The following is a 144,179-nucleotide window of genomic DNA, read 5'->3' as shown; positions in this document are numbered from 1 at the left end:
ACAACTTAATAGCCCTGCCCACTAGTAAACTATGCTCTTAATACTTGAGTATATTTTCTTCCCTCCAAACCTTATCCAATTGAATAACTGAAATTATATTCTGGAAGTACTTATAGTTCTTCCTAAAATAAGCAATATAATAATATTGTTTTGTATATTGGCCATTGAATACTTTTGTAAAGTCTCTGAGATCATGCAACATAACCTTATTTTTTCTTAGCCATAGTTTTCTGATCTATAAATTGCTTAAGAAAAGTGGATTCAGCCGGGCACCCATGGTGCACACCTGTAATCCTAGCTACTCAGGAGGATAAGATCTGAGGATCATGGTTAAAAGCTAGCCCAGGAAGAAAGTTTATAAAACTCTTATCTCCAATTAACTACTCAGAAGTGGTGCTTGGGATCAAAGTGGTAGAGTAGGCTTGGGAACAGTGCCAGGCCCTGAGTTCAAGCCCCAGAACTGGCAAAAAAGGGGGGAGGAGCTAAAAAAGGAAAAGTAGACTGAATGAGACCCTATTTATGAGAATAGTGCAAACTCTACAGGTTTATACAACTATAGATTGTCATTATTACCATAAAGCCACATGTACCTGGCAAGTTTCTGGAGTGATAACTGGTGCTCTGAAATCCTATCTTTTCTATACAACCACTTATTCTTGGCAAATGTCAAAGCTTTGTATAATTTGCAGGGTCTTTATTATGAGAAATCTGAGTTGCCCTTTGTGTGTAGCCCGAGTGATACAGAGACAAATTCCTGTCTTGGTACGCCTGTCCTCTCAGGAAAGCTGGCTTGTGGTAAAGTTTCCGTAAATGTGTGCTTAATCTAACTGGCTTGTGTGGAGGAGAGAAGGACATGGGGTAAAAAGGCCCTATGCAAATGTAAATAAATGACCAGAGAGAACATCCCTCTCCATTCACATGAGGAATGGAGTAAGGACTCAGGTCTCCTCAGAGGGAAAGTGTGTTCAGAGCAGTTGTGATGGTAGAGGTGGCTTTCTGGTCCCTTTATTCCCTGGCCTAGAGGAGCAACTTGAGCACAACTGACTCCTATATGACTCTCCTGATGCCTTTTCTCATCTTCTGTCTTTTACCACTTGAGGGTAGAAGTGCTGAGCTCTTCTCTGCTGCTTGTAGGCTTTATTTCCTTCAAGAGGAAGAGAAAGCTTGGGTTCCCCAAGGAATAATATGGACTCTCCAACTCTGTTCCCAGGGAACTTGCCTAGCTATAAAAGACAATCTGCAAAGTTTATCACCTGAGGCATGAAGGAAGAGGAGAAGGAATGATGTTGTAGAGAAAGATCTGAAATACGTCAGCACACACTTTTGGAGGAAAGATTTGCTTGTCAAATTTGTCCTTAAACCAAAGCATCTCTTTCTGCTATTAAACATCTTTGATGATAAAAATAATTGATCTATTACTTTGTTTCTTTCTTGACATAGTATATTCTTCTACATTGCATTTTGAGAGCCATGAAAAATGTACCCTCTGATAATTTCATTGGTTCTACCAATATGTTCCCAAATATTATGACTTGATTCTTCCCAAATTCATTTGATTTCCTTCTTCCTGCTCCCACTATTTTTGGAATAGACCCTTGTATTATAAGCTAACGCATTTCAAAGATGAATACTCTCTTCCATTGTAAGAACAAAGGGTTTTGCTAAAGGTGTGGCTAACTTGCCATTCTCTGAGTCATGTAGGATGTAGTTATACTGGTTTTATTCAGCATTCTTCCTCTCTTCCTGCCTACTTATCTTTCCTTCATCTTTATCTGTAACCTATATCTCATAAGCTGAGTGTGCAAGACTCTCGGTCCCTGAGGCCTTGTCTACCTGGGCAGACTGGCAGATCTGGGGCTGGGGCTGCTGTCTGAGACATCTTTCTCTAGACTTAAGGAACTCTATTATGCAAGAGATGCCTAAAAGGAAAAAAAGAAGACATTTTAGCTGCTCTATAATTATTTTCTTTTAATTCTTTAGTAACTTTCTCAAAAATACACAGAAAGCTTTTTAGGTTCTAAAGGAAAAGGAGTTGAAGGAGAGTGGACCCGCAGGTCTAGTGTTCTGTGTCACTAAGGTAGAGCATTTTCTCCCAGTTGATTCATGTGGGAATATTAAAAACTAATGGAAGTGGCTTAATAAAATGGTGATTAGCATTCAAATGCTTTCATACTTTCACTCCTCTCTTTTAGTGGGAAATATTAGATGAGAAAAGAGAGCACGTCTAAAATGAAACTCTAGTAAATAAACATTCACATCTTTTTCTTTATTGTCAAAGTGATGTACACAGGGGTTACAGTTGCATAAGTAAGGTAATAAGTACATTTCTTGTCAAATTTGTTACCCCTTCCCTCATTTTTTCTCCTACTTTCCCTCCCTCCAACCCCCTCCCTAGTTGTGCAAATAATTTCCAACATATTGTCTTGTATATATAGCTGCTGTACTGGCTCTTTCCTCATCCTTTGTCTTACCATTCTGTTGTTACCCTTCCCTTCCCCAATTCAAATAAATATATATACAGTACCAGGGTACCAAAATCAAATACACTGACAACATCTTTAGAGAATGGAGTACGATTAAATAGAAGTATTTGTAAAATATGGATCTGGATGTAGCACATTCAACTGATAATTCATCAAAGCCTTAAAGTATCTTTATACTGACAAAGTTTTTAACTAAAATAATTTACTTCCATTTGCATACATGTATATATATATATATATATATATATATATTTACTAGATTCAATCAAAATAGCAGACTACAGCCAACTGAAAAGCCATCAGGTTCATTGCTAGTTTGTTAAAAATGTATTAATTCTTTAGAGACACAACCTGAAGAACCAAGGCAAGGTACAGGTGTACATATTTTTGCTTGGGGATTAATCACTGTAACTCAAGTATTTTGAAACTGCTATGTATTCCCAATGAGCAGCTGTAGTTTGATAAAATCATCAGTCTTAGAAGTTGGGAAGAGTATTAGAGATTGTATGATGGCAGGTAATTCCTGGTCCTTTACCCATCCCAATTGAATATGAATCTCTAGGGTAGGTCTGAGAATCTGTATTTGTTTAAACAATGTGCTATTTTAAACATCAGGACAGCTTTAAACAGACCTGGTCTACTGATTCTCAGCCCTATGTACCCCATGTATCTGTAAAGATTGTGAAAGATAGTGGTTATCATGCCTTTAGATTCTAATTCCATTTTATTTATCTATATTTTAAACAAACTACAACAGGCAATGCCAGAGCTGGCCTAGAAATCAGTGACCCAGTCTGTTTTCCTACATGTCAGAAACTTTTTCCAGAGCATTCTGCTTAAACATTCTTACTCTAAAGCCAGCCTAAAGGGCTCCTAATTTGAGATATGACTTCAATTTATTGGGCCAAATATTGTGACTTCTTGTAACCTCTACCCTCCTGTCCCAGTTTGTCCACCCAAACAACCAAATAATTCCTTCACATGTGCAGCTTGCCAATGATCCTTAGCAAATGTCAGGGCTGTTCCTGACAGACAGAGCCCACCCTGCAGAGCTGTCCAACGATGACAAACTACACATTTAGCCTATTCATTTCCATATAAGGTATTTGCATTTTAAGAAGGATTTCTTTTGTGTTTTCCATAGTCTTAGCATTCTCATTACCAGATACCAGACATGCTGTAACATCTTTCCTAAAATTAGACAAAATGAATATGATCCACAAATATTACCGAGTGCCTATTATGAAACTACTATAAAGTAGTATGAAACTACTTTAAACGTGAGCTTTACTACATTGAGCAGAATTGAGCCACGGATAGTTAGATGGGTTCTAACTGAATGTAACAAGGTCACAGTTCCAACCTTAGAGTTCTGATAATGCATCCACTGATCATATTGGCTACTTTGAAAGCCGTTGCACATTGTTATTCTTCTTTAGAATTCAACTAAGGTCACAGGACTTCATATACATTGCTGCGATAGCTATGATTACCATTTTAAAAGATAACTTTTGGAAAGTTTACAAAGTTCTTTCATATCTATGATTTGAATAGCATCTCTGTGAACTTACTTATTATTTTAACTTACAGGTGGTGTCTTAGTTTGTGTGGTTCCAATGAAGTGCTTTAGAGATATCTTCTGAACAGTAAAAATTTGCTTGTTAGAGTTCTGTTGGCTAGAATTCAGGATTATAATGATGGCAGAAAGAACCAACGAGTTTTCTGGCTCTGCTCATAAAGATATGCCGTTTATGTGGCTGTAGTCTAGTGGCTTATCTGTTGCCCAAAAGGCTCCACCTGATTTGATCATATTTGGGATTAGATTTCAATGTACACATTTGGGGAGAATGAAAATATTCAGTTATAAAAATAGGAAAAAATAGAAAAAAATGTTTAGAGAAATGCCTGACATTTCTTTTTGTAATATATATTTTTTATTGTAAAGATACTGTACAGAGGGGTTACAGTTACATGAACAAGGTAATGAGTACATTTCCTATCTAGCATTGTTACCCCCTTCTTTGTTTTTTCCCTACCATCCCTTTCCACCTCACCTTCCCAACCCCCCCCCCAGTTGTAAAGTTATTTTCAACATAGTGTCTTGTACATCTCATTGTTACAATGGGTCATCCTGTATGCTTATTTCAGCATTTTGTTATTTCCCTTCCCCTCCCCAAATTAAAAAATGTATATACAAGATGCAGGACACTGGAATCAAATACAGTGACAACAGGGATTATACCATGGAAGAACATACAAAGAAACAAAAAAAAAAAATCACATAGTACGTTATAAGTACATGAAAAAGAACAGCAAGAAAGATAAAATCTCTTGTGTCCCTATCTTGGTATTCATTTTTGCTTAGCATCAGCTCATATGGTCATATGTATATAGCTTTTTTTTTTTTTGATCCCGTCGTGGGGCCTGAACTCTGGGCCTGGGTGCTGTCCCTCAGCTCTTCAGCTCAAGGCTAGCGCTCTACCACTTGAGCCACAGCGCCACTTTCAGCTTTTTTCTTTTTGCTTATGTGGTGCTGAGGAATCGAATGCAGGGCCTCTTATATGCAAGGCAAGCGCTCTACCACTGAGCCACCTTCCCAGCCCATGTATATAGCTTTAGACCTCTTCTGCTTCTCCTAGACATATACTAGTTATTGCAGATAAGGGAAACCATGGGACCTGTGTTTTTTTGGGTTTGGCTTACTTCATTTAGTATAATTTTTCAGGTCTTTCCTTTTCCTAACAAAGGGGACAATGTGGGGCTGGGAAGGTGGCTCAGTGGAAGAGCGCTTGCCTTGCATGCCTGAGGCCCTGGGTTCGATTCCTCAGCACCACATAAGCAAAAAGAAAAAAGCCGGAAGTGGCGCTGTGGCTCAAGTGGTAGAGCACTAGCCTTGAGCTGAAGAGCTGAGGGACAGTGCCCAGGCCCAGAGTTCAGGCCCCACGACTGGACCAAAAAAAAAAAAAAAAACTAACAAAGGGGACAATGTTATTCTTTCTAATGGAGGCATAGAATTCCATTGTGTATGTACCCCACATTTTCTCGATCCATTCATCTACTGAGGGGCCTCTGGGTTGGTTCCATATCTTAGCTATGGTGAATAATGCTGCAATACACATAGTTGTACTGGTAGCTTTAGTATGGTCTTGTTTGTGATCATTTGGGTAAATGCCCAAAAGTGGGATTGCTGGGTCATAGGGGAGCTCTATGTGGAGTCTTTTGAGGAACCTCCACACTGCTTTCCAAAGTGGTTGAACAAGTTTACACTCCCACCAACAGTGCAGTAGGGTTTCCTTTTGGCCACATCCCCTCTGCCATTTCTTATCTAACACTCAGTTCAGTCAAACTAGCACTTAAACTTGGGCCTTTGACTTCAAATCTAAAGCATTTTCTATTGGCCCACAAAGCTCTAATAATACAAGATTTCCATGCTTGTACTTTAGCAAATGAGACACGATTTAGTAGGATATGTTAATATATGTGTATACATGTATATATATATCTATAATATAGTATATTGTATATTTTATAGATAACATAATATATAATATATATAGCATTATAAAAGATAACTTTTGGAAAGTTTACAAATTTGCTTTTATATTTATAATTCTCATAGCATTTCTATGAATTTACATTATTTCAATATAAATGTTGTCATATGTATGTGTGTGTGTGTGTGTGTGCACAGAGACACACATATATTTGACACATATATTTGGAGCATCTTAAATTGGTTATAAATCCTTGATTGTTCTATCAGTAATCTAGTTTTGTTTGTCTTCTATTTGTGCCAACCGTAAATTAATTAAATCTCTTTGTTCTTATTCAAGGTAATAAAAGCTTGAAACAGGACATTGCCAACAAAAGAACCCATTGGCATATTGCTGAAAGACCTTTCTCCAGGTTAGTACTGACATGGTAATTAACACTTTGAAGACCAATTTTAGCCAGCTACAACTTTATGTACCTGGGCTATCCATTCTGTTTCAAATGTCCCAATCTTGACATTCAAAAAGATCATGAAAATCTTAGTTAGATGTCTTGCTAAAGTCTTAATGTCTAAGTAATTATGTCTTCAGAATTTTTCTGATCCACCAAAGAGAAAACTCATCTTTTACCTGCATGGAACATTTTAATTCTCCCACAAACTTGCCTCATTATTCAAAGGGAACGATATTAAAGGTATGTAAATCATGGTAAGATTCCTTCAATATCCCGCTCAGATGTCAATTTCTCTGGGAAGAAGATACCTTTTCAGAGGATGAGAAATCTTTCCCCCTATGTAGATTTAGCATCATGCATCATTCTATCCCAGTCACTTTTTTGTTCTAGCATACACCACATTTTATTTTTTGTTTACTTGTTTGGTTATTTGTTTTCTATTCAACCATAATACTTAAACATCCTGATGGCAGGGTATACATTTCATTTGACTTTGAAATATCCCACAAGATTCCACATGGTGATTGGTATATTTAAGGGATTCACAATAAATATCTGCTAAATGACTGAGTATATAATCAAATATGTATATGATTGGGATATAAAGTTCTCTTGTAAATGTTGTTAAAGAATATTAGAAAGGATCTTTTAACTTCTTTTGGACATTGGCAATTCTTATTAAGGGAATCTAGGAGCAATAGACAAAGCTTATCAAGAAAGCCCAATATTCTCCCACCTCTGGATAAATTTGAATTAATCCTTTGGCCCTCAAGAATAGTAGTAGTTTTAAGATTAATCTTAACTCTATTTGTAGTCTATAAAACAAAACTAATGGCAGACTTCAAAGTTTCAAAGCATTGTTAGGTAGCATGATGGGAAAGAAGTGAAATAAATACAAACATTTAGATAAAACAACCATTTTAATAGTATTAACTCTGCCAATTAATGATAATGGAAGAGCCGTCCAATTAGCTAAATCGCTAATAGTTTTATCAAGCAGAGGTTGGTAATTTAAAGCAAACAAATTTGTTCTAATTTTATCCACTTGCACACCAAGATATTTAAAGGATAACAGGGGATCCAATAAAGAGTATTGCTCAAGAAGAGCTATATTTAAATCTCCTAATGGCTGTAATAGAGTTACCCCAATTAGTCAGAAAACCCCAGCAGTGAGTAAATTCTTTTGAATCTCCATAATTTGGGGTAAAAATAAATGAGATACAACAAAGGTGCTGTTTTTAATCATCAGCATTCTTATTGAAGTGTCTTCAGAAGATGGAGTGCCCTGAGATAGTTGGGGGTTTAAACTTAACTCCTATAAGTGTAGTAATTCTGAACATTTATAATCTATGCTCATGCTCTGCTTCACATTGGAACATTTTGGGGTGGTTTCCACAGAGAGCATTGCTTCATAGCTCATGAGGTCAAGGGGAAGTTAACATGTTCAATTCCATACCCAGGACTGGGATTTCCCCTGTCAAACCTCCATGGAGAATTCAGGCACATAATTGGATAATTCAGGAAAATCCTCTTAGGACAAGAATGATGTTAACATTTCTTACAATCCTTATTTTCTTTGTCTCAAGAGAATAGGCTTTCAAAAACATCTGTGTTATTTGGATAGGTGAACTTCATCAGTAGAGACACAGTCAAGCACAATTAGCAAATGATAGGCTGAAAAGGGCTGAGCACAAAATCACCTGAAAAGTTTTAGAGTAATGATTCTAATTTTAGAATTAATAATTCTAATTGTCTAATTAATGACTTTCTTCCACAATAGGGTAATGCTGACCAATGTGCTTACATGGCCAAGCTTTAAAGAAAATGAACAAAAGTACTGTCCAGTCCTTATAAAGCATTGCGTAAACAATGGTAGCAGTAAGCAGTATCTTTGTTACAGTAATAGTTAACACATATTGTACCACTTACTAAAAACCAGGCACTATGTTAATGTCTTTATAGTCATGATTTCATACGCCTTGCTATCAACAAAGTGGGTTTTATCTATTGGGTAAAGCTGAGTTTATTTAGGCTTCTAGACTGAGTAGTAGCATGCCCACTGTTATTAGTCTGGAAGGTAGGATTCAGATTTAGGGTTCTCTAACTACCTGTTCATTGTTCTGCCATCCTGGGTCCATAATCTGCATGCTGTCAGTGCTTGGTGTACTTTGAAGGATGTGATGGTCTCCAGGTGTACCATTGTTACAGAGAACAAATACCCCCTGGACAGCCCTGTGGGGTAAATAAAAAGGAACAGGGCTCAGCTGGGCATTTGCATCAAAGTGCCTAACCAGAATTCCTAGCTGCTCTGGCCCAGTGCCCAAGCCCTGCCCTGGAACCCAAATGGAATGCCCTTTGAGATGCCTCTGGTTTTCATTTTCCAAACAAGTGGGTCTGGAGCCTGTCTCAGAGTCCTTGCCTTGCCTCAATTCTTGTGCAGGAGAGTAGGGGTAGGTTGTGGAGAAAAAGAAATTGATGATACCAATATCTTGGAAGCAAGAACTCTTTAACTTGTTCTTTAACTTGTTTATGGACTTGTCAAAGCTATCTATAGGATCAAATCACAACCAAGATTCTTTTTGGGTTTTGATAAAAGGTTGTCACGTGGAATTTGAAGTTTCCATGAAACATGTGCAAAAGTGAATTGAAAGCCTTCAGTGTTGCTCAGTTTCAGGGCTGAGAGCAGGATGGTCTGAAAGTATACCTGGTAATTTACTCCTTTAGAGGCTGGCCAGGCAATCAAGGCCTGATGGATACTAGGACACAAGCTCAGTTTTTCTCCCTTTGCATTCTTCACTGTGAAGTTTAGGCTACTTAAAATGTTTTCCTGAGGAAGGCAACTGTGGAGATGGAGCAATAGCTGACCCTAAGTTCAAATGTGGGAACATGTGGGGACATAGACTGGTCCTATAATCAACTTCAAGCACAGATCTCATGAAAAAACTATCTAGCAGTCCAGAAATACTCAAGGAGCAGGTTTTTCTCCCCGCCCCACTTCTATTTCTTTACTGCTTGCAGAACAGCATATCTGAAATAGTTTCGTCCTCAGGAGAATTCATAATTTGATTTGAGAAAGAGTGAAAAAAATAAGCAAATGAGCCAAAACATTTGAAAATACTAGCAGTTGTCTGGCCTCTTGGCCCTAGGAATTTTCACAGTAAGTCCTACCTACCATCAGCTAGGTATATGTAGAAAACACAATGTCAGGAGTCAGGATCTTTGAGGAATTGTTTCCATCTTGGCCTCTGGTAGGTCAGGTTTCCTAAGAAATAAACAGGGACATTTCCATGCAGGATGTGTTCTTGGGAAATGCTTTCAGTGTCACTAGATCTAGGCAAGCAGGATTGGACAGAAGAAGAACAGGAACAGGGCTGCTGCTGGAACAGGGCCTCCGCAGATCCCACTAGGAACTCTGGAGCAGGTTTGCCAAAGTTCTTCTAGACAAACTGCTGCACTGGAGAGAGACCATAATCCCAGGCAAGGGTGGTTCCTTCTGAGGGCATTTCTTGCAGAGGGTTGCAGTGTAAATCTTGGTAGGCATCTTGCTTCCTTGGTCATCACCATTCTTAAAACAATATTTTCAACTAATACTAGTACTTTATACACATTGTCCTTCCATCACTAAGAACTACTTGATAAGCTAATACATCAAAATTCTGAAAAATTCCAACTCCTGTAAAAAACCACTTTTAATTATCAAGCACAATTAATACAGTATTTTCTCTTGCAAGGCCTTTTATAGTACTTATCCTAGGATTTATCTCACTGTATTAAAATTACTATAGATAAGGAGTCTTATCTTCTTTCATACGTGTGTGTGTGTTTTTTTTCTTCACCAACTGGAAACTTTAGTGACTAAGTTGTTACTTAAAGTCTACCCTGACTCATACTAACGTAGAGATACCTTCTTTCTTTTGGTGTTTATATGATTTATTTAATTATTCTTTCAAGCTTAATCTTCAGTATTTTAGCAGTGTCAGCTCTAAACGGCGTTTAGTTGAACATAAAAAATTAAGTATCTATCATAACAATCTTTGTGTTGTAACTGTAGCACGTAAGCAATATAGCTAATGTAATTAGTAATTAGTAATGTAATTACTATTATATTTGTATTCAAAATCAACTGTCTTAAGTTTAAGTCTTTGTGTGTGTGTGTGTGTGTGTGTGTGTGTGTGTGTGTGTGTGTGTGTGTGTGTGTGTGTGTGCCAGTCCTGGGGATTGAACTCAAGGTCTGGTGCTGTCCCTTTTTTTTTTTTTTTTGGCCACTTATGGGGCTTGAACTCTGGGTCTGCTAGAGCTCTACCACTTGAGCCACAGTGCCACTTCCGGTTTTCTGGTGGTTAATTGGAGATAAGAGTCTCATGGACTTTCCTGCCCAGCCTGGCTGGAATTGCGATCTTCAGATCTCAGCCTCCTTGAGGGGCTATGATTACAGGCATAAGCCCCTGGTGCTGGTTGGTGCTGTCCCTTTTGCTCAAGCTTAGTGCTTTACCATTTGAGCCACAACTCCACTTCTGGCCTTTAAGTGTCTCACAAACTTTCCTGGCTTTAGATGCCTGAGAACTGGGTCCTCTGATCTCAGCCTCCTGAGTAATTAGGATTACAGGCATAAGCCACAGATACTCAGCTTATGTCTTTTTAATTCACCCTGCTTCATTTTCCTCTCATTTTTGACATTTTTTGGACTACTTTTCACTATCTTCTGTTTTTTTCCTCTTCTTTAGAAATTATATGTTCTTTTCTGTTCTCTTAGTCATTACCCTAAAATAAAAAACCTTAGCATTCTAATGTTTATTTAGCTAAGTCTAAATCAGTAAATTTTACTCTTTTTATTTTTTACTTGTTTTGTTTATCCTGGGCTTGAACTCAGAGCCTGAGTGATATTTCTGAACTTTTTTGTTTTTTCCTCAAAGCTCTACTAATTGAGCCACTTCTGTTTTTTGCTGTTTAATTTTTTATTGCCTGGCTGGTTTCCAAATGTGATCCTCCGATCTCAGCCTCCTGAGTAGCTAAGATTACAGGTGTGAACCATCAGTGCTTGTCTGTTGTTGTTTTAATTAGTTTTATTCATTTATTTATTTTAGTTGGCTTTGGATTTTGTGAGCTTGTTTTGGAAAATTCTTAGTCATTTTAGACATAATTATGAATATTTCTTTTGCCCCAATCTCTCTTTCTCTCTTGTTTCTAAATCCTCTATCTCCTGTACTTTCTGCCATTTTTTTAATTCTTTGTACTGAATTATGAAGCCTTTTCCTTTTCACTTTTTGTCTCTTCAGATATGTCAAATCTACCATTAGACTTATTTAATCAATTCTTAATTTATTAGTTTTCTTTGTTTAAAGCCATATTACTTTCCTCTCCTAGTTTCTTTCTCAAATTTTAGGCCTTTTGTCCTTTGGCTTTGTAAAGTATAATTATTCAAAGTCTTATTTAGTCTTATAATTTATATTCAATAAGCCCGATTTGTGAGGTCTGTTGGTCTTTCTACTACTCTATTGCTGTTTTTACTTCCTTGCTTATGGTATCCTGCTTCCAGTGTGCTTCATTTCTTGGGGGATATTGTACAGTATATTTGATAAATTATTTGAAATGTAAAATAATATCTCTAACCTGTCAGTATTTTAATTCATTTATTGGAGATATTGGGACATGATACGTGTGTAGGAATGGCTTAATCCAGGTTCAAGGCTATGGGTTCTAAACAGAGTCAGGTTATGAGAAACTGGCACATGTTCTCTTATTCTTGAAGAATGTAAAACTTCTGTTTTCTCTAAGATTTTGACTGAGCCATTTCTCTTTATTTAATTAACTCATTGGTACTTTTGGGAAGTTTGGCCTTTATATGTGTGTGTGTGTGTGTGTGTGTAAGTATGAGGGAGAGAGAGAGAAAGAGGAGAGAGACAGAGGCAGGTAGGGGAGGGAGGGAAGGAAGGGGAGAGACAGAGAGAGACAGAGACAGAGAGAGAGAGAGTGTCCTGGGGCTTGAACTCAGGGCCTGGATGTTGTTGCTGAGTTTTTTTGCTTAAGGCTAGCACTCTATCTTTGAGACACAGCTCCACTTCCAGCTTTTGGGTGGTAACTGGAGTTAAGAGTGATAAACTTTTCTGCTCAGCTGGCTTTGAACCTCAATCCTCAGATCTCAGCCACCTGAGTAGCTAAGATTATAGGTGTGAGCCATGGGTGCCTGGAAAATTATTATTATTATTTTGTTCAATACTATTTACTTTTCTCAGCAGTTGTAGAAATCTATTTTTGTATTTTTTTGTCTTTAGAGACATTATAGTCAATCAATATTTGTTGAATGAATGGCTATATAAATGACTTTGGGCATTGGAATCAAGTTGTATATATTGGTTTCTATCTCCAAGGAATTGATCATTTACTATGTGGGTAAATAACACACAAATAAACTTTAAATAATGACTACACTACAGATAATCTAAAGCAAATGATAAGCTTCCACACTTTCATGGTAGAAGTGTGAATTAATATATTTCTTTGGAGAAAAAATTTGATAAAATTAGATATGCACACTCTTAGGCTAAAAGAACTTATCTGATGTATCCTCTGTACATACATGCCCAAGTTTTCAAAGATATGCCCATGAAAATACTCATTGATAGCAGAATATTTTAATTTTAGTTCAAAAGACTAAAATGGTCTAAATATCTGTAGCAGTAGAGCTTTGGCTCAAGTGGCATAGCATCAGCATTAAGTAAAAAAGCTCAAGGAAAGTACCTAGTCTCTGAGTTCAAGCCCCAGTACTGGCATGAACAAAATAAAAATTCATAAAGTATCTCTGATACTTTATGAGAGGAGCTGTTAACAGGTATCATAACTGAGAAGAGCAGGATTTGGGACAGAAGGGAAATGTTTTGCTGAGAACATGTGTTTTATGTTGTGTTATATTTTATACATTAAAATATAGCATACTTTTATCTTTACCAGGTACATGTGTTTTTTCCTAGCAATTTAAAATTATTATCAAGTAGTTGTACAAAAGGGGTCAGGATTCCTTCAGTCAGCTTATGAGTACTTCTAGGCAATGCCACTTCTTCCCTTATTCCCCTTATTTTCTCCCTCCCATCCCTACCTTCCAGTTATGTAGTTCATTAGTAACATGTACATGCTTTTAACCATTATGCTGAAACAAAAAAAAAGTCCTAAGAAAGTTTAAAGAAATACTATATTTTTTGCTTTTACAAGGCCCCATGATCTTTCCAGAACTCAAGTGTTCTTGTCTGTGAAATGAGAACAATGACCTAGATGATCTCCAAAAACTCTTTCAACCCTCCTTTACCCCCTCCCTCCTTCCCTCTTTCCTTCCTCTGTCTTTCCTTCCTTTCTTTAATGCTGGGTCCAAACCTAGATGTTCACATAGGCTAGGCAAGCCCTCTACCAATGTGCTTAATCCTCAGTTCCTCCTTCAACTTTTAACATCCCCCAATCCTATGGACTGACACAGAGATACTTTTGTTGTAGACATTTTTCAATTCTGAAGAGAATTTGGAAAATCAAAGCCTTGGTATTAGATACAAATACTCGTTGCTGATAAAGCTTTGGTATTACATACAAATACTCGTTGCTGATAAAGCTAATTCTCCTTTTGTTTCTCTTTCAAGTATGATACCATACTTTCCTTAAGACAACAAACTCAAGTAACAGATTTGTTTGGCTTCACAGTGTGAAGCTGTGGTTTTTAATATAACCTCCCATTTGAAATATTTCAGATCTGTTTTTCTTGAGGATCAGGCAGACCTAGATCTTTTATAGACTGACTGAGTCTTATTACCCCTATTTATTATACCCTATTTATTATACAATGCAAGCTGATTTCCTAAGTGTTTCCACATTTTGTGCAAACATAGATATCAGTGGCAAAATATTTACTTAAATAATCTATTCAAATAATCTTATTTCTTGGCTGGTCATCTATGTAAAGACGACAGTAGCTTCAACCCCATTGATATGATTCTAAATTTTTTTTTGTTGTTGTTGGTCGTGGGGCTTGAACTCTGGGCCTGGGCGCTGTTCCTCAGCTCTTCAGCTCAAGGCGAGCACTCTACCACTTGAGCTACAATGCCACTTCCGATTTTCTAGTGGTTTTTATTGGAGATAAGAGTCTCACAGACTTTCCTGCCCGAGCTGGCTTTGAACCATGATCCTCAGATCTCAGCCTCCTGAGTAGCTAGGATTACAGGTGTGAGCCACTGGCGCCTGGCTTATGATTCTAAATCTTAAGGGAAAAAAAAAAGAAATAATTACTTAAATCCAAACTATTGTATAACTAATGTTTAAGTATCTATTTATTCATTTATTTTTATTATCTTTAAGTAGTGGTTCAAGAGGGTTTAAATTTCAACATGTTGCTTAAGGAGAACACAGTATGTTGATCAAAGTCACCCCTTCCATTATTCTCCCCCTCATGAAAAAAATTTAATTGCTCAAGTAATTGAATTTTATTTACATACAAAGAATTCTTACAAAGTAACAATTGAAAATCTCTCCTCTCTAGTTCTAATTTTACTTCTCAGAGGTGATTACTAAGTATGATATATATCTTCTCTGACTCACACATGTACATACACTTGTGTGCACATGTATGCATGCACACATGTATTATTTGCTTTTATAATAAGGGGATTGTTTCAAACATATTGCTGAATACTTTTTTGTACTGCAGAAAACATTATTCTTGGGGAACAAGATTTTTACCTCAGTCTATAAAGGCCTGTAAGCTATTCAATCATTATTTAAATACATACTTTCTCAGTTGTGGATGGCTAGAGTTAGTTTCCATTCATGTGTGTGAGAAGCTGTCTTGCATGGAAATCAGACATTTGTCTAGAAACTTTGTCAAATTTTTCCCTAGAACTATGGTTTTAGATTACCGAATACATCCTATATGCCAGGCTCCACTGCAAACATATTACAAATATAATTCCTATAACAACTTCTTGAAGTACTATCCTCTTAGTATCTCCATTTCATCAAGTGATACACTGAGGTTCAGAAAGTTCATTGACTTTCTTTCTCCCCCCTCCTTTTTTTCCTCTTTTATGGCAAGGGTAATGTACAGAGGGGTTACAGTTACATAAATAAGGTAATGAGTACATTTCTTGTTGAATATTGCTGCTCCCTCCCTTGTTTTTTTTCCCATTTTCCCTCCCCCACAAGTTGTAAAGTTCATTTCCAATATAGTGTTTTGTGAGTATCATTGTTGTGTTGGTTCACCCTTTGTCCTTTGTCTCACCATTTTTTTTATTCCCTTTCCTTCTCCAAATCAGATAAACATATATATCTATATATATCTATATATAGATATATATGATATAGGGTACCAAAATAAAAAGCAAGGACAATAGGGGATAAACCAAAGGGGAGGAAAGAGATAAATTCAAACAGTACAATGCCACAGTGATACACACAAGATAATATGTTGGAAAAGATCTTTACAACTTGTGGGGGAAGACTGGGAAGGGGGGGTGAGAGGGAGAAAAATGAGGGAGGGGGTAATAAGTTTGACAAGAAATATACTCATGACCTTACTTATGTAACTGTAACCCCTCTGTACATCACCATGACGATACAATTAATTTTTTTTTTTTTTTGTCGGTCGTGGGGCTTGAACTCTGGGCCTGGGCGCTGTCCCTGCACTCTTCAGCTCAAGGCAAGCACTCTACCTCTTGAGCCACAGCACCACTTCCACAATTAAATTTTTAAAAAAGGAAAATAATACATTCAGCTAGGAATGTGGCTTAGTGGTAGAGTGCTTGTCTACTGTGCATGAGGTCCTGGGTTTAATTCTTCAGTACCACATAAATAAAATAAAATAAGGAAAATCATATTAAGTAAAGTAAGCCAGACCCAAAGAAACATAGGCTCTATGGTTTCCCTCATTTGTAACAATTAGTCTATGTCCAGAATAGTCAAAGCAGAGGTTCACAATAGCCCAATAGCTATGTACATATGACCATATAAAGTGATGCTAATCGAAAGGAACTCAGTGACTTTCTTGAGGTCCATGACTCTTAGTGGAACATCCAGTATTGGAACCTAAGTTCTCTCAATTTTGAGTTGGCTTAACTCATATCTATTCTGCTGCTTCATAGGACAGGTACACTTGGACTTTTAATAGACACTGTCAGGTAATCCTCCAAAAAGATCCTATCTGTTTATATCTTCACAAATTGTACTTGAGAGCTCAACCAGGCTTTTGTTTCCTTGCCAAATCTTATGTTTTTACTTTTTAATTTTTTTTTGCTAATTCATGTTTGGAAGAAATAGGATCATATTATTGTTTTAATTTATAGTTAATATACTACTAACACTTGTAATACTTAACTTTTATGAGCTCTTTACTACAATAAAATACATTAAAAGAATTTTCATCATTTCCAGATTTTTATGAGTAATGAAGCCCACACACAGCTTCTTCACAAAATGCTGACATGCTGTGAGATTAGTTTTCATGTTTGTGGTGGTTCAAAGTTTCATTTTCTTCTCTCTGTTTCTCTTTCTTTTCTTTCCTTCCTTTTTCTTCCTTCTTCCCATTGCTCCTTTCCTCCCTCCCTCCTTCCTTTCTTTCTCTTTCCTTCCCTTCTTTACTTTCTCCCTCCCTTCATCTCTCCCTCCTCCCTTCTTCCTCCCTCCCTCCCTCCCTCCTTCCCTCCCTCCCTCCCTCTGTCCCTCCCTCCCTTCCTCCCTCCTTTCCTTCCTTCCTTCCTTCCATCCTTCCTTCCTTCCTTCCTTCCCTCCCTCCCTCCCTCCCTCTCTCCCTCCTTCCTTCCTTCCTTCCTTCCTTCCTTCCTTCCTTCCTTCCTTCTTTTCTTCCTTCCTTCCTTCCTTCCTTCCTTTTGTTCCTCCCTTCCTTCCTTTCTCCTCTTTTCTTTCTTCTTTCTCCCTCCTTTTGTTTTTCTCCCTCTCTCCATTCTTCACTTCCTTTCTTCCTTTCTCCTCTCCCCTTTTCTTCCTGCCTCCCTTCTCTCTATTTCCTTCCTTCTGTCTTTCCTCTTTTTTCTCTCCCACTTTCTTCTCTCAGAAACTGACTTATAATTCAATTCTCAGATTCATACAACAGAGTTTATGAGGTGGCATGCTCAGAGCGGTTATGTAAAACAAAGAATAGGGCTGGGAAGGTAGCTCAGTGGTAGAGTGCTTGCCCTGCATGCATGAGGCCCTGGGTTCGATTCCTCAGCATCATGTAAGCAGAAAAAGCCGGAGGTGGCACTGTGACTCAAGTGGTAGAGCGCTAGCCTTGAGCTGAAGAGCGGAGGGACAGTGCCCAGGCCCAAAGTACAGGCCGCATGACCGGCAAAAAAAAAGAAAAAAGAAAAACAAAGAACATTTTGATACTGAGAATTTAGCAAGAAAATCTGATCCAACAAGTAAAAACATTTTAAAGGCTCAATCAGGTTTATTTCCCATCACATTCCACTGGAATGCCCAACAGGCACATACTTTGTTGATAAAAATTCATTTAAATCTCATTGATAACTTTTTTGACTTGAATCAATTTTGAATGATTTGTTATCAATCACCTATGATTTATTTTTATTTCTGACAGTGTTATCACCAGTGTTTAGTAACTTTAAAGGTATAAAAAAGCCAAAATTTCAGTATGTTTTCAGTTTTGGTTTTCTTTCTGCCAGTACTAGGGCTTGAACTCAGAGTGTTGAGTTTGCTCAGCCTTTTTTGTATATGACTAGTGCTGGGCCACTTGAGCCATACCTCTACTCTAGCTTTTTCCTCGTTATATTGAAGATTGAATTTTGGACAGTTTTTTGGGGGGGAGGGCAGTCTGTCTTTTTACCATGTTGCAGCCTCCCAAGTATCTGGGATTATGAATGTGAGCTACCAGTGTCCAACTATATTCAATTTTAACCTGTCTTTTGAGAATGTAATTTGGGAAAACATTTCAATCCATTTGTAATCAAATTTCAGATCTTGAACATTGAATATGTACATAAAAAATTCCTTTATCAATCTTATTTCAGGAGACCATATTGCTGTATACCCATCTTAATGCTTGTATCACATAAGCTTTCTCTCAGTCTTTGTGGCTTGTCCTTTTCTGTTTCGGTGGGCATGGTTGTCCCTGTGGCAATCTAGATACTGATAACAGCTTAATGGAGTCCTGCCTTCCAAACAAATAATCTATAATGGCTTTAAGATTGTGGCGTCCAGTAAATGCCAGGCCTTTTGCATAGGCTTAGTAAAGCTACAGTCAGGGTAGACGAAGGTACTTGGCATGTATTTTGTCCATGCTGGGGGCTATGTCGGGCAGTGCTGACTTCCTGCTGTGAGCAGCTTGTGGTTCCCCAGGGAACATTTCACTAGGCTTCAGTTTAAACACTATTTATACAGAGCCATTGATTTCCTATACCAAGAGCTGCCAAACCCATGGAATTAGCCACACCTGCTAAGCATCTCCACCCTTTCTCAACCAGGTGGCAAGCCCAACAGCTGGACTTGTGGGAGAAATAGCCATACTAGCAATCTAGGGTAACAGTGTTACATGGGAACTTGCTGCATCTGCAGATCTTCAGATTCAGGCCCAAAAGTTTTGAAACAACAGCTCAATAAATTCGAATAGATTCTAACATACTGTGGCTTAGTATACTATAATCTCTCCCTTTATTGTTTTGCCCCCTATATTTTCATATCTATCTTTATCCTTCTAATATTTCTGTCACAGATTGACTTTCTATATGTCTTTGAGCTGCCTAGGTAATAAGAGCTCACCTTGATTGGTGATATACAGGTAAATTTTAACAGTAAGCTTCGGTGAAGGGGGCTTCAGGTGAAATGGCCAGCATCTCTGATGTGTGTAATACTCCATTCGTGGCAAAATGCAGGTGGCTTGAGTGATAATGCTAACTAGGAGCTGGGAAGACATGTGTATAGTTGAAGTGGATGAGAGCCAACTCTAGCAGCCTATGGAGAGGTGCCCACAATTCTGTAGGTATTGGCTCCAATTTAACTCAATGGGAGTTTAGATTGGGTTTGGATTGAGTCATTATTTGCAGCCCATTTGTTGAATCATTGAATACTTTATGTCTACTAGGAAACTGAAATGCTCAGTTGATACCCTGTAAGCTCCCTGAAAAGATTTTAAATCAACTTAAAATAGCATTTTGCAAATGCCAAATACATACTGGATTAGAATCCATGTCTACATTTGGTGCCTTTCCTGTATATGTTCCATTAAAATTATTGTTTGGGAGTTGTAAACCCTAAACAAATCTTGTCTTGCTCATCTTTCTATTCTCATTACTTATATTTAGTGTTGTACAAATTAAACTTCAGGGCTTCTGCATGTCAAAGGACATAGCAAGATAATCAGAAAACCCACAGTTTGGGAGAAGATCTTCATTAGTTATACAACAGACAAGGGCTTCACATCTAAAATATACTATGGCTCAAAAATTTAGCCCCTCCCCCAAAACAAATCCTCAAAGAAACAACCACTCTATCAAGAGTTGGGCTAAAAACTTAAAGAGAGACTTCTCTGAAGAGGAAACAAGAATGGCCAATAGACACATGAAGAAATGTTCAACATCTCTGCCTATAAAAGAAATGAAAATCAAAACAATATTGATATTCTACCTCACCTCAGTTAGAATGGCCATTATCAAGAAAACTAATGATAACTGATGCTGGCTAGGATGTGGTCAAAAGGGAACGCTACTACACTGTTGATGTGAATGTAAACTTGTTCAACCACCTGTAAAGCAGTATGGAGGTAAGACTAAACATAAAGTTCCCCTATGACCCAGAAATCCCACTCCTGGGCATTTGCCCAAATGACCACAAACAAGGCCACCCTAAAGCTACCAGCACAACTGTGTTCATTGTAGCATTGTTTACCATAGCCAAGACATGGAATCAACCCAGAGGCCCACTCAGTGGATGAAGAGATCAAAAAAATCTGGCATATACACATATATACACACAATAGAATTCTATGCCTCCATCAGAAAGAATGACATTGCCCCATTCCTAAGGAAATGGAAAGACTTGGAAAAAATCATATTAAGTGAAGTAAGCCAGGCCCAAAGAAACATAGGCTCCATGTTTTCTCTCATTTGTACTAATTAGTATATGCCTTGAATGGTCCTAGCAGAAGATCATAATAGCTCAATAGCTATGTACATCTGACCTTACAAAGTGATGCCAATCAGAATGAACTACAAGACATGCAAACAAGAGTTTTTTTCCTTAGTGTACTGCATGCAGTTATTTCTTTTTTTTTCTTTTTCTTTTTCCTTTGGTTTACCCCCTATTGTCACTGTTTTTGATTTCAGTACCCTTTGTATTGTATATAAGTTTATCTGATTTGGGGATGGGAAGGGGAAATCACAGAAATGGTGAGACAAAGGACAAAGGGTGAATCAGTGTAAAAGTGATACACACAATATACTATGATGGGAATGAACTTTACAACAGGGTGGTATGGGATAAAACAAGAGTGGCAGTAACAATGTTAAGCAAGAATTGTACTCATTACCTTACTTATGTAACTGTAATTCTATCCATCACCTTTCCAATAAAAAAATAATTTTTTGTGGAATAGTAAGTTAGTAACTATTAGTTTGCTGTGCTCCTACAAGAGAATAGCATTGCTGGGGATGGGGCATTAAAAACAAACATCTGTTTTCCCATGGTTCTGCATGTCCAAGGTCAAGGTGTCTGTGTGTTTGGTTTCATCTGAGATCTATCTCATCGGCTTGCTGATGGAGCCTTCTTTCTTTAACCATACTTGTCATTCTTGCCTGGCATTTCTGTGTCCAAACATTCTCTTTACAAAGGTGAATATTTACTAACTCCCTCCCCCAACCCCTACCCCAATTACTAGAATCTACCCTTACAACCTTATTTTAAGGAATTATCTCTTTCAAGACTTTACCCCAGAGGCTAGGAATGTAGCTTAGTGGTAGAGTGCTTGCCTAGCATGCATGAAGCCCCGGGTTTGATTCCTTAGTACCATATAAAGAGAAAAAGTCAGAAATGGTGTTGTGGCTCAAGTGATAGAGTGCTAGCCTTGAACAAAAGAAGGTCAGGGACAGTGCCCAGGCCCTGAGTTCAAGCCCCAGGACTGGCAAAATAAAAAAAAGACTTTACACTGATTCTGTTACATTCTGAGATGTTAGGATGTCAACACATGAATGGAGCAGGAAGGGAACACAGTTCAGCTCATTATTACAACAATTAAAGAATCTGTCTTTATACTCTAACAAAACTACATCAATTGTAGATCTAAAGTGTTCTGTGTATGTGCATGAAGGTTTGCCTTGATGTAACTTATACTGAAGATAAGGTGGATACAACTTTAAGAAATTACAAATGTGCCAGGCATGAGTTGCTCATGCCTGTAATCCTAACTACTCAGGAGGCTAAGATCTGAGGATTGCAGTTTGAAGCCAGCCCCATCATGAAAGTCTGTGAGACTCTTAGCTGCAATAAACTACCAAAAAGCCAAAGTATAACTGTGGCTCAAGTAGACACTAGCCTTGAGGAAAAGAAGCTAGGGATAGCTCCCAGGCTCTGAGTTCAAGTCCCCGGACTGGCACAAAAAAAGAAAGAAACATTACAAACTTGCTTGGTGCTGTGATTCAAGTCTATAATCTTAGCTACTCAAGAATTGGGGATCAGGAAATTTTGGTTCAAGGCCAGGCCAAACAAAAAGTTGATAAAACTCCGTCTCAACCAATAACTAGGTACTGTGTTATGTCCCTGTCACTCAGTTATGAGGGGATTGAGATGGGAGGATTATGACTCTAGGCAGCCTTGGAAAAAGCTGGGCATGATGGAATACGCTGGTTATCCCATCTACAATGGGATAAATAGGAGGATTACAGTCTAGAGAAGCTAGAGGGGAAAAAAGCAAGACTATTTCAAAAAAACCCAGAGAAGCCGGGCGCTGGTGGCTCACGCCTGTAATCCTAGTTACTCAGGAGGCTGAGATCTGAGGATCACAGTTCAAAGCCAGCCAGGCAGGAAAGTCCGTGAGACTCTTATCTCCAATAAAAACCACTAGAAAACCGGAAGTAGTGCTGTGGTTCAAGCGGTACAGCTTTCGCCTTGAGCTGAAGAGCGCATGGGTCAGGGCCCAAGCCCAGAGTTCAAGCCCAATGACCGACCAAAAAAACCCCCCAAAAACCAGAGCATAAAGGGCTGGTGGTATGGCTCAAGAAGAAGAAGCAAGTGTGAAGCCATAAATTAAAACCAGAGCATTTCCAAAAGAAGATAAAGAAAAGGAAGGAAGGAAGGAAGAAAGAAAGAAAGAAAGAAAGAGAGAGAGAGAAATAAATAAATAATGTGTGAGAGAGGGAGGGAAAGAGGAAGGAAAGCAGGAAAGAAAGGAAAGAAGATAGGAAGGAAGGAAGGAAGATAGGAAGGAAGGAAGGAAGGAAATGGAGGAAGGTAGGAAGGAAGGGAGAAGGAAGGAAAGAATTAAAGAAAAAGAGGGAGAAGAGAAGAAAGAAAGAAGGAAAGAAAGGTAAAAATATTTTGGAAGTTGTAAAAACATGCTTCTTGTTTCTTCCCTCATCTTCCCTCATACTTTCCTAAAACATGAGGTTTTATTCCTAAAAAATTAGTAAGAAGAAAGAGATATGGAGTGTAATTAATTCATATGCATAGAAACACTATGTATTGGGGTGAGTATATATGTGTATATGTATATGTATGTGCTGCTGCTCTGTAAAAAATAACTATGTTATGGGGATTTTATCCTTTGCCTCATGGTTGGAGAGTAAAAGGTGAGCACCTAGAAGCAGTTGTCAAGACACATAAAGCAAAACCAAGTTAATTAGAGTGTTCTGCTCAGAGCAAAGGGAAAAACTGTGAATGAGATTCAAGTGAAACAAGGTCTCATTCTCTTACCTTTTTTAATCTTTTTGTTGTTACTGTAGTTGTTGGTCATGAGGCCTGAACTCTGGGCCTGGGCGCTGTCCCTCTACTCTTCAGCTCCAGGCTAGCGCTTTATCACTTGAGCCACAGCACCACTTCTGGCTTTTTCTGCTTATGTGGTGCTGAGGAATCAAACCCAGGGCCTCATACATGCAAGGCAAGCACTCTACCACTGAGCCACCTTCCCAGCCCTCTCTTACCTTTTTGAGATGATGATATTCATGATGATGCTGACTTTTTATTTTAGATAATATCTTGCTAAAATACCTAGACTGGCCTTGAACTCATGATTCACCTGCCTTAGTGTCCCCTAACACGGGGAGTAGCTACAGGTACTGATTTCTCCACCCAGCTTGAGATGATTATTTTATTCAACGACTATCAGAGGAGCAAGAAGGAAGTTCCAGCTGTGTAAAATTTAAAAAAAAAAAGTGTTTAAGATGCCTCTGTTGGGGAAGTGTAGGCCCTTTTGGTTGAGAAACACATACACACTTGATCTAAAATTTCAGTCAGCTTTGAAGAGGGTACCATGTGACCTAAAGTCAAGCTTCTATTTTTCTCTTGTTGATATTCTGTCATCTGAACTCTTGTGGTGACATGTGTGAATCCTAGCATACTTTGTTTTGTGGCAGCACTGGGGTTTGAGCTCCGGGTCCTGAACTTATTAGGCTAGCACAACAATCACGGAACCACTCTTCCAGCCTGATTACACTTGCGTTCTATGCTATGGGCTATGTTATGTCAGGTGTAGATTTTTCTGTTACTTTTGGGATCATAATCAGACTTTAAAAAAATGTCTTCCCTCCTGTTTTCTAAGTTGAGGTTCTCTTTTGATCAACGTTCCTTTAGAAATGCTCAGAATAATTTCAACACACCTTGAGGGCATGTGTTCTTGCCATATAATAGCATGACTAGGTGGTTATTGGCAGCCCGCCTAGCACAGTGATGTATGCTGTTGTTACACAATGACACACATCCTGGTGTGTGCCTCATTACGTAATTGTTCTTCCCATTCAGTGATGGTGCTGAAAGCAATTATGTAAGTCCTGTTTGGTTCCTAGGGAATCTAAAGGGCGGAAGGAAAACAAGGCTAAGCTCCTAAGCATGGAGGGTGACAGCTTCTTTAGATGTTAGGGTGCCCCTCTTGAAGGCTATTAGTCAATAAACACATGTAGCGACTGAACGGTCCCACCTTGGCCTTCTTTTTCTCCAACAGCATTTTTTGTTGTTGTTGTTTGTTTTTCTTGCCAGCAAGCAATCATAGCAACACCTGTAATTCGAGTATTTCCTTTTCATGTTTTAAATGAGATAAAATGGAGTAATTCAGTGGTGATATTCTCTGCCTCTGTGGGAGAACATGGAAAGTTTATTTGGGTGTCCAGGAGTAAAATGAAGGTCACCTACTCTAAGAAGTTGTTAGGAGGGTCAGGGGAATTTGATTCTGGTCTTAATGATTGCTGTTCACAAAGTCAGAGGTAGGAGGGATGGCTAGTTGTACAGAAGGTGGTTCCTGAGATTCTTTTGATGGAGTTTACTACTCTTCTCTATAATGGAAATGCTGAAAACTCTGCTGACTTGAGTGGTATTTCTCAGCCTGCCCAGGGAGGTTATTTACTTGAGAATGTGTTTGTGTGGCTCTGCCTGAACTGTATCAGGGAACCATATAATAGAAGCCAACACTTATATATTTTTTTCCTGTGGGAATAATTTTTTATTTTGAATGTATGACCTGAAAAATGCTAGGTCTATGATTTAGGTCTGCTGAGTCAATGGAGTTTGGTTACAATTTGTTGAACATATTCATGATTCCTTTGACATGTCCGGGGCTATTCTGAGCTTGTGGGCATGGTTTCTATGTTGGGTTGATAGGCATCAGATACTCTAGTAAGTTACCTTGAGAAGCAAGTTCAAGAGCTTTGAAAATTTTCCAGGAAGACCTGCTGTGATATGTTGGGCAGACTGGAAGGGCCTCTGAAAGTTTCTTTAACAACTGAGAGGTGAACAAGTTATTGTTGGGCAAGGGAGAGTGACAGAGGAAGGGTAAGCTTCTTGTCAGAACAACTAAGAGAGGATCTGGAGGAAGAGGAAACAAATACAGGGACCTCTGCAGACACTTAGAAGGCCAGGTAGCCTCATGGTTAGAGGGTAAAAGGTGTAGTTGTCAAGACAGGTAAAGATAGCAAAACCAAGTCAATCAGAGCTTTGTGCTCAGAGCAGAGGGAAGAACTGTGAATGAATGACTTAGGAATGAGAAGGCAACTCCTACCTCTTGCCTTGTTTTTCAATTTCTTTTCAAGTCCTAGGGAAACTTTGTATCAGCTTAGTGTCAAAATTAGGAGAATTTGGTTTAGATTGAGGGATGAGGCATTCTAAAAATGCAGGAAACCACATTTCCCAGTGTGTCTCATTGTAGCTTTTGTCCAAGGTCATTGTGAAGAGAAAGCAAACAATGAAACCAGCCATGGACTCTGTGCTATTTTGTCGGGAGATCTTAGTACCAGCAAGATGGTAGTCCACACTCTTCCTGAGGACAATAGCTATGTTAATAATTTTGTATTATTAGAGTTAAACTCAGAGCTCAATAAATCAGAGATGTTTAAAATATGATATTTTTCATGTCTGTGATGGTTAATTATATGTATTACAATACTTAGCTATTTGGTCAAGCATGTCTGGACATTATTGCGATGATATTATTTTTTTAATGAGATTAATGTTTAAATTGGTAGACTTTGAGTAGAACAGATTACTGCCTGCAATGGATAATGTTTGATGCCATAATATGGGTGGGTGACATCCAAACACTTTAAGATATTAGGGGGAAAAACCCTTAGAAAGAGGGAATTTTGCAGCAGACAGCATTTGGACTAGAATTGTAACATCCCATTTTTCCTGCATTCCCAGCCTGCTTGTCTACTCTGCAGATGTCAGCCAAGTCCTCATGAATGAAGAAATGCATAGAATGAATGAATGAATGAATGGAATAAACCAACAGAATGAATGAATGAACAGAATGAGTGAATAAATAAATAGACTAAACAGAATAAGCGAGCTAACAGAATGAATGAAGAGAATGAACAGAATGAATGAATGACACGGGATGAAGAATAGAATTAATGAACAAACAGAATGAGCAAATCAACTAAAAGAAATTAGTTGAATGAATGAATGAATGAAGAGAATGAACTGAATCAATTGAAGAAATCCTTCAGCTTCTCTACTTTATTTTGACCCACCCCCTCCCCATTCCAATGGGGTAAGGGAGACCACTTTGCCAGTCTTCCCTTTAAATAGAGAACAAAAATCTTCCTACTGACAAGGATGATAAGACAGAGGAAAAACAATATGGGGGCTGTGGGGAGAATCTAACCAACCTTCTCAAAACCTTTGATTTTGTATTTACTGTTAATGTCCAGTGGAGAAATCACTGGCTTGATTTAAATGCCTTTGTTGGCTTCCAAAGCCCCGTCCCCCAACTACTAGCAGCAGCAGCTTGGCCTGCCCTGGGCCCGAGAGGCTGAAGACCACTTTTCAGCCTGATGTGATTTCTAACAGCTGAGATATTAAAACACTGAAAAACGGGGTTTATAATGGAAATGCTGACAGACTATTAACTATAGCAGCTCTGCTCTAATAAATGGAATGGCCTGTCATAATCTCTAGTTCATAAATATGCAAATACAAGGCTGGGGATCTGCTCCAAAGGATGTCTCTATAATTTTAACTGACCTTTACTGATACCAAATGAGCCTGTTGCTTCTGTTTTTGTACATTGGATATAAAGTACAGGAAATCCAGCCGCCTGTCGGCCTAAAGTATATAAAGTTTAAACTGCCAGCTACTAAACTCTGGGCTCAGATTCCATTTCTCTTCACATTCACACTCTTTTATTGACATTTTCATTTTTTTTTCCCAGGGGGTGGAAGCTGAGTGGGGGTGAAATCAAACATTGTTCATCCCTCCTCAAACCCCAACCCCCCCACATTATTTCCACATGTCACAGTGCCTGCCCAGCCAAAATTCATGGATTGCCTCAAGGACAAACAGGCCATCTACGCTGAATTATAAATTTGAGTTTTATCCAGTTTTCTGCTTTTGGACCAAATGGGCAGCAAATCCAGTGACTTCATATTTAATAACCTAGATGTCATTTGTCCTGTGTCTTTCAGCACTGAGTAAAGAGTTGGATGGCTAGCAGTGTTGCAGATTTTTTCCCCCCTCTAATTATTTTAAGCTATTCAGCCTGGTATCCGAACTATTGATGCAGAGCCAAATCGCCAGCAGGGGAGAGATCTGTCCAATCCAGGAGCTAAATGAGTCACTGAGAGTCAATCTGTTTTTCCCTTGCTGCTGGGGTTTCCGTGGGCCAGGCCTCCCTCTCTCTCTCTCTCCTCTCTCTCTCTCTCTCTCTCTCTCTCTCTCTCTCTCTCTCTCTGCTGTAGACACACACACACACACACACACACACACACACACACACACACACACACACACACACACACACACACACACACTGCTTCAGGCTTAGCCCTCCTTGGCCTTGGCTTCTCTTGCCTGCCTTCTATTTCCCACCTAAGCTCTGCTACCTGCAGCTCTTTGTAAGTTCTGACCAGCTGGCCATGGAAGACCAGGGCCTCAATCACAGTGTTAGGGGAGGCCCAGTTTTGACAGAAAATAAAGACATCTTGGCCTTGTTGCAGTTTCTTTTCTAGTAACAATCAGGTATCTGGAAAGAGAGGAAGCATCCAGACATGGAACATGCTCTTGGGTAACAGGACAGTTCACAAGGTCTCCCTGGTTCATTCCCACTAAGAGTTCTACTTCCCCAACTATCCGTGTGGTGTACTCAGAAACAGAAGCGTCGCTAAGTAACAAATCATAGGAAAATAAAATAGTGCAGGTGAGCTGGAAGAATGTGTGGAATGACATACGGGGATAGTTGTCTTAATGAAATAAGGATACTGGGACTAATGGTGCCGTGTTGGCCATGTGGTAGATGATAGGGCATTGGGTTTAACTGATGCCATCTTGTCTTCGCAGTAGAGGTAGGGAAGTTCCACCCCCAGGTGATGGGCATGCCTGAATTCTTAAAGACAGGGGCGGAGACTTGGATGATACATTACTTGACCTGTCAATTCTCTGCTTTGAACTTGAGTTTCCTGTGACCCGGCCCCCAATCCTGGCCCTATTTAGGCCTAGACCAGTTCAGGGGCCATGAGACCATACCTCCTGCCTCCTGCCTCTTCTCTGGTCACCATGGCATCCTACTTCAGCTCTCTACTGGAGTTGATTTGGTTTGTTGGTATTGTTTTTCTGCACTTTCTTTCCTCTCCTGCCCATATGGCTCAGTTTTCTAACAGTGGTAGGTATATTCGAGAGGGCACAGGTCTTTGTGACAAGAGTCCACCTCCAGTCTCTGGCTTTTCAATAAAGACTCCCCATTTGACCTCCAAAAATATGACTTCTCTGTTTCTCGTGACTGAATTCCCATATAACATGAGAAAAGCCACCAAGTATAGGCCACAGGAGGCCACAATGTAAACTCTCTAAGCATTGTGACAGAAAACACATTGGGTTTTGAACAACCTGTGTATGTGTGTGTCTTCCAATGGAAACATTTCATTTCTAACAATATTTTCCCAAATCTGAAATCCTTGAATTCTCCTCAGCAGTATCCAATGACATTAAAATATACAGCTGATTTAAGAAATGTACTTACCATAAGATACAGGAAGATACCTTGGTGTCTCATGATAAAGGATTAAGTTAACAATTACATAATGATTTTTTTTTCCTTTGGCATTCACATTTTCTTGCCCTGTGTCCCAAGGATGGCAGGTAACTCAAACTGGGATGAGCCTTTCCTCTTTGAAATTCAGACACAAGTGAGGATCAAGCCAGTGTTTGTTTGCTGCAAATGGATCAAGTCTGAGAACAGCCTACTGCAGTCAACTGAATCATTCTACATTGGTTTGAAAAGTCCAGGGGAGTGTTGAGAAATAAGGTGCAGGATGGGTTAGAAGGTGGAGACAGATCAATGCATTGATTGTCCGCAATTTTTAGATAAAAATATACTGGAAAGAAAAAAATTTATCAAACAACAGGTTCAGAGGAGAGCAAGCAAGCCTTGTTCCCTGGGGACATGGAGTCCTGAGTCCTGCTGTGGTTCTGACAATCCTAACTGTTCTGTACATTCAGGCTTATGGTTTCCCTCTCTGATCCAAGGTGGCAAGGGCAGTCGGACAAAAGAGTCAGATTTGTGAAATGCAGAAACATTTCTCACCAAGGTGTACCACATATTGGTGAATTGCTTCCTCCTCCTCCTCCTCCTCCTCCTCCTCCTCCTCCTCCTCCTCCTCCTCCTCCTCCTCCTCCTCCTCCTCCTCCTCCTCCTCCTCCTCCTCCTCCTCCCACCTCCTCCTCCTCCTCCCACCTCCTCCTCCTCCTCCTTCTTCTTCCTGTTCTTTTCCCCTGTGGTCAAGTGCTTAGATTATGAGGATTTAGTGGCAGGGTTTACAGATTCCAGGGCTCCTGGAAGGTCTGGGGAACTTTCCCCACCATCTTAATCAGAAGTAATTAACTAAAAATACAAAGACCCTAGTTTCTCCCTTCACATTTCCAACCATCGATCACTGAATACCAAATATGAAACACCAGTCTTCAGATCATTAGCACAAAGCCTCTTCAGCAGGAGGCAAGAAAATGTCTTTCTATAACTGAGCTACAGTTGCTCTGTTTCCATAAGCAGGAATCTCCTTAAAAAGAAATTTACATGAAAACAGTGCCATTATTTGTGAACTTATGCAGAAGTTGCACAAAGGGTTTGATAGTGATTTCAAAAAAATTAAATCTTCACCACTGTCTTAAAGATACCCAGAGAAATCTGGTTGCCTCTCAAGAATTTCATTGCACTTATTATTAGTATTATTCTTTAATGTGTACAAGCTAGAGTTTCTTTTATAGTAAACGCCCATCTTCTTCCTTTGCTTCAAAGCCTTCTGTAATGAATGTCCTACAGAGTTCTAGTGCTGCTTGGTTTAACACTTACAAGGATCACTCATTACTAGTTAAGAACACTGAAGATAACAACCCTAGCTGCAAGTATTTTGAACAAGTAAAATGCTTCTCCCGTGGGTGTAGCTTTTAAGGACCACATGGGATGCATAGTCCTCAGTGCTCAATCAGCCAAACCGGAGCGTCTCAATCCACGTTGATTGCTTCCGAGCATCCCAGTGCTAGGAATCTGGATGAGTCCATCACTGTGTGTTCAAACAACGGATTGTCTGTGCCAGGGGGATGCTGATTTCCATAGTAGAGACCTTAAAGGAATGGGTGAGAAATAGGGTATCCCACCAAACATAGTACATTTCCATTTTATTATTTTATTTTATTGTTTATTGTTTGTTTATTTTGCTTTATTTTTATGCTTTAGTTACTGGCTGGCTGTGTTCCCTTCAGTTTCTTTCTTTCCTTCTTTCTTTCTTTTTCTTTTCCTTTCTTTCTTTTTTGTTGATTGTGAGGCTTGAACTCTTGGCCTGGATGCTGTCCCTGAGCTCTTCAGCTCCAGGAGAGTGCTCTACCACTTGAGCCACAACACCACTTCTGGTTTTCTGTGGTTTATTGGAGATAAGAGTCTCACGGACCTTCCAGCCCAGGCTGGCTTTGAACAGTGATCTCAGACTGCTGAGTAGCTAGGATTACAAGTGTGAGCCACTGGTGCCTGGCCTCCCTTCAGTTTTTTTTTTTTTTTTTTTTTTTTTACTTCTACTTGTCCTCTTAATTCAGGATGAAAAATGATTAAAGTATGGAGTTTCTTCTGTCTCAGAGGTTGGCATTTCTGCAGGCACAAAATAAACTTAGTTTTCAAATACCAGTATTTGAGCACAAGGAGCTCCTTTAAAGAACAAACCAAACTATATAGATTTTGGAATCAAACACTTGAGTTCCAGTTCTGCCATTTAACACTTGGGGCGGGTCATATGATCTTAAACCTCCATTTCTTCTTCTTTACCTGAGAATAATTAATCATCATCATCATCATCCTCTTGTCTCCTCACTTAAAAATTAAGTAAACTGATATTTGTTTCCTCTTAATATGCCACATCGATATAAATAAACACCCATCTTCAGATCATTAACAGGAGGCAACACATAGCAAATACACAGCAATACACAGCAAAAGACACAGCAAAGGAAATTAAATACTGAGATTGCCAAATAAAGCAGATTATTTTAATATTTTCTTTCCATCATGCACAAATCTTCTGTGGAGACCTATAAAAATGTGGTGTAGTCAGAACCCTTCCAGAATATAACGAAGTAGCTCTTAGTACATGTTAGCTTATTACTATTAACTTATTGACTAAGGAAAGGTACAATTGGAGGGCCTCCGGTCACGTTTGCTCTGGTCTTACATAGAAAACAGCTGAGTTACAAGTCAGGCTCTCCCAAGACCCAGGAATCTCACTGTGAAATTCTGGTCTGCATTTTCTTCTGCAAAGAGATGCTATGTAGTCACAATTATTTCCCACTGGGCCTCATGTTTCAAGCAGGATTGGTGATTTCCACCCTTTGGTAGGCAAGACTTTGCATCTCCTGTGGCATGAGGCTGGTGTGACATTAACACCTTGAGCAATGAAAATTATACCATAAGAACTTGTGCAATGCAAAGAAGAATGGGGCTTGCTTTAAAAGTTGAGAAAAGCAGAAAATGTATTTCTTTCTTCCCCTTCCTTCCTTCCTTCCTTCCTTCTTTCCTTCCTTCCTTCCTTCCTTCCTTCCTTTCCTCCCTCCCTCCCTCCCTCCCTCCCTCCCTCCCTCCCTCCCTCCCTCCTTCCTTCCTTCCTTCCTTCCTTCCTTCCTTCCTTCCTTCCTTCCTTCCTTTATTCCTTTCCCTTCTTCCTCTTTCTTTCTTCCCTCCCCTCCCCTCCTCTCTAGTTTCTTCTCCCCCTCCTTCCTTCCTTCCTTCCTTCCTTCCTTCCTTCCTTCCTTCCTTCCTTCCTTCCTTCCTTCCTTCCTTCTTTGTCGATAAGTTTGAACTCAGGGCTTTGTGCTTGCTAGGCAGGCTCTTAACACCTGAGCTATACCTTTAGTCTAATTTATTCAGATAGGGTCTTGCTTTTGCTCAACGACCTGGGTCTTGATCCTCCTATTGACATTTTCATGTAGCTAAGATGACAGACATGTACCACGAAGCAAAGCTGAGATGAAGTCTCACAAAGCTTTTCCCTGGGCTTGTCTACAATGGGCTCTTCTGCTCCTCAGTATACTTCAATGTGTTCTTTTTCTTAATCATTATTTTTATTTTTAAAAATTTTGCTGTTAATGGAGTTTGAACGCAGCAGCTTTTGCTTTTGCTCATCTTTTTTGGCTCATCACTGATGCTCTACCACTTGAGCCATATGTCTAACTGCAGCTTTTTTTTTTGCTTGTTAGAGACAAGAATCTCTTGGATTTGTCTTGCTGGCTTGGAATCTTGATCCTCATATCTCAGCTGCTGGAGAAGGTAGCATTATAAGAGAGCCACTGGTGCCCAACTTAATTCTTTGACTGCAATCAGTACTGTCCTTTGTATTCTAATATGCAATAGTTAAGAGGCAATTACTTTGGATTTTATTATTATAGTATTGAGCATAGCTCTAGAGATTTGTATAAATGTTCTTGGTATAGATGCTTCTAATTTCCTTCATACTCATTTTTATACTTAAGTATTGAGGTACATTCTTAACAAACACATACATGTCAGTCACTGTTTTGGGTACTATTTTGAGTTGAAATTTATCTTTTTAAGAGACAAAAGTGAACCAAAGGAACTAGTGGAAATAAGCAAACTAAAAATTGCAAATTTGCACTGAGGAATTTGTTAGAAAATTTAATGTGAGTCATGTGGCAATTTACCTCAAATTTTAAAATTATTATTGGCCTGTTTCCTTGAAAATTCTTTTATTTCTTAAAGTTTAAAACACTTAACAAAACTCTTATTTTATACATTTTTTATTGTAAAAATACTGTACAGAGGTGTTACAGTTACATGAGTAAGGTAATGAGTACATTTCCTATTGAGCATTGTTGCCTCCTCCTTTGTTTTTCCTCTACCATCCCTTCCTTCCTTCTCCACTTCCCCAACTACCCCGTCCCCTCGCTGCTGAAGTTGTAAAGTTCATTTTCAGCATAGTGTCTTGCTTGTACATCTCATTGTTACAATGGATCAACCTGTATCCCTATTTAAGCATTTTGAAGAGAAATACAACTTTGCATTCATCTTGACTAAAAACACAAGATCATCACTTTAATTCTATTTTGATTATTTTGTACACCTTGAGTTCTCAGGTTTAGAGATTTCCTGTATATTCCAGTTTTCTGTTAGTTAACTCTTCTTGAAGCATAAGTGTTAATGTAGATAGTGGGAAAGAGCATAAATTTATGTATATACTTGAGTTGGGCTCTTCTAGTTCTCTTAGTTTAGATCATAGAGAGGACCACATTTCCTAGAAAAGTGCTGGGAATTGTGTATCATTTTAACCAATGGGCATTCAACTGAAGTGGAATGATGCCATTTGAATCTAGGCATAGAAGAGTGAGCATAGATGAACTTCTCCTTGTCTTTTCCTTCTGCTATGGCAATCTTCTTCAACCTGGGTCTCTGAGTCATTATGTAGAAATTTGGCTTGGGTGTTTGACCTAGTATAAACATGTACTGGAACAAAAAAAATAATTTATGTTTAGATAATCCATCAGGGTTTAGGATTTATTTGTTACATCAGCATAACACATTCTATTCTGATGGTTATAAGTCTTCTTGAGATACTTTTCCTAGAAGACACTGGATATATAGCTCTTTCTCCAAAGATGATCTACTTTGAGAAATCATATGTGAAGTACCAAGAGGATTTGAGCAGAGTAACTTATAAAACTATCAAGGAAAATGACTAAAATACCTAAAGTAAAAATACCTTTCCAGCATTAACAGATGTTTGAGAGTCAACGCTTCATGGGATTCTTCAGGAGATTCATCTAGGGAATTAGAACGTGACAAAGTTTTCCTCGGTCAAAGAATGGAAAAGAAAATCCCGGCAGGATTTCTAAAGTAAGAGAGAGATGAAATTCTTTGAGGCGCTTAAAATGAAGAACTTTTACTATGAATATCTCTAAGAATGATGACCACTTAAGTCTCCAAGAAAGTGGTCCAGGAGGATGAACCATAAATGGAAGCAAACAGAACTTGTCAACACCCGAAAGTCCCGAGGGAAGAACACCAATTTGAGCAAAAGCTCTCATTAAGAGTGTATCAGCCAATTACCCTGATGCGATCATTGCACACTATATATTTATATTGAAATGTCACACTATACTCCTATACTTGTAAAATTATTACGTGTCAATTAAAAATAAAATACATATTTTAAACGAATGAATCTAAAAAGCCCCAGTGTTACATTTTTCCCTTCATAGAGCTAATATGCCATTATAGAAGGTGAAATAATCTTTTTAAATTGCTAAGAGACCTCATGGAATAAAATCCCTATGAGTAATGTGGATATAATAAATATACTGAGTTTGAAAGATGGTGACATTTTTGAGCCCTCTAATAGCCTAGGAGTGGTAGAGGCATGGCAAGATGGAAGGCTAACTTGTTGATCTGTGAGGCTCTTTGAAATGTACTTTTAAAGCTGCTTTCTCTCTAATCTTAAACACTTGACCTTTGAGTCTGATATTCCTCAGTATTATTAGATTAGATGATTAGTTATTAAATATACTGTCTCCAGTAAATAGGTAATTGTTTAATGCGATGGCCCTCAGCTTTTCCAGGCCATGTTCCTATGACATTTAGAGTTAGAACACTGAGTCCTTTTGTAGAAGGAATGTTTAACCCTTTCTCTGGGTAGATGAAGGCACAGAGATTTCCTTGGCTCTTGTTCAACCTCACTGAATGAAAGGCATATCAAATGCAGGGTTCCAGCAACCTGAAACATCACAAAATTGTTACTATGTTTACGATAGTATACAATAAGAGTAAATAAACCAACATTTTCCCTGTGGTAAACTGGTAATGAGGAACATAATCTAGGTGCTCACAAGGCACTTTATTTGCCTGAGCAAAGTTTATAGTTCTGTTTTGCAATCTAAAGCACACAGACTTTTAAAGTTTAAAATATCTTCAGTGTTTTCTGCCAATTTTTGCTTGGTATGAGGGTTTAGATAGAGAGAAGAGAGAGGATAAAAGGAAAGACAGGCTATCGCATGTTTTGATCCCTTAATATGAGCCAAATACTGTGCTGGACATTTTACATATATACTCTTTGAATATCCTCTATATAGAAATAAGATTTGCAGGGCTGGGAAGGTGGCTCAGTGGTAGAGCGCTTGCCTTGCATGCATGAGGCCCTGAGTTTGATTCCTTAGCACCTTATAAGCAGAAAAAGCCGGAAGTGATGCTGTGGCTCAAATGGTAGCTTGAGCTGAGGGACAGCTTCCAGGCCCAGAGTTCAGGCCCCACAAGCAACAACAAACAAACAAAAAAAAAAGAAATAAGATTTGCAAACATAAGTAATCAATAATCAGTTAAAAAAGTTGAAGTCCAGCTGGGCACTGGTGGCTCGATCTTGTAATCTTAGCTACTCAGGAGGCTGAGGTCTGAGGATCCCAGTTCAAAGCCAACCCTGGGCAAGAAAGTCCATGAGACTCTTATCTCCAATTAACCATCAAAAAACGGGAGGTGGCAATATGGGTCAAGTGGTAGAGCGCTTGCCTTGAGATGAAGAGCTCAGGGATAGTGCCCAGGCTCAGAGTTCAAGCCCCACAACCTACAAAAAACAAAACAACAAACAAACAGAAAAACCCCAAACAAACAAAAAACAGCCCTTGAAGTCCAGCAAAGCCCATCTTGTCGAAGGCCGAACAGTCATAACAGTTGAATGGGGATTTCAATTTGAATCTGACTTCCATCCTTGTCCTTTCTTGTATTTCCTACTATCTCCTTTTATTAAGTGCCTACTATGTATAGATAGTATGTTTACCATGTTGACAAAAGATAGGAAGATGTTAAGAAAATCCAAACATCTGATTTTTTCTCATCTGATGTGTGAATGTGTGTGTGTGTGTGTGTGTGTGTGTGTGTGTGTGTGTGTGTGTGTGTGTGTGTGTGTGTATATGTGTGTGCACTCCTGCATATGTGTATGTGTTCCAGTTCTGAGGATAGAACTCAGACTTGGGTGCTTTCCCTGAGCCTTTCTACTGAAGCCTAGCATTCTACCACTTGAGCCATAACTCCACTAATGGCTTTTTTTTTGCCAGTCCTGGGGCTTGAACTCAGGGCCTGGGCACTGCCCTGAGCTTCTTGTGCTCAAAGCTAGCACTCTATTACTTGAGCCACAGCACCACTTCAGGCTTTCTCTGTTTATGTGGTACTGAGGAATCAAACCCAGGGCTTCATGCATGCTAAGTAAACACTCTACCCTAAGCCACATTCCCACCCCACTAATGGCTTTTTGATGATTAATCAGAGATGAGTTTCATGGATTTTACTGCCTGGGCGGACAGTTTACATATATACTGGCTTTGAACTGTGGTCCTAAGATCCTTGGCCTCCTGGGTAGCTATGATTTCAAGGAAGAGGCACCAGCACTTGCTCATTTGATTGCTTTTAATTGTGTACCTACTATGTTCTCAGAAGCACACTGGTAAGAATTCAAAGTAAGTTTTGAGGCACAATGGTCTTCACTTTAGAGGTTTCAGTCTATTTGATAAGGCAAAGCAACCCATGGGAAATACCTCCTGAGTTGTGTGTTGTGAATGGTAAGTCCAGAAGTTCCCAAAGGTTGAAGGACTGGAGCTGATTACTGAAATCTTGGGAAGATAATTTGGGTAGAGAGAGTATTTTAGATACGAAGCATGGTAAGATGGAGCTAAGGCAGGATGCTGCCTGTCTGAGGAGAAGATGGCTGTGTTGATCCTTCTCCTGCTACCTAGTTGGGCTGTTTTCCACACTCCTCTCTTCGTGCTTTTATCACACTGAGACAATTAACATGGTACATAATTGTCCATCTTCTTTGTGATTTAATGGGGACTGTATCCTATCAGCTCTTTATTCCTGATGCTAAAGCAATACATGGTGCCTATTCATTGGTCCATAATTGCATGTGAAATATATGGATGGACAAATAGATACTGGAGAAAAGATTAATTAATAGGTAATAGGAAAATAATGAGCATGAGATTTGCATGGAAGCAAGAAAAATATTGGGCCAGATATGACAGAAAGTTCTTGATTAGGTTTGTAAACAAATTAAAAATAGTATGTGGGGATTGATTTGAAGGTTTGAAGTTGGGGAGAACTGGGACCCTGAAAACAGGAATTAGGAAGAATAGGAAGTCTATGTGTAGGAGATACAGCAGGCTTTGGGTGGAAAAGTAATGGAAAGGGGAAGGGAGAAGAAGTCTTGTAGGAGGAAATATAGGATGCTGGGAAAAGAATATTGTTTTAGCGAACAATGAACTCTCTAGGCAAGGTGAAGACTTAGTCAAGCAGAAAAGGTCAGATAAGGTGATGTTAGGGAAATGAACCCTAAAATACGTATTCAAATGTTTTTTTTCTTTCATGCGATTGTTTCTAACACATTTATAAGATTATTTCTTTGTTGCTTTGTATGTCCCTCCCCCACAGTATAACCCCTGCTTTCACTGTATTTGATGTCGGTATAATTTGTGGAGGGGAAGGGGAAAAACAAGTCATTTAAATAGAGATACAGGTGGACCCATTGCAACAATGAGAAGTACAAGTCGTAATGTCAAAAATGAACTTGACAACTTTGGTGTGGGGGGGGAGGGGGAGCTGGGAGGAATGGTTGGGGGGTTGGGGAGGATGGGAAGGGACGGGAAGGGGAAACAAAGGAGGAGGCTACAATGCTTGATAAGAAATGTACTCATTACCTTGCCCATGTAATTGTAACCCCTCTGTACAGTATTTTCACAATAAAAAATAAAAATTAAAAAAATAATAACTACCAATCAATGTCATACAGAAGCTAATAGAAAAAGTTGCTTCAAATATAACAAATAATACCATGCTATAAAAGATGACAAATATAAAAAAAGGAAATTTAAACAAGTATGAGCTGTGGGGTTACTTCAGTGGTAGAGAGCTTGCTTAGGATGTGTGAGGCCTGAGTTCCTTCTAGAGTCTTAAAAAGTAAAACTAAAATAAAAAATAAGAAGGGCTCTGTTGAGTGTAAAGTGATAAGAAAGACATTCAATATGATTGCATGAATAGAAAAAGAGCTGGGAAGATTCAAGCTTCTACCTGTGCGAATCAGAGTGCAGATGTTTCTGAGGGTGAGCCATTGCTTTTTTAAACTCCTGTAGGTTATGGAGTTTGCTTGGAAGCCACAGGAAAAGTTTAGGATGGAAAGTGATCCAGTTGATTTAAATCCCCATGAGATTTTTCTAAAGCCTTGGTGTATGATATCAATCTCTGATTAATCAAATTAAATTCATTTTTTGAAATGGCTTGACTGATGGTAGGGGATTCTCAAAGATTTCTTCCTTGATTGAGTTGACCTTTACACACACACACACACACACACACACACACACACACACACACACACACACACACACACACACACACACTTCTAGCTGTTTTGGGTTTCTAGCCATTCTGGACATTTTTTACATTATTGGAGGAGTCTTACATTCAATATATAGCTCAAACAATAGTTAATGCTCTTATTACATCACCCTGCTTCTGATTAGAAACAGGAAACACAAACCAGGTGACAAGGAGTCTTCCAAAAGGAGAACCCAGCCCAAACCATGATTCAGAAGTCCAGTGTTTCCTTCTGGTCATGAAAGCATTCCCTCTGTGAACTCAAAACAAGTTGGCACCCATAACCCTCTCCGAGCCATTGCTGCCCAAATACCATGATGGATGGACTCCAAATACCATGATGGATGGACACAGAGTGCTGCATTTTATAGGAGATGCTTGCAGTTGTTTACATTGAGTTTCCAAAAATAAAGACACAAACATTTTTACCTCCTGTTTATTTGTTAGGAAAGCTACAGGAACATGTAGAAATGCATGTCATCCAGGGGTTACAAAGTGTACCAGGCCTGAATTGCACCCATTTTCATAAACATCATGGAATGTAGTTAGCTTAGAATCCTGCCGAGTTTACTTGGCATTTTTACAGAGCTCAGATCCACAGTGGTGTGTCAGGGTGGTTTAAGGTTTGGAGAACAGGTTCCCCTACTGACAAATAGCATAATTAGGCATAATGTCTTAAGTGAAGATATTAACTTGAGCTCTTAACAGTGTGCACACCTCGGCTCCCGCAATAACAACCTAATGTTGTGTGGGAGCCAGCCCAGGCTTCACATGAACACAGGCACTGAGTGTCCACCCGCAGATAAAGCTCGGAATGGTTTTATTTATATTGTCCTTGTTAGTCATGCAGTCTGTGTGCAAACAAAACAACATTATTCTTATCTTCTTGGAAAGTTTAATTCATTAGCAATTAAAAACTGGTGCTCAGAAAGGGCCAGACACCACAGAGTCCCTTCCCAGCACAGTACTATTCAACAGGGGCATCATTGATAACGGTACCCCCATATCTGCCAAATAGCCACACAGCCTTGTTTTTTAATAAACAGTTTACCCATGTAAGGATTATCCCACTGTAATTAAATAGGATAATGTAGCCAGAGAGTACCCTGTTGAAACCTGCTGTCCCCAGGCTCTTGCCAAAGCCCATTCCTGCCTCCTGTTTCCCGGTCCCCTCCTCTAGTCTGGCTCTGGCTTGTTTTGAGGTTGCCTCTGGGCCAAGATCCTGTTGTAGCAATGAGTTCTTCATAGGAGAATGACTGGTCCCAGCAGCTGATGGAGTGAATTCTATTTGGAACAACTTTCTTTGTCAACCTAAGGTGAGAGAACTTAAGAATAGTGAACCTGGGCTGCTGTGTTAAAAAAAAAGTTATGCTCCCTGCAAGATGTTAATCATGAGGGAAATTAGAGATGTCAGTGGGTGGGAGGGGAGGGGAATTGCACATATGGGAATCCTCTATAATTTTTGTTCAATTGCTTTGCAAGTCCAAAACAGTTCTAGAAAAAGTCTCCTGGTTTTCTGATGTAAGAGGTCAGGATTATTTATTTGTTTATTTATCTATTTAAGCCAACAGTGAAGCATGAACTCAGGACCTCGTGCTCTCATTTGGCTTTTCAAGGTTGGGGCTGTACCACTTGAACCATAGCTCCACTTGTAGCATTTGGGTGGTTAATTAGAGTCTCATGCACTCTCCTGCCCAGAGCTCATCCTTCTGAGTAGCTAGGAATCTAGGCTCCAGCCACTGGCTCCTAGATCCTAGTGATTCTTTATTCATCTGAAAGTCTGTAGGTTTACCACCACTTGAGTTTCCTTTGAACTTCTAGGACACAACACATTCACTCATTTGTATGGCAGAGCATAGGTTAACTTGTTAATCACTTCCCTTTCCATTGCTTCATTTTAATGTAGGTCAGCCTCAAGTACTGTAGAAAGAATTGGTATTGAAATAACAAACCATTTGGAAATAAGCTGGATCTAAGATAAATAAGATTAACACATCAGTAACATGATTTGGGGGCCAGAGTATTTTGTGGAAACTTTGGACACCCTTAAGTAGGCATGAAAGAGTTAAATAATAAAGTCCCAGAAAGGCAGGTAGTGAAAGTTTTGATCCCAGCTGTGCCCCTGGGGGTAAGAGGAAGAGATATTTGATAGTCCCAAACAGAAAGTAAATATAAGTAAATGACTTCATGTAATTGGGGAGATTATTTCAAGTAGATTGCAAGTTGGAAATGGATGGCTTCTTTTCAAATCCTGAGGTGACTTACAAATCTCCAAGCCTGTCTTCAAGGTAGCACTGAGAGAAGGGACAATTCTTGACATTCTAGGGCTGCTACAGCCCATAGATACATTCTGTAAAATCTAAGCTACACATCTTTAATATTTGCACTACTCAGATCTGCACAATAGTTACTAGGATCTGAACAATAGTTACTAGGGACAGAAATACAGAGAGACAAGAAATGCGGTCAATGGAAAGATACCACCTTAAAAATCTGAACCCTGAGCCATGGTAGAGAGAAAACAGAAAATTCTGCAATTAATATAATCACCCTCATTCAAGGAAATAGTCAATTTGATTTGAAATGGAGTGGAAAAGCCTGGGAGGGAATCTATGTGACACACCTAAAAAATTATTATACATTTCTTCATATAATGAGCCAATTTTCTCCAGTAACTTCTATTCTTTGGTTTTAGTGTTCTCTGTTCTCTCTTCAAACCAGAATGAATGTGCCTGTTGTCTCTTTCTACATGGTAGTGTGTCTCTCTTCTTAAGTATGTAGGCTCTAGGACCCTGGGTAGCTGACATCATCTCTACTCTTTTTGATTTTGAACAAGGTGCTGGCCACTCTCAGCTTTGATTTTATTATTTGTGAAAAGGAAATTTTAGTATTATTTTCCTCATAGGCAAAATTTGAGAAGCCAATGGGGCAATAGGCACTGAGTTCTTTCTATGAATATGACGATGATCACACATACAAATTATTTCTCACATGGCAAGCATTTAGCCTTCTCTCTATTGTTTTTTTTTGGTTGTTAGTTCAATGTTTAGTGATTTATACTTGCATTGATACAATCTAAGATTAGAGTAGTAGGTTGTGTTCATGGTATTTGGGGGAGTGAAAGTGCTTAGTAAAATCACATTCACTCGTTCCTACTTTTATATTTTTGTTTTAGACATAGGTGCTACATCTTAAATTTGTCCCATTATTTGTGCTCTTTTTTTTAAACCTTTGTAATCTATCAATTCATTCTAGAAACTTACAGAAATATATTTGTCAAGGGAAGGCACAGTGTCAGTTATTTGTGATGATTTGAGATCTAAAAAATTCATTGAATATTTAAGAGACCATGATTTCTACGCCTTCATCTAGGTTGTTGAACACATGTTTGGATAATACAGAGCCAAGACCCAGGCTAAGGAATGCTCTAGAGAATCCACTGGGCTGACTAACACTCTTAAGGCACAGCAGTTTAATCATTATTAGGTCTTCTTGTATGGAATCATTTGGTAGCAATTTGGTTTTCAATTTGATCATAGAAATCTTAAGAGCTTAGGATCCCTCTTTCCCCTTTACTTTTTCTCCCTCTATATCTCTCTCCTCCCTTCCCTTCTCCTTTCTTTGTCTTGCCCTCTCTTTTCTCCTTTCCCTATCCCTCCATCCCTCCTTTATTGCCTGCCAACTTTCTTTCTTTCTTTCTTTCTTTCTTTCTTTCTTTCTTTCTTTCTTTCTTTCTTTCTTTCTTTCTTTCTTTCTTTCTTTTTCTTTCTTTCTTTCTTTCTTTCTTTCTTTCTTTCTCTTTCTTTCTTTTTCTTTCTTTCTTTTTTCTTTCTTTCTTTCTTTCTTTCTTTCTTTCTTTCTTTCTTTCTTTCTTTCTTTCTTTCTTTCTTTCTTTCTTTCTCTCTCCTTCCTTCCTTCCTTCCTTCCTTTCCTTCTTTCCCTCCCTCCCTCCTTTCCTTCCTCCCCCCTCCCTCCATCCCTTCCTTTATTTTTCTTTTCTTTGTTCTGATAGGGGTGGTTTGAGACATTGTCTCTCTATGTAGCCTGGACTGGCCTTGAACTCATGATCTGTTGCCTCTTCCTTTTGCATTTTGGAAGTACAGTTGTGCACGATCACACCTGGAATCCATCTGCAAGTAAAGATTCACTATATCTGCTCACTTAACTCAATATTCCAGCACAATTAAAATCAAATTGAAAATAATGTCAGTATCCTCTATGTGAAATTAAGGCTTAAAAATCATTTAAATGATTCTATCCCATTGTAGAATTTTGAAAAATTTGGACACAGATGGCACTCAGGGTACAGTATGAAGGCTGTTTCAGATACCCATCCCACATTGAGAACCATGGTGAGCACTTTGGGATAGGGTTGGAAAATTCAGCTTGATGAAAAGGTCTACCATAGTCTAGCTTAGCCACTCTTGTAAAGTATTTGCTCTACACTCTACTCCCTTTACACTTTACTCTCTCCTCCTAAGCTCCTTATGCTTTATTTCTGTCTTGTAATTCTGATTTCAGTGTATGGCACATCATAGGAAATCCTTAATTGTATTTTAAGTTTATGAGCTGAAGGCTTATCTCTACATCTAATGTCTAGCCTACTACTACTTAAGAAGGAAAAACATACTATCCCCTTTCAATCTAGGAAGATGGCATCGAGAGAGATCTCTGGGTCTTTTCTAAGAGAAGACCCAAATAGATCTAAGTTTGCTAGAAATGCAGAAAGACTTTGGAGAGATGTTCTCCCACTCCCTAAATTGTATGTCATTATCAGATGATTAGCAATTGAATCTGGTAGATGGGAAGTCATGAAATAGCTTTCTCAAAATATTAGATCTCAGTTTGTATTCTTTTTCCTTTTTTGTCGTTACTAAGATTTTGAAATTTTAGGGCTGAAAACAACATGTTAAGATAGTCATTATCTCATTTTGTCTTTACAAAGACTTCTCCCTCAATTTGTTTAGGAGAGATGATTGTTTTTATGTACTTCAAGAAGTTAAGTATTAGCTCTTCATGTTTTAATCTCCGTTGTCCAGTGGTGTGCCATGGGAGAAAAACAATTCAATACATGTTGGATGAACAAGTAATATTTCGGAATATGGTGTGTAGACTGTAAAATCTTGTCCAAAGGAAAAGATGATAGAGATGATTGCTTCTGAGGTCCAGAAATTGAGGTAGGAGTCTTTCCTTAATACATTGCATACTTGCACACGTATGTACACGTGCATGTTCTATTAAATATGTGTTACATATTTAATAGAAAATACTGAGATGGTGGCTACTTTTAACATTTAGACCAAAGTGTCCTGGCCTCCTTGTGAGTACTGTTTGCTCTATATGGGAAATATCTATTTCTGAATTCCATATGCTGTCATTGCTTGACCCCATACCTTCCCATATCACCCTGCCCTTCTTGACTTGTGCTAGATAGTCTTGACTTAGATTTTCCAACTGCTAAGACTGTCAGGCTCACAAAATGCATTTTAAAAAATCCGTTTCTTTGAAGGCCCTTGAACCAGAAGTCAAATGGCATGACGTATACCAATGGTTTTTCAATGAAGAAATAAAAAACCCCAATAATGACAAGTAAGGAATGTAACCTGTTGACACCAATTTGGCTACACTGTATTGATTTCTACAGAAATATTATGAAAGAGAGCTCTGCGTATACTCAACTGATCAGATTACAAGTGCACTTTTCTAAGGACAGAAATAGGAAAGACAAGAGTTTGCCTTAGAGTATTGCATACTATTGGTTGTCTTTCACAGAATCAAGTATTTTCCTCAGTCCGGTTAGGTTTAGAACTAAAGACTGCATGTGGCCATGCCTAATGAGTGGGGCATGGTATGGAGATGCAGCATGTTAGGGGCAGGTGATAATGACCTGAAAAGGCTCATCCTGCTGCTCTCTCAGTAGCAGTGATTAGCAGGGTGTAACAAGAGATCAAAACTGCAAAAATTCTTAAATATTTCTCAGCTTCTTACTTCAAGTTCAGGGTCTTCCTGTGCCAGGAGGAGTGCCTTGATAAGTCAGAGCAGTTTTACTAACGCTCACACTCACCTCAGCAGGCACATGACAAGGGCATACACGGAATAGAGCCTTTATTCTCTACAGTTGGTAAATCCAAAATTCTTAGATAGAAGGGTTTAAGCTGGAAGATCCTAGAAGATTCAGGACTTTTCATGAAACTGCTTTGCCAAACATGCTCTAAGTTTTTAGTTAACTTGAATGCTTTTTTTTTTTCTTGATGTAGTTTGGAATGAGATGGGTGAAGCCTATGGAGAGGGACTCTAATAAAACCACAAATTATTGTAGGTACTGGGGTCTCTAGTCCACTGTTGGCGGCATTTTAAGCTGTGAGATGATCTCCTGAGTGGCTTTCGTGCATATACCTGGTAGGCTGGGTTCTGTACTACTACAGAGTCATTGATGTCAACTCACTTGGGCTTTGGCTTATGCGATTCCTTTAGAAAATCCTTCACTTATGTTGTGACAGATATGCACTTACTGAGTGATCATTTCTTCTGGAACAAAACATGTCTGAGTTGATCTAACTCTACTATGATATGCCAGCTTTTTGTCCCTGTTTTTACCATTTTTAATATGGGTTATACCTCTCTTCTACCTCATTTACCATGCTACTGGGAGAGCATGACTTTAAGATTTAATGGGAAATCCTTTTCTTTTCCCCAAAGAGAAACCTTCCTTTTTTTTTCTTTAAAATATATATGAGTTTGCCAGGTTTATAGACACATAGTAGACATTATTAGGGTTTTTTTTACTTCTTTATTCTAACTACTTTGATTTGATCTGTGTGAGCTCATGTTTCTTGCTTAACATCACCACCTTGGAGAAGGGAAGCACTTGCTGAACTTCCCTGAAGATAGACACAGAGGGTGTATACCAAACCTCTGCTTTCAAAGTGGTCTTTAAAGAGCTAATAAGTTAAAAATGAAGTGACATTGAGTCTTAATCCTATAGAGCTGTCTTGCTTAACAGAAGAGGAAGAGACAGCAGAAATTTCCTCATAGAGAAAAGATTATGTGAAGATGTGGGGTAAAGGCAACCGCTCATAGGCAGGGTGTGGGGGTCCCAGAAGATGCAAGCTTTTGTTCTTTATTTTTCATATTTTTTTAGCACCTTGGCTTAGACTTATAGCCACCAGAACTGTGAGAACATGGATTTCAGTTGTTTAAGCCACCCTGTTTGTGAGTCTCTGTTACAAAGTCCTAGTTAACCAATAGGAAGACCAAATGTATATCAGATTCAAGCCAAAAAGATAAGTGAGATCATTTAGGTAATTATGGGGAGCAAAGGGCCCATGGGAAAAGAATCTCTACAGAGCAGCCTGTGAACAACCCTGAGAGAAGAATAAAAAGCAGAGAATATGAAGAAAAAAGAAGAGAGAGCTCATTGTATTACTTCTGCCATTTGGATTCCAATTTTCTTAATCTACTGGTCACTTTTCTTGAAGTCTTCAGCATGGAAACTCTCTCCTGCCCCCATATAGCAGGCTAAGATTCAACTCTGCTGACTGGTCATCACAACTCTCAAAGGTAGACGTTAGATGATTGTATTAGTGTCGCTGAATGAGGGATTGATCTCGGAATGTAATTGGGGAATTTTTCGGAGTACATATTTCTTTTTATAAAAAATTATTGCTGTTATCTTCAAGTAGTTGTACAAATGAATAGCCATTCAACAAAGCAGTTTATGAGTACAGTGAGTCTTGCTCAATGTCATCCCTTTCAACAGTCTCATCCACTCCTCCCGGCCCCCTCCTTCCCTTATTTTCTTAATTTTTTAGGATAGGTTCTGAATATTTGTCATTTAATGAAGCAGTTTATGCGTACAGTGAATTTTGATCTGTGTCACGCCTTCAACATTTTCACCCCTCTTCCCTTCTTTTTCTTCATTTTGTGGTATATACATTGAATTATTGACTGTGTTCTCCCCTTTTGCCCCTTCATTCATCTACTCCTCTCTCGTTGCCCTCCCTCTTGCAAGTACTCATTTCCTGGTCCTTATTTTGATTGGATTTTACTTAGTCTTTCTAAAGAATTATACTATTTGAGCTAACTATAGAGCCTCTTATACTTCAGTTAATTCATTTCTAACCACTTTCATAACATGTATTTCTTTAAGATAAGCTATAAATTTTAAATTCAGAGATTTGTTTTCAGAGAAGGTACTACCACATATTTTGAAAATAAACAAACAAGCAAAAAACAAATAAAGAAAAGCTCTAAACACATGGAACCCCCCCCCCACACACAGGTATCTCTGATGTGTGCACAGACTGGCATGCACAAAAGAGAAAAGTGAATTTTTTTTCTACATACTAGAAATGATGTTACAGATTTCAAAGTCTTCAGAAAATTGTCCTCTAATCTTATTGGATTTTTATTATTGTTATAATTATTATTTTTATGTATGTGTGTATGTATATGTGTGTGTGTGTGCGTGTGTGTATGTGTGTGGGTGTTTGTGTATGTACATGCAGTCCTGGGGTTTGAACTTAGAGTATGTGTGCTGTCCCTGAGGTTTTTTTTTTTCCCTCAAAGCTAGCACTCTACCATAGTTTCAAGATAAGAGTCTCACAGACATTTTTGCTCAGGTTGGCTTTGAACTAAATTCCTCAGATCTCAGCCTCCTGAGTAGCTAGAATGACTGGTGTGAGCAACCAGTACCTGGTCATAATTCTTTTAATAATTTTGAAAATAACAGCTGTCACACTCTCCTTTTGTGTTCTCTTTCCCTGGATGAGCTTCCTCAGCCCCAGCCCTGCTCTTCTTCTATGTTTGAGGACATCAGTCTGAAACGGGCTGTCAAAGCTTACCATGGTCAGTCACATGGGCGATCACTTTATTCTCTGTGATGTGGGAGAACACCCCTGTTTTTATTAAATTCCCCATCTTCCAAGAATTAAGAGTCATTTCTATATAATAAAGAACTAGGGCTCACTGGGAAGTATACTCTTTTTTGAAAAACCTCTGACATTGAACTTGATAAAAAGCCATCATTTTCACAAGCTCAGGTAAACAAATCTTCGTCTCCCCTCCCACCCCTGGATGCTCAAGTATGAAAAACTAGAGGAGATTGCACCAGAATCATCCCAGGTTTCAGGCAGAAAAAAATCAGGATGAATCAGAGGAACCAATTTCTTGATAAAAGCAATGAATTGTGCCACTTAGGTGATCCAATGAAACTCCTCATTGTTTTTATTCATTTCAATATCCTTTGAGAAACTTTTGATCTGTTATTTTTGGAGAGGCAAAAAAGCAACAGAGCCTTGAAAATAACCTCTAGCAAGCCAAACTGTGCTAATTGAGGCTCAGGTGAAGATTTTAGGTTCTGAGTAGGTAGACAGAGTATGTGCTGTGGCTAAAACTTTACCGTAGGAAAGCGTGTGGGAATAAACAGGGAGTTGGGAGAGTGCCCTGTCCTGAAGTTACGGGTACTGACTTGACTGGCCTGTCCACTTTAAGGATGCTAAGAATATACTCGCTTGCCCCCAAATTATGTTTTATCCAGGTGCCATTGTGTCTGACATTCCATCTGTAAAGATTCATTCTTTTGGCTTTCTTTCCCTCTCTTAAAATGGAAAATTTCCGGGTTTGTATAAAACACAAAACGAATTCCTGAAGTCCAATGCAAGTACAAGAAGGTAATTATTGGCTTTGTTTTGCAGTGCTTAAAAGGGACTAACATAACTGGACGAATAGTGGAAGTTCATCTAAGGGAACGCAGGGCATATTTGCTGTGTGGCAAGGGGAAGAACACTGAGAGGGAGGAGAAAAAAAAACATTTGGGGGCTCTCTTGAGGATTTTGGCCAGGACTGGTGCCTCCCACACAGTACTGCTTGAATCTGGCACACTATTTTTCTATGGAACTAGACAAGACTTACAAAGCTGGAGCAGGCAAGGGTGGTTAGCAACCAAAACTGAGTTGTATATCATGACATTTATTTGGGCACAGAGGCCAGATCATTAATGTCTGAGGAATACTTTTGTAAACATAAATGCAGTAAGCAGTCTTTTATACCATTTCACCTTTTTGAGGTAAGTCAGAGTTTGAGTTATGAAGCATTGAACGATTATTTTGTTCCCACATTCAATTTTATTCTTTGTACTTAGGGGGAAAAAAAACCTTTCTCTTAGGCCAAAGACCATTTGAGGTGGCCTGGGTTCCTCCATGTTTAACTCACTGGCCCCTGGTTGCATGGGACCTGCATCTTAACCGACAGATCCAAGAATGAAATGGTCCCAGTGACCTCACTGAGAGAGACATGAGCCTCTGGCAAGTTACCAAACTGCCAGGCTGTTCTGCACAAGCAAGTCTCATTGCTTTGGCGTTAGGAAACTAATGCCATTGAGGTCAACATGCCGATGCTTCGATGAAGTTGTTAAGTGTATGAGGACTCCTGAGCACGGCTGCTGGAGGGCAGACTGGCTGTTCCCTAAATCTTCCTTTCAGAATTGGGCCCTGATTAAAATAAGTTCTGCAGGTGGCGTCCTGGTTTGTGAGAAGAATAGAGAACGAGAGGACCTGCTGGCAATTCTTCCCTAGGCTGCCGCCCAGGACACACAGAAGGGTGTTTCTAGCTAAATTAGCTACTTATTGGTTCCCCAAATGACTTTGGTTTTAGACACCTGACTTGACTCTGAGTGAGTGGGAGGCTGTTTTTCCTGGCTGTTTTTTGTATCTTGACTTTCATGTCCCTGCATGCACATTCAGCCCACAAATTTCTGTTATCTAATCAGGTGCATCAGTCCGTGGGGGAGATGGGAGGGCAGCACCGCCCCTCTGACTCAGGTTTTGCACAAACAAAACCCAACCTTGTTAGCAAAGGCAGAGGAGAGCACCCACAGCTACTCCAATCAGATCTTTCCCCCCACAATCTGCAGGGCAATGCATGGGGGTGAGGAGTTTTTATAGCAAGATAAGCAATGCAAAGTCCCAGCTTGGTATGCTAAATAAAATTAAAATGTCAATATTTACACATGACCTTCAAGGCTCTTACACTCTTGTTTCTTAGTATTCGGTGCAGACTGCATCTTCTTCAGTCCGTTACCAACAGCTTGGAAATTCAGTTAGAGGACATAACCCAAATGTTCTCCAAATGTTGCTTCCAAATGGCCATCTTGAAATCGCCTGTTTTAAGGCATGTGACCTTTATGCACCAAGAGGGGGCTGTCGTCCTGCCTGCCCAACTGCCGGAGACTCACTGGAGGAGTCAATCCACAGATGATAAAGATAGTGCTATACAACACACTTTAATTCGTTGATAACGAGAGCACAAGAGGGCTTTTACGGGCTTCTGGAGGCCTGACTATTGTGCATTGCACATTCAACCCCTGCTTGTGTGCTGACACAAACAAATAAATGCGATCATAACGGTTGAAATGTAGTTAGAAACACAATTGAGAACATCTGTATTGTAAGCAGAAATAAATTAGAAATACTGAAGTGTTTTGTAGCTGTGAAAACGAAGGAATAAAAAAAAATAACCCACAGTACCTGGATTAAGCGGTTATAAATAATGTATAAAGCAAAAATCTCATTACCCCCGGTGTAAACTCCCCACCCCCCATGAAATATATTTTATGAATGTAGTAACACTGTAATAACAAAAGCATTTGTTTTCTTTACCCCACAAACTTTCCAGTTCATAGTTATGTGAGATTGTTTGGATTTACAAGTTCCGGCCAAAATGTCCCTGGAGTTGACCAGGTTTGGTCTCTTATCTGTGACCTTCAGCTCCAGGAATCTGAGCAACACCGCACTCCAAGATAGATCAAAAGGTTGCTTTGAACATGTGAGTATCCCAAATACAGTTGTATAACTGGTAATGGGGCAAAGCACAAATCCTCTTAGCCTGAGTGCAAAGGCCTCTGGGCCAGGTGGCTCCTGCCTATAATCCTAGCTACTCAGGAGGCTACGATCTTTGCAGCCTGGTTAGGGAAGTCCAAGCAACTTTTATCTCTAACCACCCAAAAGCCAGAAGTGGAGCTGTGGCTCAAGTAGTAGAGCTCCAGCCTTGAGCAAAAACAAATCTAAAGGACAGTGCCCAGGCCTTAAGTTCAAACCCTAGTAGTGGCACAGGCACACACACACACACACACACACACACACACACACACACACACACACACACACACACACACACACACACACACACACACACACACACACACACACACACCCTGGACTCTTCCATAGCAGAGGGTACATGAAAGAGGATCTCTGCCTGTGAATTCTCACAATACCTGGGGCACCTTCTAGAACTCAGGCTGCTGGCAATAGAATCTTGCATATAGGGTCTGGCAGACAGAATATGGCAGGTAGAATCTATCTAGTAATCTATCAGCAATCATGTTGCTGATGTAACAAGAAGCAAATGACAGCTGCCAGATTCGAGCACTTTGCTCAACTATGGGATGACCAGAGTGGTCCTTCAACACAGCCAAAAGCCGACAGAACACCATTCGCTGCCCAGCTTGTTCCTGAAGTCTGCGGTCTGTCTTCTGTTTCTTGGTTCTTTTATATCTATTGTAAGTCCACAAGCAGGCCCTGGAACATCATGGAACCTAGTAGCATGCTGAAGAGGAAGCTTCCCTGTGGAGACCCACTTGTCATAAAATCTACTGGGTTAGGCAGGGTAAACACCAGGTTTAGGTGTTTAGGGTAAGAAACATAGCATAGAGAGCTGGTTCAGTGACATTTTTTAATGTAATAGGATCCTTCCTGTGCCTATGCGTCTCCTATCTCAAATAGCTAATGACTCTTTCTGACCTTTAATCAGTGAGTTAGTGTCTGTCCCATCTGGCCCTCCTCAAGACCTTGGAGCTGCTCCTAAGAGAACCACAGAGATCCTTGCAGATAACACAGGTGCTGCTCTAACTGGCCCAATGTATGCCCATTTCTGCCCAGTCTCATTGGAAACAAGTGGTTTCTAAGTAGCTGAGCAGAATGATCCCAATAGATTTCCTGCTGGTGTGAAGTCACCTGTGGACTCACGTTTAGACTCTAAGTCAGAAATTCATAAAATTTTATTTAGTTACACATCTTTGGCATAGGAGAGGGAAAGCTAATTGATTGTGAGCCAGTACATGTGTTTGTAGGCCTTCTCTCTCAGGGTCTGGGTGACTTTGGACCAGGGATCTCTGAACCTCACTGATCTAGAAAACAGAGCTCAAACTACTTCATAAGTTTTCTTTCAGTGAAACCTGAATAAGATAATACAATTAAGAGGTATCATACAGTTTAAGGTGTTAAATAGTATGATGTTATTATTAAAAGGAAGTATCTAGCTGGCACCAGCAGCTTGTGAGTGTAATCCCCGCTACTGAGTAGGCTGAAATCTGAGATTCACTGTTTGAAGCCAGCCCAGGAAAGAAATGCCCATGATACTTACCTCCAATTAACCACCAAGAAGCTGGCAATAGAAGTGTGGCTCTGGCATTCAAGTTTAGGCCTTGAGCAAGAAATTCAAGCTGGAACAAGAAGCCCTGAGTTCAAAACCTAATATCAGAAGAAAAAAAATGCAAAAAGAAGTATCTATCCTATTTACATTATTACATGTTTGGAGGCTCAAGTACAGGATATAATGAGAATTTTGAAAAGTATAAAGAATTAAGCAATGCACAGTGCATCACTGCATTCGGATGTACTGAGTTGTAATGTCTGAAGCCACTACATGAACCATGGTCACTTTTTTGTGTGTGTGCAAGTCCTGGGTCTTGAATTCAAGACCTGGGCACTGTCTCTGAGCTTCTTTTGCTCAAGGGTAGCACCCTACCATTTGAGACACAGCATCACTTCTGGCTTTTTCTGTTTATGTGGTAATGAGGAATTGAATCCAGGTCTTCCTAAATTCTAGGCAACCTCTCTATCACTAAGCCACATTCCTAGCCCTGGTTACTTATTCTTATACCTGCATTTACCAAATCCATACACAGTCCCTGAATCCATAACTGAATGAACAGAAGCTGGAGATACCTACTTCTCTTTTTACCACTCCGATTTAATTGTGAGCACCTATAGCATTTTGAAACTTTTGTTTCACTTCTTTTATTTTAGTAGGCAGACACAAGTCACCTCTAAATATGGTTGTTGAAAAAAATACAATTGAAATGGGTTCTAAAAATAACTTCTAAGGACAAAGTTATGTGAAGGACATAAATTGTGCATGAACTCTTTCTGCAACGAGTAGGCACATCTCCACATACCCCTAGGATCTCAAGCTGATAATGTAACAAGAACCCAGTGAATCGGGACACAGTGATGGTTCTGCTCCCGTAGAAATCTAGGTCTCAGAGTCTGGTGTGTGGGCAGGGTGTGAGGAGCAGATTGCATTTTCAGGAGGAAGGTTCAGCTCCAAGGTTTTGGACAGGAGGTGGTTAGATGCATTTTTTAAAAAGCCCTTGAATTTACCTGATGATTTTAGTGTCCTTGTGAAGGTTGTAGCCCATTCCGGGTTATGAATAAATTTAGTAACACAAAAGAGGTCATTGAAAAATCTTTCCCTCAGATGCTCTACTTTGTCTGCTGTCCCTTCTAGTTTGCTTTCTCTTCTCTAATTTGGCCACCAGTGAGGCTGCCCCTCCTATGACTGCCAGAGTAAATATAGTGCTAAGTAGTTTCAGAAGTGTTCTGAAACTTTTAGAAGACAGCTATGGAAAGGTGGAGGTTTCTAGGAAACACTGAATAGAAGATAAGAGGTCCATTTCATTCATTTGTTCATTCATTCTCATTCTTTTATTGTTTTAAAATAGCATTTTATTTGGAACTAATTTCAGACTTAGGAAAACTTGCAAATAGACTTAGTATCATTCTCATTACTTCCATTTGGGTAATCCCTCACCTCATCATAATATAATTAGTTGTTAATTCTTCCTAGGTGTTTCCATTCATGAGAGTTCCCCAGTCTCTCTGTCCTTGGTAACTTTAGTACTTTTTGAATAGTACTGATTGTAATTTGGTAGATGTCCCTTAATTTAGGTTGTGCTTTCATGACTGGACTGAGCTCATGCTACTTTGGCAAGAATACTACAGAGTGAAACTGGTGTCTTTTGAAGACATCATATGAAGGGATTCATTTGTTGATAGGTCTTAGTACGGGTGGTGCTTCACTTGATCTCTTGGGTAAGTTGCTGTCCACTGATTTCTCCACTGGTAAGTTCTTTGTGATATATTTTGAATGTATTCAAATCCTATTGTTCTTTTAAAATGTCATTTGAATAAAGGAGAAAATGCTAGTGTATTTTCTTAGATCTCTTTGCACAATAAATTACTGGCTCCATATACTCTTTGGGGTTTGGCTCCCTTTCCTCCCACTTAACATATACTTTAGAAAGCTCTTCTGATCAGTTCTAGAGATTTACCTTAGGTTTATATAGATGCACAGTATTCCATTATGTAGGATATACCAGTTTATATATTGGTTCATGTATAGACATGGAAGCTGCTTTTAGTGTTTCCAGTTACAAACAATGTAACAATGTATAAGTTCGTGCCTATTGCATTGGTTGGAGATGTAGACCTTAGAAAGGGGGATTGTTAGTCAAAATTAAATGCGTATGCAATTTTGTTAAATATTGCCTTATGTCCCTCCTGAAGTGTACCTGTCTGAAAGTACCTCTGCCCTATAATTGACATTGAACATTTCTGCAGAGATTTGAAGGCAATTTTTACTCCTTTTCTCTTTTTGAATGTATTGCCTCTATAGGTCTATTTTTTTTTGTCAGCATTTTGGCCCTTTGTCCTTCTTAATCTAAAATTTCCTTCTCTATGAATCTCCTTGGTTTTGGGTATGCTATTAATATTTTCTGTTTCTCATTTTTTGATTTTTGTGTGTTGCATCTTGTTATGCAAAAATGATTTTAAACAGTTATTTGAAAAGCTTTTCTTTTCTTACTATGATTCAAGAAAAAATTAGCAGTGGCTTTGCCAATGTGGGCAAACTATGAGCTTGAATTTTATATGCACATCCCTAAAGCTCTTGAGTTTGTTCTAGTGCATGTATGAAGTATGGATCTAACTTGATTTTTTTCCAAGTGACTATCCAGTTGTTCCAACTGTTTATTAACATGTTTATTATTACCCAGTAGATTAAAATGCTACTTTGTCATATACTAAATTTCTATGTATATTTGTGTCTAATTCTTTAATCTTATATTTTAGTGGTTTGTCTATTTACCTATTTCGGTTTGCATATTCTAGTTTTAATTATCAAGCTTTTATAGAGAATTTTACTTTCTAGAAAGACCATTTATCATATACAGGTTTTATTTTCCAATATTTTTGACATTATCTTTACATTTTCACATGAACTTTATCAAATTATATAACTCCAGAAAATGAACTGTTGGTATTCTATTAGAGTTTTATAACATTTATAAATTAACAAAAGGATAACTGATAGCTTTCAATGCTACAGTTCCATCCAAGAGTGGGGATATCTTTCCATTTGTTCAGTTCTTTATTAATATCTTTAAGGATTAAAGTTTTCCATGTATAGGTTTTTCATATATCTTGTTAAGTTTATTTATAAGTATTTACTATATTTTGTTGCTATTAAGTGGATTTTATCTGTCATCTCTCCTTTTTGTTGTTTCCTTAAGAGCTACTGATTTGCATGTGTTACTTTTATATTCTGCTCCTGCCTTAAATTCTTACATATTTGAGTTCACTTCATTACAGATTATCTAGGATTTTTCAGGTACTTTATCATATTGTCTGCAAGTCTTCCTTCTTTTAGTTAATTTTATGCCTCCTGTTATCTTGTCTAATTTCACTGGCTAATATTTCTAACAGAAGCTGAGATAATGGACATTTGTGTTTTGCTCTTGATCTTAGAGGAAATGGCCATATAGTTTCTCTATTAAGTTAGATACCTTGCAAACTGACAATCATGCTGAGAAAGTGGTCATCATGTCTTATATAGAAGAAGTACCATTATGTGTACACTAGGAAGAATAAAGGCCATCCAATGACATTTTGGATCCTGGGAAATTAAAGTTTGTAGGTGTGATTAAATAAAGAATCTTGAGACAAGGAGATTTTACCAGATTATCCTGATATACCCTAAATTCTATCACAAGTGCTAGAGAAAGACAGTGAGAGAGAGAGAGAAAGAGAGAGAGAGAGAGAGACAGACAGACAGACAGACAGACAGACAGACAGACAGACAGACAGACAGACAGACAGACAGAGGGAATAAGATTAGACATACCTATAAGGAAGAAGATGTGGCAGAGATGAGTTATGTGACCATACCAGGGAATGTTGTCAGTTACCAGAAGCTGAAGAAGGCAAGAAGTGATTTCCCTTTCAGAAGCAATGGTGCAATGTGGCCATGATGACATCTTTATTTCAGAATTGTGACAGAATGAGATTGTGTGTGTGTGTGTGTGTGTGTGTGTGTGTGTTCACCAGTACTAGGGCTTGAACTCAGGGCTCTAGCTTGGCCTTTTCTGTTCAAGTCTATTACTCTTCCACTTGAACCACACCTCCAGTCCTATGTTTTTATTTTTAAGACACACTTTGGGAAATTTTTTACAGTGGCTATAGAAAATAAATAAATGTTCTAGTGCTTCTGAAGAAACAAATGACAACTAAAGATATGTAAATGATCAAATTTGCATTATAGAGGATATAAGTATCTCAAGATTCATAATTGTTGATAGAAATATGAATATTCAAAATACTTCTGCTGAGGTCTCAAAAGAAAAGGAGGAGTATGTTTTTGAACAGTAGAGGGAAATGGATCTTTGCTATTCAATGGCAAAAAGGTTTGTTTTGTCTCATAGTTGTACATAAAGCAGAACTTGCAAGAGATGAAGTTAGATATTTTGCTGAAGCAATTTCCAAGTCTGGTATTAAAGGTGAGGTTTTATTTCTTCTTGATGCTTTTAGTAAAAGACCAGAGGAAAGAGACAAATTGAGGGAAATGTTAAGTGAAATTGATTTGGAGAATTCTTGACATATCTGGATTGCAAGTATTGCTAAAATGAGGAGGCTCATTCCTAAGAAAGTGTGCTCTAGAGATAACGTAAAAAAAAATATGCCTGGACAAGATTTTGCTAATCCTGAGAAGATTTAGGTGTGACACGTATGGATCCACTCAATTATCCTATCAGAATGTGAAAGTAGAGCTGGGATTATCTGAGGATGATCAGTGGAAGAATGTCCGGTCTCGTGGTATGGATGCCCAAGGCACACAGATGAGACTCACAAGGATTTTGAGGATGTAATATTAGTAGAAACACTGTCAGTTGGATTAAAAAGGATAGAAAAAAAGAAAAGAAGGCTGTTGGACTAAGAAATAATAATTTTGCAAGAATGAAACAGATTGGTAAAACTATTTTGCTATGGGCACAGTAGAGCTAAGACAAAGGATGATTTTTTGTTTTTGTTTTTGAGGGCACCATAGCTGGTACACAAGGTTAGTCCTTGAGCCACAGAATATGACCTGCAGGCCTGGAAACCTGAAAGAATTTTCCCTGCTGGACTTTCAAATTGCTTTGCACTAGCGGTCAGTTTCTTTTTTCTATCTTATCCCTTTTTGAATGAGAATGTCTATTTCTCTAATATCCTAATTTGTCATTGTATTTTGAAAGCAAGTACCATGTTTTTTAGTTTGACGTATTCATGGATGGAGAGGGATTTTGGTCCAGAACAGATTTATGTAGTTTCTAGATATCTAGAATCACAGTTACTTGACTTTGATGTTTTATATAATGAAATTTGGGACTTTTCAACTGATGACATTTTGGACTTGCTGCTAAATAGCTTGAAATCTATTTGGATTTAGTAATGGAAGAATATGTAATTTGCTTTGGTGATGGATGTGAATCTTTGATTGTAAGAGGGCAGACCATGAAAGGTTGATAATGGTTTCCAAAGATAAATCAATGTACCAGTTCTTAAGACCCTCAAGTATTACCTTACTTGTACAAAAAAAGAGTTTTTAAAGGGTCAACTTTGAAATTATGCTAGTATCCTGGAATTAGCTGGGGGATCTTAGGTAACATCACAAATGCATTTCCAGGAAAGTACAAGAGATTAGAAGAAGCCGTTAAAAAACAAAAAACCAGTAAAGATGGAAGCAGACAGAGAATGGAACAAGAAGGTGGTAAGTCAAGGAATGTGAAAAAATATGATGGATATCAGGACATCAGAAGCTAGAGAAGACAGAAACAGATTCTGTCTTTGCCGAGAGAGAGAGAGAGAGAGAGAGAGAGAGAGAGAGAGAGAGGGTACAGAACCTTGCTGGCAGCCTCAGTTTTTATTTCTGATCTCCAGAATTATAAGGGAATACATTTCTGTTGTTTCAAACTACCACATTTATGGTAATTTGTTATTGGTCATAGGAAATGAATACATTATGGCATACCATAATTATTACCTAATAATGGATTATCTAATCAGACTTGAATTCCTAGTATAAATCTCACTTGATCATTTGTATTTTTTATTTTAATGTGTGTTGATTTACATCTGCTTACACTTTGTTTAAAATTTTTGCATTGTTATTCAAGAATGACATTGCATAGTAGTTTTACTTCTTGCATTGTATGGTATGGTTATTATTTTTGCTTTTTGAAAAGGTTGTGAAGTTTTCTTTTATTTTGAATGGTCTGGAACAATTTATAGAAAACTGGGACTAGCTAGTATCTAGTATTTAAGTATTTGGTAACATTTTCCTCTGAATTGTTTTTGTGAGACTGTTCATGTTCACATTATCTATCTATCTATCTATCTATCTATCTATCTATCTATCTATCTATCTATCTATCTATCTATCTTAATAAGGAAATTGGTTGGATGACGTGGTTGTTTACTTCCCTTCCTCCCCCTTCCCTCCTTTCTCTCCCTCCCTCCTTCCCTCATTTCCTTTCCTTTCCTTTCCTTTCCTTCCTTCCTTCCATCCTTCCTTCTTTCTTTCCTTCCTTTCTCCCCCCACCCCTGCCTCCTCTTCCTCCTCCTCTTCCACTTTCTCTTTTTTCTTTTGGTGGTACTGGGATTTGAACTCTGTCTTACACTTGATAGGCAGGTACTTTTTAGTTAAGTCATGCCCCAGCCCTTTTATGTTTTAATTGTTTTCCATGTAAAGTATCATATTTTCTCCTTGGGACTGCCTTCTGACTATGATATTCACTTATGATCATCCTACTTAGAGCCTCTTATGTGGCTGGGATCACAGGTGTATACTACCATGCCTAGCTTGAAATGTAATCCTCTTGATTTCCAACTTATACGTACTTGACATTCCCAGAAGGAGCTACTGAGCCCAGTCAAAATTGATATGAAGTCTAATCCTAACAAGTTTGCTAATTTTTTTTTTGTTCGGTCATGGGGCTTGAACTCTGGGCTTGGGCACTGTCCCTGAGCTCTTCTGCTCAAGACGAGCGCTCTACCATTTGAACCACAGCACCAGTTCCGGTTTTCTAGTGGTTTTTATTGGAGATCAGAATCTCACGGACTTTCATGCTTGGCTGGCTTTGAACCGCGATCCTCAGATCTCAGCTTCCTGAGTAGCTATGATTACAGGTGTGAGCCACCTGCGCCTGGCTAAGTTTGCTAATTTTTTTAAGGAACAGACATAACCATTTCATCTAGGTTTTAAATTTATTTGCACAGGAATCCACAAATGAGTCTTATTTTTGAATGGTTACAGTTTTTAATAGTATTTCAATCTTTTCAGTTCTTCTTTTGCATATTTGTACATTTTCCATTTTAGGGGAGAATCAGGCTAGCTAGTGGCTTACTTATTTTGTTAACATATTGCCTAAATGAAGATTCCTGATTCTTTAATGCTAATTTATGCCAACATTATAGGAATAACAATTTTCCTTTTACTCTATTACTTTTTAGTTACCATATTTCCAGCTTCACCACAATGAATAGTTGCATGTCACTTTTTTATTACGTATAATTTACATATTTTTTAATGGTCATTCTCAGTCTTTTAGTTGGATGCGGTTCATTCTTCACTAGGTTTTTCAAGTACAGATTATGGGTATAGATTCTATAATTCTGGAATTTCCATAGAAATGTTGGTCTATAATACAAATTTTAGGTGATATTTGAAGGATAACTTGGTGATATAACATTTTTCACCATTTCTTTTGCTGAATGTTTAGTCAATGTTATTCTGCTATTGCCTTCTTTGTACAATGGGTTTTCAAACTCAGATACTGGTGAATTTGGTTTGTTCATATAGGTTATTTCCTGGTTTTGCCTGGAGGTCTTGAGGATTTTTATCTTTGCTTTTGAAATGGAATAGTTTTATTAAGATATGACTCAGTTTTGATCATTCTGGGGAAATTTTCTTTTATATATATATGCACATATATTTAATTTTATTTTATTGTAAAGGTGATGTATAGAGGGGTTACAGTTACAAAAGTAAGATAATGAGTACATTTCTTTTTGGGCACTTTTACCCCCTCCCTCATTTTCTCCTGCTTTCCATCTCCCAAACTACCCTCCCCACTAAGTTGCAAAGTTAATTTCCAATGTAGTGTCTAGTGAATATCACTGCTGTTACATTTGTCCCATTATTTCTGTGATTCCTCTTCCCTTCCCCCAATCAGATAAACTTATATACATGATAAAGGGTACCAAAATCAGAACAGTGACCATGGGGAATAAACTAGAGTAGAAAAAAAAAAAGACAAAAGAAATTACTACAAACAATACACTAAAAAAAGAAAGGAAAAACAAAACACACAGCACACACACAAACCTCTTGTTTTCATATTATGGAGATAATTTTGATTAGCTAATTTTATGTGGTCATATGTACATACCTATTGGGCTATTGTGAACCTCTGTTAGGATTATCCTAGGCACATACTAAGTACTACAAATAAGGGAAATCATTGAGCCTATGTGTGTTTGGGTCTGGCTTACTTCTCTTAAGTCTTTCCATTTCCTTATGAATGGGTGATGTCATTCTTTCTGATAGAAGCATAGAATTCTAGTGTGTGTGTGTGTGTGTGTGTGTGTGTGTGTGTGTGTGTGTGTGTGTGTGTGTGTGACATTTTCTTGATCCGTTCATCTACTGAGGGTTAATTCTATACATCTGGGTTAATTCTATAGCTTAACTATGATTAATAATCCTGCAATGAACATAGTTGTGCTGGTAACTTTAGTGTGGCCTTGTTTGTGTTCATTTGGGTAAATCCCCAGGAGTAGGATTGCTAGGTCATAGGAGAGCTAACTCTATGTTTAGTCTTTTGAGGACCCTCCATACTGCTTTTCAGAGTGGTTGAATGTTCTCTGGGGTAAAATTTTTCAAGCATTTAGTGAAACATTTCAAAGTATAAACTCAAATCTTATTTAATTATGAAAAACTTCCTTGGATTTTTAAGAAGTACTTGTGTTTCATTTATTTTCTTTTTCTTCTTTGGGGAATTAAATAACAAATATTATTCCTGTTTTTTTTGTCTTATTCCCAGTATTTTTGTTGTTGTTGTCGTCATTTGACTCATGTTCTATACTCCTCATATGCAATTTTCATTCTCTTAGTTGTTTCTCTCCATCTACATCCCTTATTAAGATTTCATTTGAATAGTTTGTAATATCTTTTCTCTTATCTTGAGTTCCCTTAACTTCATTAAAATTTTTTTCTTCTTGCTTTTTTTTCCATTTCTGTTCTTAGAATTTGAATTTCTATTTGTGGCAGTTTCTCATACCCTACAAGACATGTTAGAATATATTTAATTCAATTTGAAAGATGAACTTGAAGTTTCCTTCTACTTCATGTTCTTTTGGGGGATGGGGTGGATTTTTCTTTGCCAATTTGTGAGGAATTTTCCCAGAAAATTCATTCTGCAATTTGTCTCTTTTTGTTGCAGTTTACTTTTCTGATGCTCCATGTTGTCATACTGGCATCTTGTACATGTTCTTGTTAATAGATCCTTTTCTATAAGTGTAATAAAATTCAGGTGCTTTAGTAGGTTCTTTGTTTTGGTGATAATGGTTGTTGAAAAATGTTGAGTCCTTCACTTCTGTTGGTCTACTTTTTTTTCATGCAGAAGCTTAGGTGTATTCTTCCTTCCTTCCTTCTTTCCTTCCTTCCTTCCTTCCTTCCTTCCTTCCTTCCTTCCTTGCCTCCCTCCCTCCCTCCTCTCCTTTCTCTCTTTTTTCTCTTCCTTTCTCTTTCTTTGTTTCTCTCTCTTGCTCTCTCCCTTTCTTTCCTTTCTCTTTCCTTTTCTCTTTCTCTTTCTTCCCTTCCTCCCTCCCTCCCCCTTTCTCCCTCCCTCCCCCTCCCTCCCTCCCTCCCTCCCTTCCTTCCTTCCTTCCTTCCTTCCTTTCTTCCTTCCTTTCTTCCTTCCTTCCTTCTTTCCTTCCTTCCTTCCTTTTCATTCTGATTCTCCTAGTTTCTTTTCCCAACAGGCTTGTTGCTTTTACCTATGACCATCCTTTAAGTTGTCTGCTTGGCTCTTTAAAGGGCACATACCTAAAGTCCTGCTCTATTTAAACTTTCTGATATCCTCTCCAATTTTTCCTAAGGTTGTCTTGCCTGGATCCTTCCTTTTATTCTAGTATGTTTATTGGTGGGCCTTTGCTTATGGCCAGACTGTGTACAAGTGATAGCTCTTTCATACAAAATTTCAACCCTGAACTTTTTTCTAAGCCTCAGATCTAGATATACAACTATAATTAACAAAATCTCAAACTCATCAAGATCAAAATTCAAGTTTCCTTCTCCATGAGTCAGACCCAGCATTTCCCTTCACACATATTCTGTTTCTTTCTCAGAAAGAATATTCCTCACTTGAGTCATTCTCTACTCATCAGAAAGTTTGAATTTATTGAGAGCCATTTATTTTCCTTGACCACATAGTCAATTGAGATTTAATAAATGACTACTTGGTGAATATTCTCATAATTTCTAGAGGATAAAAATAAAACAAAACTTCTGCATTTTGACATCACTGACATAATGCTGATTAGAGTGTTTTTTGTTACTCAGGTGTAGATCTTGAGAGTGGTGGGAATATCAGCAAAAAATGCTTATAATTTGCAAAGCAACACTTAGGACAGACTTTTCATTATAGTCCAGGATCTTTGAGTGGGTAACTATGTCTTATTCATTTGATAATCTTTTGTAATACTTAGCTTATAGTCTAACAAAAGTCATTAAAGAGATCTAAATAAATGAACAATGAAATGAATCAATAGCTATGATGTGTCTTGTGAAAAAGAAAGTACTTGTAACCATCATTGAACTTAAGCAAGCCAACTGAAAATTCTTCTAAGCAACAGGGATATTACAAAATTGAATGATGTAGCCATTCAAGACCTTAGATGCACAGGGAACCTAAATAAGTGTTTGTATAAGTTTGTTGTGTCATGAACCTCTTGAGCATCTGGTAAAACCTCAGGACCCTTTAAAAAATTACACCTCCAAAATGCCTAACAAAATATGTCTAACTACAAAAGAAACAATTTACATTGAAATATAATTATCAAAGTACTAATAACATACAAATGTGTGATATAGTAATATGTGTGCTTATTTATTAAAGCATTGAATAATAAGATCTAGCAGCCAGACTAATTAACCATATTTTTAAGTAGTGGTGAATGTAAATAATGCAGTTATCTTAATATCTGTAACTAGTGTCAAGTAGTGTGAAATTATTTGTGATTTTGATTGATGATACTTTGAAGACATTGCTAATTACACAGTGGCTGTTTGCCTATGAACATAACTGAATAAAGCACTAAATTTTATCTAGAGATTAGTAAAAAAGTCAAGATGCAATTTTTGCCTACCCAAGTTCATGGTCAGAAAGTCCAAATAGCTTCAGTAACAAGGTGAAGTTGCTTCTCAGTTCTGACTATAGCTACATAGAAATGGAAGCCTACTAGCTCTGGGGCCTTCAGTTTTGTTTTGATTTGTTTTGATTGTTTTTTTTTTAAATCTCTGATCTAAACCCCTATGAAAAGATTAATTTATCATCTTATGTTCTCTTTTCAGAACTTTCCCCTATGGGAAGGAAATGTTTATGTGACAGCTGAGTTGTACCTTTACCCATACAAAGGTCTATTTTGGCCAACACAAACTATACTTACATTTTGTCAAGTTAAAGCAGCTATCTGTCAGCCACTGTCTTCAAACTCCAGTAGGAAGGAGATCGTAGAGGCCTGGGCCATGGTATAGGAGGGTATGAATGAAAGTGAGGAAAAAAAAAAAAAAAAAAAAAAAAAAAAAGAAAGTGAGGGAACCTGGAAAACAAATTCTAAAACCTGCAGATAATAAATGAAAAGGGTAGGAACATCCCACTGGCTGATAGAAAGAAAATGTCACAAACACGAAAACATAATAAAGCTGAGTTTGAGTCTTGGTGCCTTACCTTAGTGATTAATGATTGGTCTCAAATAGGATGGGTAAGGGAAAGTGAAGTTCCTCTTGAAGTAGCTTTAAAAATGCCACCGATTTAAAAAAAATTATTGTAACATCAATTTAAGAAAAAAAAACCCTCTGCTAAAATGTAAAGGTCAAGAAAGATTTGGGTGTTTTTAAATGCTGTCTTGAAGAAATTCTTATAAAGGTTAAGATGTCATGTAGTTTCAGAGTTATGGGCATAGGAGGGGGGCCCAAGATAGAGCAGCCTTGCTTTGGAGCTCTTTGGTGACTGTGCCTCACACCAGCGGTGGGCAGTGGACAGCTGGCAGATCACCGCATGTCACCATGTCAGCATGGAAAATCAGACAGTGCTGTCTTAGAGCCTTAAAAGCTATGGGAGCATTTCACTTCCCCAGCTCTGTTCCAGCTCCACACAGATCCCGACCCTGTCCTTCCCCATACTGCCAGGCAACAAGATGTCTCCTGCTTCCACTGGCAGAACTCAAATCCTTTCTTAAGCTATTAGACCCTCGGCTCACCATGATCCTATAGTGGTTAGTACTCTGTGTTGCGTCACATGATCACTTAAAACCACCTAGGAGTTTTGAGCTCCTGCTGTCTCACTTGCCTACTCTCTTGCAATGTACGAACTATTCAATCTTTCTGCAGAAGTTTCCATGGAGAGAGCTGCCTCTGCTTTTTAGACAACTGGGGGATGGGAGAATCCTCTGACTTTCTGAGAAGTAACGTTCTGTAGACTTTGAGGAGGCTTTCATGAACACATGCCTAAGTGTGCTAAGGAAATGGTGTCCATTTGGTCTCAAGTGTTTTACTCTAAGGCTCCTAACAGATTTGGAGTGATGTCCCTTAGTCATGGCCATTTGCCCCTTGAAAAATGGTGTGGAGTGTGCATCTGAGAAGGCTGCACATATGAATCTTGGTCATTAAATAGCAGTGATTCTCAACTAGTCCCTGTGGACACTGTCCCTAAATTGCCTGGACTGATAATTGTACTGCTCAATATAGCCTGAGGAGCAGAAGCTGCAGCATCTTCCAGAATCTCATTAGAAACGCAGATCTTGGATCTCATGCTAGGTTCAAAATGTATGCTCAGATCTCCTCTGCAAAGGTAAGCACATGCACACAGGTAGGTGCACACCAAGGCAAAGTCTCCCATAGGACATCATCATTCATCAGTGAATGATAAGACGGATGGAATCTGCCATTGTAGAGACTTCCAACTTGTTTTGCCCATACCACACTTGGGCTTTACCTGGGTTTCTGGAGAGCAAACCAAGTCATTTAGTCCCATATGCTATCCCTTCTCAAAATTCTTTGTGCCATTAATTGATCTTAAGTGTCAGAGTCAGGCTAAAGGATGTAAGCTGGACCTGTACAGAACTTGCTGGGCTTCAAAAGCCATCAGAGCTCATTCTGCGTGGCTTATTTATTTGTTTGTTGTAGGCCATGGGGCTTGAACTTTGGGCCTGAACACTGTCCCTCAGCTCTTCAGCTCAAGGCTAGTACCACTTCTGGTTTTCTGGTGGTTTATTGGAGATAAAAGTCTCATGGACGTTCCTGCCATGCTGGCTTTGAACCGTGATCCTCAGATCTCAACCTCCTGAGTAGCTAGAATTACAGGTCTGAGCCACTGGTGCCAGGTTTTGGGTGGCTTATTTTATGAATCAAGAGGTTCACCATCAAGTTAATTTGATTTCAATTTCTTCTTAAAATATTCATGACCCTCTTCTTTCTGGAACGGGTTAAATACTTTACCATTCTCGTGTTCTGGTGTCTCTAAAACTCCCTAGCAATGTCAACTCATTTTCTTCTAATACTTGCTACATATTATTATTTTTAATTATTTTTGTTTGTATCCTTTTATATTCCATTCATTCATTTCTGAAAACATATTCTTATTCTACTTCATATACATTCTTACCCTATTTCATGTAACTGGCCTTTAAAGCCCACTGAGAACAGAGATTTACCTTATTTCTTGGATTCCAGCTTCCATTCCAGGGCCTTGTATCTGAGAGGGGGTTCATTTGTATTAGACAAATATTAGTAACAGCATCATAGATTGTTAATGATATCTGTCTGCCAGTATTCTGTAAGGCTAACTCCACACACATTGACTTGCATGGACTTCACAATTACCCTGCACATGTCCTATTATCTCTGTCTTGAGAGGAGGTGACCAAGACTCAGAAGCACAAAGTCACGTGAGTGGTGGGTAGAGGGTACAGCAGATATGAACTCAGATTTACTTTCACTGTGCAAATGTTTCCTTTCACTGTCTGCTGAGAACACTTCAAACAAAAAAGCTGGAGGAGAAGGCTTACTTAGGATAGAGAAGGAAGACTAGGTCCCACATGAGCAGACTTTCTAAGTATGGGCAGAAGTTTTATGTGAATTGTTCCCAGCTAAAAGGCCTTGCTCTGGCCATGGTTCCTTGTTTCTAGTTGCTTAAAGTTGTAGATGTTCTCCAATACAACCCTCATACCACAAAGGAGCCCAGACGGGTCTATTCTTCTTTATGACACCAGAAAGAATAGTTTTCTTTCACATACTGAGGATATAGAAACCAGAAATTGCTACTTTATCAACTTACAAGAAAATAATTCATGCTAAGTGGCCCTGGGTAGTACCTTCTGTGATGTTCACCACAGAAACCTTTCCTTTCATAGAAATCTGCAAACAAACCCCCAAACCAATACACATAACATCCGATGGACCAAATGTGATTCTTTCCAATCAATAGTCAACTAGGGATTTTAATTCAGGAACACAATTAACATGATTACAGTGACCCTTGTGGAGTCTTTTCATTCTATTGTTCTTTATGTGAGCTACATTTCCATAGTTAGGAATGAAATTAAATGGTATTAGAAATCTTATATAGTTATGTACAGTTCTTTTCTAAATAAGTAGTGCTTTTCTCAGAACACTTTCAGACTATGATTCAAACTATAATACTAAAAATGTTCTCAACATATGTAACTCAGGGCCCCAATTAAAACAAATGCTCAGTACAAGGGAAGAAAATCAAAGGGCTCAATATTCCTATCAAAGCTGCTTCTATGATGCACAAGTCTTCTTCAAGCTCATTGTGAGGACTGAAATTCTTGTCATTTGGGCAATTCGTATCATTAGAGCAATTTATTTAGGTTAAGGCAATGTCTCTAGAAGGAACCTATTAAAATACAGGTTACTTGGGCCTAGTAACACAATTCCCACAATAACTATTATTTGAGCTGCACGAATTACTTTATCAGATTAATTAGCTGTCATCTATCAGACAATATGGCTCTGAGGAAATAAGGCATCTTTTAATGGACATCATTGTTTGAAATATGAAGCAGTTCTTTGATGAACTGGCATGTTTGGGACCCTATGTTGTGGGTCTGGGAGCCTAGAAGAGAGAAAGATGCTGATTAAAAAAGGGGAATGGTAGAGATGAAAACATCAAAATCAAACTTGTGCTCTCTTCCCAATTTTGTCTCATTGTCTTGATCTCATTTTCCTTCTCAATGTTTTAATATCCAAGTAACCAATATGATATGTTCTTTGGCTCATTCTTCCAAAAATGGGTCCTACTTCTCAAAAAAAAACTGAACAATTCACCTGCCTCTGAGAAAATCACTATCAATATCTGGTTTTCCTCAAGCAGTATTACACAGCCTTCAGTGTTTAAATGTGATCAAGCAACTGAGGACAGCTGACTGTGGCCATTAAACATTTCACATGGACTTCTATCCCTGTCTCCTTTTCTGAATGGCTAGAACCAAAATGTTTGCAAAACAAAGATACAAAGAAGATAGAGGAAGCCTATTTACCATGGAAACCTCAATGCCTGAGTCATTGTTTGGAGAAGAGCCATCCACAAGTATGTCTATGGAAAAGCAAATTAAAAAATAAAACCAAATATATTTCTTATAGTTCTACAGGCTGAGAGTCCATGATCAAGGGAACAAGACATTTAATGTCTAGAGAAGGCTAGTCTCTGCTTCCAAGATGGGGCCTTATGATGACATCCTCTGGATGAAAGAGATAAAGAGAGTGAGCTCACTCTCTTACATCCATTTATGAAGCTTTAGTCTCATCCATGTGTCTTCACCATTGTGATTTGACTATTTCCTAAAGGTTCTACCTCTTAATTATATATATATATATATATATATATATATATATGAATATCAACATACATCCAGACCATAATAATGCCTAATAAGAAGCACTCACCTTAGGCCTGGCATCAATGTAAAACAAAACTGTGTTGTGCTGGCTTGGATATGTGAGGAGTAGTAGAGGCCTTGAATTACTCTTTTTAAACTGTATTGGGCTAAACTACTGAAATTTGGGAGTCTTTTATTTTGTCACACATTATTTTTTTCTTTAACTAGTACAATATACCATTTATATGGATGCTTGTCATTACTAGATTACAAGACACTTATGTCTCAAGCAAAATAAAACTTTAAGATGAATTTTTTAAAAAAAGGACCCTTCATAGGTTGCACCTCTAGTTTGCTAAGACATTCCATCAGACTCCACATGCTTTGTACATTATTTAGTATCTTAATACTTTTTTGAGTTGGATTTATCATCCCCATTTTACAAATGAGGAAATGGACTTCCAAGAGTGTTAAGGAATATGCTGGAGTCATGGTGCTAATAAGTAGGGATTCTGGGATGTTATCTTGCCCTCCAGTGTGTGATTCTCTTCTAAGAGGTTCTCTTGGGGGCCAGAATTAGACCATAATACAACACAAGGTCACAACACAAACTTAGGAGAAGTCTTAGCCTTCATGTAGGGTGAGGGGAAGGGAAAATATTACCATATCTGTCTGCCCAGAAAATAGTTGCAAGAACATGTCCTTTATCTCCATTGCACACTGAAAAAAATATGGAATTGATTTCCTGTGATTTCCCTTTTCTGCCCTCCATTGAAAGCCTTGATTATGCCCTAGTTTTCTGTAAAGGGAAAATTCTTACTGCTGAGTTATACATTCTACAGATAAGGAGGTTAAAACTAAATTTCAACCATGAGACATTTATTCTGCCATCTATATATGCATGTAACCTCCATCAGGGGAATGCTTTTCTTAAAGGAAGAATCATTTTGTTAAAATAGAGTCAGGATCAGGAAAGAAGATGGATATAATGTGTTGTAGAAACATTTCCCCTGAAGGGAGAAAGTGGAGGAAAAGAAGGAAGCCAACTAGATGTGGTTATTGGGTTGTTCTTAGGGATAGGGAATGTTGAATTTCAAGTTTTCCTTTTAAGCAAAGAAGGCAGTGTTTTGCCTTGCCTGTTCACTAACATGATTGTTGGCATTCAAGTTCAACAAGAGAATGCAGAAGAAAGGGGATTCCTAGAGTTCTGAAGCAATGCAAAAGGAAGATATCTTGATTATAGCCCTTCGTTAGCTTCTGGCCCTATGCTGGGTTATCTAGGATTCCACAGTCTGATAAGATTGGGCAAAGTTGAAGCAGAGACTGGTTTTGAACAGGCTACAGAGGCAGAGGCTAAGTTGAGGTTGATATGATAGCTCTGTCCTTCCTAGCTGTACTCTAGTTTGACTGAGGCAATCTGAACTTCCTATGCAACAGAGTCCTCCTTTGTGAAATGCACATAGGGCCATTGCTTCCTTTGTTCTGTTTTGAGCATAATATGGGCACCCATGAAATGTTCTTTGTTTTGTGGTTTAGAATGATACTGAGACACAAAGGACAAAAATAGACTTGTAAAGCAGTAAGAAAAAAAATTTTTATTGATAATCCTTTTAGTATATGTGAATCTCAGTTTTATGGATTCAAAAAGATTAAACCCAAATCAGATGAGATGGAATCTTTGAAGAACTTGGCCAGGTATTGACATGCTCAGGTAGACAGAGTCCCCATAGGACTTCATAGTGGAGCTTTGCAAAGGTTTGGTTAATTTGTATCTGGTCCAGGTCTCAGCACTTCTAAGAGAAAGAAAAGGGAAGTATTAAGTAGATAGGAATAGAAAGTGGAGAACATAGCACATCAAAACTCACATGTGGCCATTCATGGCACTTCTGGTTCTCGTAGTGCCTTGAGCTTCTCTTCTCATAATGCTGTGAGTTCCTGCTCAAATGCTTCTTTTTTCCTTAGTGCCCAGGCTGTCCACTGAACCAATAAAAAGAGCCAGGGTGACCTATGTGTGAATCAACAAGCCATCAACACAAAGCACAGTGAAAGGAAGAGATATGGGAGAAGCTAACTGCCCTCTAAGAGGACACCACTAGACTCCCTTCTTGGGGCTCCTCTTTCGATGGAGACTCCTGGTTCAAGGCTTTCCTTTCACTTATTCTGTTTACCGTTAACACTTTCGTGCATTTTAACTCCTTAATGAATAGAGAAAACTGTTCCTAGATGGCATCACTTCCTAACCAGGAAGGGGTAGGGTTTCCACAGAATATCACTGCAGACCTATGTGGGCATGTAAGGGGCACAAGGTATCTCATGGTAGCCAGGCAGAGGGAGGAACCACTCACAAAATAGTCTAGTAAGATCACCTGGGGACTCTGTGAGGTGCTAGACTATCTTGGATTTGTCCTGTAGGACAATCCTTCATGTTGCGTTTTTCAAATGTCCAATGTTTTAACTGTAGGAACTAATCACAGTCATGAGAGGTCAGAGGATAAAGTTTCCATGAGGCTTATTCTAGAAACTGTCTTATCCTTTCAGTATTCTGCAAGTCTCCAACCTGTCCGCTGAAGAATATCACTTCCCCAAGGAAGAGTTCTGCCTCCAATGCTGAAAAGTAAGATGTTTGTTTTTGAAGCAACATAGATTCAAATGGTGATAACAATTCTTTGTGGGAAATAAAAGCATCTTTATATTTATTCAGTAAACAGAAAAATAGCACAATTGAAATGATTTCTCACCTGCCAAACAAAACCATTTTCTTTTGTGAGCCAGGCACAAGGCATATGAAGGGAATTGTGATGGGCTCTGTTCCCATGAGCTCTTGCGCTGGATGCCAAGAGGTCACTCACTCCATTGTATTCTACCTCAGCCAAGAGGGCGTCATCTTACCAACCCTGGACAGACAGGCCCAGCTGCTTGGCACAAGATATCAGTACTCTCCTCTCAAGCCATATTTTCCCTGGGAGTTAATTTGTGGAGATTCACACCAGTTGAATTGGGCCTAAAGTCAGAACAGCCATGCTGCTGCCCTAATGGAGCCAAAAATATTTATTACAACTTTCTTTCTCAGTCAGATAGTTCTTGTCCTAGAGAGAGGCTGAGATTTTCCTTATGAAGAAGAGTGCTCATGTCTTGGGAGGCTCGTGGAGAGGCCATGTAGCCTGTTTCTGTTCTTTGTGGCTCTCTTCAGTGACTTGCATGGACTAACTCCCCAGCATGCTGCCGGGAACTCTGAGGGTTTTGCAGTTTGCTTCTTGCACATTTGCACTCATGTATTTTTATTCTTCTCATTTTTTAGGGATTTTAAAACCACTCCAGGGACTTGCTGGCAATATATCCTGGCTCCCTGACCTCTCTACTATAATAGTGAATCTAGTTCTATCTTGTTGTTTTGTTTTGAAACGTAGCAATGATGTCAAGTGCCAGTGGCTTACTTCTATAACCCTAACTACTTGGGAAGATAATATGGGGAGGATGGCAGTTGGAGGCCAGGCCGGGTATATATGTGAGTCTAGTAACTGTGTGTGAGTGATGGCTCCCAGCCATAAGAAGTAAGAGAATATGATCTGGAGGAGTGCACAGCCTGGGCAGAAAAGTCTGTGATTCTCTGTCTCATTGGGGGAAGCTGGTGTAGTAGTACATGGCTGTTATCCCAGTTATGGTGGTATGCCTCAGATAGAAGGATTGAAGTCAAGGCACACACCTGGACAGGAAATGATATCCAAAATGATAAAGGCTAAATGCAAATGCTTTTAAGGACTGGAGGCATAGCTCAGAAGTAATGGCTACCTAGCAAGTGCAAGCTTCTGAATTCAAACCCAAGCACTGCCAACAAAAAATAAATTAGTAAGCTGCACACTCATGGCTCACGCCTGCCATCCTAGTTAATCAGGAGGCTGAGATCTAAAGATCGTGGTTTGAAACCAACCTCCTCCCCCTTCCCCACAGGAAAGTCTGTGAGACTCTCATTTTTAATTAACTACCAAAATAGTCAGAAATAGAGCTGTGGCTCAAGTGTGGTAGAGTGCTAGCCTTGAGCAAAAAAGCCCAGTAACAATGCCCTAGCCCTGAGTTCAAGCTCCAGGGTAATCAATCACAAATAAAATGAGTGAAAGAGTGAGCAAAAGTAATTATAGCAATAACAAAAATAATATTGACAACCATTTATTGGCAGTTCATTATGGGCCTGATATGCTAAACATTTTATCCACATTATTTTTGGGAACTATACTGAGGGAGATTGGGAGATTGCGTCTGGCCTGACACTCCCACAGTAGTCTGATCATCTTGGGACAGATGGCAAGACCTTTTGAAGCAGGGAGATCGGGTCTGGTCAGCACCATCTTGGTCACACGGTGGGTGTTAGGGTCTTGCGTCTTGTCTTCATGGTGGGAGAATGTAAAGCCCTCACCTCTCAGGTGATGGGCGTGCCTCAATCCCTGGAGGCAGTAGCAGGTACTTGGATGCTAGGTTACCAAACCTGTTAGTCCAGTGTTTGGGATTCCAGTTTCCAGTGACCCTGCCCCCAGATAGGACCCTATTTAAGCCCTGACCAGCTCAGGCACCATTATGCCATGTCCTGTCTCCTGGCTCTTCTCCAGTCACCATGGCAGCCCGCACTTCAGCTCTCCTTTGGAGCTGAATTGGTTTGTTGGTATTGTTTTTGTTCTTCCTTTCCTCTATGGCCTTCATAGCTCAGTTTCCTAACAGTGTTAAGGGTATTTGCTGGCTTCTGGTCTTTGAGACAGGAGTCCACCATGCAGTCACTGGCCTTTTAATTAAGACTCCAAGATTCAACCTCTCAAAATGTGGCATCTCTGTTTTCTCACCATATAACATACGAACTCTAGAGGTACAGGAAGAAGCTATACATGTAATACATGTGATTGGTACCTTCTCTACCATCTTGCCTTTTCCAGGATGTCTCATGTAGGTTGGCTGGCGTGATGTCTTGGCTTTGTGAGATGTTTAGGCTAGCTCACGGGCTCAGCTAGAAGTGTTGAGGCCTTGGCCCAGGAAGAGCCTTCAAACTTTGAGGGGTGGGATTTCCTGGAATTTCCTTCACCCCACACTGACTTAATCTTTCCATGGAGGGACAATTTGAGGCAGGGCCCAGAGTCTCTCAGAGTGTTTTACAAGGGATTCAAAAAAGTGGTATGCATGGAAAGCCCTTATAAAGGCTATCTTGGTTGACTTTCTTCTCTTCCCAATTTCACTTCCCCACTCCTTCCTTGGGTTCTTTGGATGGCTAAACAAATTTGCTCCCCAACCTTGCTCCAACACTTTCCCTTGGGGGAAATGTGAACCATGACACTGCATGACTGTTCTCATAGAACAGGAGAGAAATGGAGGTTTAAAAGTTGGCCTGTGGCGGGGAGGGGGCTGGGAAGATGGCTCAGTGGTAGAGCGCTTGCCTTGCATGCCTCTGAGGCCCTGGGTTCAATTCCTCAGCACCACATAAGCAAAAAGAAAAAAGCCAGAAGTGGCATTGTGGCTCAAGTGGTAGAGCACTAACCTTGAGCTGAAGAGCTGAGGGACAGCGCCCAGGCCCAGAGTTCAGGCCCCATGACCGGATCCCCCCCCCCCAAAAAAAAAAGTTGGCCTGTCTGATCACTTGTGGCTGATGAATGTCGAGCAGTTCTGGAATCAAGAATCTTTTATAATAATGACCTTACTCTGATGCCATTAGAAATGGTCTGGACCTGTTTGTCCAGTTAATATATTAATATGTAGTTTCTTTGGTAAAAGGGTTTCTCACACCTTGGAATAGAATGTGATACATTGTCCTATCAAATATATTTGTCCTCTGGTGTCTGGTTCCATTGAGACTCCAGATTCAGCTAACAATATAATTAGACACAAACAATAAATTAATTAATATTGTAATGCTGTTGTCTGAAAGTGACTGATTGCAGTATGTCTCTAGAGGTATTTATACTTTAGAGGGATTTTTGAAATTACAGTATCTAAACTTAAAGGATTCTGTTAGTGGAATTTCAGGTACTTGGTGCTGAAGGGAGCCCCTCTCTCCATGCTGCAGTGGGAATTTCCCCAAATCCCTTGTATCTATCTTACGTGGAGTCATTTGCTCAGTGTGCCTGAGCTATCTAATCATTAAAGGATTCCTTTGGAATTGGAAGGTAAATTTAACCCTGAGTTTGCAGGCCTGGGTTCCTTGGAGTAAGAAAATATGGAGCCCTCTCTTCTTTACACTAGGGAATATGACTTGATTTCCCAGCTTGTAAAAGGAAGGTTAATTTTTGATCCAACTTACTTTTCAGGGATGATGTGATGATAAATGCCTACAAAGTCCTCCAAATTCTTGGGATGAGTGGTGCTATATAAGTAGAATAGGGTTTAGGATGATTAAACTTCCTTGTCAATGCTCAGTCCTATCAAAGGACTGGAATCTTGCTGGAAGGTAAGACAGCTGGCTGTTCCCTGGAGGTTATCATTCCCCAGTATGGCATCACCTTCAAGCAGTCACCTCCTAAAAGTATCAATCATTTCTGCTCATTGAATTTGGTTTTTCTTTTGTTTTTGCTGCTCCTGGGGCTTGAACTCTGGGCCTGGGAGCTGTTCCTGAGACGCTTTGTGCTCAAGGCTAGCATACTGTCACTTGAGCCAAACACCTCTTCTGGCTTTTCTAAGTAGTTTGTTGGAGATAAGAGTCTCTGTGCCAGATGATTTTGAACCATGATCCTCAGATCTCAGCTACCTGAGTAGCTAGGATTACAGGCATGAGCCACCAGCGTCCGGCTTTGGTTTTCCTTTTTAAAAGGCCAATTGTTCAGTGATTTTATTATCATTCACATTCTTTAGATTTGGGGGTCAGGTTTAAGAAAACAAATATGTAATTGTAGCCCCCCTGTACAGTATGTTCTCAAATAAAATAAAATACAATTAAAAAAAAAAAAAAAGAAAACAAATATCTACAAACATCCGTGGAATACCTAATGGAGACTCTAGCACTTGGAAAGCCCGAGAACACATCGGTAACTAGGCATTTGGATATAAATTCTACACTACAAACAATATTCTTGACCCTCAGTATGTTTGTAAATGGCCTGATGCCCAGCAAGCATTACCTGCTTTCAAAACAACAAACTTCACAGTTTTACTTTTTGTGACAGAATTGGAACTCAGCAAAAGCAAAACAAAACAGCTGTAGAGAAATACTACCTTCCCCTTCTCAAATTAATTCTTTCAGTTTATGCTTCTAACTCCATAAAGAATGTGGTTTAGCTTGTGAAGTTTTTATTAATATTTATTATGCCCTTTTGGTGCCCTTGAACCTCATAGAAATAGAGCCCTGATATAAATGGCCAGCTTCTGGGGGGATTGTAGTATCCCTCAACTCAACCATAAACTTTGAAGTTTATGCATATGTACATATTTGGCTTGGCTTGGCTTTTCTGGTTTCTTGATGTTTGCATTAAAAAATTTTAACCGCACATTTTAATAGCTTATATTTTAATTTCAAAAGTTATTCATACTTTAAAAATGCACAGTCCTATACACAGAAACAAAGGGAAAAATCCCCCCTCCACAATCCATTTCTAAAGTCCCAAGAAGTAAACCACGGACTTTAAATCCTTTGAAATTAGAGTCCTGTTAGCTTGAAAGATTACAATTGTTTTTTAAAAGCTACTAACCAGTCCTATTTCTCCCTTTTATTTCTGAGTATTAATGTGATACCATTGTAGAAATTTTTGTTGGGAGAATTGATATTTTATTTCTATATTTTCCCTTCAAATGAGTTTTAAACCTTTTTGTCACAAATACCTTACTGAGGTCAGGGAAGATGTTTCCTCACTAAATACATGTTTGGACATTGCCTGGAACCTTGTCTCAAATATCTTCTGCTTTTAGTTTTGGACAGTATCTTGTCTCCATAAGAGCTGACCTTTCTCTGGGAGCCTAGGAATCTAATCTTATCAGAACAATTAACTTATTTGTGTCTTTTGTTATGCTTATATTGCTTACCTGTTTTGACAAGGAAAAGCTTCACTGCTTTTTAAAGCAAACAAGGCAAAACATAACCCTTAAATTGCCCGTGTGTCTACCATTCAAAGATAACCCATTTTTAAAAATCATGTTAGTGTATTTCTTCTACAATTTTCTTCTGCAAATATGAATATACAGTGCGACCTTACTCCTCTCACCCTTCACGATTATATTGTGATAATTTTCTAGTTAAGAAACATTCTTTCAAATATGCATACATTTGAACAACTGTAAAATGCCCATTGAACATATTCCCATATTAAACTATTTGCAGGTAGTAAGATGGGGTAAGGACTCCTTAGCCCTCTTAGCTCATGTTTCCATGGCTGGGGAGAGATCTGCCTTATTAACTAGGAAGGAGACATGTAGGAGTTGGTTACTTAGTCATCAGAATGCAATTTCTCCTGCAATTGGGGGCGGTGAAGTTTAATGCTGGGGAAAAAAAAAAAGCTGTTGGCTTGGGCCCTGAGACTGTGCTGCTTTGCAGACTAAGTTCAACCTTTTTTTTTTTTTTAAGACGCTGTATAGATGCTCATCGGTTGGGTTCCTGTGGTGTTTGTCTCTGAATAGATTGATAACAAAGATGGTGTCAGACAGTGGGTAAGAGAGAAAAAGTGTAATTAATTATACCCTGTATGATCAGAGTTAACATTTGTTTAATATTTATTCTGTGCCATGATGTATTTCCTAATAAAACTCCCCAAACAGTTCTGTAGTGTTATTATTGTTACTATTGTTATTATTGTTACTATTTTATAAATGACATAACTAAGGCATGATGAAAACTCCCAGCAAGTGTGGAGAGCTCAGATTTGCTTCATCACTTTTTTTTTTTAATCTATTCCATAATATAAAGAATGTGCAATTTATTTTTGTGCCTCAATTGTAGCTTGGAAGCCCTACCTGATCATCTTTCTTCCATTATTGAATCTGTCAGTTATATGGTATTTTATTGTAGCTATTGAATGTCTTTTAATATCATTTATAGTGACTTTTTGGTTATACAGAAATTTTCTATTTTCATGTGGTGAGATCTATTCTTGTTTTCCTCCATGACTTGTTCTATCTTGGCTTCTGATGTGAGAAGCTTCTTCCTCAATCAAATAATTTTCATCTATATTTTACTCTCTATTGCTACAATGTTACTGAAAAATTATAACTTTCAATATTCAGAATCATTTGAGAGAGCTATCCTAAGTTGTTATTGTTATTGTTTTGTTTTAAAGGGAAAAGAATAGAGAGCTGCTGGTGGCATATACCTGTAATCCCAGCTATTCAGGAGATGGAGAGCCAGAGGACTGAAGCTCAAAGCCAGCTAGGGGAAGAGACAATTTCTAAAATAATCCACAAAAAGTTGAGCTGGAGGTGTGGCTCAAGTGCTAGAGTACCAGCAAAAAAGCCAAGCAAGTGCATGGCCCTGAGTTCAAGTCCTGGAAAAGTGAGTTGAGTCAACAACATGCTTTCTCTACTGAGTAAGTTCTGATATTTTGACCTCTGCTTTTCTCAGCTGTATCCTCTATTGATTTTTCTGTAGTCTCAGTCTATTTGCATATTGGATTTTTACTGCAGCTTTATGTTATGTTTTAATATTTAGTAAGATGTCTCTCCTTGTTATTCATGTTTTTAGAAACTTTTGTTTCTGTGGTGGTACTATAGAGCTTGAACCTAGAGTTTCTTGTTTGCGTTTGTGGTGGCACTCTATCATTTGAACCATATCTCTACTTCTAATTTTTACTGATTAATTAAAAATAAAAAAATCATATTTTTTTTCTGCTAGGCTGGCTTCAGACCATGACTTTATGATCTCAGCCTCTTGAATAACTGGATTATAGGCATGAGCCACCAGTACCTGGCATTAAACTTTATTTATGTGATATTCTTTCATATATATTTTAAAATTATTGTATCAAAACTCTGACCTAAAAGCTTATTGGAAGTATAGTTAGAATATAGTAACATTTGCCATACAATTAAGAAATACTTAAAATCTTTAAAAATTCCTTTCTGATATACTTGTTTTTGTAGTACTTTCTTTTGAATGAAAGTTGTTAAATGTGTGCCGTTCTTTCTTGTTCAAGTTACTTCTGTTATTTTATATTTCAGAGACTTTTGAGAATTAGATTCTTATATAAATAGTTGTTATGATTCTACATTATTTAAAATAACTGGTTATTGCTAGCATCTGGGTAATATTGTAAAGTATTTTGTTTGTGGTTTCTTTATTGAACTCATTATTTTTCAAGTTTTCCCTTTGATCCTCTCTAGTTTTCTGTGTTTAAATACATCATTTAAAATAATGAATTTCATGGATGGGGAGTGGTTAAAATGGTGAGCCCTTGGGTAGCAAGCACGAGGTCCTGAGTGTAATTAAAAAATTCATTTTTTTTGTTAACAGAAATTTGAATTCAGGTGTCACAATTGCTTAGCTTCTTTCCGTTCTTCCTTCTTTCCTTTTCTTTTTTTTTTCTTTTGTTTCAATATAGGGGCTTGAACTCCAGACTTCCACTCTTGCTTATCTTCTCTACTCACAGCAGTTGCTATACACCTTGACCCAGACCTATACTTCTGGCTTTTTGCTGGTTAATTGGAGATAAAGTCTCCCAGACATTTTCTGCTCTGACTGATTTAGGAACAAAATCCTCCAGAGCTTGGTCTTCTGAGTCAGTAGAAATATAGCTGTGAACCACTGACCCCCAAAAGCTTGAAATTATTATATGTACTTCATTTTTATTTCATTGATTGGAACTTCCAGAATAAAGAAAAAATAATAACAGTTATAATGGAAAGCTTTATTTTGTTTTTGAGTTTAATGGGAATGCCTGCAGGCATTTTACTGTAAAACATGATAGTTCTTGGTACTTTAGAATAGATATTTAAATTAGATATTGAAGAAATATTCTTTCTATTCATAGAAAATGTTTTCTCTTTAAACAACCAGAACTTCATGCTGTATTTTATTATGTATATTTTGTCTCATTTATATTTTCACTCATTAAACCATCCTTGCATTTTTAGAATAATTCTTATTTAATGAAGTATCAAGGAGAGAATTCTCCCTTTCCCTCACATTTCTGTTTCTTGTGAGCAGGGCACTGATTGATTGCTCTTTGTTTGGGAGTTCTGTTGAAAGGCAGTCTTTTCTCCCAGAATAAAGGCAAATTTGCTTGCATCTTTGTAGATAAGAGTGTCTGTCTCTGAAGCAAACAGTGAGCATGCTTGCTTTCCAATGATAATGCCCAGAGGAATAGACAGACACTAATGGTCATTTGTTTTTAAACTTTGAGTATTTGAAGCTTAAAGCCTTCATCTAAAATGTAACCTACTACATGAGCAGGTGTTTGCCTGGCCTATATCACTTCAATCACTCTGGGATGGGTGGGGACCAAAGGTTCTCACATATATACTGATGTTCATGCCATTTCCTGTATCATGAGTAATAAAAGCTTTGCCTTTGACCCAAAAGTATTGTTTCTTCTGACAGGTGAAACTGGGTCAGGCTAATTTGTTAGCTTGTAGGTAAGGTTAAATATCAGACTCTTTTACTGTTCTTGTTGTTAAAGTTGCATTTATACTCATAAACAATATTGATTTATAATTTCCCTCCATTAGGTTACCCTCATGAAAAGAGACATGAATAAGTTTCCCATCTTTTTTCTTTGTTGAAACAAAATTAGGCAAACTATTTCTTAAAAACTTGCACAGACTTGTAAGTTTTGACCTAGCAACTTTATTGGAACTATTTCTTTAATTTTTTTCTATTGACAAAAATCTATCCAGGTTTACTCTGTACTGTTGAGTTAACTTTAGTCATTTATAATTTCTCAGAAAATTCAATGAACTTTGAAAATTTAACAATGTATGGCTGGGCACCGGTGGCTCATGCCTGTAATCCTAGCTACTCAGGAGTCTGTAGATCTGGGGATCGCAGTTTGAAGTCAGCCCAAGCAGAAAAGCCACTGTGTGACTCATCTCCAAATAAACCACTCAAAAAAACGGGAAGTGGTGCTGTGGCTTAAGTGGGAGAGCATTAGCCTTGAGCACAAAGAAGTTCAGGGACAATGTCCAGGCCTTGAGTTCAATTCTCAGAACTGACAAAAATAAATAAACCCAAACAAAACAGTATGATGTCTTTATTATCTATAGCTATCTCTAATTTGTTCTTTCAAATATTTGTTTTAAACTCTTCCTCACTGTAACTGATATAATTGAAAGATTATATCAAAATAAATGCCTTTTAAAAAGCTTAATTATTATTTCTAAATAAGTTGGTGTATAAACATTTCTTTCCTTTGTTTTTACAGCCATGATGCACATGTTGTCTAATTTATAAATGAACAGTTTCATTTTTTAGAAATCTAGATATTATTTTCTAGTCATTACAGTTATATAATGTGTGCTGTGCTCCAAATGGAATTTTATCAAAATTTTATTTTTTACCTAATAATTAACTTCTAAAAACATTCCAGAGATGTTTGAAAAGTATATGTACTCACAGAAAGGTATAGATTTTACAATGTAAGAATTACATTATCTAAAAGTTATTAAGTCTGCTTTATTTTAGGCCTAACTTGATTTATGAAAGAATGAAAACACTGAAATTTCAGTTGTAGATATTCAGGCCCTCATTATATTGAATCATTTGTGTTTTTATGTTTCAGTATGAGTGGGCAGATATATAATGGCTCCTACCTATTATGTTTTTATTGTGAGGCTGACAGATTTTAAGCACCCTAAATTTACATAGTTTAGTATACCTTCTTGGTGCTATTAAACTTTTTAATTATATACATTTTGTAGATCTTTGTCTTATTTTTAAATTTTAACTTACATGTGCATTTGTGTATGTGTGTGTATGAGAGAGAGAGAGCAAGAGGGAGAGAGAGCGAGAGAGAGGGGAGAGAGAGAGAGAGACAGAGAGAGAGAGGGAGGGAGGGAGAGAGAGAGAGAGAGAGAGAGAGAGAGAGAGAGAGAGAGAGAGAGAGAGAGAGAGAGAGAGAGAGAGAGAGAGAGAGAGAGAGAGAGAATATTATGTGCTGGTCCTGGGGCTTGAAGTCAGGGACTAGGTATGGTCCCTAATCTTCTGTGCTCAAGAATAGTACTCTACCACGTGAGCCACAGCTCTACTCCACTTCTGGCTTTTAGGTGGATAATTAGAGATAAAAGTTTCATGGACTTTCCTGCAGGGTCTGGCTTCAAACTTCAATCCTCAGATCTCAGCCTCCTGTATAGGAGGGTTACAGTCATGAGCCACTGGTACATGGCTATGTGAATATTTTAATCCAGTATATGGTTGGATTTTATTTCTTAACTTAATTTGAGTGTCTTGATCATTCAATAAAGATATTATTTTATTTATATTTATTTTCAGAGATGACATTTTGAATTTTAGTTTCTCTCCCTCTCTTTCTTTCCCATGCCCTCTTCCTTTCTTCTGGTATATGGACCAGGTTTACTTTGTTCTTTTTCCATTTGATGATTAGTGTTTTCTGTGCTTGCCTGACATTTTAATTAGCATATATAATTCTATATTTCTATAATCATGTAAAGAATGAAACAATCTCTTGACCTTTGATTTTGTTAGACAATAAAATGAGCATGCTGTAATTATTTTCTTATTGTCTATGTTCATGAAAAAATGATTTTGTTTTCATATATTTAACATAGTACAGCTCTGAGACCTAGGCTTTGTTTCAGGGCCTAGAAAATATTGCTAAAATTACAGGTAATGTAACTATGGAATTTTAGGTCTTCAATATCATCCAGTCCAAATACATTATTACAGTTATAAAACTACAGGAGCCCAGAAAGCTTAAAAAACTACTGCAGGTCCTCAAGTTAGTGGGTGGCAGAATGAGATATAGAACACAGCTCTCTACATTTCCAAACTAGTTCTCTTTCTACTATAATATGTATTTTACTGGTAACAGCTGAGATGATGAACAAACTATATGCTGTTTGGCTACAGGAGAGAAATTAGTAGAGGAAGAGTGATCTGGAACTTAGAAAATGGAATAATGGAGGAAAATGGGAATATTTAACTTAGAAAAGGAAATAACCTATAGCTGCAACTTCAATTGAAACATACAAGTAAAAGTTGCTTTTCCTGCCTGCTCTGTAGGCAGGAAAATGGGGGTCTAGAGTTGGAGAAGAGGTGTCTGATATGATAATAACTCTTAGAAGAGAGAACTAAGGTTGAGGCTCTTTTAGATATTTGGCTGCTCCTGTGCTCTGGATTTTCCTTCTGTTCCTTTTTATTGAGTTTTAATAAGGAGCCATCTGGTGAAATATTTTGGACTTAGGTTGATATTTAACATGTACAACTGGCTGGTTTCAAGAGTGAATAGCCAGCCACCAAATAAAAAAAAATAAAGGAGATAATTATAATCCAAATAGCATCATACTTTAATGTTTCCTGATTGACATAAACATGGTCAATTATCTTTTAGTCCAGAAGCATACTTTTTTGGAAGATACCAACATAGTAAAACTCTGGCATGAGGAAACAGACCAGATTTTCTTTTCAACAACCGGGGTTATGAAACAGCCAAAGAGAGTTAATAAAAGGTGCCTTAGGGTAAGTAGAACAAAACCAAAGTACAGTTCAGTTTCCATGAACGTGGAGATACATCCCTGTGTTTTCATTGGGCCCTCTGGGTAAACCAGTGCGGCCATCTGTGTAGCACCCAGTTGATCACTGAAGTTTCATTGTGGTAGAGAACACAATAACTATCCACTGAATATTGAGATTAGATCTAGAGTTCTGACATGTTGGAGCCTGGCTCTTAAAATTTCTGAAACTTATTTAGGATAATATCCAGGTGTTTTTAAAGAATTCTATTGCTCTTATCCATTCCATCCCTTTCTTCTCAGCTTCTTTTTGCCAAGGAATTTGTGTGGTTGACGATTATAATTAAATAATTGTCAAACACTCCGTAGACAGTGTTATTAGCCCTGTTTTGAAGATAACACTCAAAAAAGAATTACTTAGGATCACACACAAAGTATCTCTCCAAGTTGGCAAATGAGCTGTGTGCATGTCCTTACAGGTTGAAATGGTCCATGTGTCTATGTAATTTAACTCATAGCATCATTGATTCTTTGGCAAATGTATGCTTACTGTGATGATCTGAGTTATATGGATTACTATATAGCCTTTCCCTTTCTGGCTAGTGGCATCCTTCCCAGTATGATTTCAGCTAGTTTTGACAACTGTAATAAGCTATAACTCATTTCTTCATATTGGGTATTACTATGTCTTTTAAGTCTTTCTAATTTATTTCATGTTCAATTTTATTAGTGGTTTAGGCTTCATGTTATGTTCCTATCTTAGTAAGCTTAGCTATTGGAGTCCAAGTTTAATGCTTGTGTACTGCTTACACCATGGGTCTTATTGATCATACTTTTCTCAGCTTTGGGTGACTCCTGACTTGAATGTGATTCCACTACTTTGTGGGTTAATGCTATTGCTTCCAAGACTTTTCGTTCAGTTGACAAATTGATGTCATGGACTGTGGCTGCCGTTAAATGATAGTGTCTATGAAATCTTGGGTTCAATATCCAGGAGCCCCCTCTCCAAATGATTTTATGATGACAGCATTCCTTCTTGTACAAGAAAATTATTTGTAAATATATTTTCATCTTCATATTTTATATGCTGAAGAAGGACAAACTTTGGTAGATCTCAGCTTTGCCTCAACTAGCCTTATTCTACAGAGGCTATGATGTAGGCTTTGGCTATCCTTGTGTTCTTAGGGCATGACAATTGTGCTAATGTGCCAAAGTGGTCTGGAAGACAAATTTCCAAGCATGGAAAAGCTGGAAAGTATTCACAAAGTACAGATCCTCTGAAAACCCTCATCTACTAAATTAGAATCTCAAGGGTCTTAGAATCTATCTCTTGAAAGCGTTCTTTAAGCCATAACAACGCCACTGGATCCATAAACCACTGGTCTGGTGGCTCTTGAACATCATGTGTGCATTTCTTAGAAGTGCTATGTAGTAAGACCTCAGAATGCAAAGGAGCCCTCTGAGTTCATCTCTTACTTTATGAGGAAGATGCTCAGGTCTTTGCAGGTCAAGGCACATGACTGTGCACACAATTAGTCAGTGGAGAACTGTGAAAAAAACAAAAACAAAGAAAATGAAACAAACAAACAACCAATCAACAACAAAAGACCAAACAAGTGTTCTGATTCTTAATCTTAATCATTCTCTCTAACCTAGCTATCTATGATATTTGTATAGGTATTGTCATTCATGAATTCAATATTCCCTAGGAGAGATAGTGTATTAGTGAAGTATTTTCCTCCTTTGAACTATTAAACACAAATGGAATTTGAAAAATAATTGGCTAACAGTGCTGCAGGTTTACCATATAAGCAGTTGATAATTGTTAACTAGTTAAAAGGTCATTGGTGGACCAGGCTCATATCACTGTGAGCTGATGTGCTGAGAAATGCAGATCAGTATCTAGAATAGCACACACTTAAGATCAAATCCTGACTTAATTGTGTGGTTTGAACAATCCTAGCCTTACTTTCTGGATCTATAAAATAAGTATAATAAATGACTGTAATACCTTCCTTATTGTTGTATTAAATTATTATATATTATACATCATATAATATATAATATATAATTATAAATCATATTATATATTATTTAACCTGATACTTGTTAACTGCTAGTAATTGAACTTTAATTTATTGAGTACTTCTTATAGGCCAATCCTTTAACAGACTATTACAATTTACACTAATCCTATGAGTAAGTACTGTCATTATTCCAATCTTAAAAGATGAGAACTGGAGACTCATACATTGTCCACTGCATATATGAGGTAATGGGTATTGCAAAGCTAAGACTAGAGTTCTTCCTGTCTTAGAAGTCCTGGATTTTACTCTGCTGTACTACCGGTCAGTAAATGACAGCAATGATCATTTCCTCTTCCTCACTCAGAAGCTGGTAAAGTCAGTAAGCAAACATGTGGCTCAGGAGCCAGACTCAAGATTAAAATACATACAAGGGGCTGAGTTCTTCCTCCTTTTTTTTTTTTTTTTTTATAGATGACTGCTCTGTGACCTTTGGTGAGCACCTTAAATTCTCAATTCTTTGGCTTCCTCATTTGTACAATGAATAGGATAATAAGTTTATGAGGTTGTGATGAAGAAACTCTTGATATATCTATTGCTTTTACACATAGGTCAGTGAAGGCTTAGTCTTGGCTATGATGTAGAAGCCTGTGTTAAAGGGTTTTCATTTGGTTGGTTTGATTCCTGTTTAACACTGCATTTAAATGTAAGGTTCTTGAAGATAAAAGTATTTGTGTAGTTACATTTTCAAGTTCCTCTAAGCAGAGTTTATTCTTCCCTCCAGCTGCTCATAGACTCCCTCAAGTTCTAGAACCAAAGAAGCTCCATGTGTTGGAGGGTAAGATGGGTCAATCTCTGAGCAGTATTTTACCACTCACTTGTCTTGTGAAGTGTTTAGAGAATGTGCTTAGAAGAAAGAGGCTCCAAGGTTTTGGAGTTCTATCTGTTCTGCAGAAGGAAGACAATGCCAAGGAGCCATTTCTAGAGGAAACTAATATGTTAACAACCATTGTAATGGGGTAGTTCTAGTATCAAGCATTCATTGTGTATGCAGCAGTCAAATAAAGGTTATAGAGTGTGAGAGTGGACACTGATGGTGGACCAGTGCACAGTTGTGCTTACAGGTGTATATTTGTGTGTAAGTGTGTCCAATTTTTTTTGCTTTCTCTTGATACTAAATATAAGGAAAGACCTTTTAAAGACCTGCTCTTTGTATTTTTACTTTCTGAAGGGGGAAGAGCTGACATTAAAAACATGAAAGATCACTTACTAAATTTCAGCTCAGTAGCCTGGAGTCTGACAAGATTTCCACAGTCTCAGCTTTCCTAACAGAAGCAATGCACAGGTCTACTTCTGAACCTTTATAACACTTTATTCGTTCTCACAGAGAATAACACTCTCTACCTGTCTCCTTTGTGCACACTGTGTTCTTCATCAAGTACCAGGCTGAGACAGAACCACAGCCCAGGGGTAGTGTTTCTATCTCAAGCCAGATGTTTCCGACATCATACCACCTCCCCCAAAGAGTTGCACGCATGATTGAATTAACTAATATCAGTTGTGCCTTATGTATCTGCATTCTAACATATCAGCTACAGGTCAATATTGTGTTAAAACGTATCATTGAAATTTGTTAACAAGTGTTGCTTTAATTTAGTATTGCATATAGTCATATTTACTGGATGGTAATCTTACTGTCTATAAATGTCTAGGAATATAGAAGGATTTGGTATGTTATGAGCTGAACTTACAAAATTGATTTAAAACACTGGGTAATTATTTGAGTTGCAAAGAGAACCTTCACAGTTGACTCTTTCTTTTAAAGTAATAATAATACCTTACATTTGCCCAACAGCAAAGGCTTTGGAGATGCCATTCACATATATTATCCCATTTGCTCCTATCAACATAGCCATGAACTATATAAGTGGGGTAATAACTATTATCTGCATGGTTTATGGCTAGAAGCATTCTTAACATATTTGAAACAACTAAATTAACATATCACCTTTGTGAAAACTTACCACCTTTGTGGAAAGTATGCCTACCTCCATTTGTGCATATGTATGTATGTATGTATGTATGTATACAATGTTTGGGTTTTGGTTATCTCTTGCTATGTATTTCAATAGGGGTGACTATAAGGCTGTCAACTACAACACTTACCCGTAGCTTCTCCAAAACAGTATACTCGTCCGAAAATAGGGTCTCCTCAAAACAAAACTTGAGCAGAGAATTTAAGCAGAAGTCAGTTTATAAGGCCTAGACTCAACAACTGGCTCAATATTCTCTTGATCAAAGCAAACCATGTATCCCACCCTTATGACTGGAGGGGATGTAGACCCTGTGTCTCTGTGGAAAGGGGATCAAAGAATTTGTTATTTATCACAGCCACTGTCTCTCTCTGAATAGTTCCCACATTCTCACCTCATGATAGCATAAGGATCAGCTCAAGCTCCAGCATCTTGTTATTCAAATCAGGTTCAGGTATGATGATGATTCTTGGGTGGTTTTATTTCTATGCTTATTTTTTGTATTCTTTGTATGTTTATTTGAGTAGGATTCCTCTCAACCTATTAACTAAGAAAAATAAGTTATTGGCTTGCCCTTTCTCATATGCAATATTGAGACAGAGTTAACCTAAACGCAATAGGCATTCAAAAATGAAGGGAATATGAAGCACAGACTAAACCTTAATCTACAGATATTCTGAATCTTGTTTATTGCAGATGACATTCTTTGAGTATATTAGTCCCTCTTAGTAATTATTTAGTGATATAATAAAATAATAAATAATAATTAAGCACTTTGTTTTCTAGGTTACTTTTATCCAAAGGATGTCATAAATATGTAAAGTATAATAATTTTTCACTTAGCATTCCTTCCAGAAATTGAAATTCTACGAAAACCAATCACTTCTAATATTAGGTATATTTTCTATTGTGTAGATGACCACAGGCAACATTATTGCCACAATTTCTGTCACTTCCTAACAAAGATCACTTTTTCTCTAGTCTAGCAGGCTCCTTCAAGTCTTATTTATTTATTTTTTTACAGTGTCCTTTGCACCTTCTATCCACTGTCTGGTTCCAATCCCAGTTGTTTTAGGTTTTTGTTGTTATAGCACTCTACTTCTAGGAATCAGATTCTGTTTCCTATTATCTACTGCTGTATAATAACTTACTCTAAAATACTTTCATGTTTATCATATCAAGATTTTATTGCCTGGGAATGAGGCGTGGCTCAGCTAATTGATCCTTTTTTTTTTTTTTTTTTTTTGGTCATGGGACTTGAACTCTGGGCCTGGGTGCTGTCCCTCAGCTCTTCAGTTCAAGGCTAGTGCTCTACCACTTGAGCCACGGTGCCACTTAAGGTTTTTTGGTGGTTAACTGGGGATAAGAGTCTCATGGACTTTTCCTGCCTAGTCTGGCTTTGAACCGTGATCCTCAGATCTCAGCCTCTGGAATAGTTAGGATTACAGGCGTGAGCCACCAGTGCCTGGCTGGTTGATTCTTATGTCTTGTGACAAATTGAAGACCACTCAGTGATCTTCAGCTGGTGGATGAGCCAAGATGCTTCACTCAAGTGACTACTACATGTCTAGTTTGTGACTGTTGACTGTAGTGTCTATACATAGCTTCTTTTTAAAAAATGTTTTTTTATTGTAAAAATAGTGTACAGAGGGGTTACAGTTACATGAGTAAGGTAATGAGCACATTTCCTATCAAGAATCTTTACTGCCTCCTTTGTTTTTTCCCTCCGATCCCTTCTCTCCCCACCTCCCCAACTCCCTCCCCCCCTGCCAGGTTGTAAAGTTCGTTTTCTACATAGTGTCTTGTACATCACATTGTTACAATGGCTCAACCTATATCCTTGTTTCAGCATTTTGTCATTTTTCTTCCCCTCCCCAAATTAGAAAAATGTATATACAAGATGCAGGGGACAGACATCAAATACATGGCTTCTTTAAGAAAGTAAATCTTCTTATACAGAGTTTCTAGAATGTTCCATAAAGCAAGAATTGGAAAACTGCCAATTTCATAAGACCTAAACCTGAATTCTGGCCCAGAGTTACTTCTACATTTTATTGATTGAATAATCACAAACACCATTCATGTTTAAGGACTGGTGATATAGATCTCATCTTGTCCATAGGTAGAAAAATGCTTAATTTTGAATTTTGAATCATTTCCTCATACATGTAGGGTTTGCCTGATGCAAAGGACTCAGGTAAAGCTCTGGTTCCATCGCTCCCATTGCGTGGCTGTGCTGAGCTAAGGCAAATACCTCTGGGTTTCATTTTACACAGAGACAATATAGAGATTATGATGGTAACTGTTGGCAATGACTTGCTCAGGGGATTTTCTGAGTCTCTTATAAAATCAGATTCAAAAAGTATACTATGAAATGCTCTAGGAAGTAGAATAATAAATTACCATAACTAATTGGAGCATTAGAAATTCGGCTTGCTTTTTTGAGAGAGAAAATTGGGTCTCACTATTATGTAGGCTCAGTAGGGTCACATAGGAACTTTAGTTCACAAGCCCTCAAGCTTCAAACACACAAGCATATGCTTTAACATAGACACCTCTGTTTGTCCTGTGCCAGGTAATGTAGATTTTCTCACTGAATATTTGCAATATCCTTTTGAGGTAGGTGCCATTATTAAAATCTTCATCATGTCTTCTGAAATATTTTTGTTCTGGAGTTTAAATTCTAACACACCCTTTGCATATTTATGTGTAATACATCTTAAAAGAATCTAATGAAAACTTCAGTAGAGTCTGTAGGGGTTTTGTTTAAATTCTATGGAAATTGTCGCTTTTTTACTTTATGTAAATATTCTTACAGAATGAGATAAAAGCAGATCTGTGAAGTTACCAAAATGATATAACTACGGAGATATTAAAAATAAAAGAAGCAGAGAAATGAGAAAGAAAAAAACCCTGTACTTACAGAAACTAGAAGGAAGATGGGGTGATTGCTACAGTCGGAAGGCAGGTAGACTGAAGCCAGGTAGGAGGTATACAGCTTTGGAGGGCTCTCATTCATTCTTTAGGCCAAAGTTTTCTTTATTTTCTGATGAGAGGATGGAGCTACATGATCTCTAAAGCCCATGTCAACTTTAATATTCTCTTATGACTCCAAGTAAGGGCAATGAAACATTAAATGCAATAAATAAATCCACATAATAAGGAAGTGATAATGCAGATTAGAGGACAGGATTAGAGAAATTATTTTTTTTTAAAAATGACCTGGAAGCTAATAATTAGTAATATGGCCATAGGGACGGGAAAAACAAACAAGCAGACAAAGAAGAACCAATATAAAAATAATATGGAGACAGGCATTAAAAAGACACTCTTTCAAGGAGTTTTACTATTAGGAGAATACAAGGAAGGGGACTAACTAAAGGTTAACCAGAGTAAAAGAGATTTCTAAAAATAGGTTAGAAAATGATGTTTGAATATTGTTGGCTATGATCACACAGAGAAAGGAGTTGATGCAGAAGAGAGAAGAGAAAAATTGCTGGAGCTGTGTGCTATAGAAAGTGAGTGAGATAAAGCCTAGTGGTAAGTGCAAGGGTTGGTCTTAAGTAAGTGTGTGGCTAGGCCAGAGGTTATGTGCACACAGATGTGGGTAGAAGGAGAGACGTGATATACTGGGGGCTTCGTGAATTGTGAATTATTACCTTTATCTTGCTGAACTAGGATACCAAGTCAAAAATCCCAGGTTGTGGGCAATAGAGGCCTCTGGAAACTTAAGAAGGAACAAATAGACATGAAATGGTTTTTCAGGGGAGTAGGAGAGTTAGTTGATGAGGGAAATATATTGTATTAATATTGGAGAGTGTTACGAAGACATAGTAGTTTGTTTTTTTGGTTTCCTGAAGAAGAGGCAACAAGTAGGTCATAACCAGAACTTTTACAATGCCACCCTTTCCTGACATTTCTTTCCCTAACTGCCTTTTTACCATCTTCTCTTTCCTGAGCCCTTTCCTTACTTGAGCTACAATTCAGTTGGTTATGTACAATTACCTGGGTTTGGTTTACTTTTATTTTCATTAGCCTTTTTAATGTTAGTCTAGTAACAACTGCCAGTTTTCAATGGCTTAACAATTGGAATTTATTCTTTGTTACATGTTGGCTAAAACATGTTGTGGCACTGCTCCCCATATCCTCCTTCTAGAGCTGAGAAGAAAGGAGCTATCTGTATTTAGGTCATGCTGATTTCTAGGCAGAAGACAAAGGGCAATGGTGGAACACTGTCATGATGCAGAGCTTCTACATGCAAGGGGGTAGTTTTCCCTTTAGTATTCATATTTCATTGGCCCAATAAAGTCACACTGACATCAAGTTCGATGTCAATGGGACAAGAGAGTATATACTTCTTTTCAGAGGAAAACAAATAATTTCAAACAAGCATACAATTAACTACAACCTTTTCCAGGTGTAGCAGGAAAAGTCATTCTCCAATACCCCAATGGGGCAAATTACCTCTTCCTAGCCATGACTGACATTTAGTCCTCAGGGATAACCTTAAGGTCATTAAACACTTGGTATGAATTTCTGGGTATAATTTTATGTCTGACCCTGTGGGTTATTTAACTTTATAATTTAGAATGAACTTACCTTCAGGGAGGCAGGTCATATATTTGATCACATACATTATAGATATTGTATTATAATTATAAAATCAACTGCACCCAAATTGGTAAAATATATCAAATAAGCAGGAAAAGGGAGCCCTAGCTTGGTCTTTGAAGACCTTCATAGGTTCTACATACTAAAGATCAGTTTTATAACAATTAAAAATAATGAACAATAGGGAAAAGAGCACTGCTTACAACTCAGTAAAATAAAAAATTCAGGTGTGGCAGAGAAGTCTCTATATACCCATGAATGACTAGCAGGGGATTTTTATAGCTTGACAAAGAGCTGAGGTATTTTTTCAAGCTACCTATGGTTAGCTGGTCTTGAGTCACAGAAAAGTTCCCAATGCCCCATGCTGAGGGTGGAGTCCTGCGTTAGGCATTGGGTTGTTACAAGTGTTGCCCTAGCTGTAGCCTACTCATGGTCTCATAGACATGAGAATAACAGCACTGGCAAAGACCATTTCAAGGTTGACTAGCACGACAAATGTAGATTTCTGATATGTTTGTGTTTATGTTTTTCATTTCCCCTGTTAACACAAAAGTGGTTAGGGACTATTGCTATTTTAGTTTTCTTTTAGTGAGTTCTGGTTGTTTATGACTATTTGATTCTAATATCTGGCAAAGAACATTCCAAGAACTTAGTGTCCAAATTGTATACTGCTGAGGGAATTTTTCCTCATAGATTTGTCCAATGACCTTGCTTTGGAGAAACCACTCAGGTAATGCATTCCCAATGGTGGTTCAGTTCCTATCATCTCACTACTGGTGCCCTCATTAGGGTGTTTTTCTTCTTAATTTTTTTTTTCAGTCCACCTCAGCCTCCCACCACAGTGCATTTAGTGTCCATGCAGGGGATTGGGTAGTTTACGCCCCCCTCCCCCGAGACTACCTTTAGTCTATTTTTAGTTCAGGTGGTTTGGAAAAATTACTTTCTCTTGCTGACAGTTTCAGGACTCTCTTTTATTCTAAGATTTCTAGACTTCTCTCATTGGGTGGAAAATGATTGTAGATTATCAATCCACATCTTCATCTTAAAGATGGAGTGATCACATTACAATGAGGATAAATGATTTGCCAAAAGCTATCCAGACACTCAGTAGTAAGTGTTTTTCTTTGGTCTGTTGGTCTCAGACCTGTAAGGTGTTTAACTGTGCAAAATTGCAAGTTAGTCTGACTAAATTGGACAGATTGCTGGTAAAAGCCCCACTCCCTAAATCCCAATTGATCCCCTGAGCCATCCATACTCCCTAAAAGTGTTATTACTATCAAGCTACATGCTCCAAAATTATTTCCCTTGGGAACACACACCTAACCCAGACAAAGATTACTTGTTTTTGGAAACTCACTCAATACTCTTTGTACCAACTATCTTGTTTGTTTCTTTCTTTTTACCTTAGGTCTCAGTCAACATTATACTGAAATTATATGATCTCTTGAGTTCCCTGTCTACTATTAGATTGAACCCCATGAAATCACCAATATTCTATTATTATTATGTTGGTTTTTTTTTACCCACAAAGGCAGTGATTTCATATAGTTCACGTTAGCTCAGTAAGGAGGAGATAGCAAATTGTGAAAATTCTCATGCAGGAAAATGCAAATTATTGACCAATTCAACTACAACTTGAAAATGTAGAGGAGAGTTGTGTGTGTATCCAAGCTTTAACTAAATTCTTTGTAACATGGAAGATAATTAGCATATTAAATGAGAATATTTTGGAATATTGGAACAGAATTTCAACTTCTGATAGAAAAAGAAGTGTAACTGAAATGCACACATGTATGTTAATGTGCCAAGATTCTCTCTGTGCAATGGCTGTGACATGACTTGGCATACGCAATGTGCTCAGGTCTTTGGAAAATCAGCAAAGCAGTTCCTCTCTGTTTTCCTCTCTCTCTCTCTCTCCCTCTCCCTGTTTGGGCCCCTCTCCCTCCCCTTTTATGGTTTGACTTCTAAAAGAGCAGTCTACACTCATATTTTCCACATTATCCCTTATTCATTGTGCAGTATATTGTAATCTGGTTTCTATCCCTAACACTTTACTAAAACTATTTTTGCAAAGGTCACTAATGACCTTTGATTGATAAATTCAAAGGAAGCTGTTCTGCCTTTATCTTACTGAATTTCCCCATTGCATGTGACAGGATGGGCCAAGATTTGCTTCTAAATATTTCATCTCTTTGTCTGACTTACAGGGTCTCTTTCTTTTGGTTTAGAAATCTAGCTCCCAAACCAGATGGTTAGCCTCTGGTTAGACACAAAATCTCTATCATAGCTGTGTATCTCAGGGCACAGTTTAGTACCAGCACTGAAAGGTCCTTATCTATATTTGTTGAATAAATGAAAGAACGAATTAGTGAATTTACAGCACTTTGTTAATTATTAGTCATTGCAAATATTTAGTTTCTCTTTGGTTTAATGCTATTTCCAGCAACTTCTCTACCTGACTCATTGCCATATACATTTTTATGAACATCTAGCAGGCCAGTTGCCACATTTTTTGTTTCCATTTCAGAACTCAAAATAGGCTGTTGAGGACAAAACTGCTTCCTTGTCACCTGGGTTTCTTTCATTTTGAGCAATTAGAGACATGTAGGATCATTCATCATATTTTTTTTATTTTATAAATTTCTAACTCATGGGGAAAAAAAGAGTCATGTCCTTTTTGTGTGCTGTATCTCTTAAAGATTTAATAAAATATACCCAGCAGACAGTCATGTGCCTCTTGCTTAGACAACCAACACTAGACTTGTGAAGAACAAAAGAAACACACCAACAGAAAATGTGAAATGCACACAGTTATGCAAGTTTAATTTCTGTTGTTTTGGTTGGAAAACAGCTGCAGGTGTCCTCTAATTATAACCTCATTTTCACAAATATCAACTGTCATATTTAATCTGTTATATTCACCATATAGCCCACTGTTACAGCACATTTCTTTCATTACAAATTTAGTAGCAGAGTTTCAAATGCTCATGCTAACATTCAGGCTAGCCAATTAATGTATTATTTACAAGTTAAATGTTATTAAAAACAGGTTCTTAATTTGCTAATGATTTAGTAGACCCAAGGCAATATTCCAATTTTTAAAAAATGAAAACGGAGGAACATTGTGAACATTTAGCTGAGATGGGAATAATGTTAGGGATGTTTCGGTCTCTCTCACTGATTTTTTAAATTTCTTTTCTGCCTCTTTGTTTATTGTGTGGTGTTTTTTAATGCCTTTGTTAATCAGTTGCACGATAGCTGAAACAAAAAGAGAAATCAAAACAGCATAGATCCTGTTTTGAATATTGTTTTTAAAAGTCACCAGGCAGTTTATAAGGACTTACCATCCTGTGTATTTTGAATTACATTACCAGTCCAGCAGCCCAACTGGTTAAAAAGGTAGGAAGTCAAAAAAATAAACGCTACTAGCTTTCTATGTCTGCCATAATGCATAATACATTGTGAAAATATTTGGAGCTTCTAAGTCTACAGGAATAGACTCACCAAAGCCTCTCCTCTCCTCCCTTCTCCTCCCCTCTCCTCTCATCTCCCCTCTCCCCTCCTCTCCTCTCCTCTTCCTTTCCCTCTCTCCTCCCCCTTCCCTCTCCTCCCCTTCCCTTCCCCTCCCCTTCCCTTTTCTCCATTCCTCTCTCCTGCCCTCCTCTTTCCTCCCCCTTCCCCTTTCCTCCCCTCCCTTCCTTACCTCCTCTCTTTTCCTCCCTCCCTCCTTTCTCTCTCTTTCCTTCCTTTCTTCCTTCCTTTCTTTCTTCCTTCCTTCCTTCCTTCCTTCCTTCCTTCCTTCCTTCCTTCCTTCCTTCCTTCCTTCCTTCCTTCCTTCCTTCTTCTTTTTTATGTTTTTTTATTGTGAAAATACTGTACAGAGGGGTAACAGTTACATGAGCTAGGTAATGAGTACATTTCTTATCAAGCATTTTTCCCTCCTCCTTTGTTTTTCCCCTACCATCCCTCCATCCCTTCCCTCCCACTTCTATAACTACACTCCCCCTACCCCCCCCCTTGCCTAAATTGTAAAGTTTGTTTTTCAACATAGTGTCTTATACATCTCATTGTTGCAATGGGTCAATCTGTATCTCTATTTAAACATTTTGTTTTTTCCCTTCCCCTCCCCAAATTATACCAACATCAAATACAGTGAAAACAAGGGCTATACCATGGGGGAGAGACATACAAAGCAACAACAGAAAAAAAATCACATGGTACCTTATAAATAAGTTAGAAACAATAGCAAGAAAGAGAAAACTTGTGTCCCTATCTTGGGTTTAATTCACTTAACTTCATCTTATCTGGTCATATGTATATAGTTTTTGACCTTTTCTACTTGTCCCAGACATCTACTAGTTATTGCAAATAAGGGAAACCATGGGACTTATGTTTCTTTGCCTTGGATTACTTCACTTAGTATAATTTTGTCCAAGTCTTTCCATTTCCTAAATGGAAGACGGGGCAATCTCATTCTTTCTGATGGAGGCATAAAATTCCATTATGTGTATATATATGTATATATGCATATATATACATGTATATATATACATATGTATATATCACATTTTCTTGATCCATTCATCTACTGAGGGACATCTGGGTTGGTTCCATATCTTAGCTATGTTTAAAAAAATGCTTCCATAAACATAGTTGTGCTGGTAGCTTTAGTGTGGTCTTGTTTGTGATTATTCAGGTAAATGCCCAAAAGTGGGATTGCTGGGTCATAGGTGAGCTCTATGTAGAGTCTTTTGAGGAACCTCCATACTGCTTTCCAAAGTGGTTGAACATGGGGCTGGGAAGGTAGCTCAGTGGTAGAGCGCTTGCCTTGCATGCCTGAGGCCCTGGGTTCGATTCCTCAGCACCACATAAGCAGAAAGAAAAAAGCCAGAAGTGGTGCTGTGGCTCAAGTGGTAGAGTGCTAGCCTTGAGCTGAAGAGCTGAGGGACAGCTCCCAGGCCCAGAGTTCAGGCCCTATGACCGGACCCCCCCAAAAAAGCTGTTGCCTATGTCCTGGGTTTGATCCCCAGTACCAAAAAACAAAAAAAGACAAAAAAAAAAAAAAGACAAAGTGGTTGAACAACTTTACACTCCCACCAACAATGCAGTAAGGTTCCCTTCTGTCTACATCCCCTCCAGCATCTGTTGTTATTAGAGTTCTTGATTATAGCCATTCTAACTGGGGTGAGGTGGAATGTCAATGTTGTTTTGATTTGTATTTCTTTTATGGCTAGAGAGGTTGAGCATTTCTTCATGAACATATTGGCCATTCTTAGTTCCTCTTCAGAGAAGTTTCTCTTTCAATCTTTAGCCCACTTATTTATTAGGCAGTTGTTTCTTTGAGGATTTGTTGTTGGGGGATTTAATTTTTTGAGTTCCAGGTATATTTTAAATGAGACCCTTGTCCGTTGTATGGCCAGCGAAGATCTTCTCCCAGTCCATGGGCTTTCTATTGATCTTGCTAGCTATGTCTTTTGCCATGCAGAAGCTCTTCAGCTTCATGCAATCCCATTTGTTCAACCTTTCTTTGATTTGTTGTGTTTCTGGGTCTCTATTAAGAAAATTTCAGCCTGTGCCAAGGAGACCTAGGGTGATCCCGAATAGCAAAAACAATCCTTAACAGAAAGAACAGTGCTGGAGGAATATCAATACCCAATTTCAAACTCTACTCCAAAGACATAGTAATCAAAACAGCTTGCTACTGGCACAAGAAGAGACCTCAGGACCAATGGAATAGATTTGAAAACCCAGAAATGAACCACAGACCTAATCTTCGATAAGGGAGCTAAAAAAATAGAATGGAAGAAAATAAATAAAAATTAAAAAAAATAGAATGGAAGAAAGACTGCCTCTTCAGTAAATGGTGCTGGCAAAAACTGGTTAATCACCTGTAGCAAACTAAAGTTAGATCCTTATGTATCACCCTGCACCAGAATCAACTCCAAATGGATCAAAGACCTGGGAGTCAAAGCAGACACTCTGAAAACTCCTTTCTTTTTTGCTTTGTTTTAATTCCTTACTTCGTTGTTTGACCAAACATGTTCCAAACATTCCAAATGTTCCAAATCTGTATCTTTCATGTTTGTAATTCCATGGCCTAGTAGTTACTAATGAAAAGAAACAAAGAATGAACTCTTGAGTGGAAAAAGTCTCAGGATCCTCAAAGCCAAGATCATCTTATTCCCCAGAGATTCTCTTGGCCAGAACTCTCTTCCTGCTCTCTCAGAACTTTTTAAAACTTAAAGTCCACCCTCTTAATGAAGTCTGGTTAAAATTAAGTCTAGCCTATAGCAACTGTTCCATTCTCTGAATTTCATGTATTTGTTTGCTTACTTGAGTGTATAAATTTAAGCTGTATAACATGTTTTCACACACACACACACACACACACACACACACACACAAACACACAGGGTGAAGTCATTAGTACTGTTAAGCTGATGAATATATGTAAAACTCGTATAAGTACTTCTTTTTTATAATTTCTTTTTTATTACTATTTTAAGTAGTTGTATAAAGGAGTTGCCATTTAACAAAGTGGTTTATGAATACAATGCATCTTGATAAATGTCACCCCTTTCATTATTCTCACCCATCCCTCCCCTCCCCATCCCTTCCTTTACTCTTCTTAATTTTGTAGGATTGACATTGAATTCTTGACTTCAGTCTCTTCATCTTCTCCTCTTTATTTACCTACCCGTTTCCCCATGACCCCACCACACCCCTTCTAAGTACTGCTGCCTGTTATTTTGTTGAATTTTGACTTTGCCTTTCAAAGAAATTACACTATTTCTAAGAAATTACACTAAGAAATTACACTATATATATATATATATATATAATATATATATATATATATATATATGTACCACATTTTCTTGATCTATTTGTCCATTGAGGAGTATCTGAGCTGATTCCATACTTTGGCTATGGTGAATACTGCTGCAATAAACATGGTTGTGCTGGTAGCCTTCCTCTATCCTGGTTTGTAATCTTTTGGATAAAGTCCAGCCAGGGGTGGAATTGTTGGATCATAGGGTAGTTATATACTTAATTTTTAAACATAATTTTTAAATCCCATTCTAACTAGGGTGAAGTGGTATCTCAATGTTGTTTTGATTTGCTTTTCCTTTACAGCCAGAGATGGTGAGCATTTATTCATGTGTCTTTTGACCACTGTTACTTTGTCTGAGAGGACTTTCTTTTCTTTTTTTTTTTTAATTGTGAAAATATTGTACAGAAGGGTTACAATTACATGGACAAGGTAATGAGTACATTCTTATCAAGCATTGTTGCCTCCTCCTTTGTTTCCCCTTCCCATCCCTTCCCATCTCCCCCCCCACCCCGCTCCCTCCTTCCCACCCTCCCCACCCCCCCACTCCCTGCCAAAATTGTAAAGTTTGTTTTTCGATATAACGTCTTGTACATCTCATTGTTACAATGGGTCCACCTGTATCCTTATCTAAACAATTTGTTTTTTCCCTTCCCCTCCACAAATTATACCAACATCAAATACAGTGAAAACAGAGGTTATACCGTGGGGGAGGGATATACAAAGCAACAAAGAAATCATCTTATAAATATGTTAGAAACAATCGCAAGAAAGTAAAAAAACATTTGAATCTTTATCTTGGGGTTCATTTCGCCTAACATGAACTTATCTAGATCTCCTTGGCACAGGCCGAAATTTTCTTAAATGAGAAGACTTTCTTTAGCTCGTTAGCACATGAATTAATTGGGCTGTTGGTTTTTTGAGGGTTTGATTTTTAAGGTTTTCTGTATGTTAAGTCATTGTCTGATATGTAGTTGGCAAAAATCTTCTCTCTTTCTGTCACATAAGTTTCACTTACTGCTCTACCTCTCTCTCTCCTTTTCTCTCACCCTTTTCTTCTTTTCCTCTCCTTTTTCTCCTACTTCTCCTCCCTCTCCCTCTCCCTCTCCCTCTCCCTTTCCCTCTCCTTCTCTCTCTCTGTCTCTGTCTCTGTCTGCTTTGGTGGTAAGTGTTCCTAAAATCTACTCTTAGCTCATTTCTAGCAATGATTTTAGTGCTGGACATTCTTTCTCTGAATTCTCACAGCTCTTCTTGTCTGTGTCATTACTGGGTATAGGCCTGTATTCTTCTAACAGAGTTTTCCTATAAAATAAGATCTGGAGTCAAAATGTCCTGCTAGGTATTTGTGTAAGTTAGCCTATGGCAAGTTATTTTTTATGACTTTTCAATGGAGACAAACCTCTTATTGAATTTTAACAACAAATGATGTTATGTACGTGAAGAACCTTGTTAAGGGATAGAATCCAGAACTTGGCAACTCCTACTGCCAGAAAGAGAGAAGCCCGTGTATCTGTATCTGTATCTAAATATATGATAGATAGATAGATAGATAGATAGATAGATAGATAGATAGATAGATAGATAGACAGATAGATGGATAAATGGTAGATAATAGATAGTAGATAGATACAAATTTTCTAATTTAATTTCCAGCTTCTGTTTGTCACTCAATAAAACTGGTACAATAAAGAGCTCATAAACATTTCTTGCTGTAATTTTCATTCAGCATAAGACTTCTCAGAGATAAGAATAAGTCATTTTTTTCCTAACAGATGTGATTTGTGTGGATGAAGGCTCCATCCATGTTGTGGGAGGGATTTTGTATCTTTCAGGAACTTAAGATAGAACTGAATGGCTCCTACCTATTTGTTCAGGTTGATTATTGGTCATTATATATATATATATATATATATATATATATATATATATATATAATACATTGTACTATTAGGGAAATGTTGATAATCAAAACAAACTAGGTGCTTCTATCTTCTGGCACATACATTGTAACAAAGGAATATTCAAAAACAAGTAAATCCATTTGAAAAAATATGCTAAGGAATGGTAAGGTCTTCAACAGAAGACTAAAATAAGTGGGTAAGTTAGATGGTACAGGACATATGTACTGTTTTAGGTAGTCAAAGCACTTACTGGGGCTCTTTTAATAAAAATAATACTATTCTTTCTTTTTGTGGGAAGAATATGATATTTGCTTAGAAGCCTTTTTAAACATAAAGTCAGTAAAAGAAAATTAGGTGATAGATCTTGTTTTCTTGGAAACATTAGCACACACTCAAAAATGGGAAGGAGAGTGCATGATCAAGTCCTGTTTCCAGTGCATATTGGGACTGTGGGTAAATTGAAGCTTCTAGTCTCCTTCACCCCAGTGAAAAATATAATAGAAACTCTCCAGTCTACTTTGTGTTGCAGAGTTTTACTATTTCTAGAAATAACTAAATGACTTTACCATGAGACTATAAAGACCACATTGAAGACATGGGGGAAAGGGATGAAAGAATGAAATTGATCAAGATGCATTGTACTCGTGACATGTTGAATTGAAACACCTTTGTACAAATAAAGATAAAAGAAAGAAAAAAAGAACAATCAATCAATGCTAATAGGTAGTATCCTATTACTATGTTCTGTTAGCATCAACATTTTGCTAATTAGAAAAATGAAGAATTGAGATATTTTTTTAAGGTGTAACCTTCCAGGTTGAGTGCTGGGCCACTCTGAAGCAGCCTTTGAGACTCGCCTCTGGCTGAGCAAAGCTAGCCTGTATGAATTCCTGTGGGTGCTTTGTTCTATACTCCATCTTCTCACTTCTCTCCCTTGTTCAGCATATACCTCAATCTTTATTCACAAGAAATAAGTAAATAAATAAATAAATAATTCTCACATAAAATGACTACCCCTATATATGAGATTTATAGGATATACAGAATTCATGTTATCTCATGTGATTCCCATTCAACTTCAACCTGTAAGCCCTTTTGTCTATTTTATAAAAAGCTAACTGGACCCACTCAGCTGTATAAGGAGAACTTTCTGATGAGCACAGAATCAGATCTCAGTAATTTCACAAGTCTAGATCTGGTCTGCTTCTGAGAACAACTCAAACTATCAAGAAAACTTGCCATTAATATTCTAATTTAGCCCAAATAATGTACTCTTGGTTGTGTTGAAATCTTACTGCCACCTTAAGATGTCTTAAAGGTAATATTAAGTTAATAATAACATCTCTAATATTTGTCTTTAAAGTGTGTGCTGAGGTCGCTGATCTTAAATGCTCCTCTCTTTGAGTAAACTAGAGGTGAAATTTGTCATAATTGCTGCTGATCTATTCCCCACCATCTCCTGGGCCTTTTATTCCTTTCAGGCTATCCCACTTGATTCTGAATCTGTAAGTGATGGATCCTCCAACTTCTGGGGGAAAGTCGGAGACAATTTCTTCCTTGGGGTAAACTCTGCTGCAGAGTTTATAGCATCAGGCTGAGTACTTCCTTTGGGATGTAGTCGGAAATTGTAGATTTTTAAAAATTTAAAACCCAGTATTCAGTGTCAGTATTCCCAAAATATATGGGAAGCTACTCTACTTTTAAGAAGATTGCTCTTAAATTTTGGAAATACAAGATGATAAATGTTCACATGAGGCCATTTCTCCTGATATATAGGTTGACAATGCCTAACATTTTTAAAGGTTCTTTTTGGTATATAGAGTGCTCTAATCTTTTGTAATCCTTACAACAATTCTGTATGAGGTAGGTATTTTTCCAGCCTCTCTTTTATGCTTCAGTAACATTTTCTACTTCTCCTTGAAAGCACTTTGTTCACTTGAAATTAGTTAATAAATTAATTGTTGTAATTATTTCTTTAATATGCAGGAATTAAAGGGGGAAGTTTGAAAGTAGATAGACCTGGCTATGATTTCTGGCTCTGAAAGTTGTGTGAGCAGTATCTTAGTGACTCTGCTTCAGTTTCTTCATCTGTAAAATTGAAACAATGATAGCGTTGTCCTTGTATGGTCATTTTGAGTTTTGAAAGTGGTAATGTGGAGAGGAATTGATGCAGTGCCAAGCACTACGTGAATATTGCCAGTTATTAATAATGAGCTTAGGGGGACCTTTGCTCTAAGAAATGTGTCAGTTTGCAAAAGGCTAGAAAAGAAGAGCAGATTAGTGGTGGTTATCCACTAATGGAAGAGGCAAAGGTAATGAGAACAGAGGTGGATATGGTTACAAACAAAAAACAGAAGAACTCTTGTAAAAAAGGAACTGTAGGTCTTCTTACTATGGGGCTGGGCATGGGAATCTACACATGTAGAAAATTGCACAAAGTTAAACACATACACAAATGAGTACAAGTTACATTGAGAAACATGAAAAGAATTGTCAATATCTTGGATGTGATATTGTAGTATTGTTTTGCAAAATGTTATTACTTGGGAAAAATGGGTAGAGGACCTATGGGATCTCTCATTATCTTATAAATTAGTGTGTATTTGTGAGGATCTCAGAATAAACTAATTCAATCCCAAAAGGCTGTTCTGGTATTAGAATGGTATATGCTTATTCCAGTAAAAACAGCTCTTTTTCCCCTCAATACTACACACCTTCTATAAGAATGATACTGCTTTTCAGTGTATCTCTTCCTTGATTCTAATGATTGTCTTATTAGTGTGTGTGTGTGTGTGTGTGTGTGTGTATGTATGTTCCATACTGGGACTTGAAATCAGGACTTAAGCACTCTCTTTTAGCTTTTTCCAATTGAGGCTGCCACTCTACTACTTGAGCCACAACTCCACTTCTGGATTTTTTGCTGGTTAGTGGGAAATAAAAATCCCATACAAGCTGGGTGCCAGTGGCTCACGCCTGTAATCCTAGCTACTCAGGATCGTGGTTCAAAGCCAGCTGGGACAGGAGAAGTCCGTGAGACTCGTATCTCCAATAAACCACTCAGAAAACTGAAATGGTGCTGTGGCTCAAGTGGTAGAGCGCTAGCCTCGAGCAGAAGAGCTGAAGGACAGTGCCCAAGCCCAGAGTTCAAGCCCTGCAACCAAAAAAACCAAACCAAACCAAACCAAAACAAAAACTCATACTTTTTTTTTCTACCTAGGCTTGTTTCAAACAGTGATCCTCAGAGCTCAGCCTCTTGAGAAGTTAGGATTACAGGCATTAGCCACTGGCATTGGCAATTCTATCTTTATGGTGTTTACTTATACTAAGGATATTTCTTTTTTAAAAAAACAATTATTGAATTTCTGTTGGACGCCTGGCTTGAGAGCTAGCAATGAATAATTCCTTTGAGCAGAAATGTGAAAATGAGAAAGAACCATGCATTGGCTTATTTCCTGTCTTCATCAAAATAAAAACTTTGGGAAGCTTGAGACATAATTTTTTTGGAAAAAATTAGCCCAAGTGCCAGTGCCATGAATCATGCCTATTGTCTTAGCTGCTCAGGAGATCAAGGTTCAAAACCAGCCTGACCAGTAAAATTGATTATTTCCAAACTGCCAGAAATGGAGCTGTGGTAGAGTGCCAGACTTGAGTGAAAAAACAATGGGATAATGCCCAGATCTTGAATTCAAACCTCAGTATTGGCACAAATAGATATTTTATATCCCTAGCTCATAATAGCTCCTCAAACATATTTGATGGGTGGAATGGTTGAAGCTAGGGACAAGGATTGATGTCTTGTTATAGCTTGTTCTTAGTTCAAAGCCTGCTATATTCTAAGAGATCAACAAGTTTAGACATTGCAATAGTTTTCTTGATTTCTCTGATTATTTACAATTGGCAATAAGGATCACTATGAAAATAGACTAACTTGTTTTGTGTGATATTATGCCCCTACCATTTCTGTACTTACTTAGAACAGTGCTTAGAATATACATGATAGTTACTCAATAACTGTTGTTGATCAGATAGGCTCAGAATGTTACATGACTTAAAAATGGTCTCCTGGCTAGGAAGCAACAGAGCTGTGGACTTAACAGGGGCTTCCTAATTCTCAAATCATAATATTTCATGTGTATCAAACTGCTTTTGAAATTGTCCTGGGAAGTTTCACTTGGCCATGGCCTCCTTGTGACAGGCCTGCTGCTCCTTTCCTCAGCATGCTGGGCCTTGTTGTGGTCCAATGTCTCCTGAGTGACAGGGAAGGTTATGGTGTGTGTTGTCAGTACATCCCTCCCAGAGGACACTGTCTCCTCCAGGTAGCACAGCATCAGGGGACACTCTCTCATGATAACGTAAGCAGAAGGTAATGTGACCTTTTGGCCACCATTGGCTTTGTCAGACAATAGTGCCATTCAGTTTGAAAGACTCCACCAGGAAGTTGAAGACTTTTAAAACTAATTTGGTGTTTATTCAACTTTGCAATCACTTCTATGTACTATCTGTGTTTCACACACCGTGAAACTGCACTGCACTGTGCAATTGAATTAGTTGTACAGTGACTCAAAGGCATTAAACAATGACTTTGATATTTTAAGTACTGACTAGGAGGGATTTTTAATTCCTTCCTCATAATGAAAGCAACAACAACAACAAAAAAACCCACCCAGTTACACAACCCTGGAACACTTATTCTCTTTTCTATTCTGGGTGGACCCCACTGAGACAGAAAAAAAAAAAAACCTTTCAGCATTTAGTTTGCTTAATGGCTGAAGAAAAATTAAACAAGCATAGACGTGCAACCTTAATGACACCCAGCCACACTAGAATAACAGTTCCCAGCTTCTAAAACCTGTTATTTAATATAATGGGGAAATCTTGTGGGAGCTTTTCAGGTGCTGCTGAGTCTGAAAATGTAAGGAGGGGCAAGGGACGGAGGCAAATTGAGAGCCTCCCTGATGCTCATTCACTAAGGAGGATCTCCACATAGATTCCAAGGCAAACAGGTGCTGGCAGAGTTCCTGAGGCTCTGACCCTTTCTGAAGTTAGCATCTTGACTAGGCTGGGCGCAACTATTGTCAACCACTCCAGGACCATATAGGATTTTCATAGGCAGCCTTTGGGGAAATGTACTCTTAGAAAAGAAGAAGAAGAAAAAAAATATCCCAACCCAAAACCACAGCAAGTGAATTAGTGCCGTGGAACTATGAGCATTAGCTGGTAATAGTTCAGGGCAAAGCACCTAAGTGATGATTCACATCTGACGATAAATCCATGGATAGCTGTTGAAAGCTTGTTTGATTTTTCACAAAGAGGTTTAAACAAACATTCATTTGTTCATTAGTCTTAAACAGCACTTTTATGGCAGGGGATGCATTAAACCTAACATATGTCTGCGACCAAGATATTTGGTGGTTTAAAAGATGAAGACACAGAGCTGTGCATATCGCTTATGCAGAGAAGCCTTGAACTACCTGTAATGGAGTGAGATACAGTTATTATGTATTAATGTTGTGAATCTTCATCCAGAGTGAGGCAGCAAACAGACAAGAAGGAAGGCCGTGTCTTTGGAGATAAAGACTTAGAGGGGCCTGGATCTGCAATTGGAGTGTGCATAAACTCATTTTGTTCTTGCGGTGTTGTTACATGATTTTATAAAATGCAAGTGAGTTAAATCTGTTCCAAGTGGTAATTTATGCAAAGCCAGCATACTACCATCATAAATTCCCCTGCTTATGGAAAACCCTGTTTTGAAGTTCCAGGTCAGTCTAGGTTACTGAGAAAATGGCCACTTCAAAATTTCTAGCATAATTGCCTCTATAACTCATTCAGCCTGCATCCTATAGGCTATCTCTAATCGTTAGTGATTCCTGGGTCCTCAGTCTCCCTCTTCCTAGTCTCCACCTTGTTATATTGATGGTGATATATTGTGCAAGATGGCATTGGGCCTGTCATCTTCTATAGCACTCAACCTTGTGCTCATGAAAGTGTGATATTTATTACTTGTGATGGTGCGTAGATGGTGGATTGGTTGAACCTGTGTCTTTCTCACTCATTCTCCATGTTTGCCAAAGAAACCATCAGCTGAGAAAAGAAAGGTCATGAAAATAGGGTTGGAAAAGAAAGGTCATGAAAATAGGGTTGGAATAAAATGAAGAGCAAATTGGGTAAGTGTGTGTGTGTGTGTGTGTGTGTGTGTGTGTGTGTGTGTGTGTGTGTGTGTGTGTGTGTGTGTGTGTGTGTGTGTGTGTGTGTGTGTGTGTATGTAAGTACTTGAGTTTAAACTCAGGCCCTAGACACTATAGATTAGCATTTTTGCTCAAGGTACGTGCTCTACCATTAGAACCATGGCTCTACTTACAGCTTTAGTGGTTAAATGGAGATAACTGTCTCACAGAATTTTCTGCCTTGGCTGTATTTGAACCATGGTTCTCAGATCTCAGCTTCCTGAGCAGCTAGGATTATAAGGGTGAGCCATTAGCAGTTTCTTTTTTCTTCCTTCCTTCCTTCCTTCCTTCCTTCCTTCCTTCCTTCCTTCCTGCCTGCCTTCTTTCCTTCCTTCCTTTCTTCCTTCCTTCCTTCCTTCTTACCTTCCTTCCTTCCTTCCTTCCTTTTCTACCACTTTAGTTATTGACTTCTATCAAAACGATACAATTAATATCTTCATACTTCTATCTCTTCTCACCTCATGGCTGTGTTTCAAAAGGATGTCATTTGCATTGTCATGGCCAGGAGTTTCTATTGATACATCTCCATGTCTCCATCTATGGGGATTTGTCATCAGAATTCCTCATAAATTTCACTCACTAATTATGTTGCTTAAAATATACTTCAAATATATCACATTTGACATCATATGTCATTGATCATAGAGGGAAGTGATAACACTTAAAATCAATAAATGTTTTAAATTTATTTTACTTATTATGATTGTCATAATATTTTGACATGGAGCTCTGACTTGTCAACAATGCTGTTATCAAGAGGTAAAGCAATGGCATTAAACTGTCTCCCCAATCCATGCTACTGTTTCAGGCTAAAGTGGGCCCAGGGGAGACGATAGAGCTAAAAATCTCCAAGGAAGAATCTGCTCATGGAGTCACTGCAGGTCATCACTGAATAAAATAGCCTGAGCTTAAAACAAAAACTTGGGGAAAGAAACAAGCACACTAATCCGTTACATTTCCTCTCAAAGGATTAAAAAATAATAAGGGCTCTAATTTATGGGGTGTTTTCTGTGTGCCAGACCTGCACAAAGTGTTTCACATATTCTACTTTATTTCTTCTCCAGAGGTGAAGTACTTTTATCCCTGATTTATAGATGAGAAAACTGAGACTTGCAAAGTATAAGTAAGTACAGCTCAAAGTCATAAAGCTAGTAAGTAGCAAAGCCTAGATTTAGATGGGGTTCTTTGCCACTTGAGTCTGGCTCTACTGTCAGATACCAGAGCCATCACAGTTCTATGTTTTTCTGACTTCTGGATCATCCTGATTTCCCATCTTGAATCCTGCATTTATCCTAAGCCTTTGCCATATTTTGCTGCTAGCTGATGATGTAGTATAACTTGAATGGGAACAGAAAGTTGGATTTTATAAAATGCTTTTATATACTTAGAGAGGATTGGCTTGAAGGCAACCAATACTCTTTGTCTCCAAGCATTAGAGATTAAAGGCATAGTCAAAGGGAACTGCAAGAGCTATGTTTCTTCTGCTATTTATGACACAGGAAAAGTCAGAATTTTTCTCAAAGGCTTAACATAGGTTTGACACTGCTTGAATCAAGCACACCAAAGCAGTGAGTATTGGCTTTGACTTGGCATTCTACTCATCAGCACTATTTTCCAAGCCCAGCTAATTAAAGTCCAGTAAAGAGCTCCTGGTAGGCAGGGCTGAGTCCTTTGTATATTGGTCCCTGTTTTGTGCAAATTAGGGACCACACCAGGATTTGTTGAATGTGTTTGTTCACCCACAGCTGAAGAACAGCAGCTTGTTATTATCTTAACCCTTTCCTTTCTCAACTACTGGTTTTGTTATAAAGTGCTTTTGTTTATACTTCATGCTATACCAAAGCTTTCACAGTCACCCTTGGAAATTAAAAGCTAGTCATTCATTCAGGCAATACTTATTTAGTGCCATTTTTAGAGGCAAGGCTCTATGCTAGGTGCTAGGAGTAATGCAGCTGTGAACAAGATAGACAAGCATGGGAAATAGACATCAGCTGACTCATTAGACAATTATCAGAGTGTTTAAGTCTTATGAAGAAGGATTATTTTAGGGGTGCTCATAATAGGAGAACTTGAACTAGACGGAGAGACCTGTGAAGGCTTTCTTGGAAAGGTGATGTTTGAGCTGAATTCTTGAGGATAGAAGAGAATTGTGTAGGGCAAACTGAGCAGAAACAATGGTAGGAAGGAGGTAGTGAACAAACAATCCTGAGAGACAGTGTATTGGAGAGAATAATTCCATTGGGTAGAGTTCTAAAGACAAGCCAGATTGGTTTGCCTGGGCATGGTAGAGAACCATGTGGCAGGATGAAAAAGTTATTTATTTATTTTCAAACAGCTATCACATTTTGGTTACAATAATAAAGGCAATTTATTGGTTTAGTAAACAGAAAAATCCAGAGGTGGGCTTGTTTCAGTCATGACTTTGCTAGAGTTCTTTCTTTCTGGTTTTCTGGTACTATCTCCTCTCTCCTTCCCTCCCACTTATTTATCAACCTCCTCAGCTCATGCAGCAGCTCCAGCCCTCATGTTTGTTTTATCCTCTGTAAAGAAAGAAACTTGGTAGAGTATTCTATCCTGGTTGGAGCAGTGGTGGTGATCCTATGTCCTGGCATGTGTTGGTCACATGCCGGTCACTGTGTGGAGGAGGTAGGAATTACTTGCTTACATTGGCCCAGGCCAGTTGATCTATCTCTAAAGCCAAGGGAAACGTTGGCTTCCTCAGCACAGAGATCATGAAACCTTAATCAGGATTGTTGAGAAGTACAGATAGGATGACAGATCAGGGTTGCTGATGACAGAGACACCTGGGGGTCTATGGGAAGGCTGAGTTCCTGAAAACAGACCCAAAAGAGGATATTTGGGACTCGCTAAATCCATTGGGAGTCGTGAAAAGATTTTCATCAATATCAGATCATTTTAGTAGTACCAGATTATCTACTCAAAAGCATTATTATGAAATCCATCTTGTTGTGCTCATAGTTCCTAAAAAGACAAACACGGGACCAAAAAAACCCCACAAGGTTAACCAGGCCTTGGGGGCTCACTCGGGAGTCTGAGTACTGAGGATCACAGTTCTAGCCAAGGCAGGAAATATTGTGAGACTCTGGTTTGTTTTTGGTTTTTTTGTTGTTTTTTTTTTTTTCCGGTCGGTCGTGGGGCTTGAACTCTGGGCTTGGGCGCTGCCCCTGCGCTCTTTAGCTCAAGGCCAGCGCTCTAGAGCTTGAGCCACAGCACCACTTCCGGTTTTCTAGTGGTTTATTGGAGATAAGAGTCTTGAGAACTTCTCCAGCCCCGGCTGTCTTTCAACTGCGATCCTCAGATCTCAGCCTCCTGAGTAGCCAGGATTACAGGCGTGAGCCAACAGCTCCGGGCTTACTGTGAGACTCTTATCTCCAGTTAAATACTAGAAAAGTTGGAAGGGAATTGTGGCTCAAGTGATAAAATGCTACCCTTGAGCAAAATAGCTCAGGGATAGCAGCCAGGGCCTGAGTTCAAGTCTAGTACCAACACAAAAACAAGACAAACAAACCCATTACATTAGAAACAAAATATAGAGATCATTGTTATTCTAGATTCACCACTATCAATAATTACTTGTCAATGTGATCTAATCTAATAGTTGATGACGGTAATGAGCTAATCATTATGAAAAGAGTTTCAAAAGCAATATATCATAACAAGCTTCAGTGTAATCCTAGGAATTAGGTCCTAATATTTCCACTGTACTGAAGGATAGGAGACAAAATAATTTATTTTAGATTACATAGCTAGTAAATAGCAAGACCATAGTTGTGTAAATCAAAACAAAATTACTTTCACTAAACTCTAAGATATTAGGGAAGTGGCAAGACTATGTTGTTCCTTTATTTACCCAATAATTAGTGAATAATGCCTTTTGGCATTCAAAAATCTTAGCTGGCTACCTAAATTGGATAGAATCTACCAAAAATTTAAAAAAAGGAATTGTGACTATATATATATATATATATATATATATATATATATATATATATATAACATAAAATTTGCTACTTAAACAATTCTTAAGTACCCAAGTAACACTAATGACATGCACAATGCTTTATAAGTATCATTACTACATATTTCAAAAGTATTTTTATCACTCCAATCAGAAACTAACCACTAAGCAACATTCCCTTCTCCCCTAGTCCTTATGGCAACTTCTAACTACTTGCTGCTTACGAGAATTTGCCAATCCTAGGTGTTTTTAATAAGTTGGCTCATTATTTGCTTTTTCTGTCCAGTTTGTTTTGCATGGTATAATGTATTAAATCAAGATTCATCCATGTTGTAGCTTGTATCAGAATTTCATTTCTTTTCATGGATGAATAGTCTGCCAGAAATTTGACAAAACTATTTACATTCGTTCAATGATTACAAAGTGAAAGTCTGTTTTTAAGCAAGGGTTGAACTCTCTAGTATTCATCATTGATCATGCTTGCTCAACTCAGAATGCTTTGGTGGCTGTCTCTGTCAACTACACCAAGATCTCCCCTTAAGAAGGTAGAAACTAGTCCTATATTCCTTCTCACCATCTCCTATTAGCACTGAGCCTTAAACATTAGGTACTCAACCAACATCTGTGGATTCAGATTTCAACCCATTTCAACAAATCATTATCAAGTGTTTATAATGTTCCAGACACTGAGCTAATGGATAGAGATAAAAATATAGCAGAAGTGGCCCGGCACCAGTGACTCATGCCTGTAATTCTAGCTATTGAGGAACCTGAGATCTGAGGATCCTGGTTTAAAGCCAGCCGAAGCAGGAAAGTTTGTGAGACTCTTATCTTCAATTAACCACTAAAGAATTGGAAGTAGAGCTATAGCTAGAGTGGTAGAACTCTAGCCTTGAGGAAAAAAGCTCAGGGAGAGCACATAGGCTCCAAGTTCAAGCCCTAGGACTAGCAAAAGAAAAAAAAGAAAAAATTCCACAGTTCATTCTCCTAGTCATTCCATGTTTGTCTTTTAGACTAACATCTGTGAAGGCTCTTAGAAAGAAAATAAGGTTCAGACTTTCCAAGAGTGTCTTTTCTGAGACTAGCCATTACCTAGAATTGTTCTACTAATTTGGTTGTTAACAATGTCCCACTGTAAAAGAACTCAACTATCCATCTCACTGTGGATTTAAGTGTTTGTCTCTCTTTTTATTTGTCATAATCCTTCTCATCTTAGAGACTATGGAAAATGGAAAAAAGGAAAAAAATCAACATTCAGTCAGAAGTTGACTGAGATGAGAGGGTGTCTTTTGAAATTTTGTATTAGGCACTTGGTTCCATATCATTCCTCAGTAAGGATTAAAGAGACTCATAGAGCAATGGGTATTATTATTAAGAGGATCCACACAGAAATAAAATAAAATTTGCTCGTTTGAACAAACCTACCAAGGAAATAGTGCAGAAGACAGAAATTCTTGATATAGGAGGAAATTCTAGTTCTGGTTTATAGAAACTTCAACCTCAGCTCTTTTCAAAAGGATATCAGGATTTAAGCATTACATTATTCAAAGAAATATATGCTATCATTAGATAGTTCCTGAATGGCTGGAGTCTGATTCCTGGTATTTAACCCTTCCCAAGCAGAGACATTATCCATCTTAAACTTTCCCTGTTTTTTTTTTTCTTTTCTTGCAGCATTTAGCATTTGAGCATAATGCTTTTAAAGAAAGTTACTTTCTATAAACCCCTCACCTCAGCTTAAGTTTTTATGCTCATAATGTCAAAAAAGTTATTTCAAATGCTTTGTTGCTATGTAATTGCAAAAGCAGCATTACTGAGAGAAATGCTTCAATAAAAGCCTTTGGAAAATAGAGAATGACAGGCCATTATATGATTACTTTCCCCACACCCCAGTCCTTTTTCTCTTAGAAACACACTCTTACTTTTTGGATCAACATTTATGTCAGATTATGTGCTTTTCCCTGTCATTACAGATGGATATTAAAATTACAGGCTTAAAAATAAGCAACCATTTACAAAAACTGAAGTAACATACTTTGGTCACCAAAGAGTAAGCATTTGGTGAATTTGATTTAGGTACTTTCTATTTTGTCTCAGCAAGATCACTGACATAGCTAATGACTACAAGAGTATACCACTCTGCAGTTGCTGTGCAGTTTTCCCTATCTTCCCAACGAATGCTTGAATGAATCAAATGTTAGAGTGATTGTGGGTAGACCCATGATACAAGTCCTAAGAGCTTGAAAGTTGTGAAGCTTAGGGTTATCATGTTGATTTCTTATCACTCTTCCTTGTTCCTAAGGGTCATATGGAAATATATGATTTTTAGTTAATAAGTTAAAATCTTCTCTCTCTCCACAAACACAGACATACACACATATATCATGTAGTATATTTGTGATATCCCTTGAAATAAATAAAGATAACTCCAGATCTTGTGAAACAAGAGCAGGAATCATAGGTCTGGAGGCATGAAGATTTGGACAAGATGGAGGAACACAGCCAGAGAACATGCACAGTCTGATTTCATCCCCATATGCAGGAAGGCTGATGGATGAGATAAAACTCTGCCAGCTAGTAGAGTAGGAAGCTTGTCAAACACAATCTACTTACTCTGCCTTTTGGTTCTGTTACCATAAAGAAATCACAGTACTGGACTCCACTAGTTAGGAAGTAGTTCAGAAGAGATGAAGAGGAAGGGTTGAGGAGTGTAACTTCTCTGCCTATCCTGAAGAAGACGGGGTGTTCAGTCAGAGAGTGTGTGTGAGTAGCCTGGGAACATCTGTGATCTCTTTGCCTTCTTTCACATACAGGCCAACATTTCAGTGGCTACAAAACTGGCAGTTGGGGGGCTGGGAAGGTGGCTCAGTGGTAGAGTGCTTGCCTTGCATGCATGAGGCCCTGGGTTCGATTCCTCAGCACCACATAAGCAGGAAAAAAAAGCCGGAAGTGTCACTGTGGCTCGAATGGTAGAGTGCTAGCCTTGAGCTGAAGAGCTGAGGGACAGTGCCCAGGCCCAGAGTTCAGGCCCCACGACTGGACCCCCCCCCCAAAAAAAAAAAAAACCTGGCAGTTGGCTCAATATGATATAATGTTTAATACCATGACATCCATTATGTTTGAAAGAGCTACATTCATATATGCTTTACCTGGCTCACTATCACTACTCTGGTACCCATGAACAATCATTTCTATAATGCAGGCTTCTTCTGGTCCAAAGCTCAGAATGATCACTTATATCGAATGACATACTGTCATTTGATTCTTGTTTAAAGTCATTATCTTCCAAATATCCATGAAGGAAGTTAAGTTCCTTGGTAGGGGACACTGAAACAGTAGATGAGGGATGGAGAGGGGCATGATTAAGAGAAGTCAAATAGTCATGCACAACAAGAGGGTCATCTTGACCACAGGGTCCTTTGAAATCTCCAGGGCTGGGATAGCCCTGCAGACTTGTCATGAATTAGGGCTGGATCCAGAGCTTTATAAGCATATCCTGGCCAGTCATAGAAAGAAAGTAGGGGTCCTTAGGGCATATGAGCTAGTTCTTCATCCGAGCAGGAGGCGGGGGTGGGGGGGTGGGGAATGCAATCATGGAAAGATCAACTTAACAGAAGAGATAATATATTCTGGTTGAAGTTTATTGAGATTCGCTGGTCCCATTGTCTTTGGACCTGTGGTGAAGCAGAAGATCATGGTAGAAGGGTGTGGTAGAACAAAGTATCTTACTCCATGGCAGACAGGTGATGGGGAGAAGAAGAGATAGGGTCCAAGGACAAAACCAGAAGGACGACTTTTCCCAAACAGGAAATACTTGTCTACTTTCTCCAACTAAACTCTACCTCCTAAGGTTTTCACTGTCTTTCAATAGTGCCACTAGCTGGGGGCTGCCTTTGAAATGTGATACACTTGAGTGGAGATTCCAATTTCAGACTAGAACAGGATGGGATACAGGTTGCTAGGTAAGGGGCAAAGTCCTAAAGGATAGGGGAAAGTCCTAGAGAAAGACTCAGCTTAGAGGTAAAGTGTTCGCTGCCTGTGGCTGTTGAAGGAATGAATCTGATTTGGGCAGCATTCCATAATGTCTACACCAGGCAGACAAAGTGTTTCAGCAAAATGCTAAGATAATTCAAAATGCTAAGATTTTTCTCATCCTTTCAAAATTTACCAAAGTGAACTCAGGGTGGCAAAGAATTCAAAGGAGTTCTCAATAGCTCAGAGAGATGGCATATTTCTCAGAAATTATAAGGCAAGGCTCTTACTTGGAGCTCTTTTACTGATTAAATGAATGACTTTTTTCATAAAAGAGATAGCAGTAAAAATATAGTAGTTCTTCTGTTTTTCTTTTTTAGCCTGTAGGATGAAGGGGACAAGAGTAGAAATGTAGCTACCTCCATCATGATCTCTTAGAAGAATAAGAAGTGATTGGCCTAACTTTGGCTACCCCAGCTTGAGTCCACATTCTTAGAGGATGAGCTAAAGGCGGCAATCGGGATCTTTCTGTGTAAGAGGAGGAGAGTTTGCTGCTAAGTACAGGAGTGGTGGAGCCTCGAAATGGAATCCAAATACTGGTTGTGGGTTTGGAACAATGCCTTATATGGCATCACTGTTTGGAGCCATTTCATGGAGCTGGGGGTTCATCGTGGCATTGCCTATGATAATCAAGGGCTGTCTGAGATTTGGGAGGTGAAGCAAGAAGATATGTGTGCCTAATGTTGAAGAAAAGCATTTTTATGTCTGTTAACATTTATGGTGTCCGATTGAGTGGGTTAGCAAAATAAAGACAGATGGCAGCAGATTAATACGAACACTTACAATACCTACAATATTGCGCCCACTCCAGCTGAGGCTCTCCAGCTCAACTTCCTCTACAACTCACAGTCAAATGTCACTTAGTGACCCTGAAGAGAAGAGCAATTTATGATGGATCAGGAATCAGGATTAACTGTACATTTATCATGGAATGAGGAATCAGAAACTTCATTTAATGTATAACTGTGATGTTTGTCTGGGGCTGGTGGATCATTACTTTGCAATCACTCCTTGTGTTAGGAAGCAGGAATTGATTAGCCCAGGGTCATTAAGTCCATCCCTGCCTCCAGGCTGTACAGTTTGTTTAAATGGTTCCAGCTGGATATGCCTTTATGCTGTTCTTAAGGAGCTCCTGAAGAGGAAATTATGAGACATCCTGGAGGAGAACATTGTGAGGGTCTCTGTCTCTCTCTTTGTCTCTGTCTCTCTCTGTCTCTGTCTCTGTCTCTCTTTCTTTCTTTCTTTCTCTCTTTCTTTCTTTCTTTCTTTCTTTCTTTCTTTCTTTCTTTCTTTCTTTCTTTCTTTCTTTCTTTCTTTCTTTCTTTCTTTCTTTCTTTCTTTCTCGCTTGATCCTTCCTTCCTACCTTCCTTCCTTTCTTCCTTCCCTCCTTCCTTCCTTCCTTCCTTCCTTCCTTCCTTCCTTCCTTCCTTCCTTCCTTCCTCCCTTTCATTCTATCTCTGTCTCTGTCTCTGTCTCTCTCTCTCTGCCTTAAGGCAGAGAAGTTCTTTTCCATGTTTAAGGAGCACTGAACTAGGGAGTCCTAAAACTCAGGATTGTCTATCAGTTCTGTACGAGTTTGACCTTAGGGGTAATCATTCTTTGACTAAGTTTTTTCTATGAAAAAGGAGACAATAAAAATATTCTCAACACTCTTCAGGAGGCTGTTGAGAGGATCAAAGACAGTGATATGTAGGATGCTATTGCATTTTCTCAATTAGGTTGTGATTTACCAATTCAAGGGTACAAATTGAGATCAATTAGAAACAATTAAGGACTGAGCAGGCCAAGGAGAAGCAGAGTGATTAAGAGTGAAAAGCTTCAGTGAGTTCAGACTGAGACAGCAGGTATAAGATGGGAGTCTATTATGCCTTAAGCTGAATAGGAGACACATTTGCCTGTGTTAAGTTTGAGCCTATTTTTCTCATCACAGTATAATAATACAAGTTTAGTTAAATGATAGAGGGGTTGTGGTTGTCATTTTGGGGTTTAAGAACTATTTGGAATGATTTTGTTTCTAGCTCTAAGATGTTCCATGACCCACAGTGCGCCATCCTGTATTTGGCTGAATCCAATTACTAGTAGGATAGTGTGGGTTTGGGGTTGACCCAAAAACTCACCCACTCACTGCACATGTGTTTCCATATCACATCCATGCAAAATATATCATAGCTTTCAGCCTCTGATAAATGATGGCAAATTTTTTTCCAACATTGGAATTTTTCTAATGTCTGAAAAATGTCTTTCATAATTCACTGAAGCTTTTTGAGCACAAGAGAACATCCATTATAAAGCAGAGATAGGAAGTGTGTGTGTGTGTGTGTGTGTGTGTGTGTGTGTGTGTGTGTGTGTGTGTGTGTCTTCTGACATGACCCATCTTTGCTTTGCTGGCCATTTAAGTTGAGCCATTTTGTTGTTGCTGCCCAATGGCTAAGTAGCTGCACTGGAGGAGTTGTGACTCTCTCTTCCTTTACACTTGGACACAATTTGTCTGTCTCTTTCACCCTTGGAGAGCCTCACAGCTGGTCTACATGATACCCAGTATCATTTTTATGATAAATGAAGGCCTTTCTTGAAGTACAGTATCTCTGTCTTGCTATGGAGAACACAATGCCTCCTCTAAGGATAATAAAGTTCCTATTAGTTGCAACCATTACACAGTCATTTCTGTTCTTTGACATTTTTTTTGTCATCTCCAAACTTTAGGTCTATTTCTTTACTTCATTTTCAATTTGATTCCTGGGGTTTTATAGCAGAGTTTGCTTGAGGTTTCGATCTTTCAGAAGTCACCTTCTGAAAGTAATACAAAGTTACCTTTGTATTATTTATTTTTATTTTTGCCTTTAAGTAATGAGTGAAGGCTTACATAAATAAGAAGTTGAAAGACTGAAAGTAGTGCAGCAATATACACACTTGCAAGAGTACCTTATGGGATTTCCATGATTAAGATTAGACCCTCTTTTGTTTATGCTTGCAACAATGTTATGAGATAGAAAATGGGGAAAATCAGGAAACTAATGCAGAATGAATTTGGATATTCTAGTTGTTTTCCTATTTCAGGGCAAGTGATAATATCAGTATTCAAACTCAAGCCCTCTGATTCTTTCATGCCTTTTCTACTTGATCACACCCACAGTGATTTACTAAATAGAATTTACAATGTTGTTTGTTTGACACATATTTAAGAACACACACAACAGTTGAGGTTTGCTTTGTCATTAAGCATCCATGGTACGTAAATGAACAGGATGTTCTGGGTATTACTGTGAGGGTAATTCTGGGCAAAATTAACATTTAAGTTGGTGGACTGAAGAGAGTTGATTCCCCTTCTTAATGTTGGTAGAAAAACCTTGTTAAAATTGTTTAAATAGGGATACAGGTGGACCCATTGCAACAATGAGATATACAAGACGTTATGTCGAAAAATGAACTTTACACCTTTGGTGCAGGGCGGGGGTAGGGGTGGGGTGGGCAGGGAGGAGGAGATGGGAAGGGATGGGAAGGGGAAACAAAGGAGGAGGCAACAATGCTTGATAAGAAATGTACTCATTACCTTGTTCATGTAATTGTAACCCCTCTGTACAGTGTTTTCACAATAAAAAAGAAAAAAAAAGAAAAACCTTGTTATGGTTTGACTATGTGCCACAAAGTTTGTATGTTAGAAACTTAATTCCCAAAGCAACAATGTTGAGAAATGGAACCATAAAGGCATTGTTAGATCATGAGGGAATAGAATAAAGTCATTATTGTGAAAGTGCGTTACTTATTAGAAGTGTGGCCTTGTTATAAAATTGCCTTTAGCTCCTTATGTTTCCCTGTCACTATGTGACACTGTTGGCCATACTCTAATGCAGCAAGGAGGTCCTTACCAGATGTAGTCTCTTAGTACTAAACTTTCCAGCCTCTAGAATAATAAGAAGTAAGTCTCTGTTCTTTGTAAATTACCTAGCCTCAAGCATTCTGTGATAGCTGAACAAAATGAGCCAAGTTGGGGTTTCATCTGACCATCTGATTAGAATGATAACATGGACCTTGCGTGAGTTTGTTTATTTGAGTTATAGCACATACCTTTTCCTAAAAAACTGGAACATTGGTTATTCTATAATCTCACACTTGATGGATTCTGGACAAAAATTACTACTACTACATCATGGTTCAAGTGAGCCAATAATTTCTAATTTCCCCCCTTTCATTGGAGAAGCATGATTGAGTTAACTATCTACCTATAAGAGAATGAGAGGGAACACATGGAAGGTAACAGATTACACTGTGGCTATTTTGGGGAGAGACTGTGACAGAGAGGACACTTACAAAATAGGACACGAAAATGCAAACCCACTTAAACTCTCTATTCAGTGCGTGAGTGCTACTTTCAACTATGCAGGAAGTGGTGGGGGAGATTGTGAATGGGAGGAGCTGGAGATCAAAGGCAATTTAGGATTATGAACAAAGAAGTCTGGGCAAAATATCCAGGTATCGACCACTCATGGAACAATGTGAAATACTGTGGGTAAGGAGACCAGAGAAAGGAGAGATGGCAAGAGAGAGCTACTCAGAGGAGGAAAGGGAAGGACCTACAGAGAAAGCATCCCAGAGAGAGATTCTGAGTTTTGCCCTGGGTGAGCCTGCTTGCTTTCCTTCTTGAGATTAAAGCAGCTGCCATTTTACTCCATCAAATAAAATGTTACATTTTAAAATTTAAATATCTGCTCATTCATTTATTCAACAACTATTTATTCTATTCACTCGGTGCCAAGTTGTACTCTAAAGTTCCTTTCTGTAGCATAGCAGTTAACCACACAGGCAAAATCCCTGAGTCCCGAAGCTTCTGTTCCCAGGTGGTCAGGACTCTCACCTCCCTATTGAATGCACATTCTGACTGTGGATCCTCCTTCATGAGAGGCCAGCCTTTGATCAAACCAAGACAGTTCCTGCTCTGAAGAAGCATACAGGCCAATCTGATGATTCCCTCATTCACAGTTTACAATGAAAGGACAAGAGAGTACATGGGGCAAGGTTTGACAGAATGGGAGTTATCCATTCCCAATAATGCTTCCCAGCCTTTCAGACCTTGAACTGTATCGTGAAACAGTGCATAGAAGAGTCCAAGCCACATTTAATGTCTATTTTCTCACTTCATGCTCTGAACTGTCCTTTAAATTGCATAAAACAGGTCTAATTGTTTGCAAGTATGAGAAAATGATGCTCAAATGTGCATAGTGTTCACTTTATGAAGAATTCTATATTTCCCTTTCCACCTCAGGTCAGACCACATGACCTCCCTTTCCTAACCTCTACCTGCTGGTAGAAGAGGTTAGGTATTGAGTGCACAAGACTGGGTAAGCAGGTGGCAGTGAGCTGGCTGAGGCTTATTAATCACAGTAACTCGTGGGTGCAAAGGGAAGTGTGGTGTGGTGGGTGCATGAGTGGTGTTTTGTGCTGTAATTGGCCAGGCATACCCAATCTGTGTGTGGGAGGAGTGTTATAGGATATTAAAATTTTCTAGGGAACATTTTTTTCTCATCCACCAACAGACAACCTTTCATTTGCTCAAATGTATGATTGTTTCTCTGTCAAGCAAATTCTGCAAAGGAGAAGCTGAACACTAGGCAGAAAGGCAGTCAGGGAGAAAGGGACATACTTCTTTACTGTCCTCTACTTCTCTTTCTCAAAATATGAGGCAGGAAATCAGCCTTCCCGAATGTTCAGGGGTCAGATCTGAGGAAGCTGTCAAAAACTCAGGAAGGTGCTGTATCAAAATGAGTTTTGTTCCAGGGATAAGTTGGGGAAAGTTTGCCAGGCCCCTTTATCCTTATATCAGCCTAAGAGGAGGGTAGGGCAGAGACTGCTCTCCCTCATTTAATGGATGAGGAGCCCAACATTGAGGAGCTTATAAATGAGTGATTAGTGGAGTGGAGATTTAAATTCAAGTATTTCTGCCATAGAAACCACAGGCTTCCTTTCTCATGGTAGCGTTTTTATTCCCCCTATGAATAAAAAGTGAGGAGGAATTGGTGATTAAATTAAATATGGTAACTAGTTACATATGTGTGTAAATTTAATTATTTTTGAGGCAGCATAGAGTTTATGCACAGTGCTATTTTGGTTCTTCTCAACTAATTGTGGCTTGCAAAGTCTTAGAGTAAGTTCTCAATCTTGCTGCCCATCTGGAACTTCTAAAAGATATTAACTCTCTGTCTATCTGTCTGTTTGTCTGTCTGTCTGTCTGTCTGTCTCACTCTTTCTTTTTGTGTAGAAGATAGAATGGTTGAGGTTAGCTATATCTTCTATATTAAATCTGAATTTCTAAATGGTAGAATATAGAAGTTCCTAGGTACAACATTTTTCTGGGCACACAAGTTTGGAAACTACTATTTGGTGTGATGTTTAAGCAGAGACTTGCTCTGTTGAGTTTGGCTTGATAGAGTCATCCCAAATAATGTTCAAAAGTGACTATTTTGTGTATATTCTTAGTTTATCAGGTTCATACTTGGATCCATGGAGCACTTACTTCTAGTAGGCAGAATTGCAAGGTGATTCCAACGACCCATTCATGACCCATGTGTTCCTGCCCTCTTGAGGGTAGACAGACCTGTGAATGTGATGAGAACTACAGTTCTAGACAACATATTGATTTCACCTTGCTGGAACAACAAAAATGGTAGTACCCTCGCATCAGTCCCTAAACTCCTAACTCATCGAAATTGTGAAATAAGATGTTTATGTTTTTTTAAAGCCTCCAACTTTATGGTAATTCATCACAAAGCAATAAAGCACACCGGGATGTGCTAACTACTCAAAACAATGATTTCCTAGAACAATGGCCAATAAAATTCGCAAAATTCTTGCAATTATTTTAGTGCTTTAAAAAAAAATACTGCAGGTGAAAAGGAAGAAGGAATACATTTGAGAGTCAAGATTATACTTGCTTCCAAATTTCTATTCTCTTCTACTTTGTATTTGATGTATGGGTATAAGAAATATGGATAATCTAACACTATAGTATTTAAAGATGGAATGAGATGCTCCCTTTATTAAATAGAATGTTTTTAGTAAATTTGCTTGTTTGTAGACTATCCAATTTTCTAATATTTAAATCATCCTCCCAGAGAAATCTCATCCCCTTTAGCCGTTACTCTGTCTCCCTTTCTCTTTTGCTTTTGTAACCACTCAGCTACTTTATATCATTTTGGATTTATGTATTCTAGAAATTTCACATAAAAGTAATAATATAGTTTATGGCTTTTTTACTTGACATAATGTTTTATAGATTCACCTATTATGTAATACATAAAAAAAGTTATATCCATACAAAAGACATAAAGAGAGATTTAAAATCATTACAAATTAGTTTATATGAATATGAGTGGACTTGGATCTACTATCACTCCATACTTTCTCATTCCTTCTCATTTTATTGTCTATAAAAGACATATCAGTATATAAATTGCCCAGTAGCAGGGTTAGATTTCTTTAAACTATTTCTTTAAGCAGTTGAGAATTGCAAAATTTTTCATATGCATTAATTAATTTCATATGCATAACTTAATTTCTAGTCCTTTTTCATTTTATCTCATCAAGGGTTCTTTTTATTATTACTTATAGGACAAGTCAGCTCTCCACACACTCAACTCCTATTCATCTATAATCTATATTTTAATTTCTCATTCATTTTGAAAGATAGTTTTGCTGGATATAGAAATCTTACTTACACATCTCTCTTTCTTCCTTGCTTCTGCAGAGCCCAAGGTTAAACAAAGTTAAGATTTTAGGGCCTTCTCAGGCATTTCTGGCACATACATGGCTTGTTAGATTCCCAGGAGAGTGATAGTATTTTCCAAAGATATCTCATTTCTCAAGTTTGACTTTTAAGATTTTTGGCTGTTAGGCTGGAGGTATGGTATGGTGGTAGAGCACATGTTTAGCAAGTGAAGGCCTGAGTTCAAGTCCTAATACTATCATTAAATAAGATTTATGGTTAACTTCTTAGTTGCCTTCACTGTTTTAGTTGTCTCAGGCAACTTCAAGGTCACAAAATTGCTGAAGATTGTTTTGACATGTGTTCTCAGGGAAAAGGCTCATCCTAAATGACTTTGAGCCAGATCATGTAAAGACAAAGTTTTACCTAGATACTCTAGGGAACTATCAGACCTGTTAAATGTAATGTTTCCCTGGGAATTTACTAATGGCTGCTGAGCTGCTGGTTTTCTATGTAATTGAGGAGTCATTAGGTTTCAAAGTTACGGGGAAGTTTTAATATGGTAAAGTCTGGTTTTCTTGTGAAAAATTGCTTGAATAAACAGTGCTTAGATGTTCCATACCTTTGCTTCACTAACATATTTCTGAATATCTTGATTTTGGTAATTTTTGACTGTGAGTTTTCTTCCCTGTTTTGGAAGAGCAGAGTTCTGGAGGTACTTATATTGCTGTTCCCACAGATACAAGATTCTATAAGACATTTTCCTTATTCTCCAAAAAATTCCTTAAAGAGGATAATTTTTATAAGGTACAATAACATCTGACCTGCCTCACTTTTGTTTGATGGTAAGAACTGAATGGCATAATACACCTGAAACATATGGAGTAATAAGGGCAAGTCAAAATTGAATATATGTGGTTATAGTTCTTTTGTTAAGATATATTTTAGTGGAATACTCTGGCATATATATCTGTCTCTGCATTTTTTGCTTCCTCTTCCAGAGGGTAGAGTTTTTGTAGAGAAATGATTCCTTAGCCAAGGTGTATATTTTCAGCTTCCTATGCCTTATTTGTTGGAGATTATTCAACTCATTTTTGCTAGTACTGTGTAAGTAGTATGTTGATTCTATGTTGAAGAGGCTAAGAACTGTTGAAGGTAATAGAATGAATGGATGGAGTAAAGGAGTCTAAGATCCTGGGTCATTAGATGGTCATTAGTTTGTTTGTTTTTTTTAACAGGAGAAATAAACTTCTGTTGTTTTTGATCTATTAATTTATATTGTTGTTTTGTTACAGGATGTAGGATGATTCTCATAAAAGAGGTAGTCCAAAAAAGCACTATTGTTGCAGAACAAGGCTATTTTGGTAGGTACATGATCCTATATCTAGTAGTGACACTGTGGTAAATGTCCTGTCATCTAATCAAGTGTATTTGAGTATCTCAGCATGAGGATCTCCACCACACAGTCAGATAATCCATTCATATTCAGAAGTATCTATCTGAGCTGCTATAATGAGTTAGTGAAACTCTTTTTGGATAGAAAGGAGAAGCCATAGCTGACAGGTTGGAGTTGATGACATGTCCCCTCTACGAGAAGACCTTCCCAAGAATAAATAGCTGGCCTTTAACTTCCCAAATAATATGTTAGACTGAGAAAGAAGAGGTTTCTTTTATGTAAGTCCAAAAAAGCTTCTCTAGGCCAAGGTCAGAGTCTTAAAAGAGACAATGTCAGGGTGGAAATATCTGGCTTGTGGATTGATGTCAGTTTTAACATCTGGAGAGTCATTCTGGGAGTCAGGAATGACAGAGAAAGAAGAGAAAAATGCCACGAGGTGGAAGCAGGGGACTCTTACAGTGACTTTGGACACATGTAAGACACCCCAGGGACCCCTTGAATCAGAGAGCTACGGGCTAGGGATTCTTGAGATTTTGCCAGTGAGGGTTACGTAAGGGACAGCTCCTTTGTTGCTTTATTATGACATCCATTTCTGATTGAACCATTCGGCTTTTGAAACCTGAGGAAAGGCAGTCTATACATATGCTCTGATGAGCTGGTAATGCAGCTCATTGTGGAAGCAGAAAAAGATGTTGCTATTTACTTCTGTCCTTTGCCCATTCTCTTTCATTTTCTGAAGTCCACTTTTCTCCCCCTGCCTTAATTGTATGACCACTGGGACGAGAGAGCCCATGGACAGAGTTCTGAGAACTACAGGGGAATGTTGTAATAAGAAACTCTTTTCTATTGATCTTCTCCCCTCCCAGTAAGCTCTGCATTTGGATTGCCTTGGATCTACGAGGGAGAACAGGGCAAGGGCAAACATCCAGTAACTTACATTTTCAGGAGCTTTGTGGTTTATACTCAGAAACGCAGTGAACTGATAATGATGGCAGGCAGAGGTTAAATCCCCATCTCATCATCAAACTGGGAAGAATAAAGGATTTGTATTCAGCCACGCAATATGGAATGAGAGCAGCTCTTAAAATGATTGTTCAGGGTGCTTTTTTTTTTCTTTCACAGCTTCTATCTATCTGTATGTGATAAAGTCTGTTAAAAGAGAAACTTTTGACTAGCTATATAATAAATGAGAAATGTCCTTGGGAAAAGGGAAACACCTGTTTCCCGCCCCCCATCCCCACCCCCACTCTTCAATTCTTCCCAAGTAATTCCTCAGGGATATTTAGGTGACAAGCATCCAGAATACAGCATCCCCTCTCCCAACCCCCACCCCTAACAAAAATCCTTTGGGCATTTTAAAATTAAGAGTTATTATTAGTTTTTTTTTTCTCCTTTGGTAAACTGGCTTGCCTTTATACTGCCCCTGTAGAACCATGAGAGTATTCTGTCCCCAACCATACACATTCAAGTTTGAAAAGCCTGGCGTGGGAGGGCTTCTTAGAAACAAGGGCATGCCTTTGCTTTTTAACCATACATGGATCTTGGCACAGTGGCCTGGGGAATTTTCCCCAGCTGATACACAGCTTTCTTTACTGTGGATGTTTCTAGAAAATGACGGCTCCAAGCCTCAGAAGCTCCCCCCCCCCTCCACCCCACAACAATAGAAAGGCCTTGCCCCAGGATTTTTGCCAGGCCAGAAATCGCCCAAAGGAAGGTATGTTTGAATGACCTCTCCCCAAATCCATCCCTAGTCCTCACTTTATAGCTGTAAGAAGTAACTTTTATAGCCACCTCCCCCAGAAGTCTAATTTTTTTCTTTTCACTTAATTTTCTTTCCAAAGTCTTACTCATACTTGGCTTCTGTCTTTATTTTACTTCAGTAAGAGTTGAAGGTAATAATATTATTTAATAGCCATATTTACACCTTTCCACACGGGGGCTACATCTTGTTACATTACAAGTCCTCAGCTCCCTGTTTTATTCATTGAAATCAAGAGGAAACCCCCACAGATTGTAATAGATAATTAACTCAGCTACTGTTTGCTATACTACAGAACACTTTTTTTGGTTGGCTCAGGTTGGTAGGGTTTCACAGAGGGGCACTCAGAAAGAAGGTTCACTGGAGCCAGACCCTAGCTCCTTTACCATAAATCCTTAATTGTTTACGAATTAAACTTTTGCCATATATATATATACAAATGATCTCAACCTTCTACCCTCCCCAGAGAACATTCTAGACTGCCCACGAAAGTGCAGTATGGTGCTGTGCTCTGAAAAGTCTCTTTCCATCCTCGGCAGAGTTGGTTGCCTTTCAAACTCTAAAACCTGAACTGGACTCACAAACTATATATGGGATTGTTTCTGATTACCTACAAATGGTGAGTTCCCCCAGAACAGTATCTCTTTCAGCTTCATAGCTTGTCTCTAGGCCTAGAAAACTAGAAGGCTCAGTGGAAACTCTGTAAGTAGACACAATAATCCAGCAGGAATAAGCCAACAGTTACTACCTGACATTTGAACATCATTTAATGAATACCCAGAATTCATCTGTAAATGCACATTGTTAATTTAGGGCCTGCTATTCATTAATTAGGGATTTAGTGGCAAGTGCCATTGAGCTATCTGCAATGTTTAAGGTTACGTCAGGCCCTAGTAAACGGCTTGCTGATAACAAGATGCATCCATCTTCATTACTTGGCCTCTCCTGTCTGTCTTTGCTCAGTATCTTCGAAGGGCTATGCCTCTTGGAACTGAAGAATTAAACTTTTATCCAAACCAGATTCTGCTCTTTCACCTCTTCTGATGCCTTGAGTACTTCTCATTTATTTTGTCCAAATGACACCTGATTACCCAACATGGAAGGGAGCAGAGTTTTAACCCAAAACAGTCTGCAGATTTCAGTTCTCAGCTGGAAAGTTCCAGTAGGTTAACACTGAGGAAGCCTTCACATATTTCCATTTCATCTGATACTGGGCTTGGTGTAAAAGAAACAGTTTCTGATTTTTTTTTCTCATAAGGTGGCAGTTCCAATAGGATTTTTTCTTAAGGCCAGAGAAATACAGGAAATTAATTTTAAACCCAAAGAATAAATGTTCCAGTTGGTTTAAGTTTACTTTGTCAGTGTGTGTGTCTCTCTCTCTCTGAAAATAGATATTACTTGAGGCAATCACGATGCCAAATGAAATACTTCCAATCGCCTAAAGAGGCATACATGTTGAGCCTCAGTAGTAGGAATGAAGTGATGTTGCAGGTACATGCTCAGTCATCAGGCCTCCTAAACTACATTCCTTTTTCCACGGTTAGACCTGCAGTTAGAGCAGGCAGTGGGAGCCAAGATGTGGGGAGATACTGCCCTTAAAGCAAATTACACAAATACCAGTTTATTTATCTTTCCAAGGCTAGGTTAGAGGACTTGCATAAAAACGAACTCCCATTGACAGATGGTCTCTATAAGTAGTTGATTCTGAGAGGAGAACGAGCTACCTGGCATGGCTGTTTAACACATTAGGGTGCTTGCAGAAAGAGCCTACTGCTCCCCTGAACCATGGTTCAATTTTAAGCATCGCTGGCCGGGATGGGTTATTTTAACTCTGTGAAGAAGGGAGCTCCCAGAGCCTGATGCTCAGTGTGTGGAAGGGAGAGGGAGGAGCAGGAGGAGGTGGTGCTGCTTACTGGAATGATAGCCCAAGGGAGGGTATCTGAAAACCTTTGCACCACTGAGCTGGCACACTTATCACTGGGTGACAGTCTATACCGCGGGCCTGCAGCCCGTTGCTGTTTGTGGTGCATGCCGCTAACTGGCTTAGAAAATGCAGATCCCCCTCTCAGATAGAGAGAGCAGGAGACAAAATGTCAGCTGACTGATATTCCCAACAATAAGTCTTCCTCAGCTCAAGATGCCAGAGTACCATCCCAGCCCAGCTTCTGTGGAAGTGAGGCGGCTCTTGGTGAGAACACACCCCTCCCAGCTCTCCCCACACACCCACCTGGGCTAGCATTCAGCCTGAGGGCCCTGACACCCAGCTCCCAGGCTGGCAGAAATGCCATCTTGCTTTGTCTTCCTTTTGATTTTGTAATTAAATTCCACAAACTCAAAGATTTACAAGGAAAAAGTGTATCGAAATTTGTGGGTCATCTTCTTGTCTTACATTGTACTAAATGCAGAAGTGAGAATGCCCTAGAGACCATGGTGAGAAAAAAAATAATACAAAGCAAACAAAAGACTTGGGCTTATTACATTTAGTCATGAAGTTATCCACATTATATGGGATTGAAAGAGACAATCTTAAAGCTGAGGATTTTTTAAATTTACCAGAAGGATGAGTTGGACACTTGAAGTAAGAGCTCTTTGAAGCTGACATGTTGCAGGATAAAACACATTCTTTTCTTTGGAAAGGAGAAAACCAAGATATTGTAGGGGCACAAGGAACAATGGAACCAATGAATCTGAGGCCACAGCTGAAGGTTTCTGCTAGAAGCAAGCAATATACAGGTATTTTAATATTTTTTTTAAATTGAATCAGAAACTCTGCTTTAGGACGCAGAACACTGCATTCAAATTGCTAGGAAGAAAAGCACTCAATTGTTCAATTTTTATCATTTAGTATTATATTAAAATTTTTGAGGCTTTTCAGGTCAAGGCAACTTTTAAAAGGTTAAAAGCTATTCAAAAGGGTTGCTGTATCCATAAAAGCAAATAAGATTAAGTCTAAAGACTGATGGAGGAAAAACAATAATTCAGATAAACTACCACCACCTCAAAAAGGAAAAGGAATGTAAAGACTTTTGGATTGGGTGTCATATCAAAGAAAGATTCATTAAAGGCGATGCAATTATTTTTGTGCTTTTTAAAATTTGTTCCCTGTGTTTCAGGCTATCACTCCACATTTCTTCAGTTACATTCTTTCTAATGGTTTGGGAGAAGTAATTGCTCAGCTCCAACTTCCATCTGTCAACTCTTGACCTTGCTGGTTGTGCATCTGTAACATCAGACACTGTTGTCATGGAAAGAATTATGATGCTTCAATCGAATGTATTGCAAAGTTAACAAATCCATAACATGATCTGGATGACATGAAGAGTTAAGAAATGTGTTTCAGAGATCTCAGAGAAAGTGAATTGGAGAGCTCCATCAATGTCTATCTCCACTGATTACCATTCGTTAGGAAGGTTATTGTGTTGCAACATAAGAGCTAAATTTGAAATGAGTACTCAGGATCAAAATATGTGGTTGAGCAACAGAGACCAAAGCCATTATAATATCCCGGTAGAAACTTATGCATCCCGGTAGAAAGTTATGCATGCACATTGCCACGAATTCATGACTTGCTGACAACAATGCAATGCTTGATCTTGCTGGAACTCTTTACTTTTTGCTCAGAGAACTTAAAAAATATGCATTTGTCTGGATTTTGTTTCTAATTTTAGAAAACTAAACCTGGTAGAAGGTGGTAGATCTCTTAGAGCTGATAGATCAGCCAAAGAAGAGACTTCACCACCAGAGCCAGCTGGTATTTGCTTTAAAATGTACAGCTATAGAACAGCAATTTTTCTCGACAAGAAAGTGAGAAGTGAGCTGATATAAAAGTTTAATTGGATCAGCTATGGAAAATGGGTCTGTTCTGACAAAATTAAAATAGATAGAAATAATATTCTGAGTGCTTAAATTTTATTTCCATCATCCTATGTCTGAACAAATAAGTATTCCAAGTTCGTGAGAGGGGCTACAATTTCCATTTCATGAGAAATCTTCCCTAACAAAGAGGCTTTGTGCTCCATATCTTCCACTTTTGTAAATTCTAAAAGGAGAATGGTGGTTATGGACATTTAAATCATTGGATTTCTTAGATCATGAAATGTCAGAACCAAGCTGATACATTTTAGAAGAGATTTTAAAAAAAGCAAAAATCAACTCTGGATATAATTGGCCCTGCTTGAAGAAAACCTACTACACGCAACCAACAATTTACAGATGAGTAAGTTAAGGGATGATTATTCATATTGTAAAAGAGTCTTTAAAGAATTCCCCTAGGATTCTTTTAAAGGCTGAGCTTCACTAGTTCATATAAGTGTTTGTATACAGATCATTAACTATTTGACAGGCAGGCCGGAAATGCAGGTAAGAGAGAGCCAAGGGAAAGCAAGGGAATGTTCTGTGGAAGAGGGAAGCATCTCAAGATAAACACTGATGAAACAATAATGAAAGTCAAGGAAAAATATGACATTTACTTACAAGACATGTTTTGTATGTTAGAATACTTGGTGGCACATTACAGGGGTCAGATGTCAGTTCTACCACTTGTTTACCTAACCTCAAATAGGTTACATAACCTTTCTGAATCCTAACCTACTAGGACTATATTATTTCAAATGCACATGTGTGTGTGTGTGTGTGTGTGTGTGTGTGTGTGTGTGTGTGTGTGTGTGTATGTGTGTGTGTGTGGTGTGATGTAGTGATGGTATAAATTAAATACTGTCTACACATTTCTAAGATGATTCTAGAAGAGCTGTTAGAAACTACCAGGTCTTCTTCAAAGCAGAGATTATGATTGTTACCCTGATACTGAAAAGACTTCACCAAAACAAAATGCCCTTTACTCTCCAAAAGAATAAACAAGCCCCAAACATTTAGAATAAATACTGCTTTAAAAAAATTCCCAAGAAATCTAACCTGTACTTAACTCACCTTGAAATTATTGTCCTACCTTTCATTTGGCAAATTTGTAAGGTTAGGAGGTACACAGTGGCAGTAGGAATCCAGCATTTTTTGGTTGTCCTGTTAAAGCTTTGACAAACTTATCACTGCATTTGTCATTTTAAGAATAATAGCATACTGGTTGAAATAAAACTTTCTTATTGGTAGGAAAGAAAACTTCTTGCTTGGTTGACTTCACTTGAGTCACACAAGAACAAACTTGTCCCGTGCACTCTATTTAGTCCATCTGCTTAAATGGAGCATTCAATTCTGAATGGGCATTAATTCAAAGGGAACAGCCAGTAACAAGGTGTCCCAATGTGCAATCTGAGTCTGACCAAACGGCTAAGTTTAACAGGTTGCCAAACAGGAAGCACTAAGAGTGGGTATAAAAGCTGGGGATATATGTGTGAATAGTTTGGCACTGAACTCTGAGAGCCCCATAGGTGGAAGGAAGAACTTAGGCTCCTTGGAGTTGAAATGGCTTTATCTAGGGTCATCGGATCGATAAACTGTGCACACTCATAGATTAAATGTGTTCCTCCTGACACAGCCCTTGAGAAGGCCCAACTGTTTAAAGCACCAAAAATAAAACTTTTATTAAATTTAAAAATGTTTAATGTATTCTCTTTTTGTAGCTCCCTTCTCTACCCCCTTACTCCCAATTTCTCTGCCACTCAGCTTTCCCTCTATGGCCAGTCCTCTGATTATGGAAAAGACCCTCTAGTCTCTCACACACTGCCCCATATCTTGTTGGATGAAAACATGTTTTCTGCTTCTCACACTTAGTTTATGTGAGTGAATGCTGATGGAAATGGGTAAGTAAATAGTTTTTAAGTGCAGGAGATCCAATTACTTCCTTCACAACTTGAAGTTCTTGACAGCTCTGGAAATACTATGCATTTTTCAAATGTTAGAGTGTGTTGATCTTTGCCTAGTCTCATAGCAGATTGCCAAATTGTCAGCTTTTAATATCTTTTTATTTAAAAAAGTATCTAAGTGATCTGATTCATTTTTGTGGAAAATCTCTTAAATTGAGAGAAGTTAAAAACCATGTAAATTCTAAGTGATGTTTTTCTGATTTGAATTATATGGAATAAAGGACAGAACTTTGCTGAAGTGGAAATAGTTTAGTTGCCTTTCTTAGACAAATCTCATACTGGGTTATTGCCTGTGTGTCCAATGGCTTAAAGTGTTAGCACCAAGAAATCATAGTTTATCAAATATGCTTTTACACCCAGGACAACCTGAACTCTAAGGTTTCAGTTCTTCAGTCATTATATACTTAGCTTTCACAGCACTTAATACAAGTATAATTGAGCAATTTATTTGTGTAATTATCTGTTTAATGTCTGTCTTCATGGATAGACAGTAAACTCTCTTACAATGAGAGCCATGTCGTTCTGATTCATTGTTATAAACTTAGAACATAGTATTGGAACACACTTATATAGATGTTCAACAAATATTGAATACATAGATAATGGTAAATTTTCAGTGCATATTCTGTTATAATTAAGTATCTCTACAAAATAGTCCCAAGTGAAATCTTTAATTAATTTTTTTCTTTTAAATCTTATATGCATATATAGTGGTTAAAATATTTAAATATATAAAAGAAAGTGCATGAAAATCTTGGTCTCCAAAGATTTTTAACTCCAGTGATTTTAACTGCTACTCTTTGGGCATTCAGACAGCTCTCTCCTTCTTTCTAAATAATATATTGTTTTCTTAAGTTCTTGATTGTCTTAAGATTTTAGATGTCATTTATAGATTTTTCAGATGAAAGATGAAAAATTTTTTGAGCTTAGTACTTTTTATTTTCTCCTAAATTCCCTTGTAAGTTCTAAATTTTTGACAATGGTTTTCTGTTTTTGTTTTAATTAGTTGTCTTTTTTTTCTGTTTGTGCTTTAGGGTTTTTTTTTTTTTGTTGGTTTCTCTTTATTACTTAGCAATTTATTTAACTGTTTTTAAACACTGGCTTTCGTGAGACCCTATTTTCATACTAGTTGAGATGAGAAAATCAGTTCACCTATACATTCTCTTCCTCCCTGCTGACTTAAGTCAGCTGAATCATTACATTCATGTTTTCAGAGAATAAAGCCATTACATGAAAAGCATTACTGCAATAATTTACACTTACACACTGATATTATCACATTCATACATCTACATTTAGCTTCTGTAACTATAAATAAGTCTTTCAGGTACTATTGTTTGACTTAAAAATATAAAATCTGAAAAAATAAAAATCTGAAAGAATATTTTCCTTTATAATTATATGATTATTATGCTCTCTATTTATGTGGTATAAAGAGAAAAAGCAGTATAATCCCAAATTATAGCAAATATCAAAGTAAAAAGACACACTTACAGCATATATACTTATGTGTACAGATATATGTATTAACAATTGCTCAATTACTACTATCACACCATGGATTTTTTACTTCTGTATTCTCATTCATATTAACATACTCCAATAAATATAAATCATTTTTATCAAGTCCTTTAATTTCCTTCTAATTTTTATTCATTTCTTTTTTGGCCTACTACTCATTCTATTTTCTTTCATAGTACTTCCGATTTAACTTAAACTGCTTTTGGATTCCTTTTTGTGCACTTCTTGGATTATTCCATTACTGAAATATAGTCTCCAAATGTGTTTCTTAGAAAAAAGCAAGCAAAATGTAACTTTCTGGCCTCTTTTATGTATGAAATGCCTTTATCTACAATTGCACTTAATTCTATGCTTAAAATTACTTTATAATATTCTGGGTCATGGAATAAAAAAATGATGTTGAGCTAGAGGTGTGGCTCAATGATAAAGTACTTGGCTAACAGGCATAAGGCCCTGAGTTCAAATGCAGAGATGGTAAAAAAAATGACATTTATTTTTGTTGCCTGTTTCTTTCTCAGTAATCGTATTTTTCTTTCTCAAAGGTTTTTAATGATTTTTCTTTTCATATTTAAAAACAAGAACAAAGATGTATTTAGTGAAGTTTTTTTCCACTTGAGATTTGGTGAGCTTTGCCAGTGTTTAGGCTATTATTTTTTCCAATTGGAAGAAAGTTTTATTTATTGTCTTTGGTTATTTCTTTGATTTGGTTTCTTCATTGCATTTATTTTCTCCTCTTAAATGTACAAGGTAGGTAAAGGATTTTCTAGACTTACATTCTATATAATTGTTTTCTGAGTTTTAGTGCATACAACGTGGTTTATCTAGGAGCTTATAAACACTTATTTTTCATATTTCAAATACAATATACTTTTGAATTTGAATATTAAGTAGAATTAATATTTTTGGCATTGAAGTTTCGAACGCAAGGCTTCCTGCTTGTTAGGAAAAGTTTTCTGCTTGTTCGAGTCACATCTCTAGCATTTTTTCCTTTATTTTTGACAGAAGGTCTCACTTTTTCCCTGGACTGTCTTGGATGAACACTCCTATTGATGCCTCCCACCATAATAGTGTAGCATGACAGGTGCATGTCACCATGCCAAAATTTTTCTGCTGAGGTGTGTTGTTGTGAACATTCTTACTCATGCTAGCCTCAGTCCATGATACTTCCAATCTCAGTGTCTTTTGTAGCTGAGATGATGGACCTACACCAGTGCTTCCAACTATGGTTGAGATGGGGTCTTGTGAATGTTTTGTCTAGGTGGAGCTTCAAGAGAGATCCTCCTGATCTCTTCCTCCTAAGTAGCTAGGATTATCTACATAAGCCACCAGCACCTGGAAAGCTAGAAATATCATGTTCTCTTTTATTACTTCCATTACCACAATTTTTTCAAAGACTGGTTTTTAAATCTACTTGTTTTTGTTTTCCTTTTTCTCCTGTTTGGATTCCCTTCAATATTTAGTATTTTGGCTAGTCTCTAAATTTTGCTTATAAAGTAAACATTGATTTTTATAGCCATTACAGGCATGGGTGATATTAGTTCATTTTATCTTTTTTGTTGTTGTTTTTGTTTTGTTTTTTGTCAGTCATGGGGCTTGAACTTTGGGCCTGGGTGCTATCCCTGAGCTCTTCAGCTCAAGGTGAGTGCTCTACCATTTGACCCACAGCACTACTTCCGGTTTTCTGGTGGTTAATTGGAAATAAGAGTCTCACTGACTTTCCTGCCTGGGCTGGCTTTGAATCACTATGCTCAGATCTCAGCCTCTTGAGCAGCTAAGATTATAGGCGTGAGCCCCGGGTGCCTGGCTCATTTTACCGTTAAGGGGATATTATCCCCTAATATCCATTATATACAGGGAACCCAAGAAACTACTCTCTCCCAAATCTAACAAACCAATCATTAAATGGGGAAGGGAGCTACAGAAGAGACTTCTCAGAAGAGGAGATAAAAATGGTAAAGAAACACACAAGGAAATGTTCATCATCCCTGGCAGTAAAGGAAATGCAAATAAAAACAATCCTGAGATACCATCTTACCCCAGTCAGAATGGCCCACATCCTAAATTCAGCCAAAGACAAATGCTGGCAGGGATGGGGAGAAAAAGGAACTTACTGCATTGCTGGTGGGAATGTACACTTACACAACTATTTTGGAAAGCAGTCTGGAGGTACCTCAGAAAGCTAAATACAGACCTCCCCTATGACCCAGCTATACCACTCCTAGGCATCTACCCTGAGCAACAGTAACCAGGATACAAAGAAATAGGTACCTCCATGTTCATTGTGTTTTTTTGTTTGTTTTGTTTTGTTTTTCTTTTTAGAACATGCACAGGCTTTAGGTATCACAGCTGCCAAAAAAGTCAAAAGTTCCATATATGGATGAAGAAAAGTGGTTACTTAGCCAGGTTTCTGAGGGTGGACTTACAGGTACTGATTGTTGTTGCTTTTTTGTTACTTCTGGCTTGTGAGTGCTTGGAGACTCAGAGACCGTTAGAGGAAACTTGTTCTTACTTATGCTTCAACATTTTTCTGAGTGTTTTAGGTTGTGCTTTATTCTTCCAGGATTTATCTAACAATGTGATCCCCTCTGCATCCTGTTTTCCAGAAGTTTGTCAACTTTTTGGTCTGTTAATTTCACTTCCTTTCTCTCTCCCTCCTCACCTTTTTTATTTTCCCCAAACCTTGCTAAAGATGTATTTATTTTTAAGTAGATGTTATTATGTTGGTGGTAATTTAGAATGGGCAGGAGATGCACATAGTCAATACATTGAACTAGGAAACCCCATAGTTATTTCAGAACTGCTCTGAAATGTTATCTGAGCATGGCTGAACCTCATCAGTCTGTTCACAAAAAGATAGACATCACTGCAAATAGGTAAATTCCCATACAAGTTCCCCAGACCTTGCTAATTATTCTTCATGGATCAAGTAGGATTTAATAGTGTTAAAGGCTTTGGATGATTTTAAATTGTTCCCTGAGCCTGTTGGCAGTTTCATGTGTATATAGAAGAGTGTGATCATAAAACAATAACTAGAGAGATGTGCCTAAACAAAGAAGTCTAAGATAAAAAATAAAGGTAAGGTAGAATTCAAACTGGTTTAGAACTTACTTGGGATATTACATATTTTTATGTTAGTTGGTCTTGACGAACTCTACCTGTAATGAGCAGGGGATAAATGTATTCACAAGAAAAATGGAACATGATGTGTCCAAAACTGAATAAAAGTATTCTAGAGAAAAAAATACTCAGATTTTAAACTTACTTTATCTATTATAAACATTTGATTAGGACTCTAATCAATATCTTGTTAAGCGTGTAGGTAAATTAAGACATGCAGATTTTGGCCACATGTTTTCACTTTTGTTTACATACATGCTGTCATCCACATGCTCCATATAACACAAAAATATAATATTACATTGGAAAGCTTTAAGGAATCATTATTCTGATGTCAATTCCTTCTTTAATATATATATATATATACATGAAGGATATGTGTTAAATATCCACATATATGACACATGGAGGTGAGTACTTTAGAATTTAAAAATGAATGAAATGCTGTATCAATAAATTAGTCTTCATTCTAAACTCAAACCAAAATGAAAAAAAGTGCTGATATAGGAGTTTTAGTTAAGAAGGATTGAGGGAGAACTAATGGGCAATTACTCGGAAGAAAGGAGCATCAGGAAGCTCCAAGGAAATCCAGGCACTGCTCCTCACTGATTCTATAATGTGATGCAATGCTTTGTGCTTCTGGCTTTTGTCTCTAAGGCTTAAATTCCTAGGAATCTTCATTTTTCCCATTTTTATCTTTTAAATTCTCCACTCACCCTTCTTGCTTCACATTTTCAGTTAGTTTTTTTTCTCTGTCTCTTCTACATTCCCTTGCATTGTATGTGTGTGTGTGTGTGTGTGTGTGTGTGTGTGTGTGTGTGTGCGCACGCGCGCGCACATGTATGTTTTGGTGTTGGGCTTGCACTCAGAACCTGGGTGCTATCCCTGAGCTTTTTACCTCAAGGCTGGTGCGCTACCATTTGAGCCACAGCTCCGTTTCTAGCTTTTTGGTAGTTAATTGTAGATAGGACTTGTGGACTTTCCTGTTCAAGCTGGCTTTGAACAGCAATCCTCAGATCTCAGCCTCCTGTGTAGTTAGGATAACAGGTATGCACCACCAGCACCCAACATCCCTGTGTGTTTTATCCACTCAGCTAAAAGCAACATTTATTGGATGTCTGTTTCTGCCATCTTCTACACTGTGAAATTTCATTTCAATTGTGCCATAGGAACCCAGCTTCAATAGGATTCTCATTATTTACCAGATTGAGGAAGCTCAGGGTCCCAGAAGATACATGAATTGCTCAAGGTTACACAGCAAAGTAGAGGTGAACTATCTAATTATTTGTTTATAGTTCTTTCTCCATGATTGCACTTTAAAGTCTTCCAGGGCAGAAAAAAATTATTCCATTCTTTTCTCCATTTTAGCAGCTACAGAATTCCTGACACATGGTCAAAATTTATTTGCTGAACAAATAAATTAGCAAATAAATACTGTAGTGAACTTGCACTTCAGATAAGCTGAACTTAAGTGTAAGTAATTTATTTCCTTCATCTCTTACAAGTCAGCCCTTAGTAGGTCTGAGTTAACATTCCACCTCCGTATTTGACTCACTTTGGGTTTAGGTAAAAGCATTATAAAGACTGACAATGAAACCTAGACCATAAGCACAAAGGAATGACATGTACTTAAAATCATGCATATGGTTTGTTTATAGAGTATCATGTAAGTATCTTGAGAGGTAATTGTTCATTCTTTGATCCAATTTATTTGCACTTAATGTGTCTAAGACATTTTCTTGGTTGTTATGAAGGTAATGAAGTATACAGACATAATTCCTAACTTCAGAATTGGAATTTCAGTGTAAAACATGATATATGTGTTGTTTAAGGTGACAACACAGGGTGTTAAGTGTCCTTGCTCTTGTCCTAAAATAATATGCCAAGTGATGAAGAATGATTTTTACAGGGTTGAGATGTCAGCGGTGCTTTAGGCCTTGTAGGTGGTAGCTTCTTGATGTTTGCTAAATTTTGACTACAATTTAGAAACTTGAAGTTCAGAGGAAAGTCTGTGTACCCACTCACATAACACACATCCAAATGTACATTAGATATCAATTGACCACTACCCTAGGTGAAGAAATTTCTTCAGATATAGTCCTACGGTGTGAGATTCCTGAAGAAAAATCAAATCTCAGCCACATGTAGTTTGCATACCTGTAGTCCAAGAACTTGGGAGTATGAGGTAAGAGGACCACAAGTTTACAGCCCTAAATCCTGGACAACCTAACAAGATCCCATCTTAAAAAAATCAAATCTCAGAGTTAGGAAGGACTTTAAAAAATAACACAGCCCACTAATGGTCAGTTCTAACTTCTGGAATATTCAGAAAATTTACCTTAAAAGTAGCAGAATAAAAATATAGATATGCCCTAGGTATTTTTCCCTTAATTCCAGCTCTACAACAAACCACATAATGAGGAATTAAAGCTTCAACAAAGGACCAGCTGTATATTAAAAAATAAACTGATAATTAGTCTGGATAAACTTTTGTTATTGACATTAGTGCCTGGCTAGGATCTGTAGTTTTGAAAAGAATTATCTTCATTGAACGAATGTGAAAAATTAATATCGCATAGTACCCAGTAATAGCCAAAGGAGATCATAAGACAATCTGAAGAACACTATTCATAGTTCGAGGCACATGCTGATGGGAATGAGGACTAGGTACCAGGATAACTCCCTTGACATGTTTTACTGTATTCCAAAATAGACAATTTGATAGGTTAGAAGTCATTGGTAGAGGACGTGTCTAAGTTGCATGAGGCCCTGTGTTCCATCCCTAGCACTGGAAGAAACAAACCAAATCAACCAAACAACAGCCAGACACTGCTGATGCTTTTTCCTGGAGGTGTAGATCAGTGGTAGCCATCTTGCCTAGCAAGTACAGGGTCTAGCTTGGAGGTGAGGTAGGGACTTTTCCTCCCACTTGCATTTGTCATCTTCTGTGGTGCAGATTAGAGAAGCAAATGTAACTTTAAAGCTAGGCACAGTAGCACTCGTATAATGTTGGCAGTAGGGAGGTAGGAAAAGCAGGATCATGAGGTCCTGCTTGATTTATATTCTAGAAATCAGTCTCAAAAAGGGGAAGTTGGGGGGGAGGAGGAGGCATTGCTCAACAATAGTGTGCCTGCCAAACAAGTAGGAGGTGATGACTTTAAACCCAACTGCCAGTGAAACTGGAGGCTTAGCTCAACTGCTTGAGTACCAGCTGTAAGCAAGGAAGCTGTGAGTTCGAATCACACTACAGCCACACATACAAAAAGCTCTATTGATATTGATTCTGAGACTAAGGATTAAGGTTTGTGTTTATGTCGCCATTCTGTACGACTTGAGGTAGTTCTTGATGATGCTGAGCTAAGAGTGAATATAATTTATTTATTTTTTTACAATTTTATTTTATTTTTTACAATTAGAAGAGAGAGAGAGGGGTTGAGAGAGTCTCAAAACAAGACTTATCTAATGCAAATTATTTAGTAGAAATGAGTGTTTGCTTCTAGCCTGGAAATCTGCCATATTTCATGTTTGCCTAATCCTTAAAGTGACAGAATACTTGACAACTTTCAAATGGTTAACAAGTGGACAAAAAGCATCCTGTAACCCTCATCTGTAGAGAGTCATGGTGAGGGAGGGATGTGTGAAGACAGGGAATGGGTTGTTTGTCTTGCCTTTTAGAGTAAATGGTTATTGTGAAGATATTGTTAAGGAAAACACTGAAATGCGGGGTCCAATAAACCCCGTTTCTCTTTGACTTTGTCACAGACCTACACAGCAAATCATCCAGTCTCTCTTCATTCTGTGATCATTTCTTCTGGCTTTCATCAAACAGATGGTTCTGAGAGCCTCCCTATAGCCCAGGCCTCCCTTCCTACCAGCACAGCTCAGAGCGATTGCTTTCCCCTACTCTTACATCCACAAAACAGAAACTCATTGCTTATGCTGCAATTTTGATAACCTAACTGGCAGAACAGTTATTCAAATTTTAGGCTCCCGAATGCAGCAAGATCAACCTGGCCTATCCACATAAATAATTTTGACACGATAAGTATGCGAGAGCGATGATAACCGATAAGTGAAGCAATTACCTTGCTTTTTTGGATTATATTAAATGAAGATTCTGATAGAGTAATGAAAAGAGACAAAGCAGACAAAAAGTCGTCTGCAGAGCTTTTGGGCACTGTGTTATCTCTATTATACCATATTGAAATAGAGAAGCTATCACCAATCATGCATTTCTATGTAACTTCTGCCTTCTAACAGTGAACAATGAATAAATTGTCACAAGACAGTAACTGATAAATTGGGATTGGCAGTGCCTTTTAAAAAGCATAAATAAACTTGCTCGTCACCTTTTTCTTTTTCAAAGTAGTTTTTAAGGGACTCAGTAAGATATAGGCGGCAGAATCGATTACAGTTATGCCTCCTTCTATTCCTTACCTAGACCTCAGACCCTTACGGTTACCGTTCTTTGTTTAGAAATCAGTTCTAGGGAATTAAGGCTGTGCTCTGACATTATCACCCAGATTCTACCCATCTGTGTCCTTTTATGATTTGGTATGTGGCTTCACTGCCTAGAACTTGCAGAGTCAAGTTAGTACAAACAGTTTGCCTGTGGCAAAACAAGTCTTACAAGAGATATAAAATAGGCACAATTAGTTCCATGAGCTTTATGTTCCAGCAGAATGAGATTCTTTTAAAACCTATGAATGCTTTAATAACAGCTCAGTCCTGCATTTGTACATTGTTTGGAAACAATATTCCCCTTGTTAGAGGAGGTAGCAATAGGCACTTCTACCATCATAAACCTCTCAAATTACAGAGGGTCTCTTAGGTGTGAGGGAACAAAATTCTCTAATTTAAGTCATTGCAACTCAATATCTTGGCAAGTCAGTTCGCCCAGCAGGTTTACAGGTTTAGTGTTTTCATTTTCTGATGGTCTTTATGGTATACGAACACAAAGCTTAGGAATAGAGTGAAATACTTTGTAAGAATACAGCATGGGCTGCCTGAGCTAGCCATAGTAAGACCTGCTTACCATGGTGTAGAGGAAGGAGCTTGAATGTAGAGGTAGAAGACAGGGTTCAAGGCTCAGGGTTCCCATGTACTTATGGTTTAAGATAGTGAGATTCTGAATGTCTCAACTGTGAAATGGAGGGAGTAATACAGCTTAAAGGAACATATGTGAGTGAATTTCTCTGTAAACAATTTGGTGCAGCACAAATATTAGTATTGATCTAGCTGGTGAATGCATTATGTCGAGGTTCAGAGGCAAGACCAGGCCCCATGTTGCCTGTGACTTTATCAGCAAGGCATCGGTTTGAAGCCAGTCTGTTGCGATAGCATGGTGGGATTACTTTGTTCCACGAACCAACAAGTGTAGGAATAAACATTGTGATTAGTCTCTGCTCCTACAAGCAAGATCATTTATCTCGTCTTTCATTACAAACAAGAAAGCAAACCATTCACATGGGCCACTTTTCAAAATGAAAGGGCCAATAAAGTTATTAAAAGCAAATCACACTTGATTAAATTATTATCATTATAGTGTTTGAAGTAGCATTTGTTCTGTGTTTGTCAAGCCCTAGTCTTACCGCACCAGCAAAGAAATTGCCTTTAAAGACCAGAAAAACAACAACACGGTAATGATACCCACACCAAAGACTGTATCCTTGATAGTTTTGCACAAGTTCTCTACTACAGCCTGTACTGCCAGTGTGCCAGCCTCCAGACCACCAATTGTACAAGTTAACAACAGTTGTGCTGAGAGAATCAAAGGCAGGTGGGTCAGGGTGCAAGGAGAAGCAAATGTTGATAGTGTTACTCTCAGTGTAAGGTTTGAATTTACATTTGCTTGGCAGTTCTTTTGCTTCGAAGACACAGGTATCAAGCTGATTTCATATAACCGTTTTCCCATTTTGGTCTTCTTAACAATGACACTTTAATAATAATAATATTTTAAATAATAATATTTAATAATGATATTTTCCCTATAATAATGAAAATTGAAAAAAAAACTAGTCATAGGTGTTACTTGAATGAAAGTAGAGATGGTTATTAATGATCTACCCCACCTTTACCCCATGTGAAAAATTAGTAATCTTTTAGTACATCTTGTCTATGATTGGATACTTACCAGAGAGGTCAGTGTCCAAGGCACACCATAGAGACACTGTTACAACACAGTCCAATGGCGATGACCAATCAAAAGCAGAACCCAAGGACTCCAACTCCTTCTTTCCATACTATGCTGGTCACCACTGCATCCGAAAAGTCTCTTCCCAAACTCCTTGGTGTAATGAAAGGCACACTTAGAGTCTCTATATGCACATCCTCATCAGTCAGTACCTGTGTCTGACTGGTTGTTAATTTATTGAATAGCCTGGACATCTAGTATTACAAAATCAAGTAGAAAGAATATCCTTAAAGGAATTTAAGACAAAGCCAGGTGCCAATGGCTCACACCTGTTATCCCAACTACTCAAGAGGTTGAGATCCAAGGATCATGGTGCTAAGCTAGTACAGGCAGAAGAGTCTGTGAGACTATTATTTCCAATTAATGAGTGATGGGTCAAATGATAGAGTACTAGCCTTGAGAAGAAAACCTCAGGAACAGCACCCAGACCCTAACTTCAAGCCCAAGGACTGGCACAAAGAAGAAAGGAAGAAAGGAAGGAAAAAAGAAAGGAAGAAAGGAAAGGAAGGAAGAAAAATAAATAAATAAATAAATAAAGAAAGAAAGAAAGAAAGAAAGAAAGAAAGAAAGAAAGAAAGAAAGAAAGAAAGAACGAAAGGAAGGAAGGAAGGAAGGAAGGAAGAAAGAAAGAAAGAAAGAAAGAAAGAAAGAAAGAAAGAAAGAAAGAAAGAAAGGAAGAAAGAAAGATAGAAAGAAAGGAAGGAAGTAAGAAAGAAAGAAAGAAGAGAAAGTAACACATGCCTGGCAGGAATCTAGCTAGCAAATGTAGGGACATTGAATGTTTTTAATCTGTGTATTCTTTTTATGCTTTTATGGGCTACCCTGTGTATATTTGATAATGATTCATAAGCTTACCACTCTGGAAGGGCATTAAACATATGGAGAAACTCCAACTTTAGAATCTGGTACTTATTGGCAAAGATCCTTGATGTAGCTAATCATCTTATGGCATTGTGCATTTAAAAACAAACCAGTAAAAGATGGAGGAGATATAAGAGTGACACTTGACTGTGTCCACACAATTTAGAGCACTGACATATTTACAAGAACTTGGCTTTTCTATGTCCCAGGAAATAAGTCAGTTTTCCATAAAAGATACACACCACTCCAAGACAGTCCAGAACTCCCAACACAACAGATTGTATTCTTTGTGAGCAGTTTACCTGTAGAGGAAAGAAAACCAGAGTCTGTGCTCAGATTACTGGGGAGCTGGCCACAATTGAATGAGTATACCTTGAAGTTTGAAGTAGGGCAACTGAATAACTGAGTGAGTTACAGAGAGTCACATCTTCTCTGAATTCAACATTGATTTTGTCACATCAAATTTGGTAGCTGTAATGATGACTACATGGGTAGGGCATAGGGAACTATAGGAGGTAAGTATATTCTGTCCCACTAAGAGAAAATACTCAAATATATTCTCCCTTGAGCTTCCTTAATACTCTATGTTCTTTATCCATTGTGTCTCACAAGTAGTGACCCTTCAGCAAACAGTTGTTAAAAGAAAATGAATGGATATAAACTTAAGGCCTTTTTTACATACCTCATATTTGTTTTTCTTTAAAAATGATCTTATTCTCTTTATGCCTGCTTTCTCATTTCTTCACTCTTAGTTAATCAAGTCTGCATTGTGTCCTCTTAGTAGGCCAGAAACCAGATAAGGTGCTGGGATAAAGTCCTGAAGATTTGGCTCAAATGTCGCCCTTTCCTTGAGTGTTTTGAGCAGAGTTGTCCCACATCTAGGTCTTCTACTATCTTTTTTAAATGAAATTTATTACATTGCACTTTAGTTAACCTAATCTTGTTCTTTCCCTTTCTCTGAACTGCAATTTTCTTGAAGAGGATGATTAGATTTTAATGTTCCCTATATCGCCACAGTCAAAAAACATGCCCACATACAGCAGTTCATCAAGGCACTATTTATGACTACGATAGATTGATTGCAAAATTTGTCACGATTCCTCCCTCTTTC

At 38.2% G+C, this 144,179-nt stretch overlaps 1 long non-coding RNA gene across 2 annotated transcripts; it reads right to left on the bottom strand.

Moving 5' to 3' along the window:
- Positions 1-70,087: 70,087 nt before the first annotated feature.
- LOC138817051 (uncharacterized) lies at positions 70,088-130,571 on the bottom strand. 2 transcript variants are annotated; one of them, XR_011368755.1, is made up of 4 exons: positions 130,487-130,571; positions 87,524-87,676; positions 84,549-84,619; positions 70,088-70,291 (listed from the first exon to the last, which is right to left on the bottom strand). It is a non-coding gene; the product is annotated as an uncharacterized lncRNA (long non-coding RNA). The 2 variants fall into 2 exon arrangements; XR_011368756.1 differs by lacking the exon at positions 130,487-130,571 and adding an exon at positions 121,218-121,297.
- Between the last annotated feature and the right edge of the window lie 13,608 nt (positions 130,572-144,179).

This window comes from Dipodomys merriami, unplaced genomic scaffold (genome assembly GCF_024711535.1).
Source record: "Dipodomys merriami isolate MVZ:Mamm:240054 unplaced genomic scaffold, mDipMer1.0.p SCAF_7, whole genome shotgun sequence".
NCBI classification, from domain to species: Eukaryota; Metazoa; Chordata; class Mammalia; order Rodentia; family Heteromyidae; genus Dipodomys; species Dipodomys merriami.
This window is presented reverse-complemented; position numbering and strand designations above follow the sequence as displayed.